Source organism: Drosophila persimilis, unplaced genomic scaffold (genome assembly GCF_003286085.1).
Source record: "Drosophila persimilis strain 14011-0111.01,24,50 unplaced genomic scaffold, DperRS2 tig00000124-arrow-pilon, whole genome shotgun sequence".
Taxonomy (NCBI): Eukaryota; Metazoa; Arthropoda; class Insecta; order Diptera; family Drosophilidae; genus Drosophila; species Drosophila persimilis.
The window spans coordinates 8165094-8285272 of record NW_020825294.1 but is presented as its reverse complement, the minus strand read 5'-3'; the positions used below and the strand labels follow the sequence as shown (position 1 = coordinate 8285272).

Genomic DNA, 120179 nt, shown 5'->3' with positions numbered 1-120179 from the left:
CTCCATTGTTTATGGTATACCAAATATATAACTATTGTGGAAAATTATATTCGAGCAGCTCTCACTGTGGACATCGACATCCATCGACGCCGTTTTGCGGTTTTGCCTGGACGATTTCGATGTCCGCCTCAGAACGAGAGTTCCCGGAGCGTTTCGTACTGAGAACTTTGGCTGGAAGCTGTGCCCCAAAAGAACTTTCACTCTACAGCACATTTTCTCTGTTTAGATTTTGCTGTTTCGTAGTTCGCTGACTTGTGTTTTGATTTAAAATTGCCAGTCATCAGTGCACATCTATCTTTGAAGCGGCCGCTATATCCGGGTGCTTCTTTAGACTGCGCCCTACCCAGGAGATGAATATTGAAATTGGAATCGGATCTGATCATATCGGGAATTCTGGTTTGTTGTTTTCCCGCAACACAACACTCAACACTCACAACCTTGCAAAGCCAAAGGTGATCAGAGGATTGTACCTGTGCGTATATTGTCGATGGGGTACCTGGAAAACCCTGAGGCCCTTATCACAATTCACACACAAATTAGTCAAAATATATGCGCTTATCTACATGCATATATAGATAACGTAGAAAATCCATTAAATTGATATAGTTTTCCCGACAGTTACTTAGGTGACAAACGTATTGCGACAGTAGAATCCCATTTTTATTATAATAAGCTCTGGCATGAGATTGCTAATCTCTATGCAAATATAGCTGGGTGGGTAAGGGTCAGTTCTCTGTCGAATCATGCACAGCTATAGCTTTATTTGTTTGATAACAGAAATAATGCCCGGCAGTGCCCATAGTGCGCTGAGGATCGTGTTTGCGCATCGAGAGGAAATCTTTCTAAATATTTGCATGGTAATTAGTTTTTAACTTCTGTTTTGTGGGGGAGGATATGGGATATGGGGGAGGGTGTTCCCTATAATCTATCAATGAACACACACTCTTCAAATAACTCGATACAAATTACTTCTCACCTCTCATTCCCAGCAATAATAGTAGCTGATAATCGATAATTGATAATCTAAAGGTTTGCTAATTGATTCAGTCAGCAATTGACTGTGTCTGTCATCGAAGTCACATTTTTAAGCCGATTTTCCTTTGGGCACGTTGAATCTCTTAATAGGTGTGGAAATAGCTTCATTTGGGGTACCAGAACCACTTGAAGGAGCATCGTGAAGGCTATCCAATTGCGACAACACGATATTCTACAAATTTTTTTCTTTACTCTTTTCATTGCTATCCGTTATCAGACTGGAAAACCTACGACGCGTGGTCTCTACCTATTAATTATGATAATTATAGTGTTTTCACTATACTACACTTCAATAACGTTGAATTTGAATAATTGTTCAGCTAAATTAGTATATATGTATATAGTTCTGAAACGCACTTTATTCCATATTGAAAGTAGTATGGATTGTTTCGCACGTCAACTGATAACTGATAGTCTTATCAAAATCAATTTGTGGCTTCTGTAAATAAAATCATTATTGAATACTTAATGTGCAAATGGACAAATAATGATTATGGAAATACAGATTTCTGAAAACTATTCACTATAGTGAATAATTTGTACGAACCTATTAAAATGGATTGATAATTGAGCTTAAATTACCCGCGAAGAGCTTTTGCGATGAAAATAATTGTTGATTTTATTTTGGTGCGGGTTTGAGCAGGAGTGAAGCGAGTGAGCAGGGGGCTCACCCCCTAAGAATATATTATTTTAGTTGGTAGATCTACAGTATTGATTATCTCAAGTCAAACCTCGATATATTTTCTTCAGCTCGAAACCCAAGATCTTCTTTAGAACCCTAGACTCTAGTAAAACTCTTAGTGGATTTTCCTGGAGATCTAATCACTCTACCTGTTTTTCCAATTATCAATTTAAAGTCGTTAAATAATAAATGCAGCTAAAGAATTAATGGAAATGCATTTCCATAAAGCAATCTGAGGAATTTCACACTTTCAACAGACGTAACATTTTTAATTTATTTTCTATTCATTAATTGTATTGTGACACATTAAATAATTACTTGTCTGATCGGTGAGACTCTTGATTGATTGACCAATTTACATTACATCATTGACGATATTAACCGCTTTGTCGGGGTTTCCTCATCAAAATCCTCTGAGACTAGTACAATATTTCTCGTGATAGGCAATCATCTGTAGCTATTGTGTTATGAGATCTCTCAATGGAGATGCTTTCCTACTTCTTGATAAATTTCTGATTCAGAATCTACTGATTCTGAATTTCTGACGAGTCTTCTCGATTCGCATCCATACAAGCATATGTATGTACATATATGTATGTATGTATTTTTTTGGCCTTTTATGCATTTCTGTTATTTCAAAACTCGAAACTCGAAAAATATAGAATCTGAAGTTCTGTCTTCTAAGCGATCGCTATAAATCTCGATTCTCTATCAAATCAATTAATTTTTGTCCAAATTGTGCTTAATTAATTTTTAATTTTTTTTGCATTGGATATTGATTTTGAGAACAAAAAAACCAGCAAAAGCAGCTACCTAAAACCCAAACGAAACCAGTTGATAATTGAAGCCAATAAAACAAGTCAAGTTGCCAGAGGCTTTTGTGTCTCCAGACTCGAGACGATAGGTAGACGATGCACAGGGTTCTATTTCTCCTTGCTTATACATATGTATATATATATTAACTTAACATATGTAGATGTGTAAGTATGGGTTATCAAATAGTAGAGACAACCACAAGCCGCCAGCGGCGGCGACTGATTCGCTGCGTGCTTCGATCGGACATGCGATCGTGATCGCGTTTGACATTGACATTGAAACCGAACATCGTAAGCCGTGGATGCCGCCGCATACAAACACGCTATGAACACAGAAACAGCGATGAAAAAACAATCAAAATACTACTGTAAGAAGTCTTGTCTTGTCTCTTCCCCCTTCCCAAAACTATGGAAACGACCCGACGACGACAACCGGATGGCCTTCTTAGCCTACTAAATCGGAATAAACCGAGTCTAGTAGCAGCGACATCCGACTGCCGCTCGCATAGCGGAGCATAAAAAACTGACCACCTGAAAAAGCTCATTGGGAATGCCGACCCCGGCAAGATCCCCCTTCCCGGCAACTTCTGCTGTGTGCGTGTGTGTGTCGTACCCCCTCAAACACCTTTTCTATTATGGGGCGTTCGATGACGCCTGGTGCGGCCTTTGGGGGGATTGTGATTGTGATTGTGACTGTGACTGTGCCGGGTTGGGCTGGGACATGTGAGCACGTCACGGTTGACTGAACTCGACGAAATCGAACATTCGCGCACCTTAGATGAAAATTACATTGAACTGCATCGTATGAAAACGAACGGGCCTTACGATTCGAAAGATACGGCAACGGTTAAAAAACAATAAGTTCAATAAGTTTCGGCATAAATGGCAGGTATCAAGGCGAACCAGATCTACGCCACTTCCATCTGAACCAAATCTGCTTTATAGCCCAAGGAAAACCAACACATTCCATTCATCAAAATAGCACCTATGTACATATGTACGGGTCTACGGGTCAGTACATAATATGGTGTGTCTGCATATTACACTTTGATTCTCAGATCAGAAACAATGTAATGTTAATTGTTTCAAAACTTCCTTGTAGCCTCTTCCCACGAGTGCAACGTACGCCCAGGTGTACTCAAGTACCTTTGTACTCTGAAAGTACCGGGTACAAAAATATTAAAACGAGGCTTACGATCAACTATTACAAACAGAATATTTAAATAAGAATTAGAATTAATGTATGTGAATTGTAATAGAGGCTCCAAGACTTCGATAAGGAAATGGAAGTGTTTTAGAGCTCATAAATTGGACTGTTTAAAAGATGTGACGTAGTGATTAGACATACGATTAGACACAGACTTTGTTCCCAACCGGTTCTCCAGTGATTCAACTTTTGATTTGTGTGCTAGTTTTCTGGTTCTCGTTTTGTTTGATTTACTTTCTTTTAATCGTTATAAATGGAAATCGAACGACGTTAAAGTGTTTGTAAATTGGAGCCAGTCCCCTTTCCTAATGGTATATGAACTCTGATAACCCCTTTTAGACCCCAATATGCCTGAAACCTAAACATACAACAAATATATTTATTGATAATTGATTTGGTCAATTGCTCACTTTTCCTTTTAACGATAATCGCCATTAAGTCAAACATACTCAATTGCCATTCAACAAAATCAATTGTGATTGGAGCCGATCAAATTGATTGTAGAATATGGTAAGTGCATTACGTGTAAGTAATTGTGATTCGAATGCAATCGAAGACAGCTAAAACTGCAAGTCAGGCAACATGGTCTGACAAGTGTTCTAGACCTGGGTGACGTTCCAGCATACTCGTAAATGTGACTGATTTTCAATAGTTACAACCATTCAATTCGTAAGGCAGTCACGTATGCAAATAGTCGGCTGAAACTATTAGCCACTATTTCTGAATGAACTGAACAGTTCGATCATACATATGTACATACTAGCAGCAGAGCAATACATTTTTAAAAATAACAGCTGTGTTTGGAATGAACCTTTGACTCTGCCCAATTCTGGTCGAGAGTACAGATCCTTGAAGTGGATGGTGATGGGGCTGATGTCCGCCAGTTCCAGCGCGTTAAAGTAATTGTTTTAATTTTTTGCATTATAATTTTAAAATAAGTTTGATTGCTTGGACATGCCTGACAATTATCTTAATGCTATCAACCTTAGGCTAATAATTAAAAACCTTCAGTTATGGGAGTAATTAAAATGTGAAACAGGCATTTCAGCGGTTAACCCATAAAGGTTTTAGTTGCGGATCCCCTTATTACGGGGTGTAACCCACCGGCTTAATGTCTATTCTTAAGTAGAACTCCAATTAAATCTGTTCTACGAGGTACAACTGTGTCACTGCCAGAATTTCGCACTGGAAAAAATTGAACATTCTGAATCTGGGTACATTCAATTGATAGGCGAAGATTGTAAATTATAGTCTAATGCAATGCATCTGACTTAGCCGGATATGGGAACAAACATGTAGTTAGATGCACACAATATAATCACGTGTATTGTATTTCAGGTTTAAACGCTAGTCGTGACTTGGCGTACAAATTATGATAAAAATATTCCTCAAGAAGATGTAAACGGAGAGCATTGCCTATAGCCATGAAACATCACCCCCATTCAATTCTTGCCTTCATTTTTTGTTGTATTCGATTTCGCAATCAATCAGCTATTTCCTAAAGCTAGGGTATTTTTGTTTTCTTCTATGAAATTCCATTTATTTGCTTCTATGAGTATTTCTATGAGTTTTACACTGTAAATGCTACTTAATGGATTTGCCCTAGTTTATTTAAAAGTAAAGATATTTAAACATAAAGATACCCAGTTCTCGGATAGTAAGAGCGGGAATACTTGACGGTAGTTTCCCTCTTGTTTTAGCCAGAACCTTGGAATATCGGTGGATTGGCAATCCCGCTAAGCTGGATTTACCTAACTTCATGATATTATCTGAACATACTCGTACTAAGCATATAGATTGGTGGATAACAAGTAATTCGCAATGAGCGCATAGGAATCGATTATACCATTGAATTAAAAGACGGATTCTATTAAGGACCTTATAATACAACTATGGTACTTTGAATGGGAAGCTATTGAAATCTTTTGATTAGATTTCTACATTTTTAGAGATTATTCTAAGAACTCCTTCCGCATTAGAATCACATGCAGCTTACCTCATTCATAATTAATAGATATCGTTAGTTCGATCTGACGTGCGACACGAGACTAGTGTGATACAAACAGTGTTTGCGAAAAAGCTTTTATCAAAATGAATGATGTCGAATTAACTGTATTTAATTACAGGCTGCTCTTGAGGCTGGCAGTCTAAACATTAAAGGCAGCCTCGCGGTTCCGCCAGACCCGACTAACAAGCTGGTCAGGCTGGTCAGGTTCGCCAGACAGTTCAAGTACGACTAAATTATATATAACTGGGAATAAAAAATAGCTTTTTAACTAACTTTTATAGATGTTGGGCCTGGTTATGTCCAGATTTGGCTTTCTAACAATTATTAAATTCAGCTAGAAAGCAATTTGTCATGGAAACTGAAGGTGTACACTATTAATCTAATGCTAACAAATTTAGTGTAATTTACAGCATCAGTTACTGTAGCAATCTGACAAATTGTTAATAGCTGATCGAATAGATCAAGTTGGAGGACGCCTTGTTGGCAAAATTCATGTTCCGGAATTCAATAGCCGATAGCAATATCAGAATTCGCGGAAAAAGACATCAATGATTTATAAAGATATGTCGATTGGGTTATCAATTATCAGTATTGGCCATAGTGTTAATGGTTTGCTGATCCATTAGCCCATTTGCCGAGTGGAATTTGTTCATTAACCCTCGCGCAGGGGTTCCGATGAACGATAAGTGCAAGCACTTAATGGGAGCTTACCCTTCAACCGGCTTTAATCCGATTTAATCATGAACCAAAGGCATTCAAGCAAGCGCAATTGTTACGCCCATTTGGGCTCTGGGGACTGAGGTGTGAACGAAACGTGATTGTAAAACTCGTCTTGATCTAACTCAATAGACTTTATGTTTGATCTGTCGACTTGCAGGAAGCCATTTGAATTAATTAGCCAGCTACAATTACAGGTCCAAATCGCATTCAATTTTGTTTCATTCAATACAATTGTAGCTGGACCACCTTGGGCGAATGACAGGGACTTCTGAAACCCAATTTTCTAAACATCTACTAGTATATGATCCAATTAAATGCTTGCAAGGCATGAACTAAGAACCAGTCGGATCTAGCGTTAATCTTTGATTCTGGATAGAGCATCGACAATTCATTTCGACTTTTTTAATTCCAATTACGTAAAGAAATTTATGATTTATGTATCGGTATTATTGTTTCCACATTATGTATAAATAATGTGGAACTCATCCGTCTGATGCTAGTCTGTCGTCTGTCTGTCAATTCGGAATAAATACCTGAATTTCACGTGATTCTACGATCCAGAGCATTTACATTTTGAGATTCAGACATTCATGATGAGTGGGCAGATCGAGTTTTTTTGAATACACCTTGATCTGCCAAGAAAATAAATTAAATTTAGAAAGAACATATAATTTTAAAAAAGCTTTCAAAGTCGTTTAAAGTTCTTTTGTCTAAAAAGAAAAAACAAAAAACATTTTAAAAGAACCATTCGGTTCGGTCTTCATTTATTTATTAGGGATATAGTCCAGCACTTATATACAATATTTTTGTTTGTTCAATGTATGTTTGTATGTACATGTCTATAATTTTAAGGTTAATATTTAAATGTCTTAATTATTGAAAAACAACAAAAGCTAATAACGATTCTTTCTATCTTTTTGTTATCGAGATCGCATTTTTTATAAACAAAAGTATATCATGTACTATGTGCATGTTTGATTTATATTTTACTCTCGGACTGTCGGCCTCGAAAGAGGTAGAAATGTGTTGAATTTTGGATTTAAATTAGGATATAATTTGGGAAAAATGTACTAAGTATGTATGTACATATAAAATGTTTACCATATTTTTTTAAAAAGATGCTAGCAATGGTGCATCCAATAGTTGAGATGTTGATAAGGAATCTGGATAAATATTTGTACGTAATGAAAGTCAAAGAGATTTAAAGATTGTCAGTATTTTAGCCCCCTCCTGTAAACTTTAATCTGTTATTGCAGCTCCAGCTGAGGGATTTTCCTAATGTATCTCCAATTCCTCTGAAGTGAAGATTCGCGCGCGCTAGTTTTAAAAATTTTTGGTTAATTTCGTTTTTTAGCACTGAATTTTCAAACTGCCTCCCGCAGTTTTACAGATGAGCTTTCAGTAAATATAGACTACATTTACATCTACTTCTCTAAGTAAAATGTGGCTGTTTTCTGTAAGTTCTGTCCGTCAAAAAAGTGTAGAATGTAGAAAGCGTGTAAAATGGAAAAAAATTCACTTTTCGACGGTGGTCGTCAGGTGTCGCCAGTGAGGCATTTAGTTGGGCTGCAGATATGTAAGTTATAGATAATGCTTGTCGTCAGATCTGAGGGCTTGACCTTACGTGTTTATAAAAAAACTATGTGCATACATATCCATATGCTAAGTCTACCCATAACGAGAATAGCTGATTTGTCATTGCAAAATTATCATGAGCCAGCCAGTCCAGCCTTGTCAAACTTGCGCATCATATTTAAACTAATTCGCCTATTTCTCGTTTTCTCGAATTCAAAGAAATAAACACTTACACACTTGCAGGTTCTGTTTTTAAATGGACAAATGCGCCCGAGCTCCCTCAGACGACCCAAATGGGGGGTGTTTGCGGATCGATACTGCATACACGATTGCGTGCATCGTGGGAAATAATTTCAGCAACCCCCCCTATCCATACGCCGCCAAATCAATCGGTAGGCTTCAGCTTCGAGACGCGTAAGTAAATCAGTATATAATTGAATATATATTTTAAAATATATCTTCCTTTACAGAGGACTTATTTCCCCACGCAAGACGGAATCCAAGTCAGATAGAATCGTATTCCAGCAAGTCAGAAGCGCTCCTTTTGCAAGAGCCCGAACCTAACAAGCCGCCGCATCTTTTGACCTGGCCATCGACAACTATCTCAAGGATTTTGGCCACGGCAACCAAGGAGCAGTTGCGCGGTCTACTAGACTCTAGATAGATCTCGTTGTTGTTAGATTTAAGGATACATACCTCTGTACAAATAGATAGTAGATATAAATGTTATCACCTTGTTTATTTATTTAAACTAAGTTAAGTTATGATGAATAAAACTATTGAATAATCATCCTCGCCGTATCCTGTATCGGGGAAACTATCCCAACTACAAAAAGGCGTGGCATGCCCAGATCGGTTCACAAATAACAGAGAAAAAAATTATTTTTTATTGGGGAAAATGTCCTTGATCCTTGATAAGGACTCCATAAAATCAGGGACAATTTTCCGATCACAGGAAGCCGTCGCACGTCCTGATCAGGCCACAAAAAGCCGAGAAAACTAAATATGCATTGTTGGAGTCCTTACCGAAGGATCAAGGACATTTTTCTGATCACGGGGGACCATGGCACGCTCAGATCGGGCCCTAAATAAGGGAGAAAACAAGATATATATGTCCTTAGAAAACATCCTTGATCCTTGGTCCTTGATAGGGACTGCATTAGATCAGGGACATTTTTCCGAATACAGGAAGCCGTCGCACGTCCCGACCGAGCCTCAAATAACGGAGAAAAAGAATATTTTTGATCCTTGATATCCTTGGTCCTTGAAAAGGACTTCATAAAATCAGGGATATTTTTCTGATCACAGGAAGCCGTCTCATGTCCCGATCGGTCTACAAATAACGGAAAAAACATAACGGGTTTGTAATTTATTTTTGAAAATGTAGTTCAAGAAATCACCGATAGGGGCGCCACCGTACAATAAAAAAATACTCGCGTCAAATGGCCAAAATCTGGATGGGATACCAGGCGAACAGAAATCAGCAGCAAGCAACTGCAGCAATTGCAAAAAAAATTCGCAGCATACTTTAGGGGGACCACAAATTTAAAAAAATTCAGTTACCTTCTGCTGATTTCTGTTCGCCTGGTATTTCAGCCATTTGACGCGAGGTTTTTTTGTTTGTACGGTGGCGCCCCTATCGGTGATTTCTTGAACTACATTTTCAAAAATAAATTACAAACCCGTTATGTTTTTTCCGTTATTTGTGGACATGCGACGGCTTCCTGTGATCGGAAAAATGTCCCTGATTTTATGGAGTCCTTATCAAGGATCAAGGACATTTTCCCCAATAAAAAATAATTTTTTTCTCTGTTATTTGTGAACCGATCTGGGCATGCCACGCCTTTTTGTAGTTGGGATAGTTTCCCCGATACAGGATACGGCGAGGATGATTATTCAATAGTTTTATTCATCATAACTTAACTTAGTTTAAATAAATAAACAAGGTGATAACATTTATATCTACTATCTATTTGTACAGAGGTATGTATCCTTAAATCTAACAACAACGAGATCTATCTAGAGTCTAGTAGACCGCGCCACTGCTCCTTGGTTGCCATGGCCAAAATCCTTGAGATAGTCGTGGATGGCCAGGTCAAAAGATGCGGCGGCTTGTTAGGTTCGGGCTCTTGCAAAAGGAGCGCTTCTGACCTGCTGGGATACGATTCTGTCTGATTTGGATTCCGTCTTGCGTGGGGAAATAAGTCCTCTGTAAAGGAAGATATATTTTAAGATATATGTATATACAATTATATACTGATTTACTTACGCGTCTCGAAGCTGAAGCCCAGCGTTTGATTTGGCGGCGTATGGATAGGGGGGTTGTCCCCGCTGCAGAGGATAGGATGCCACAGTGTCGACTCAGCGATACCGCAGGGGCATCATGGCTATATCTCGCAGCAGGAAAGCCAGTAGCTGCCGCAGTCCAGCCAGAATCAAATCTTTTGGAAGTCCCGAGGGGACGAGGAGTTTCGGAGGAGTCACCCGCGAAGTAGGTACCGTGGATCGCAAGGAAGAGGACCATGGCAGTGGCTGGCCTCAAAGGTCGCCTAGGCCAAAGGTCACAGCCTCGCGCGCTGGAATCATGTCCCGAGAGGAGCATCATGGCCCCGCGCGCAGAATCTGTCGAGGAGCTCGCGATGTCAGCCGGTCAAGACCCTGGAGTGGACAGCCGTCATTGAGCGCACACTCGCTCATATGAACCGGAACAGCAGAAGGGTGAAACCGCTGGTAGCCTGGGCACCGGACGGGGGAGAAAATGAAAGGAATAGTTAAATTAAGTAAATAACTAAATAATAACTTAATACTTTACCTGGCGCTATAAGAGAAGGGGATCACGGCATAGAAGTTTGTGGGTAGAGAGGATCTCGGCCAATAGATCTGGACGGAACGTAAAATAAAAGAAGAACTAAGAAAAAATAGACAATGGAAAATATGAATAAGGGGGAAAGCAAGGAAAACTTACCCGACGTTTTGTTGTTGTAAGAGTTGTATTATCTATGTATGTAACCTCTTATTTGGATTAGTTATTTATACGTCTGCCTAAAAAAATTATCATCTCCATCTCAAGTTGGCAGGGTATAACAATTTTGCCACGCTCCACCCAGAGGGTTGTAATTGGAACTTCCTATAACAAATCTCTTGAAACTATTGAATGATCAGGGAAGGCATAATCTATGAAAAATATTACTTTTCCAGCATTCCCTGCGGTCATTGCACTTCAATTCCAATTATATTGCCCCGCACAATTTCGAGTATCTCTCCGAATCAACAGTCAGACTCGAGACCGTCCGGCAAAGCGGATAAACCCAGCTGAAGTGGGTCTCATAATTGGAATTTCGCAAATCAAAATATCGGCAACAGTGCAGAGGATGAATTATTGGGAGAAGGTGGTCCGGTGCGACCACCCATCGCTCGCTCAGTCATTATCGGATTCTGTGGAAACATTTCGCTATTTGTCGCCCATTTCTGAGGGATGTGCCTGACTTAGTTTGTCTTTTCCTTCTCTGTCTCTCTCTCTTGCTCTGTGTGATTTTTTCAATCAAAATTTCAAAGCCAACTTAAGCTGAGAAGGATTTGGAGGATGTATTTGCCATTGGCAGTGGGGTGGTCGTTGGATTTTGGGGTCCTTGGGTTCCATGAATTTGGTATCCAAGAATCGCGAACCGTCCTCGTTCCGTTCTCTTCTGGGATATTTGTGTGTGCTTTGTCTTATTTTCATTTCGTTTTGCTGGTTTTTATTTGTTGTCTGTTATCTATTTGTGTTTACTTTCCTTTTGCCATAAGGCGACAATCGTTCCCATCATCATCATCATCATCTTGGGCTCTGGCATCCGCATCACCAGGGGAGGGACTGGCAGTCGCTCGTTTGCGTTCACTGCGTGGTAATCCAAGGATGATGATATTCCCTAAACTAAACTAAATCAAAACCGAAATCGAATCGAATTTATTGTCATCTTCATTTTGCGCCTCAGATTATGCCACAGATTCCGCCCGGGTTTCAATTTCAGTGTGAACTTTCGCTTTTGGGTTCACGGCATCTCGGCATCTCGGCATCTCGTCATCCCGGAGTTGTATTTCCGTTGGGGCTGGTGCTAGTGGAGTGGTAGATGCGGCAGAGGGAGGCTCGGATGGTTATGCCTCGCCCGAAGCTACAGGTTATGATGATTGCTCTGTGCTCTGTGCTCTGTCCTCTGCCCTCTCTGTTTTGGCGTTTTGTTTTGTTTTTGCTTCGCCCCCGCAATTTTTGCTGATTGCTGTGTTTTGGAGCAGCTGCAATCAAAAATACATCACTGATGTGATGATGCTTTGTCCTTGGAACCCCCGACCCACCGACCCCCCTCTAACTACCACTATGCACGCCGTAAGAGCGTTCGTGTCCCCATTGTCTCTTACTGATGCTGACATCGCGGCTTACCCCAAAATACTTCACTTTCACCCCGAAGTTTGGTTGCATGTTGCATGCAACGTCTGGCATGAAACCATCGAGAGAATTTAATTTCTAACTAATTGCTTGCCGAGTTAAGTACGGCAGGCGCTGCTATCAGGAGGCGTTCGTGCAGTTGGCAGCACTCGCTGCATGCTCCTGCGACTCTGGCAGCAGTTGGCAGCGCTGCCTGCTCCGTCTTGCTCCAGAGAGAACGCCTCTGCTTGCGGCCTTGTGCGTGAGGAAGGGAGTACTTGTGTGTGTGTGTGTGCGTGTATGGGGCACGTATAAGCCGCGGCTGCCACTGCCAGCTAGCTGGTTGGTCGGCCTCAATCGCTGGGGTTGGCGTTAGCATTGGATCAGACAATTGCTGCAACTGACGGCAGCGGTGTGCGGCTTATCTCTGTCTCACTCTGCCACCGTCTCCCTGCGTCTCCCTGCGTCTATCTTCGCCCTTTGCCCCCTGCAGTGCGTGTGTGCATTGCACTGATTTTGATGGGCTCCCGCATTATGAAGAGACATTTTTGTGTCTGTTGCATTCTCTGATTGCGGCTTACGATGCGTCTGATGCAATCAGTTTGTTGCATGCCTGTTTGTGGTTAGCCGCAGCCTACAGCAGACGCGGACGCCTGCAGAGCTGTGTGTCTCGAAAAACCTATTAGGAGCGGGTCGAATACCTAAATCGACCCCAAACATAATTATTTAAATGTACATTTAAATTCACGATATATTTAAGTCGGAAAAAGTATACGCAGCCCGATGTCAGCCTTAATCCACAGATTCCACCGTCTTGATCTAATCCTCTAACGCTAATAGCTATATGGCGGCTGGAGCCTTATCTGGAGCTTTATAAATGAGAAAAAGGCTGGTGGCGATGATCATGATTTACTTTGCGGCTAAAGAGACTTGTTTCTGTGGCTCTGAATTATAATATCCCAAAAGGGTAGGAGTTACGGGGTAATCTAGTGCCCTTCCAGGTCCATTCTGAAGAGCACCTGGCCTGGAGCACCTCTTAATTTAGGAATATGCATTCTCATATTTCTTTTGTCTTCTGATTGTATATGTTTTGCGAGCAAATTCCACAAATTAAGTTGGCAATTGTCTTTACATGTCGCACTCTCGAGCTGCTTTCACCTCCTCAATGCTGCCGCCACATATTTGACTCGATTTGTGACAAAAACGAGAGATGGGCAATACGAAATAATAGGAGAACAAAGAAGGGCAAATTTGTTTTTGATAGAAAGTCATGTCAAAAACAATGTTCCAACTATTGTGTGTCATCGTTTTTTTTCCCAGGCTCCCAGGCTTTGGTGCATGGGAGCCTGGGTGCTTGGGAGCGGAGGCCACTTGAAAATTGCGCCACAGACCCGTTGAGTTTGAGTTGACCCTCATCAAAAGCTAACTAAAAACTTTTCTTTTTCCTTTAGTTTTTATTCCAGTCCTCCCTCGTGCGCTGTCTCTTTCACTCCCCCCCCCCACACGGGGATGTCCGGCGTACTCGGATCTCCGTGTGTGTATGATTTTGTTGTTTTTGTCTTTTGGCCAAAGTGGAAAATAAATGGTTCCACAGGATGACCATTTGCGTGATGTGCATGTACGGGTATATCGCATGTGTGTGTGTGTGTGTGTGTATGTGTGTGGGGCCTCTTCTTCCGTGTCCGTATCCGGTCAAAAAGTTGAAAGCCGAACGTCACTTTTTGCACAATCCGAATCCGAATCCGTAACAAGAACAACAGCAACAGCATCTGTGGCCAAAACAAAAGTCAAACGGAAAGTCAAAACAAAAAATCCAATAGAAATTTAAACAGTTTGACGCATTAAATACTCATTGGGCAACTTGCCGACTCGGATTTAGCCACTGAGAGTGGAAGAGCGGGAGAGGGGAAGAGGGGGAGACTGGGGTTGTGGCAGTGATGTTGAGGTGTGGTGTGGTTCTCTTTGGATTCATTTAACCCACGAACGACTGAATGGTGCAGGTGCTACTACTTTTGTGGGTACCACATATGTGGGGACTACCAGAAGGGTACCTTTTGGGCAACAGAGGATAGTTAGATATGTCGAATAGTACTCGTACTAGTGTACCGACGTGTTCTTTGAAATGCACCTCATAAGCTGAGTAAAAGATCATTTAAGATTCCTAATGAATACGTTCAAAACTCTATTCTAAGTAATAGGCATCCAGCAGACCATGTGTCAAGGGGTTAAGCCACCAACACATGGCTTTGAGCTAACTAATACGCACTAATCTGCCAAAGGTCAGGGCGGGGACTGGGACAGGGACAGAGGCAGGGACTCTCAAATTCATACTTGATTATGGAATCCCAGGCCTTCGTCCAGTTCAACCTTTGCTCGACTAACTGCTTAAACTTAATTAAGATTCCGTGCTCAACGTGATCATAGTCATCGTCGCCGTCGTGATTATCATTATAATTCTGGCTCCGTGCGGGAGGGGCAGTGTCAGAAGTGCCACTTCATCAGTCAGTATCGACGCAGAAGCCCCGCCGGCAGCTGTCTGCACCTCCTGTTGCCACCTATCCGTACCTGTCCTGGCTGGGCCTCTCCTGCCACTGGAGCCAACGGGAACCCAAGTCTCCCGGCCCACTCGCTTATCTTTCTGGGTCTCTGTGTGGGGGTGGGGGTGGGGGTGTGTGTGTGTTCTGGGGCTACTCCCTTTTGTTTGCACTCTCGACCGGACCGGCGTAGGCCCCAAAGGCGTTTCACAGATTTCGTTGAACGTTGAACGTTGGACGTGGAACGTGCGGCGTCTAGGGCGGCCGTCTGCCGTGTGGTTTTTGGTGGATTTACTCGAGGGCATCTGCTCGGCTTAGCGCTAAAATGTGTGTCTACACCCACACACCCATCACCCACCTGTCATATGTGTGTGTGTGAGTGTGAGCTGTATCTGCATCTGTGTGTGTGTGTTCGCTCCATCTCGGTGTGCTGCTGATGGAATTTTAATTAAATACTCGGGTGTCTATGTTAATTTATATGCGCATATGCTTAGCCAGCCCAACAGCCAACCCAACAGCCAGCCCAACAGCCAGCGTGGCTGGCAGACATCCAGTCGGGCTCCTCAGTTTGGGCAATTCCATTCTCCGCATTGATATGACGAGGACGGGACTCACCTTTGAAGTGGCTGCGCATGTTTGTGATTAAGAGCTTTTTGGGATCTCTCGCGCGCCCCAGCTCCAGCTCCAGACCCAGCCAGAGCCTTGTCCTTGGCTCCGTTTCATTGTTTAAAATTTAATTATAATTTAATGCTTAGTAAGCACTATTTCTCGCATGAAGTTCTCTGAATCCCAGAGTCCCAACCCCATCCCAGCCCCCGGCACACCTCTGTCTGTTGCTGCGGTTGCCCTGTGGCTCCGTTTCCATGTCGTTTTTTGCCAAAGCCACTTGATATTATCACGTCTGTTTCTGTCTCTGGCTTTGTCTATCGTCGTGGCCCTGCGTTGGTCGCCCTTTCTTTGGTTTCAGCCGTTCGTCTATGTTTGGGTCGCCACCTGGTCCTGGTTCGAGATGGCCCTTGATATGGAAATATTTCTTTGTGCGGGTTTCGGCTGGGGACTTTTGAAATACTTGTGCAACAGATTGGCACTTTCACATCAGCAAGGGCTCCACTACGCACAGAAAACACACACTTTGGAATATTTCTTTATTTCAAAAATATATGGGACTTCCAGCTGTCCCTCAATTAATCTCGAGTTCAGTTCCTTCAATTGCTATCTACATTTATTTGCCCTCAGTCCCACCAAGTAAAGCTCTGCCTCTGCTACGTGTTGGTGTCCAGGGCCGCCTTCATACGCGCCAGATTGGCCCGACTGGTGGCGTGTCCTGGCTGCAGTTGCAGGGCCCTGCGGTAGCTATCGACGGCCTCCTGCCTGATGCCCCGCATCTGCAGAATGGCGCCCAGGTTGGCGTGGGCGTGGGCCGCCAGCGGCTGGAGGGCCACCGCCTTGCGATACCACAGCTCCGCCTCGACCAGGCGGTTCAGCAGACGCAGGGCATCTGCCACGGCCGAGTGCAGGGCGTAGTCCTTGGGCGCCAAGGCGGCGGCCCTCAGGCGGAGGCCGAGTGCCTCCTGGTAGCGATCTTGCTGCTCCAGGAAATCAGCTGCGAGGAATAAGCGAATAACCATAGGTGCTTCCCACTCATAATAGGACTCCCCGTGGACTACTTACCATAGTAATGGTGGGAGCTGGGCTCCAGGGGGGCTGTCTGGAGGGCCCGCTTGAACCAGAGCTCCGCCTCAGCATGGCGACTGCTCTGTAGGATTGGGGCAAAGGTCAGTCAAGTCGGTCTCGGTGGCCATTGGGCTTATCTGTACTCACATTCCTGGCCAGTGTCTGGCCAAAGGTCACATAGGCAGCTCCGTGCTGGGGCTGCAGCTGCATGGCCAATCGCTGCTGCCGCTCCGCCTCCTCCCACTGCTGCATCTCCGCATAGATCTCGCCCAAGCGAAAGTGCAGCGTAGCTCGTTGCTCCTGTCGTGGCCGGAAGAGGGCTTCCAAGGCTTCTGTCAGCACGGCCGCTGCCTCTTGCAGCCTGTTCCTAGAGCGGTACAGGGAGCCCAGTTGCAGGTAGCAGGCATAGCGCGCCTCCTCGTGGGCCACGCGATCTCGTACTCCATGCCCCTGCAGACGCGCTCCAGACCGGAATACTGAGTCGGCTTCCCCGTGCTGGCTGTCCAGGGACAGCAGGGATGTGCCCAGGTTCAGGAATGCCACGGCCAGCTGGGGACGCAGGCCGATGGCCCGCCGGTAGCTGGAGACAGCGGAACTGAAGTTCAGCTGCTTCTGATGCACCACGCCCCTGAAAATAGACAGCATATCGTCTCAGAGAACACATGGATGCAAGAGGATCCCCGAAAATGTTCCAGCCACTAAAGCTAATTTAAGCCATTTCTTCTGCTGCTTTGAGGAACGCCAAATTGTTTTCCCTGCCAACAATGCAGGGAAATTTCCAAAGAAATCCACTTTGGGAACACGCTCCACAGTTCTTCTCTCTGCCCCTTCTGTCGGGCGACTCGCGAGGCATCATAAAGCAAAATTCGTTAAAAAATTCAGAAAAGGCAGGGAACGCCGAGGGAGCGCCGAGGAAGAGGCAAGAGAGCAGAAGATAGAAAGTAAAGTTACTTAACTTGGGGATTGCAGCGACTAATAGTGTTGGGAGTAAATTAACTCTGCCTCTGCTTTGTGCGGTTTCCACTGCTAATTGCAGCGCGTCCTTCGAGTGCTGGAATATGCTGAATGTTGACCTTCAAGTGGACTTTCCCCGGGCTTCATTTAATTAACATAGCTGCCCCCGAGTGGGTGGTGCCATACCCCCATACCCAATGCCCAGTGGAGCTGGACCTCCCCGATGGCTATTCATACATGCCTGGGCTGGGATAACGGGATATTTGAATATTTAGCTAGGTATACGCAAAGTTTCGCCTGCCCGTATGCATGGATAAGTGGTTTCAAATAAAGGCAGCATTTTATTCCAAAACAGTGCCAAATAAACCGAAGCACAGATTGCTCCGGCACAGCAGCAATATCCAAATATCTGCATACAAAAAAAAAAAACAACAACAACAACAGCAAAAAAGTAGAAACCAACAAAGTTGTGCAAACAAACGGCGCGCTCTGAAATTTGTGTTGAGTTGCGACAAGGCTATAAAATCAACAAGAGGGCAGATTGAAGAGACTTTGGATTTTGACAAAAAGCAGCTTACAACATGTGTTTCATGTGCATGCACTGTGTACATATGTACATATGTGTGAGCATACATATGTGTACATACAGGGGCCTTTGAAGGGAGATTCGGGCAATAGCTGCACACATTTTGGAGCTCTTTGCTGCAGTCTAAATATGAATTGCAGCTTATTAAAAAACCCTTCAAATGTTGTAGGTTCTATGAGGAATTAAAAGTTCTCCAAAATGTATCTTTCATATGTTTATATTGGCCCATCAAAGCCCCTCTCGGAGTCACCGACAAGTCTCGGGATATCTACGGGCTGGCATGCCAACTATTCAATAAACACTCGCACATGTCGTCGTAGCCGGAGTTGAATTTGTTTAAATTTTATTCTCGGCTTTCTCTGTGAAAGGTCCTCGTTGGCCACAGTTTCGTCGAACCCCCCTCCCCCCTCCCCCAGAACTCGCTGGAGTAACGCAACCAAAATGGAGCCAAGTGAATGCATACGAATGGCAGACGGACAACGGAGGGATTTGCTCAACTGAATATTGAGTATTCTATTCTATTCTATTCCATAGAATTCTATTCCATTCCGGTCGGATCTGTGCATATATGTACACATATGTGGGGAAAAGAAATACAAGCCATGTTGTTCTATTTATTTTAAAGTTTTTTGTTTTTTTCAGGTAGAAAAACACAGCAGCAAAATAAGTGCAAGACTCAAAAATCACAGAATAGGGGGGAAAAGAGTGAAAAAAAGGGGGGGAAAAAAGAGTGAAAAAGAGAAATCGAATTATACAGCTCAGTGATTTTTTGGTTTTGGTGTTTGGTTGCCTGTTACTTTGACTTCCGCCCCACCAGCGGTGGCACCCCTCGGACCTGCCACCCGCCACCACCCACCACTCAACTTATCCTTTGCTGTGGCATTTTGCAGCTAAAAATCAGAGCAGCATCAGCACAGAGCACAGAGCACAGAGCACAATAAATCCATGACAGTTGACTGGCGCTCGACTAGACGGGGAGCAGATGTAGGGGGAGATCCAGAGCCAGACAGCAAGGTGGATGCTTCACTCGGCTGAAGGCACGTGGCAGGCACTGAAAATTTGTAGCCGCAGGTATCGGGCGCAAGGTGCACAGCCAGAGATATCCGGGCTATTGATGGCTTACGAGTAAATAATGTACAAACAGCTGCTTATCCGCGACGCACACGCCCACCCCGCGTTCCAGCCCCCCTGCTGGGCGGCTGAAGGGCACCTGACATTGATTTTCGATTAGGAATCGGAAAGTGCTGCCCTGTTCCGACAATGAAAACTTCACAGCTCGGCAATCTCTTAAAGCTTTCATAATGTAAATGTTTCAATCTCCTCTGCCCACTTTCAGATTAGCTGGAGGATGGGACAAGACAAGGGTGGGGTAGTGTGGGGCAGTGTGGGGTCCACTGTTGCATTCTGCAAGTGGAAAAGGCAAAAATTCAATCAGACAACTTTTCGATAAGCTGCAAAGGCAACACTGGCGAGAGGCAGGCGGATAACGAACAGGCCAGAGCGACGGAGATTGAAAGGAGGCCTGAGTGGGAGCGAAAAGCGCTTTAAACTTTTACGGCCCTCGAAATGAGTTCTTTGCCTTGGCTTCCCCAAGGCCTGGACATCTTTACAGCCCGCGGGCCGAACGTCTCGTGTATCGCTTTGAGCCCAGTTAATAACCTCCAGGCGTGAAGCCCTAGCAGTTATGAAGTTCGCGCTTTGCTTATATGTCATTGGCCTTATTATAAATTTCCTCTAAGACGTCCAAAGATATATAAACGAGTATGTTTCCTTCTTTTGATAGTTTCTCTAGTCTTCTCTATTTTCCTATTTTTCCAAAGGATGATACAAGATTTTCAAATGCCCAGGAACTTGCTCTTAAATTAATATTTTAATTTTTTATCAACTAATATTTTGAATAATTTTCCAAACCTTAGATATTTGCAGAGATTTATATTAAAAAAACTAATTTAAGCCACAAAATAAATGATTTACTCTAGAAACTTTTATTTCCGCATTTTATTCAAAAATAAATGAAATGTTTTTGTAAAAACAATTCAAAACAAACTCGATTTTCAAATAAAATACAAGCATTAATGTCCATGTTTTCCATAAGCGGATAATCCCATTGTATATATGTAAATATGCACACCCACACACGCACATAATATGCACACAAATAGGAGAATGCAGTGCAAAGAAGCTTTTGGGAGTAAAACAAAGCATTCCGGTTAAGTATTTATTTAAATAGGAAAACGAAGAATACCCATATTCGTAGGGCTTCCATGGAAACAAAGCGCTTAATACGCACACAATCAGTGCGGCAGATGCGGCTCAGTGCATTGAAGGTTTTGCCGTAGTTTTAGTGTTCGCTTTTCCGCAACGAAGGCGGACGGAATCGTGTATGATTACGCCTTCCATGAATGCTTCTCCCCAGCTCGTGCCAGTGTCCCTAGCTCTCGGGAGTTTTGTGCAATTATTTGTATTGGACGCACATTGCTATCCGTACCCCGTACCCCCGTCCCCGTCCCCGTCCCCGTCCCCATCCCGGAGCAGCTTCCCTCAAGAAAGAAGCAGTGGGAAAAAACTTGGCAGCGAGCAGGGGATTTACCTACAATTTGCCCAAGGACCAAAGCGGACGGATTTCTCGTGTACGTCTTTTACTCTCCCTTTTTGGAGCGTAAAGCCTATTATGTCAAACACAATAATCAACGACAGCGACAAGAAGCAGGGCGACGGCACCGGCAACAACGGCAGAAATGCCAGCAACAATAATGACAACACCAACACGGCGTATGAGCCTCGACGGAGCAGCTGTGTGTGTGTGTGCGTGCGGCAGAGAGGGAGAGGGGGGCCCGGGCAGCGACCAGCATTGAAAATGACGTTCTGCATATTCAAAGGAAGTGGAGAATTGGCATGCCCAGGCCACAGTGGATGCGGCCAGGGAAATTGTGGAGAAAAACACCAACTAGTAAGAGCTCCTTCACTGCTTTTTTGGAAGGGAATACATTACATAGAATTTCTTGAAATAAAGCCAAATAAAACGCTCTGTTTTAAAGGAAAACCTGTTGGTGATATCTGGATCTTCCCTAAACTTTTGAGAAATCTTTTGCCATCTCTGGCCCAGGCTCCCCTTCGATGGGGCACCGAGTGCGAAGCGTTAAGCGTTGGCATGTTGGCGCTTCTCTCGTAATGCAGAGCACTCCCCCAAATCTGGCAGTGTCTGCCCTCGGCGTTCCCAGTTGGCGGTCGAGGCAGCGAGTGCATTGCAATACGACTAGGAGTACCCAGAGCTGCACTGCTGGGGTGTGTGTGTGTGGGATAGTCTGTTTCCCATATGTCCAAAGTCGAGTGTCATTGGCCCCACCAGAAATGGGTGGCGTGGCGGGGCGTGGCGGGGCGTGGCGTGGCGTGGAGTGCGGGATAAGCAGGATGCCAGCGTCATGCGTCAGCAGTTTTCCTTTCTCATATTGTTGCATCAAGTGCAGCTTGTAAGCAGAAATGCCAATTTCTCCATTGTTGTTACAATTTTTCTATTCCAATCCCAGTGATGTTATTGTTGTTCTGTTCCCAGCAGTACGTAATATATGTCGGAGCTTTCGTATATTTATTGTACAATACTCGTATAAGACAAGGGGAATGGCTCTTGGAATGCCGAATGAATGCAATCGAAACAGCTGATGCATTAAGCATTGATGTACGACGGCTGTACGTGCATACACACACAGAATACTCGTATATTTATTGTCTTAAGAGTGCCCAGACAAGGGCCAAAGGCGACTTTCATTCTCAAAACTCAAAGAATATTATCTGTGCTGTAAGATACGCCTCATCTTCGTTAATTTTGTGACTGATTCAAGTCTACTAATAGATAATCGTGTAAGCCGTTCTCCAAAGTTAAGTAAACCGATACGAGTGCTGCATGAATCCGAATCCGAGCAGTCACTGCTCATTGCTCAGCAATCAAATCAGGACTTCCCCCTGGCCCAGCCCATTTCCTCCTCATTTAGATGGAGCATGTGCCTCGAATGTGCAAATAGAACTCCCTGTGCAAACAGTTCCAGCTGCAAGTAGTGCGACGAGTATATCTCGAGGAATCTAGGGCCCGGCGCAGCCCCATTCACTTTTGGCCTAATTAACAGCATATCTAGAGGGGATTAGGGCGGAAAAGGCTTCTTGCATTCATTTGGGCCATATTGTTTCGAACGATTCGCTCCTCTTTCAAAGGTACAAAGCTCGACAACGACCAAACAGAGCCCGGTGGGGCTGCGGGTGGGGCTGTGGGTGGGGGTGCTTCTGCGTAGAAAAAAAGTGCATCCAGCAGCTATTTGCAGTTGATGGCTGCCGAGTGCATGCAAATTGCCATCCAAAAGATGCAAAACAGGCACCCCCGCGCCGGAATGCGCAGGAGCTCAAGATCTGACCGGGTTGATTTGTATGCGCGATGCGTCTGGGGCGGTCTTCGGTCCACTCCTTCCCCTGCTCGCCCTGCTCCTTCTGCGACTTTCTCGCTTTTTTCCTCAGATGTTGTCCGAACGTTTTTTGCATGAACAGCACAAAACAGAAGCCGATGCCGAAGCAGCTGCCATTTGGCATTAGGAGCAGCCATGCAGTGCAATAGCCGCTCCCTAATCCACCCACCTCGAGGCGCCCAAGGTCGCCACAGCCATTCACTTTGAGCTTTTGAATTTTGAAAAGGCTTCCAGCAAAAACCGACATCATTTTGTGGATTCAGGTTTCGTGCCACAGAAAGGGGCGGGTGCGGGGGCGGGGGCGGGGGCAAAGGCAGGCGCGAACTTCGCTTAAATTTGCAAAAGGGTTGCGGGCGTGACTGGATACGGAGCGTTTACTCACAGATTAAAGTGCGCATCCGCCATGTGGGGCCGGTGTGCGATGGCCGCCGTCAGAGCCACTTTCGCCTCCTCGTAGCGTCCGTGGGCACTCAGGACGCTGCCCAGATTGGCCAGAGCTGCAGGAGAAGCGAAAATACATATAAATCTATTCTGTATAATGGAGTGTACAGGATGACAGTAATGGTGCAGCTTACCCTTGGGCGGATTCACGGGAATGGCGCTGCGGTAGAGCTGCTCCTCGTCCCGCCAGTCGAGGTTGCGGCGCACGGTGCGGAGGCTGAAGGCGCCCAGCAGCACGCCCAGGCAGCAGAGGAGCAGCATCCTGGAGCCCTTGGAGCGCTGCCAGAGCTTGCCGAAGCCGTAGCCGAAGAGGAGGCAGTAGCCCACGCTCGGAAGGTACAGAACGCGCTCGGCCAGCACGAATCCCACGTGGAAGAGCAAATTGCTGGCGGGCAGGAACGGCAGCACCAGGAAGGCAACACCCATCAGGGGAACCGACGACGAGGAGCCGCTGGATGCAGTGCCTCCAGTCGAGTGCTGACGTTCCACGGATCGGGGCTCCTCCTTCAGTTGATGGTGGCAGTTGCAGGCCAGGCCCAGCCAGGTGTGGCAGCTGTTGCTTCCAATGCGCCGCAGCAGCGGCAGCGAAATGCTTGCCACAGCCGCATAGTCCACGGGGGAGCACGAGCGCAAACGGGCGCCCCGCCAGGCCACGGCCAGCAGAGATCCGTAAAACCCGGCGCTTAGCAGGTTCCGCGCCTCCCACAGCGTCCTGATGCGCGGCACGGCCTCCATGCCCCAGTCGAAGCTGAGGACCTGCGGCCACAGCAGCAGCCGGAAGTTCGCCGCTGGCAGGTACAGGAATGTCAGAGTCCGCGTCCACCAGCACGCCTCGTGGGCCGTCGGGTTGTCTGCGGCCGCAAAAGGCGTGGCAGGGCGGGGCAGCAGGCTCAGGCGGCAGTACAGGGCGCAGAACAGGAAGACGCTCAGAATGCACAGCGAACGAAGGCGATACTGGAAGGAGGTTTGAGAAATCAGCAACAGGGAAAGCAGTTATGAGTAATTGATAGCGTATTAGTCGGAACAGAAGTTGTGTTGGGATCGGAAAGTGATAAAGGGTTGGAGATACTCGGAACGGAGCTTAAATATCAGTTGTGTTAAGTGTATGTCGGCTCCCGACATAATTTTCAGTGTATTTTGGTCTGTTTGCTGTCGAACAATTTACTACGCAGTGAGATCTTCTGTTGCCTTCTTTACGATTTACCGTTTGTTATTGTCCACTGCCTGTGCGATTGCTGTGCATGCTTATTCTCGTTCACTGCTGTGTAGGTGGAAGGGAGAGAGTGCGTAGCGAGAGAGGCAACTCGCTCAGAGAGGATCAAAAGCGACAAGAAGAAGAGAGCGCGCGTTGAGCGTGTTCCTTTGTGGCAATGCGTGTGGGTTAGAATGAGAAAGAACGACATGGTAATTGCGTCGCAGAAAAGACAGATGGCGTGACTCAGAGAGTGTGGCGAAAAAATGAGTCTCGAGAGCGCTGAATGAGTGATTTCGCTATTTGTCGTGTTGCAATGGAAACAGATGCGGATTCTAATAGAAACCCTACATGTATAGCCTTCAAAAGATTGCAATCAAACATATGTATGTAGATAAACCTAACCCCACGACGACTAATGGGTACAACTGAGATAAAGTAGGGGACTCACCTTATCGGACTGTTCCAGGCCCCGTAGCACGTCGCAGAGTCCGCAGAGCAGGACGGCCGTGATGGCCGTCTCCTTGCAGAGCAGCGCGGCCAGAGCGAGCAGGAGGGTGAGGGCCAGGGAGCTCCACTCCCGGCTCCGCATGTGCCGCTGATAGGTCAGGTACGTGAGCAGATAGCAGACACAGGCCGCCAGATCGGCACGCCCGACCAGGCCGGCCACAGCCTCCGTGTGCGCGGGATGGGCGGCGAAGAGTGCGCCAGCGGCCAGGACTCCGGCCCGGGTGGGGAGCAGGGTACGCCCCACCAGCACCAGCAGCCATGTTGCCAGGCAGTGGAGCAGCACGTTGATCACGTGGTAGCCAGTGGCCGCCAGGCCACCCGCCAGGAAGTTCAGACGGAAGCTCAGCACGCACAACGGGCGCCAGGAGCCGTGGGAGCCGCTGTCCGCCAGCGGAGTGCCCCAATAATCGTTCTTCCAAATCCCCGCCAATGTTCGCGCTCCTGTCACGTCTCCGTTGGCCAAGATGGCACGCCTGCAAGGAGACACAAAGTGGGAGAGACAGATATAGAGACAGATATTCAGATGTAGGTGGAAGTGATGGGGGGAGGGCAAGGCTCACATTACTCTCGAGTCGGGGAGTCGTCTCGACAACAACAACCTGTGGCACACCTGTCCTATTAATTAAAATGATTAATTGTCCGGCCTGGCCCAGAGCGAAATGAAGTCTGACGCTGCTCGGTCTCCTTTCCCTTCCCCCCCGGTCCAGTGTCCTTCCCTATCCCAACTTAACCCCACTCGACTCCATTCGCCGCCACTCTACTGGTACATGAATCTGGAGCGCCTCGAACTCCGGAGACCACTTGTGTCTGTGCGCCTTGTGGGCTCTTTGTTATCCTTTTACTTACAAGGACACAGAGATTGATCAGGAGCATATCGGTTGGGCTATGCCCCCACTGATGAGATGCTGGTTCAAATGATTAAATCGATCCATTCTAACCAGATCTATCATGATTATACGACTCCATGAAGCATCTGTACTTATAGGGTATCCTCACCCCTAGCATTTGCATACCCTGTCTGCTGTATTGTCCTTTTGTTTTGCCACTCGGCATAAATATTGTTAAAGTGCCAAGCGACAGTTGACTCGACTTCTCCTCCTTTTGCTGCCCCACTGCTCCTTATCCTTATCCTCCAGCTCTAGCTCCTGCTCCTTCTCCTGCTCCTCCTCCTGCTCCTGCTCCGCCTCTACTATGCAGTTGCGGCTTGATTAATTGCCGATTTGTTGGCGTATTTTGTGCCGTTGTTATAGAACAACGCGCACACACACACAGACCTCGTGTACATACACACCCTCATTGTCATTGTGTTGTCGGGGGGTCCCTGGTAATTGCCTCACCGTTGTAGCGCTCCTTGTTGTTCTAATCGATTTGCCCGGCACTCTGGCTCTGGGTCAGGTGGACGTACGTACGTACGTACGTACGTACTCGTATAATCAGGGTTAGTTTGTTATCGGTGTTGTTCTTGTTGTTCGTGCTTGTGCGATTGCTGCACAGTTTGTGAAAATTTATAGTGGGCTTGCAATAATACCTTGGCCATTTTATGCATAATTAGTTTTTAGATGTTCCAGTAAATGTCATTAATTAACTTTCAAACTTTGCCCAGAAGCCGGAGGGCGACACGAAGGGAGCTGGGTGCGGGGAGCGGGGAATGCATCAATATATCCATCAATGTCCACTGGGTAGAGTGTTTAGATCCATTCGATTGGCATGGCCTCGCTTCTGGATACCAGATAGATCCCAGATTCTACAGAGATATGGCGGAGAAATCCTGGAGAATGTTATCGGGGATTGTCTCCCCATCGAAGAGGCTTAGGCGGAGGGCAGTAGACCAACGTTTGTTCTAAACCGAACCTAAAACAAAGTCCGGCGTAATTTTAAAAGTAACTTTCGCCTTTCTCCTTCCGGAATACAATAGATACTGCAAATATTGTCCTAATTCAATGTTTGATTCCTTAATTCCTAAAACATTACAAATATTGTAATACATCAGAGCGTTTAAATGTGTTTTAATTCACTTATGTATTTAAATAGATTTATCTTCTATTGGCATATTCCGGTGTTTGCGGATTCCGCTCACTTTAATCCGGATAGCAAGCAAATTACAATTTTTACCTTTTTATTTATTATCTAAATTGAAAATTTAATTTACTTTCGTTAAATACGGATGGTATTTGCACAGATATTTACTTTATGCTTGAGCCGGCCTCGAGGTGTAGTTTTAGGGGTTTTTGGGTACACAAAAGTTCAAAGGTTAAGCAAACACATACGCATCCGCTGAGGCCCGGGGCCAAATGGGCGGATTGGGTGGCGGGTCTTGGGAAAACTCCAAAGAAAAGTCATGTGCAAACACATAAGTTTGAAAGCATTTTGAATAAAAATTCGGTTTTCAATTTAATATTTTATTTCCTATTCGTATTCGAACGCTCTGCTCTGCTCGGCTGTGCTCTGGAATGGGTGACCGGAAATATGAATTGTGGCAAGGTTTAGTTCATTGGTGTGCGTGTCTGTGTCTGTATCTGTGTTTGTGTGCAACGCTTTCAATGCTTGAATATGGTAATAAAAAGGATTTCAAGAGGAGTGGGTGGTGCCGCAAATTGGGTTAACAAATTCGCCGGAGAGACGTGCCCAACTATGAGGCAAAGTTATTGGTCCTGGACTGAGACTCGTGGACTGAGACTGGGGCGTGGGTCCGGGTCCGGGTCTGGGTTTGGACGTGGGTGCACACTCATCTACACTTCAATTCCAATTGGCATTCCGAGACCCCCAGCGCCAAGGCAGCCACAAAAATGTCCTCGAGAGCAAACAAATTCTTATCGGGAGAGCACAAAGCAAAAGCACACGACGATGATGAAGGAGCAGCTTATTGAGAAGCCACTCATACCCGTACATATGTGTGGGTGTGGGTGTGGGTGGGGCTGGAGGGCAATGCACCTTCTAGTTTTGTTTAGCTGTAGGCATTTCCCGAGTGCCTTACCACACAAGAAATATGAAACGAGGTATTCGCTTTGGAGGATGCCCCTGCCCACGACATCTTAAGACTTTTTTCGTCTGTTCTCCAAGGTCTGGTCATATAATGTCCACAAACACTATATACCCTTATACCGCCATGATTGCCAGGTACAAAAACATACCAAAAATTGCTGTACGCCTCATTTGCGGGGGCGCGCGATGCGAGAGTAACGGGCAAATATTGAAAAGAAATTTCATTGCATACTCATACCTGGAGGCCCCTGCACATGGTGGGGGCTAGATGGGCTTAATATCCGACAGGGCGGAGGGGAGGGGAAGCCATCCTCAGCGTCAACATTATCGTCATCAGCAGAATTTCCGCAGCTCCCTTTTTTGTGCTTTATCATCGTAACTAGTGAATGAATAGCAATACGAGTGCTCGCAGCCGGGCCAACATCCAAAACGTCAACACCCACCAGCAGCAACAGCAACAACAACAGCAACGACAACGAGGACGACAAGAGCAGCGGCACTTTGCCAGGAGCACAGGCGAACAGGAGAGACTGAGCAGCAACAACAATGGCAAGCTTGAAGCAGCTTACAAGTGAGGCATGTAGCTGCCGTTATCGTTCGCTTTTCACTCTCGACTCGAGCCGGAGGGCCCACAGGCAGAGACAGGGCTAGAGGCAAGGACAGAGTCGCCAGCAATCGAGGAGGACAGCCACAACACACTCTTTGTACAGTGGACTGTGATCATTCAATACCAACATTTCTAGGCCTAAATTGTTCACCAGTTCTTAAGAAAAACTACAAGAATCCTTCAAGGGCCCACTCGACTCGAACACCACATTCACAGCGAGGAAACAATCAGTTATAGATGGGATTTATGTATTTTTTAAAACTTTTTCTTATAGGCAATACACCAACTCCATTAACAGAAAAGAAGTGTAATTTTCGTTGGGGCTGTGGCTCACTGTTGGACCGACCTACAGGCGCACACACACATGACAAACAGGACTGTGGTTGGCTTTTGTTGAAGACAATATATCATAGCATCAGTAGCCGAACCTGGACACCATTCTTGCCTTCCGCTCTTTAGCTCAGGACCCTCTCCATCTCCTCCCGCACCTTCAGGGCTGCCCACAGCGCGTATACTTGTTTTTGTTGTGGCGGTTGCTGTTTTGCTTATGTAAAGTGTAAATTTTCGATTTTATATAAAAAAGGGAGCACAAAAATACTGTTACTCCGGCTCCCCCTAGGCATTGGCGGAGTGTGGCTCCCTCCTAGAGCCCCCGCCCATCAAAATTACGTATACGTAGCGTTGCCGCTGCTGTTGCCGTTTCGGTTGTTGTCGCTGTCCTTTTAATACGGCACATAAATTATTGTAAGACTGGAGATTGGGGGATGTTTGGCAACAACATTTTGTTACGGCCCTTTTTCTTTTTTGGTATTTTTGAGAACGTAATATATCAAGTGGAAGGTGTGAATCGGATGACCATCATGGGGGAAAGGTATTATGTGTGTGCAGCGGTCTTTAATATTTTTAAACAGAGCTCATCCAGCCATAAACACACAATGCAATGTGTATGGCATTCGTTCAATTACCGAAGAAATACAGCACTTGATCAAAAAGTTGGCAATCGCTTTACGGGCTGGCCATAACTTATTAAAACCTCATATCTCTTTAACAATTGCCAACAACAGAGATTTCCTATTGGCAGGTTCCCCCCATGCTCAGTGCTCTTTTTCCAGCTGATAGGAAACAAATTGAAGGGAATGCTGCCCCGTTTAATAAATCATGTTTTGTCTGCTCCCTGGCTTGACAATAATAACTTGGGCTCTCGTGTGGTCACTGTGGCCGTGTTGCGGGATGACCGCAGAGCACGGTAGCAGGCACATCCAATAGGTAGGCTCTAGCTTTGGGTCTCTGCTGGTCTCTGCTGGCCTCTGGTTACGGGCTTGGGGGGTGTTGGCAACTGCGTGAAAGTGACCGCAGGAGCTTCCGTTCGAGCAAAAACATAAACTCGCACACAACTTTTTGTGCCATGAAGCGAGAGGTTGGGGGATGGGGGACTGGGGTCGGGGGACTGGGATGGGGCTGAGTTACATAAGTTGCGTTTATTATTTGTTTGTGTGTGTGTGTGTGTGTGGGCAAGTTTGTGCTTGTTTTCTGGACAGCACAAAATAACGAGCTACAACGAACGCTCCGAGCAGAGCACTTTGTGCATAACTTCCGAGCTCCAGTCGGAGCCCAATCCCAGCCCATCCCCCATCCCCCTTCCCCCTCCCCACCCCTCGACAATTGTTCGCTGGCATTGTAGTTTAACCAGGAGAAGGAGCAGGAGGAGGTCTAGGACCAGGAGTCACTTGTTTTCCAGCACGGTCAGACGGGGCTGACTCCCGGCTAGAGAGAGCTAGACCAGACCAGACCCGACCCGACCAGAGCTGTGTGTGTGTGTGTGTGTGTGTGTGTGCGAGGACTACGAACTGTGGCCAAGTCCTTGGGGAAATTCCTGTCCATTGTACATGACTTTTGATATTTATGGGTAATTTCGTTTGCGTTTGCAGCATTTCAATGCGCCAAGGTGAGAGACGAGACGGGGTGGGGCAAGTAAGACCAATCCCGTTCCGATTCCATTGTGAGCGGAGTGGAACATAAATCAACATTTTGTTTTTTAATTTGCTCCATCGTCCGTCGTCTGATTCTGACAACGGCACAGGGGCTAGAGGCTGCCCCCATCCGTCCACCCCCTGTCCAACCCCCCCCCCCCCCCCCCCCCCCCCCGTGTACACCAATGCAGGGCCCAGCAACTGGTCTGCCTCAAGTTTTACAATTAGGCGGGACGAGAATTTATTATGGCGATTTTATCAAATAAATGGCGGCACTTGGCGCACAATTAATAATAAACTTTTGTCTTTTTCCGCGCCCCCCCCCCCCCCTATATTTTTTGGGTCCAATCTGGCGACAAAGTGTCGCCTCCGGGGGTCATAGCCAGAACAGGGCAGACCTGACCAAAGTCAAAGCCATTTACCTTCGTCAACGTGCTGACATATGGAATTTTTAATTCGCTTGAATTTTTCTCACCTGTCATCGTAGACAAATCCAGCGTTGAATGTGTTTAGGTACAAAACAAAAGCCAATGCGGAGCAGCCAGCGAGTCCTGCAAAGTCCTGGCCCGCCATGCTGCAAGGAGACAGGGACACAGAGGAAAGGCAGATGTGCATTAATATTAAAGTTAAGTGTCATAAAATATATGCTGAAATTCATTCTCCGACAGCAGGAGCAGGAGCAGCAGCAGGAACAGGAAGAGGAAAACAAAGCACTTAATCCCGGACTCGGGCAGGTATTCTCCTCCGTCCAGATGGGCCTGCGTTCTCTGCGGCATTTCCATTGTGTGTGGCTCCTTCTTTATTTTTTCTCTTGCCTGTCACTGTTTCCCCTTTGGCATGAATTAATTACTTGTTTAATAATGTTGCAAGTCCCTGTGTAATACATTTTAGAGCTAATAAGCTCTTTGGAATATTTAATGGAATATTTTTGGGTATAAGAAATCATATTTCCACAACTGAAAACTAATCTACGCACACACAATACATATATTTAAGGAAATATATCTGCTCCTATCAATATAAGCAATAAATTTCTCATCTACGAATAATCGTATTCGATTACTAAGATCGTATCACAGGCAATTCCTGTAAACATAAAATTACTATGCATTCTGATGACAAACTATAGCCCCAGGGGCTTCCAATTCCCGACAGTCATCCCCCCCACTCAGGGACCCAAACATTCCACTCCAGCTCGAGCTCCACCTCCCCATCCACGGGCGCAATCAGCAATCAAAACTGTTGAATGCAAACAAACCCTAACGCACGTACCTAATGATTATTGCCGCATCGGAGCGGAACGGAATGGCTACGGCCGGACAAATGTCGTCATCATCACAGCTATCATTATCCTCATTCCCATTCGGATTCCCATTCCCCTTCCCCTTCCCCTCACCGTTCCCCTTGTGGCAGTGCTGGTCATCTGGTCTTGCTGCAACCCGTATGTCATGGCATTCTTCGTTTTATATTAGCCGCAGACATGTTGTGTCTGTGCCCCAGTCCACCTACACCTCGTGCATGCCCCTCTCTCTCTCTCTCTCCCGTTGTCTTGCCTCTTCGCTCGGTGTTGACGGAAATTAAATGTTACGACGACATTCTGGATCGCTGCGACCCGGTACATGGGAAATGCAATAGTGGAACACAAGCCGTCCGAAATGCACCGGCATCGGCATCGTCATCGGCATTCCCATTGTAGTGCTCGCCCGAGGGCGAGCTCCTCTCCTGTTTTCGCAGCGGTCGCCATTGTTGCTCCTGCCACCGATGTTGTCATCATCACCATCAGCGCCATTACGAATAATGAGTGCGGTCGGTGCGTTGTATTGTCGGTCATTGTCGTTGTCAGTTGGTGGACGGGGATGACTGGTCTCTGGCCTGGCTCTGGCTCTGGCTCTGGCCTGGCCTGGTGGCTAGCTGAATCGTCGCCTTGGTCACTGCATGAAAATTGTTATCTCGCACATTGCAGACGATTTCCGGCAGGCATTTTCCCCCCGTCTCTTCGCACACAAGCCGATTTCTCTCCAGCTCCGACTCTGATCCAGATTCCGGTTCTGATTCGGCTGCAGCTCCTGGCGTGCACACACAGGGCATTCCAGAGGAGTGACATCGTCGCAGAAATTAAGTTCGCACCGTTTGCAAATGACAATGGCCCCAACAATGGGGCACTGGATTCCCGGGCATTCGCCTCTCAGTGGGTCGCGGATCTCCAGGGGCCACGGGACCTCCGGTCCAGGTGAACTTTTGTCTCCACTTTCGGCTTGCGGTTGTTCTTGCATTCATTTGGCTTTATGTTAATTAAGTGAATTGTTTGGATCACAGGAGCGGGCAGGGACATGGGTCTCCGCCGCCGTATAATACGATCCAGCAAGTGAGAATCTCTGCTCGTTGAGTTCTCCACCCAATAGCAGTTGTTGGTTCAATCAAGCGCCTTAAGCCCCAAAACGCAAATTAGCTCACATTCAATAATCTTCTGAACTGGGTCGCTCCCATCCGCCCCCGTGTCTGATGGTCTTTGAGCTATTTTCAGGCACACACGCATCGACACTCGGGCCACACCCTCGAACGCTTCGGCCCCTCGCCTTCCCAATGACGTTGCTAATGAGCTCTAATAACGATAATGATGGTCGAGCAAATATAGTAAATATAAATACATATAGTTATGCGTATAAGCACGCCCGTATGGAATACGCTTATAGTGGGGGTCCCCCATATATAAATAGCAGTCATTTGCCGGGAATGATAACGGCTCCTGGCCTGCGGGGGGATGCCTGTGATTGGCACTGTAGAAGCTGATGATAGCGATAGTTTGCCGGAATATGCCTCTTAAATATAATGATTTTCCCAAAAATATCAAAGCGGCTTTCATACAAAAAGGGGCGGGTGGCGGTGTTGACATTAACTCTTGCTTTTTCTTTGGCAAAACCATGTTTTCGATGGTAGTTATAACCCTATATTGTCATATAGATATAGTCTGTGTATTCTATAAACACATCTCTAAATATACCAACAATTTGAAGAGTACCTTTAAGTTTTATGAGTAAAATGAGGTTCCGCAAAGGAGTAAGTACAAAATCGAGAACCCTTCACGTGGCTTTATCATATAAAAACCTACAAAGGAAAGCTGCAACACTTCTATCTATGTATTTATGTTAAATATACCCGATACTCAAAATGAGTATTGGGGTATATTAGATTTGTGGATGTGTGTAACGTCCAGAAGGAATCGTTTCCGACCCCATCAAGTATATATATTCTTGATCAGCATCAATAGCCGAGTCGATTGAGCCATGTCTGTCTGTCCGTCCGTCCGTCTGTCCGTCTGTCCGTCCCCTTCAGCGCCTAATGCTCAAAGACTATAAGAGCTAGAGCAACGATGTTTTGGATCCAGACTTCTGTGATATGTCACTGCTACACAAATATTTCAAAACTTTGCCCCGCCCACTTCCGCCCCCACAAAGGGCGAAAATCTGTGGCATCCACATTTTTAAAGATACGAGAAAACCAAAAACGCAGAATCGTAGAGGATGACTATATCTTCTAGAGTGCATCTGAACAAGATCGTATAATTATTATAGCCAGAATCAAGACAACAATTTCATTCTTTCTCGCTGTGTCTCTCTCTAACACACAGGTCTCATGGTCGGTTTTGCCAAATGCAAAATATGAGTTCAAGGATCTCAGAACCTATAAGAGCCAGAGCAACCAAATTTGGTATCCACACTCCTGTGATATGTATGTGTTTATGTTAATTTCTGTCTATTTTCGGAAGAATTTCATTCAAAACCTATTCTTTAATAGTTGTATCTGTTGTTGTTGATTTCCATAAATTCTATAAATATATCTCCATTCAAATTTGTCTGTTCTTCCCATTCAAAAATGTAATTTTACTTTTATAAAATCCTTCGACTCCTTAAATACATCCCCAGAATCCCTTAATTCCCTCTCGATAGCTTTAAGTAAGCTCTTTAATTAAATTTATTGATTTTTGTATTTTAAGCTTTGGGTTTTTTCGTGCCTTTGAAGCCGCCTGAAGGGTGGGCTGGCTCCCCAGTCCCCCCCCCCCCCCCCAGTCCTGGCTCTTCTTTCGAAAGTTTCGCGAGACGCCGTCAGGTGTTTGGCGAAAGTTGGGCATAAAAGGGACAGACATTACCTCCTCCAGCAGTGCAATTAATTTCGATTGTCGAAAAGAAAGCGCGACGAGGGCAGGCGCGGGGGAGGGGAGGGGAGTGGTGTGGAGAGTGTATATTAATCAAATGGCGCTGGGCAAGAGGGGGTGAGGGCCCCCCCCTAGAGCTGTCTTGTCTGCTGACATGAAGAGGCCTCCAGCCCCCCTCGTCAGCGGGCGTCGGGAATTCCTTGGCCACCCAGACGTGGGCCATATGTCCTTGCTTATTGGCAGTGTTTGTATTTGTGGGATGTGAGGGTCGTATCTGGGTGTCTTCTGATTGCCACGACGCACTCGAAAAGTCAAAGGGAAATTAGTAGCTGCCTGTGTCCTTCGGCTGGAGCTGCTTTTCCCTTCTTCCCTTTTGCATTTATCTGTGCAAATATTTATTTTCAATTTCGCATGCAAATGTCGCAGCGCAGACTTTATCCATTAATCAGAGCTGCAGCCGGCAAGGACGCGGCAAGGGTGGGGATCCCCACCGCCACGAGACAAGAGAAAAAAGCAAAAAATAATTAGGTTGTCATGTTTACGACGCGCCGCGGCGCTGAAATTAGCTGGCAGTATCGGAATCGCACATCTTTGATCTCCGGGCAAAGGCGAAAATTTCCATGACTTTTCACTTTTTCAGCCATTTCTTTTGCTCCTTCTCCCTCTCCCTCTCCCGGTGCTTTTTTGCTCGTTATGAAATCAACTTAAGAGCAGGTTGACCTCATTCCCGTCGGAGGCGGGAGCAGGGGCGACGGCGGCGGCTGGGCACAGACGGAAATTGCAGCAAATACACGGAGAAGCGCAGCGCACCTTAAACCGGAAGAGGAAACATTATTCCCAAAATGTCAAAAAACATAACAGAAACCCATTAGACACACTTTTGTTTCTGGGTCAACGTCGTCGTCGTCGTCGTCGTCATCGTCATCGTCCTCGCTACCAGCCAGACGGGGGAGCACCCCCCAGCCAACAGGCCCCCCGCCAGTCCACTTCCAACTTCCAAAAGTGAAAGCACAAAAACGCAAAAGTCAAAATTGTCTGAACGGGGCAAGAACCAGAGGCAAGAAGAGGAGCGAGGGCCAGGGACAGGGACGGAGACAGAGACAGCGACAGGAAAGGACACCCAGCAGAAAGCTGAAACAAAACGACGTGGGAGGTTGACAGGAATCCAGCGAACCCGCCACTGACCACGCCACTCTGGGGCAGGATCCTCACGGAGCAGAGGGTCGGGTCGGACGGAAATCAAGTTGTGTCAACAGCTTAAAAGCCAAAATGTAATAAGCCAGGGAAATGTAATGTAATAAAATATCAAATATAAAATGGCACTGGACCTGGCGGGGCACCATTTGTTGCCATTAAAGTTTTACTTTGAAATTGGAAGCAGAGCTCCGTCCGACCAGTGGAGCAGAGCATAGAGAGCGGAAGGTGGTCCACCCGAGGTGGACGTGAACGTGACGGTGTTGGAATACACTGCCCGGAGGAGTCACGATTGTGATTTGACATGTTTTTTAGTGGGAAATTCCAGGCAAAGGTGCTCCTGAAACGTACGGGCTTTCAACCTTTCCATTGGTTTCGTTTTAAACTATTTTGATTATTTAAAATGGCAATAATTATACGCATAAAATGGGAAAAAACCCAAGTAAAAGTGCCCGGAATTCTGTGTTGCCTCGAAATATAATATTTTATTATTGTCGCCCCGAACAATATGAGTATGCATCAGTGTATTTCAGCGCCATGCAACTTCCGCTTCCCTTCCATTCCATTCCATTCTCGTGCACCCCACCATCCCACCATTCCACCATTCCACCATTCCTATGCCCATTTCGGAGGATGTCTCTAGTTCTGGAACAGTTCCAAGCTTCTTTCTGACTTCTTGGTGTCTGTTGCGAGTGCCAAAAAATGCTCTAAATTCTTCTTACATGCGATTTGAATGAGCACAAACGGATATCACACTGTTTCTCCTTCTCTGAGGACGAGCACGAGTATTTTAAAACACTCAAAAGCTATTCAACTCGGTGGAAGATTATTTCAGCAGAAGTTTCGGGTTTTTTTTTTTGGCCAAGAGTCTGCGGTTCCGAGTGAATTTGGATGGCTTTGGATTATGTTCGGGCCGGGCCGGAGATATTTCCTTTGAAATGTTTGATATCCCCACATAATTGAGTTCACAAACGAAACTCCAGGGGACATTGAACCAACCAGCGAACAAGTGATTGTAAACTTTGCCCCGCCAGGAAGCAGGAACCAGGAACCGGGAACCAGGAACCGGGAACCAGGCACCAGGTTTTTATTTGTATTACTCGTATTTCCCTGTGTGCGAGTGTTTGATGGTGTTTTTTGTGTATAGTTCTGCCGCAAATAAAGAGTTCAATCAACCCTTTGAAAGTTGGGAGCTGGGATTAACAAAAAAGTTGTGTTCTGCTCGGCCACTCAGACTTTTTAATGGCCGTCCATTGAACGTTCCGCCCAAAAATTGAACCAAAGGAAGAGGAGGTCCCTGGAATGGTGGGCAGAGTTGGGGGCATTCGTGTTGGCGTTAATTTTATGTCTTGCAGCATGTTGCACGCAATGTAAATGCTAATTAAGACCGAGAAACAGAACGTATCTGAGGGGTTCTCTATCTCTCCAGTATTTGTATCTTAATTGCGTAAACCAAGCGTTTGATTAGTATTTGCACAGCAATTGCCATTAAACAGTTGAATCAATAAAAAATTAAAAGGGAAACACCCCCCCCCACCCCCCACCCCCCTCCCCCCCACCATCACAACGGGGGCAATCAAGTGCGAGTTTCGGCAAATATTTAATGTGATTGGGTTGGAGTCCTTTGTTTTAGCCTCCCCCGCCGCCTCTCCCCGGCCTAATGACTAACTAAACAAGACGTTGTCGTTGTCGTTGTCGCTGTCGTCGTCGTTGGTTCTGCCGCTCCAATATTACACCAACAATATTATTATTAGCACAAACAGAAACGGTCATTGGCCTGCCCCCAATTGAAGAAGTCAAGAAACCTCAATTAGGCTGTCAATCAACACATCGCTTCGCATCGAGCCTCCGCTCGGAGCCGTCTACATTCCGCGAAATAATAGAGCTATTGATTTTCTACCCCATTCCGACGGCCTATAATGACTCTCGTGGGCGTGTGCTGACAGGCCCCTGGCAGTCCTTGATCGTCTAATTAGCTGGTCGCCTTGGGTCCCGGATTGCCCCTAATTTTCCCACTCCCTGGGCTGGGCGCTCTGCGCTGTGCGGGCAGGCAAATTCCAAGAAAAAAGAGCAGCAGAATAAAGCAAATATTAATACAGTTTAAGGGAAACAGTAGGTTCTCCCACCTACTCTAGGCTAAAGAAGAGTGTATTCCACCTTCGGTTCTCCAAGCCCCAAAGATATTGTATTCAAAGCCCAGCTTGCAAATGATATGCTTCCCCTTTAATAGGGTTTATATTCTTTATCGGCGGAATAAAAAACAAAGCAAATAAGCGTCTTATATCGAGTATCGGATCATCCATTTGTTTTTGCCTACTAATTGCTTAAGGCTTCAGTGTGCCTTGACTGCCCGCAAAGTGAACTTGGAGCCGATCTGCGGGTGAGTGGAGGAAGGGTCTATTCCCCATTTGATATATGAGTGCAAGTGCAGGACTGTCAAATCGAAGCCTTTGTTGTTCGATTTAATTATCGGTTGTGGCAAGCTCTCCCTCTCCCTCCCTCTCCCTCTCTCTGTCTCTGTCTCTGTCTGTCTTTTCCTGGCAGACAGCAGGATAAATCTTGGCAGGCTTGAGGGCAGTCAGCGTTGTGGCCGGTGGCAGGGCTGTAACAAAAAACCAATAATGAAAGTGGAGTTGCACGCTGGTCGTTGCAGCTTCCAGCCCCCAGGCCACCACAGAGGACGGGTGGGGGTGGGTGGGGTGTCCCCCTCATATCGATTAGCGTCTATAACGGGTCTCACACACTCACTGCACGAGTGTGTGTGTGTGTGTATCTGTTGGATAGGTAGTAAAACTGTTGCAGATACGAGTAGAGCACACTCTTGCCCCATCCATGTGGAGAGCAGAGCAAATGACGCTGCAAATGAAAGCAGGAAACGTTGCCGCATTCTCATTCATTTTACACACAAAAGCCATTAACCGCTTTGATTCCATTGTTTTGTTTGTCATCATCAGGATCAGGAACACTTGCAATCCCCTCCCTTCGGTCCCAGTTCCAGTCCCACTTTCAATCCATTTTCGCCGAACAACCGGGTGGCACGGGCACGGGGGTCAAGGGTCATTGCAGGACAAGGGTATGAGCTGAAGTCAAGGCTGTGATTTACACGATTTGCCATTTGGTTTCGGCATCATAGAGCCTGTCACTAAATGCGAGGGACGTTCCAGGAGTTCGTTCCATCTACAGACTATCGTAATATATGCTATATAACGGTTTAATAAATGACACCAGCATCCGGTTCGATTCAGAGTAAGAGTCTTGATCCTACATCGTTTTCCTTTCTATTACACCTATGCCTCTGTTGTGCATCGCGCACTTTCGCCCATTTGCCTTTGTTGTCCCTCTTGCGCCCCAATATTATTATTATTGAAAGACTTTTGCTGAGCTGGGGGTTTTATAAAGTGCTTGCGGCAGGCCCTGCTTCCGTTTGTTCCGTCAACGGACCCGGGACTAAGGACTGAGACCGTCTCCGTCCGTCTCCGTCCGTCCAGTGGATGGCAAAAAACGACTCTTGCGGAAAAATCAACATTGCACAAAAGTTTTCAACGCTCTTCGTACCGCCAATCTCGTACACCTCTCCATGGCCCGGCACTTCCTTTTCCGCCCGCCATCGCCGCCACATCCACCCACCGCCCCCCTCCACCATCGGCCCCACCGTCATCGTTCATTTTGCTCCCTTTGCATTGCTTTTTTGTTTTGGCTTAGCGCTGATGATGTATGCACTTTGAAAAGAGTTGAGCAAAGTGGTTTTTCGGGTTTGATGAGCTAACGTCAAGTCCCATACCCCCCCAATACCCACTCCTCCCACTCCTCCCCCCTCCATCTCCTCTACACATTCACCAAATCCATCTGAGAAATATGAGTGTTCCGTTCGATGGAGCCGTGAGCGAGTGTGGGTATGTTTGAATGGCGCTGCCGCACAAAGTTATTAATGGACTTCAATGGGGTTTCAATTATGCAATCTCTGCGATTTGAATGTGAGTGATATTTCGATTGTTTGTCTGCCCGGGAAGTGCATTCATTCAAGTGCTCCGAATTGCGATGCGATGCCAAACTGCATTGTTTGAATTTAATCAAAGCGTCAATCGGTTCAATGTACATCCACTGAGGCCGCCCAAAGTACTAGCCCAGCGGAAATTTCATCTTTAATTAATTTAATTTGAATTTTTAACATTTTTCGAAGCTCAAAATATCAATTTAGCGGCAAAGAAAACAACGAATGGCCGCTAAAATGTATTGTGATTTAATTAATATAAAACGAAAGCTTATTCCGAAAATAAACTGCTTATAGAATGGTAATTTAATCAAAAAGTGGTCAAAAGAGGCTCGAACTAGTCGGTGATAGAACCAAGTGACTGAACAACAGTCAACGTTCTTGTCACGGAACAGCTGTTCCGTTTTCTCACAGCGCGGCTCAGTCTGAGTAAATTTCGGCGTTTCACAACACTGAAACGTAAACTTTTTATTGAGTTGAAAAGTGCTGTCAAATCGCTTTAATTTGTTAAATTCTGGGCGAAGCAAAAGGATCACGCTCTAGAGGCATTCACTTCTTTTTTCCAGGAAAAAGTACGGCAATAGAACTTTCGCGATGTCCGCCAACAAGGAGACTCCGACGGACGACGATGTGGTGAACATTTTTAGCAACCTGTCGGTGCTGCCGGATATCGAAAGACATCTCCAGCTGCTGTATCGGTGAGTGGTTCGGCATTCGAGGCTTTGTGGATTTGTGTAACCAAAGACCTGCCCTCTCTGCAGACCCTTCACGTGCTTTGTGAACACGAAGTGCGTGTACGACCTCCACGCACTGTTCGAAGTGCTTGGGAACTCTCGGTACGAGCCGGAGAAGCACTCGGCCCTGTTCGTCCAACGGGTCTATCCGGTGTGCAACCTGACGATCTACGCCAATGGGAACATCTTCTGCAAGGCCTACAGCCGCGATGGTGCACGAGATGGCCTTTCGAAGTTCGAGGAAATTCTGGAGCTGCTGGGCTACACTCCGGCGTTTTACAATTTCCAGTACAACGTGGTGAACGCCACATTCTGTGTGCCCTTTCCACTGGATCTGGAGTGGCTGAAGTTGGAGTCCTATTCCAACATCATATCCGACAAGAGCCAGCCGTTCATCTTCCACATAATGCCCAAGACCGGAATCAAGTTCGCCATCTTCCCCACGGGCTTTGTGTACGTCCTGGGCTGCCGGCAGCCCAACGAAACCAATGATGCCATAGCCTTCATCTTGCCCATTCTGTATCGCTTCAAGGCGGAGACTAAGCGGTCCCAGCAGGACCTGTCGCTGAGCCTCGGCGACATCAGCTCCAGCCTCCACTGGGAGAGAGAGTTCCAAAAGGAGCAGGATTTGGCAATGACCTGGTAGTCCAAATCTGCAACCCAGGTGTTGCCTCCTTCTGAGGCATGATTTCTGAATGTATAAACTTTTCATGTACGAGCGTGTCCGTAATAAATGTCCGGCCGTTGCCTGGAGACAAGTACTTGAGGAAAGTTTTATGGCTATTGCGGGTAGGCAGACATTAAGAACTCTTGGAGCTATCAAAATTAAGCGGAAGATCTGATCTTGCTCTCCCAATTCCCAAAATGTCAACTTATTCCCGAGAAGTCAGTCGCTGGGCAATCAAAAATCATAGGCCCTGTTGGAAATCGAATGTTTGCTTTGGCGAATCGGGAAAGGGAACGAGAATGTGTCTCCTCGACCTCCGGGCTCCCCAGGCTGGTGAAAACTATGACCATTCAGTGTCATAGTTGTGTGCTGGCGTCGTGTGTGTTTTTGGGGACATTGGTAGCCATTTCCCTGTGTCCCTTCCTGTCCCTGATTTTGGCATATTGGACTTGTGGTGATGAGGCTGGCCACAGGTGTAGCCCTTTGTTTTGGGTGCTCCTCGTGCCTTTTCGGCTGCTTTTTAGTTTATTAAAATGTTATTCTTTCTAGCGTGCATTTTTGTGGAGCGGATTTAACGCTTAAATTAAGAAATATTTTCGCTAGAACAAATTAACCAAAATCTGCTCATTGGAATTCCAGGCACAGAGCTAAAAATGCAAAAAGTAATTAATATTCTTGTGTGTGGCCAGAGCCAGAGCTAGACCAGACTCCATGGATGTCCCTGGACCTCCGCTCCGGTTTCTGCTCCTTCTGTTCGGAGAGGGGGAGGGGGGGGCTGCATTTTCATAATTTCCGCACAACAAAAAACGAGCAGGACGACGACAAAAGCCAAAAGGAACGAAACGGAGCGCAGTAAATTCCAACGCACTGGAATTTATGCAGCAAATATTAACTTACCGCACACACAGATATCCGTACACACCCGTGCACAGGGGCAGTGCTCCACATAAATCCCAGCAAGGGCAAGGAGCAGGGGGCAGGGAGCAGGGAGCAGGGAGCAGGAGCTGGGAGTGCCAGGAGCAGCCAAATGATGCCGCTGCCGCTGCCGCCGCCGCCCAATTTCTGCTTGGCCAGCGAGAACTGACAACAAAACTCATTAGCAAACCCGGCGACCGTGACCGACCGTCGCGAGAAGGCGCGGCCCACCGTTTCGACCCGTCCCGGTCAACCGCAACCAGAGCCAGGACCAGCAGCAGGACCAGGACCAGCAGCAGGACTAAAAGCCGGGCTCGGACCCATGCAGCCGCAGCCGTAGCCGTGGCCATACTCCGGGGTCTGAAAAACGCAGCATGCACTTCCGTTTGTGAAAAGTTTTCGCTATTTTATTCATATTTTCGCAGGCTGCACTTTATCTCTCTGCGGCGGTCTTAGTTGGCGAAATTGTGTGCAACCACGAAAATCTAATAAGCGCGCAAATTTGTTGACATTGCGCAAATGTTTTTTACGGGCCTACGAGGAGGAGCAGCCGTCCGTTAAAGATGGCTCTGTGTGGCTCTGGCTGTGTCTTGGCCTTGGTCCTTAACCCACTTGGGTGCCAGTGCTCTTCTGCCGGACTGGTCTCCGTCTCCACAATTGAATCGAAATGAAAAGTTAGTCCCAAATTTGGGCATAATTACGAGGATGGTCAGCAGCAAGGGGACATCTTCAGGTGGGGCACCAACCAACCAGCTGCTGCTGCCTCCACTAAAGTGCTAAGGCTTTGCCGGATACAGGAGTCTCAAAGGAGTTGTGAAGCGGAGCAGGAGATGGCCAAAAGGGAACTTTTCCCCGGCGCTATGGTGCGTAAACCTTTTGGCTTTTGCACTTTGCAAACAGAGGGCAAACGACTTCAAAAAGGAGGCATGGACTTCCATCAGAGAGAGCTGCTGGTATAGGGGATATTGCGACTGCAGAATACCCGGTAGTTAGTGGAGATATAACAGTATCCCGATAGAGATCGGGAGATAGAGGCATGCATTACACCCATGGCAGCCATGGAGCTTTCACTGGTTCGCCAGGACTGGCGCTCCTATCCGGACCCGGATCGGCAAGACAATTTCATTTAAAGGCCAAGACTGCGCTCTGGTCTGGCCATCAGACGTGTCTTTGATTTTTATCGCCCGACCTCGGCACAGGACCGCCAGACGACGGGCAGGCGTGGGTGTTTGTGTGTGTCCTGTCTGACAGGATTAAATGCGAGAACTGCCTCGAAGGCCCGACGGCCCCACGGCCCCACAACCCCACGGCCCTGAGCCCGCACACATGACAGCGCGTAAAGTTTTTAATTATTTTTGTGGTTTGAAAATGCATTTTCCCTTGCCCTTTGCGTCCTGTCCGCCCCCCTGCCCTGCCTGTCAAGGCGAAGGACAGACCCGGAGCCCCGAAGGCGGACGGAGCGACCGCAAATACGCCGACTTTTATCAGCGCCTTGCAATTGTCATGTGGGGACTGGGGACTGGGGACTGGGGACTACGTGCTCCCTCAGGGGAGCTTACTGCATTCATTTAAAAGAAAAGTGCAATAACATGTTATTTTACACGGAGTCGGGCATGGGCCTGCCTCCTCTGCTGCCGCCGCCGCCTGATATTTCCGGAATGATTGTTAACGGTAAGCGGCTTTAAAGCATTCGCTGCCTTATTACGTAATTACAAGTGGATGACAGGGGCCAAGGCATTCCCGTCATTGAATTATTGGAAATTCGCGAATAATTGAAAACACACACAGTGACAGAAAGTACACGGGGAGCGAAAAGGCAGCGAAGGGGGCGAAAGGGGCGAAAGGGAGCGAAAGGGAGCCTCGATTCGAGGGAAATCAATGAAAAATTCATTACCATTCTCTACAGCAACGGATAATTGTCCGCTCGTCAGGGAAATTTATTCATTATATCCAACGTTTCAGACACGAATGTATCTGATTGAAGGACATCATTAAACTGGCGAACGCATTAGATTGTGAAACGGGAAAGATACAAGTAAATCTTTATAATGAAATGAATATAGGATTATTTTGCATAAAATTAAGGATCTTTGCTATGAGATCTCACCATTTATATTGAATCTTTAGACTGTGAAAAACATGGGGAAATATATAGAAAATATATGGGTAGTGAGCCCTCGAAGGAGGGAGGGCTGGGACGTGTGGAGAAGATATCTTTGACAACACTTCAGTGGCATATTAGTAAGAGGCAGAGAGTGCCCAAATATCTCCGAATATCGTACCCCAAAGGCAAGAAAGATTAAGTTGAAGATTAAGAAACTCAAAAAACCTGGAAATTGTGTGTCATAGGATTGAAGATTGATCGTTTTATAGCCGTGTATTAAGAGATTAAGCAGATGTTTGGTACCATTTATGCACGAAGGCTAGTATTTGTAGAGACCGATGCTTAAAGATTTTCCGTGTGGGCACAACTCCTGAGGTATAAACAGACATTTGTACATCATAGTTGCTATTAGATCCAAGAATCTCTCAAGCACTCTCTTCAGAGATCCACAGCATCAATCTCTTATACTTTCCTATACATGTTGCACAAAATATTTTCTATAGGAACTTTCCAGTAGCTTAACCATCAACGTTTTCCAAGGATCTGCAATATCTTGTTACATATAAAAATATGGCCCATTCCATGTCGGAAGCACTTACGGCCAACCGTGAGAAGTCTCTATTCATTCCAGTTTTCGCAAAGCTCACGTTCAATGCTGGATTTAAAGAATTCAAAGCAATAGAAAATTTTACGGAATAAGGCAGAGGCCGGGCTACGGAGTCTCCCCCATTCCGGCCCCTCCAGCAACACACCGAAAGGAGGGCAACTATTTTTCGAAGAAATATCCGTACAAATTTTCACAATTAATATGCACTTCCTGTGCAGACGACTTGCAACCATTTCTGAATGCAGCCAGCAGCAACGGGGAGGGGGAGGGAGGCGGTGGGCTGCCTCCTCCTCCACGGGGGAAGGCATTCCTCAAGCATGCCCGTACCGTAGTTCTGCAGCAGAGTTCACATGTGGGTTCATTGCTGCCATTAATGAATACGTGTGCAGCAATAAAGCCATTTTTTATGGGCAAAAGTCACGTGAGAAACTATTTAGTACGTTTACTACGTAAGGGAGGGGGAGGGGGAGGGGAACAGGGGGAGGAGAGGCACGGTCGGACGTGAAGGCGATGCAGAAGTGGTGCAACTTTGTGCCTGACACTGCCAGAAGAAAGCCAACTTTCTTTCTTTTTACATAAATATCAGTGTGTGCCCGAGGAGACCCCCAAACCCAAGCCGAAGCCGAAGCCCCAACGAATCACAGCAAAAAGTGAAAATATTTTCTAGTTACACACACACACACATACCATGCTCGTGGATAGATAGGGACTGGGGACTGGGGCATGGGGCATGTTGTGTGCTGGCTGAATTAATTTTTGGCATTTATCAGCTAAGCAAATTGAAATCGTGTCGGGAGAGCCGACTCTGGCATTCCTAACCCAGTTTATTGTTGAGTTCCCATTTGATATGTGCACTCGAGCAGGAGGGGGCTGGGGGGGGCTCCATGAAGGATCCAATGTTGACTGTTGAACAAGTAAATCAACGACTTGCTGATGCTTTCTCAACTTTTCTGGCATACCAGATAATTGATTTGCAAGTGGAACGACTGGAGCGTTAATGACTGACGGTTGCCCAAGTTGTTGTTGCTTTTTTTTTGGGTAACTTTTCGAAAACCATTATTCCGAAAAGGAAATGGCTTTCTCAACATGCATTTCGATCAAACTTTTGACGAACTGGACAGTATCTATGGGGAAGAGGTGGAGAAAGCTTGGAAATAGCCAGATATCTAGGATGGAACCAAAGTTATTCAGAGAGTGGTGAGGATGAGGCTGTTGCTGGTAGTCCCTGGTTCTAAAGGAAGCTCAGCCCACCCACCGCAAGAATCTTCTATCAATGATGCCACATCTATTTGTGCCGACACCCAGCAATAAAACTGGAAAAACTTCTGCACTTTATGGACCGCATATTATAGCCATGTGTGTGGGCCAGTGGGTGTGTGGGTGGAGGCAATGCACCCATTAGGCCAACCGGTAAATGAGCATTGAAACAATTCATAAAACTGCCCAAACAAAAAGCCAATTTTATTCGCTCCAGGCACGCGTAAGTGGTGGTTGCCGGACGGCGTCTCAGGGTCCGTCTACGTCAACGTCTCCGGCGCCATTGTAATGGGCCGAAGCCCGGCTGGTCAATGGTGGAAACGTGTTTACGCTTTTATTATGTAGGCAACCGGACGGGGAGCTCCGCCGGGGCCATAAACAGACGGCCGACGCACTCGCCGACTCCACAAATCCGCGTGCAGTGTGTTAGGCGCGAGCACACGAGTCCGTATAGGAGTCCGTACACCAGTCCGGAGTACGACTACGGCCGTAATGTATGCAAAGTAATTGTGCGCATTAAATATGTTCTGGTTTTATGAACTTGCCCCGCCTGGAAGGCATGGCTGGCTGTTTCGGTGGCTTCATTCTTTTAACAAGAAACAATTAAGAAAAACAGCGCTCGCTGGGAGCGGAGTGGGCGTCGAGTATCATAAAAATTAAAATTATGCAAATGCAAATTTTTTGAAGCAACAGCAGAAAAACGAAAGCAAACAATATGAGGAGCTCCGAAAGGAATCGGGCGACTGGGCCAAAACTGCAGGGCAATTTGAGCCCACTTTGTTGTTTCTCGGCTTTGCTTACATTTATTTCCCCATTCAGAATATGCAAATCCCATAAAAACTCATTTTTAGCCAATTGACTGCATTGTTCTTGCTCCTCTCCAGCTCCTTCTCCTCCTCCTGCTCCTCCTCCTCCTTTTCTCTCGCTGTTTCCTAAGCCCAATGGGAAAACATCAGATGAGAATCAGCAATGGGAAAAAATGCAGACGATGTCTCTCCATCAGCTCCTCATCCGCCATCCACCATCCACCATCCACCAACGGTAATTAACTAAAATCGTGTTTTTATTTGCCAGGAAACAGGAGAAAGAGAGAGGAATATCCCCCCCTAGAGAGGGAGAGGGAAAACAATGAAAAAATCCGTTCATCTGTGAAAATTGTTTTGCTTGGGAGGAAGAATAGCGAGAACAATGCTCTCCAATGGCTCGACTAGAAGATACCCACTAAGGCCCAAGGCCTTTTTAGAGCAGGAATAGATTGAATATACCCTCTGGGATTCACGAGCATTGGGTATTGGGTATCCACTGCTGGGAAATGTAACTGTAAATGGCTACTAATACCACTGGTCTCCACCTTCCCTCCTGCTCCCCCTCCTGCTCCTCCTATACGCCCCACGGAGCGCACTCTCGATTCTGTGTACACACGCCATTGTTGGTTTTTAATTTTATAGCCAAACAATATGCTTACAGATTTCGTTTGCAGTTTTTATTAAAAATCGATTGCCACACACACACATCCGCCGTATATTGTGTGTAGAAAACTAAACCATCGACAAAAATTACATGCACTTGAACCATTCGCCGATCTGCCGATGTGCCGTGGTGCAGCGGGCCAGCAATAATAGCCGTTTGGCTTCTGGCTTTGCAGCTTTCATATTTGTTGGGAGCAGCAATACGGTAATAACACTGCCATGGCCCCGCGCGGATATTGACATGTTTGCGCTCTCCAGGGGAGGCCCCAGCGCCCGCTCCAGAGAGTCCATGGACATCCGAACTGGAGTTGATTTCAATTGAAGCTGAACAAGGACTGGCCACAACGGTGAGATACGATTCTTACCATAGGTTTTTATGTTAGCATGTTCGATTTTACACTGCCGAAAGGGATGATTTTATGGGATAACCCCTATCAGATCCATAAATGTACGGCCACTCTAGGAATACCGATGATACGGTCACATTAAAAGCCCTCGATCATTCTAATTGGGCATCAGTTAAAGATAGTCGTGTTCGGAGGAGTAAAACATCCAAAAAGTATTTCTATTTCACCCTCACAAATTTGAAGAATTTTGTATTTTTACTTAAAATGTAATTTTCCTTTATTAATTCTGGAAAATGTAATTCTTAAATTCCTAATATTTAATTCCGGTTTTAGTATATTTCTTAGAATTTTGTAAGCTCTAAATTGTAATATTTCAAGTACATCGTTATAGGAGGTGGCCTTAAACTCAAGGAAGTACAGAAACAGTTCACCTCAGCCTAGAATTTTGGCCAAAATTAAATTCAAACACGAGGGAAAGTTCAACTGGAATTTCCGAGCAAAGTATCCAACTTCATAGGAACTTCTTTATATCTTTAACTTGAACTTAAAGCATAGTTTCAAGCGGCAGCAGCTGTGAGCAGTGAGTTTTTGAAGCAATGTACGAGTACATCCAGGCGTTCCAGGAGTTTTTAGTGGGCCAGGAATTGGTTATTGGAAAACCATCGACGAGAATCGCGTTTGGCTTGTGGGATGGAGCCCCACACTGGCTGTTCTGCTGTTGTGTTTGAAAGTGTTTCAACTTCTTGCCACTTCACTGTGCACGCATTTCTCTCGCGTTGAATGCCACTTGTATCCATCTCTCTCTCTCTCCCAGAAGATATAGTATATACATGTGTACATATGTATCTATATATGTGTATACTCCCTCCTAGGTCCACCCACAGATGATTACCAAAGTCGCACAGAACATATTTCTTAAAAAAAAGACAGAAGAGGAGTGCGGGAAATGGTCTTGGAACGGGTGAAAAAAAATGGGAAACTGTTGCAAGTGTGCTAAAGTTTCATGCTTCATTGGATGCCGACGCCGATGCCAGGTTCCTGGGCTCCTCGGAGCCCCTTTTCTTGGCAGCCACGGCGGCGGAGGGGCACCGTACCCGCTATCCAAGAACAATCAAATTTGCAGCGAGCTTCTGCTGCTGCTGCTGCTGCTGCGGCTGCCCCGGGGTGTAATATTCCGGCGAGCCAGTCAGACATGGGGCTGCAGCCGCCCCCCTCCCCATTGCAAGGATGTGGTGTGTGGCCTCGTGTGTGTGTTTGTTTCCTGCCCGAGCACTTTCATAATCGAAACACTCGAGCTAGCCCACAACCGATAACTGAGCTGCAGCCCCACACCCCCTCCTCCCCCTCTCCCCCCACAGTTCCGAAATCCTCTTGGGGGTTCTTGGCCCATTAAAGCAATAATGGCACATTGGAAATTTAAAAGGAAACCTGCTCTCCTCCATTGTCTGGAGCCACTCAAGCACACATATGTTTAACGCTCACTTTTGGGAATATATACTATATACACTGGTGTATGTATTTATTTGGGCGTGGGTGTGGGTTGGGGTGTGGGTTTGGTATCCCCCCTGTCAGACCGTATAGTTCGGTGGGGGCGTGGGGGCTTAAACGGTTGCTTCCCTTCTGTGTCTGTCTCTTTCACTTTTTTATTTGCATATTTTAATGCAAATTGTGCAGAATTAATTTAGTGCTGTTTAGTCGGCTGCCCCTGCCACCCAGCCCCAGCTCCAGTTCCAACCTGATCCATATCCCCACCCCACCCCCCACCTCCCCACAAAATTTACCACATTTTTTCCTTATTTTTCCTTACTTTTCCGGGGTCCTGTGTCTGTTCGTGTCGCGTGGGTGGTTTTCGTTTCATATGTAAATATTCGAGTTTCAAGTTATTTTCCCTTCAAGTTCGTCGTCGCCGGCTTCATTGTCGTTTTACTTTATTGTTTATGCTCAAATTGTGTTTGAGGAGCACTGGAGTGTGGCCTAGTTTTGGTCCCGACACGACCCCAAGACCCAGTCCGGGTCCAAGACGGGCGGGGCGGAGGCAATGAATGTGCGAAAAATATCTTATGAGCAATATTATGTAAACCGAATTTAGTTTTCCCCTCCCCCACCCCTTTGGGGTTGACATTATTTGCTCCTTCTTATTGGGGGGCCCATTGTGCAAGTTTGTTTTGCCAAACATTTTTGGGGGGCATTCAAGTGGCAAGGAATTCGCTCTTTGTTTGCTGATTTTTGGGGCAACTCGAGAATAAACTAAGCCTGGCTCTAAATTTGTTTAAGAACTGCCGCAAAGTCGGCCCAGTCCCCCCCAGTCCTACAGTTTTACAGTCATGTCGCGTCGCCCGATCTGGACATGAATATTCATGCGTGAAAAGGCGACAAGCAAAGAGAATTATTACACGGAATTGCATAAAAATGGTGGCTCACGTACAAGGGAAATGAAACGAATTTCTGAGCTAGTTATCTGGATTTTCCTTTCGTTTCCCGCGGCAGCTGCATCTGGGCTTTGGGACGAAATTTATGCTGATCATTCATAATGTCAAAGACGCGTCCTCGGCGAAGGACTAGGCCCGACACCAGCGAGAATGAATGGGCCAGGTCAGGGCAGGGCAGGGCCAGCAGATAACTTGGCCTAGAAACGGATGCCTGGTAACTACCACTCACCATTTGGCCTCTTTAGTGGGTGCTTTTTTGTGCTCTAATGGAAGGACTATAATCATCTAAGCATTATCATCGCAATAATACCAAAAGGGCTCCCAACGAAAGGGAAAACCCCGCCCCTCTGCCACCACCAAATTATTTATATGTAAAGTGTGTACAGGAGAGGCGAGAGATACGTACTAAAGGGGGGAGAATCCGCAGAGCAACAGAAACACAAAACACGAAAAACCGTGCACAATAAGAAAGGAAAATCAATTTCCGCTTTCCAAGTAATTCCAAAGCCATACAAAAGCTGATGCTGATGCTGATGCTGCTCCTGTGTCCTTGTCCCTGTTGCATGAACTGGGCCAAAGCCGGAGCTGAGCCAGCGCTAAGGCCAAGAGAGTCCCGGGATGATGGGAAAAAGTTGCCATTATCCTTGGCGGCAGCGGGATAAGATATTTGCACAAGAATGGCATTCAGTTGATAAAATCCGATTTGAAAATGAGCGAATGCCTGGCAATGAGCAAGACACGCGGCTCAAGGCTCAAGGACCGCTCCAGGACGAAACAAAGCAGCAGATTGGGACTGGGACTGGGATCGGGACGGGATAACAATTTTATAAATAAATATTTGTGCGAGCGGGGCGGCCTGTCTCTTTGCGTTTCGCTTTTGAACTCAACTATCTGGCGATAAATCATTTGAAGTTCTGCTCTTCTGCCTTCTCCCGTACAATTGGCCTGGCGAAATCTCCGTCTCCGTCTCTGTCTTTTTCCTTTCTTTACGCACTTTTGTCCCGTAAATCTGTGTCCGGGCACACGAGTGGTGGGGGGGGAGGAGGGAGTTCAAGTAGAGAAACGGAAGCGTGTCTCCGTCCGATAGCCTCAATGGCTTCCGTTCCTGGCGTTTAATGCTTTTTAATGAGTTGCCGCTGCAGAATGTATGAGGACATCGACACGGACGGGGACACGGACACGGACACGGACACGGACACGGACACGGACATGGGATAGGCCCGGTCTCAGGTTAGGATATTGGCCCAGTTCCTCGAAACTCTTAAACTTTAATATGGCCACCATTTATGTACTCTTTTGTGCCTTGATGGCCTTCGGGGTGGGCCTGCTTCGGGCAGATATTAAAATATGATAGCTTATCTAGGAGCCCATACCTTTGGTTCCCGGAAATATTGAGCTTTTCGATCGTAAATCGATGCCGGAACGCCCCAGGGATACAAGCCGATGGATGGCGCCTTGTCCTTGCCCTCTGACGGCCGACTACAGTCCGATGTGAGTATTGTGTCCAAATCGTTTTCGGACGACAGTTTAGAACTCGTTTGGCCCTGCCAGGCCCGTATCCGTGCCCGTAGTCAGGCCTGATTACTTATGCCGGTCAGGTAAATCTTGTAAAAATTGTCCCCCTGTCCCCCTCTCTCTGTGTGTGTCTCTGGTTCTGTTGTCAAATCAAATGTTCTGGCTTCGATTGGTATTGGTCTGTCTCTGTCTCTGTCTATCTCTGCTCTGGGCCTGGTCCTTGCCTTTGGCCTGGTCGGGGCTGTTCGGGTCGACTTGATTTGTTGTCTGTGTCTTAAAGTGCGACTTTAATTTGTTTTCGACGGGATTTGCCTGTCGCCTTTGGAGGGCGGCCATATGTCTTGGTTGCCATGTGCCCAAGATGAATGCCCGGGGCTTCGCTGCCTGCCCGGTCGTCCTGCAGCGTCCATTGACAAATGAGTGGCCCAGAGGTCGTTGCCAGGGTCGCCGCAATTACTTCTTCTGCGCTTTTTTTTTTATTATTTGTTTATGCGTTGCCTGTCCGTCGCTTTGGCCTATTGAAAAATCTTTCATGGACTTCCCCGAACTCCAAGGAGCGGCAAAAGTAATTCAGGAAGATAAACAAGTAGCCGCAAAGCAAATGGCGAACACGGACCGTCCAGTCCTGGTCCTGGTCCTCGTCCTGGTGTCCTAACAAATTGTGGGCAATATTTTCATTTCATCAGGAGCCTCCTTGGCGGCCTGCGCTGCCAACGCCTTGGGGGCCCGTTGCCAACTTTATTGCATTATTGAAAAACTTGTCAAAATATTTTCAATGTGCAGAAAAGCTCTTGGCTCTTATTAAATTTCCATCCCCTCTCCCCCCCGTAATTGTATGAAAACACAAGATTTCGAGACGTGGCCAATATCTTTTATTAGGTGGCCATATTTCCACATATATGGAGGACACCTGGTGACCTGTCCGACTCCGATGACAGGCATTGCTCATGGTTTAATTAATTCAAATGGCAGTATTCCAATTTTATGAATTTCATATTTTATGCAACTAAAGAATTTCCAACAATGTTGATTTCTGTGTTTTTTTTTGCCAAGTGAATTCTTTGTGGTTTAATTAAATTTCCGTCGATCCTGGTTGTGTTTTTACCCCAAAAAACACTTTGCTCGAGTGCAAGGAGAATTCTATTATATTCTATTAAATTCTCTTGTTTTTTTTCTGTTCAACAAATAGTTGTGAAGAACACAGAAAATGTGTACGTATATGTTTACGGTTCGCCAGAGGCGCATTTTCTGCTCAATTCAGCGCAGTTTTTGGATTTTCTGGTCGGTTTAGGTCAGTTTTTAAATAAGGGCTGTGTTCACCGAAAGCCGAACAAGGTGTTTCATCAGACCAATTAAACGAGAGGACATATACAGCAATTATGAAGCGATGAAAGCGATGAAAGCAATCAAATTGAGGTGGAACTCTTCCGGTGATGCAATCGATTAAGGGCTATCTTTTAAATATTCTTCAAGCAACAATGTGGACAGATAATACAGGAAAATACATGTGAATTTTCCTATTGTCTGCATTCACCATTTGTGTTGAATTTTCGCCAAGATTTTCCATCTAGCAAAATCCTTTTACACTAAAATTCTTGGCGAAAAATATGGTAAAATATGTATTTCGAACATGACCACGAAACGCTGGTTTCGATTGGAGTGCTCCCAGAACAGAGCAGCAACTAATTGATGGAAAAACCTGGGATTCCTATGAGCCCACAACCAATCGAGTGGAGGCGGGTGGGCCACATTTTATTTTCAGAAATAACGATGCTGTTGCTGGGAATGAAAGGTACATATTGATGAAATTTAATATGTTGAGAAAAGCTCAATTTTCGCCTTGCAAAAACCAGCAGGAAAGATGAATGGACGGAGGCGGCATGGCGGGAGTGTGGCGTGGGGGGGGGGGGGGGGGGGGGGGAGGGAGTATTACTAGAGGAATCCATTTCGGATCGAATTTCCAATTAAACAATAAATTCGAATTCCAATTTATTCCAAGCAAAATGCGTTTCATTCTGTTTGCTTGTGTATCTAATTCATAGAAAATTATTTTCGGAGGTAATTATTTTGTGGCGGCATCGGGTGACTATTAAATATCTCCGACATGGCCTCGTTGTTTGTTTGATATCGGACAATTATTTCCGATTCATTAATATTGCATCTATTTTCTTTGCAGCGTTTGTTTTGTTTCGTTTTGTTTCGTTCCGTGCCGTTGCCCTGCGCTTAATTGAAAAAGTGCTGCCTAATTAGTGAAAGCCTTTCAGCATCTGCATCTGTGTGTGGCAGTCTCTGTGTGTATCTATTGGCTGTCAAACCGCTTTCGCGGCTGCCGTTGTTTCAGCCAATTTTGTCAGAATGTCAGCCGCTGAAATGCCAGCGACAGCCAGGCCTACCATCCAGGACTCTCCGACTCCCTGCTCCTGCTCCTGGTTCTGCGTGTGGGCGGGCTCTGCGCGTGTGTCTATGATGTGAAAATGCGCATATGGCCGACTGGGTGCCATATAAATGTCGCAGTCAATAATACAAAAGACCCCAGAGCGAGCACACATTTTAAAATCTATATCGCGGAAGCGTTCAGCGTGTTCAGGGCAGGGAGTCGACTGCCAGGTACCCCTCGTAGAGATCTTTAAAAGTAAATCTATAGTGCAGTCTATCGTGTGGTATAGCTCTCTATAGTCCCTCTTTATAGACTCTTTTATTTCAGTAGAACAAACCCCAAGAGTTGAGCGAGTGTCACGCACATTCCTCCACTCTCCCAGGCACTCCCAAGCGAGCCCCCAATGGCAATTTCTATGCGCATTTTTCTATTATTTATTATGTTTATTGAGCTCCCCCTGCTATAAGGAGGAGGGGCATATCGTGTCGACAGCTGCCATTGATTTCGTTTAAAGGCGAGGAGAAAATTAGCCACGTTTCAATTTCGTTTCATTTGCATGCAGTGCTGCATTAAAATTATATAAATATGTGTATGTGTTTGTGTATTTATTTGCCACTGATTTGATATAATAACAATACCGCCTGCCGCATGAATTATGCATCGAATGAGCATTGAAGGAGACCGATTTTTGTATTTGCTTATCGGGCCTTTCAAATGGTCTTTCGCTCCAATCCAATTGCACTTTGATCAGGCCTTAGAAGGCATCCATAAGCATCTTATGTGTACTTAACTGCCTCCTCTTTAAGGAGAGCCTAATTTTCTTTGGCCAAAGGGATGGACGGACGGGATCGACAGGTCAATTTCTGTATCGATTCGCAGAGGAAAAGCAATTAAACCGTCTGCTGGTCGTGGTATGAGAATGTTCTTAAAATTGAAAATTATAATTATTCATTGCGGTGAGTGCTTTATGGCCAGTCACTCATACGAGTATTGGCTGTTTGGCGGGCGGCTCTTAAATATAAAACATTTAACGCCGGCCTTTGTGGAGACAGCTCTCGACTCATTCGCTTCATTTGTTGAATGCATAAAGCCACGGCCGTCCCCCTCCCCATCCGTTCGGGGGGAGCCTCTTGTTTCCGTCGAGCCCATTGTGAGTGGGTTTTCCATCATATTCTGCGCTCTCCCTCTCTCTTTTTTTCAACTTTTTGTGTGTGTTTTGTTGTTGTTTTTCCATTCATGGAAACAAGTAATGAAGTTCTCTTCTCCGCTGCGGATCGGCGGTGGCTTTTGTTGTTTTTATTCGGCTTGATATTCTTTTTATCGATGCACGTTAAATTTTATTGCAATTGTTATGCGTTCACATCTTTGATGGGCGGTGCCGGGGAGGGGCGGTGCCGGGGCGGGGCGGTGCGGTTTCGTTTTATATTTAATAAATTTAAATCACTTTATATGTGAGTTTTATGTGCGTTAATAATGCGAGTGAACGAGCGCAATGCTTTTCCACTTTTTCTCCATTCTTTATTGACAAAGAGCAAAAATTTCAAAAGTAATTTATTCCGCACTGTCTACGCCGTGCAATACGGACATAAACTAGCCGCCATTTTGCTTTGTGGGGAGGGGTATGGGATTTTAATGATGCTTTCATTTTAAATGCGGGGAAAGCATGGAATCTCCGGCAAAGCAGCTGCGGAAGTTTATTGCGGGGAAAATGATATTGGAATCATCAATGAAAAAATATGACTCTGCCAATACTTTCAACGAGAACTTCCAGGAGTTTTCTGGGCTACAAAAATAGTTTACAAATAATTAATAATTGTAACTAAATATATTACTCAATGTGCAAGGGGGAGAAAAGGGGGGGGGGGGAACTCATGAATCCCGGATAAACTATTAGAACTCTTCTTGGAGCCCCACGTGCTGGAAATTGGAAGGTTCTTCCGTTGGTTGGATCTAAAGGAATGGCAAAGCTTTTTCGTATGCCAAATATCCCAGAGATGCCTTAAACTGTCACCTCAATTGCGTTGCCCTCCCCCTAACCGGAATTTGAAAAGAAAACTGTTACATTGACCACACCCCTCCCTCTCGCTCGTCCTCGCTGCATCTTCAACTTGAAATAAAGTTTGTTTCTCTTCGTCCCCTTTTTGGGGTGCACTTTTGGCTGTCAACGCATCGACATAACGGCACATTCGTCCAATTTACACACAAGTTTCGTGCCGGAGCCGCCAGGCGGAGCCACTCGAGGCAGGACTTCAGCGCCAGACAAGCATCATCGTGCCTCTGGCAGCGGCTGCGGCTGCGGCTACGGCGGCGGCGGCGTCGGCGTAGGAGTCGGGCAAACTTGAACTTTTGTGGCCAGCCAGAGCCAGATGGCTCAGACGACTCCTACAGAGGGTCCTCTACTGTACAGTACTTACAACTACAGATATACGTATATATATCTATATATGTATCTCCCTGCATAGATATACACGCTCGCACATACATACATCAAAGTGCCCACGCCCACAACATTTTTGGCAACCGCGCGCATTCCTCGCACTCTAATTACATGTTGAACCAGGGGCCTGGCAGGGTGGTGGGGGGGAGAGGGACAGAAGGAAAACTCAAACGGAAAACTCGGCTTGAGCATGCGTTGTGGTTTTTCATTTGCATTCGCTTGGAAGAACTTCGTTCTGGAGTTTTAAGTGAATGAAATTTCTTGGTTCTGCCGGTTCCGCTCCTTCCGCTTCCCTGCCTGCCTGCGTCGACCACTTCTTATGGCTGGCTGTGAGGATAATTAAATTTGGTACAAGTACCCGGCACAGTCTATATCTGCTGCTATATTTTATTTATGATTTCTTCTTCTTTCTGGCTCTTGTCACTGCCCCTCAAGTGTATGCCGAGCTGCGATAATTTCGGGCGAGCAGGCAAATTTTCAGAGTTCTCGCTTCACGGCTTAGTGAGCAACAACAAATTTTGCTGCTGCCATGAATGCATTTCCCCCCAGCACCACCCCCCCTCCCCCTGCCTGTTTTGGGGTTTTCTTGTGCTAAACTTTAGGGGGGAGGGCGGGGGGAATCATTTATCAATGTCAGAGAATGCAGCACACTCCCACTGCGCACGAGAGGGCTTCTCTGTGGCAGATTGCGACGGCCTGGCCTACGAGCATGCACTGAAAGTGCGTGAAACAAGTTGGCAAAACTTCAGACTTTGTTTCGCAAAATACTCGTACCCAAGTGATTTCCGAAATTATGCTCACGCATAAATGCATCGATCCGCCTCAGAAACGAGCTAAACTTTTTATGAAAATTGCATTCCACAAAGAATATTTCGTTACAATGAAAACGACTTAAAGATAAGTGCTCAAATTTGTAAATCAAAGAGGTACGTTAATGCATTGATTCTTTTGCAGATACGAGTACATATGAGTACTGATTGGCCACACCAAATAATTGAGATCGCTCCTGGCCGAGATGCGAGAAGAACATACAAATAGGGGTTTATTCTAGCTCGTTCTTTAGGTGTAATCGATATAAAACCACAAGCTAAATTCTGCTGAGGGGTGCTTGATATATAACCACAAACTAAACATAGAACTGGGCATCCAAATTGATTCGATATGAGGAGAGGTACTCCTGCGAGGAGGTTTGCCTCAAAATATGCTAATGGATGCTCTGAAAATCGTGTATCTTATCGTTCAAATTTGAATCCCACATAGCAATCATAAGAGGAATATTTTAAATTAATTATTTAATAGTCTTAAATAAGTAAAACACAATCAATGCAACCATTTGCTGGGACTGGCAAAGGAAGCCACGATCTCTTTCAATTTTGCCCCCAATAATTATAAAAGATGGGGAAAAGTACTCATATAAATAGAGGAACCACGATCCCTAGTAATGTGCTAATAATAATAATTAATGTCTATCCCCTTTCCATATAGTCCCTATTTTATTAGAATTTTAGAATATTTTATGTGTTTCCATACGTCTTATTCCCCTACCTCCCCTTTCTCTCGCTCTTCCCACCAAAGCCAGCCGTTACATCTCGGTCCCCTCGGCCAGTGCTAGAGAGACAGAGATAGAAAGAAGGAGCAAGCGCTTGGAAGGAGTAGCCAAGGCACTCTGGCTTTAACAAGGATCTGATATGAATGAGACACGGCCTTCTGGTAGTTATGGTCATACCCTATGCTTCTGTGCTTTTGGTTTCATCGTATCATCAAGATTTTCGACATTTTTTTGGGAATTAGGAGCATATCAAGAAAGACAGACATTCTGACAGGCAAATTATCGACTCGGCTAATGATGCTGATCAATATTATATACGTTTCACTAGGGCGAAAACGCTTCATTCTAGGCACTACTAGATGTGTAAAACCCATTACGTTTGGGGTATAAAAACAAATGATCTTTTCTATACGAATATGATGCTGTGCTATGAATGCCATGAATGCAGTGGGAAATATATATTTTTTGACAAGAAATCGTTGATAAACAATAGTGAAATGTTGCCATTCTGCCATTCAAGGCACTTCCTGGCTATCTGGCTATTTCCGAATGAGGCGTGGCTTTGCCTTTGGCTTATGCCAGGAACTTTTGCACTTAGTGGCAGTTCTCCCCCTCCATGCCCCCCGCCCCCCTCTCTGTGTGAAAGCGGTCGAGCGAGTGTTCTAATCCTCTGGCCGCCACTTGTTTGCTGGCGAAACAAGTTTGCACTCAAAACTCGTAAATAATGGATGGAAAAAGCGCAACCGCACCATTCATAATGGAAAAAGTTGCCCAGCCACTTGAAACTATTGCACAGGCACTGGGCAGGATTCCGGTGGGTTGGTTCTGGTCTGCTCTGGTCTGGTCTGGCCTGGTCTGGGGTGGATCAAGCCGATGGCTGGGCCCTCCTGCGCCCTGTCCGGGCATTGCATGCCGTCACGCCTCTGCTGGGGCACTGCTGCAGCACTCGCCGCCGGCGTTATTGTCATGTGTACAGTAAAAATAACAAATAACAAACAGGGACCGTAGCACAGGGACCAGGACAAGCCATAAAGGCGGACTCTGTACGGCTCGATGCTGTTGCTTTTGGTGTTGCTGTTATTGCATCGGCGGCGGCAGCGGCGGCGGCGGCGGCTGTGCTGTGGCCTTGATGCGGTTGCTCTGGCCGGGTCCTGTTCGAGACCCTGGCATTCCGACAGGACAGGCATAACCCACATTCGTTTCGGAGCCAAGGTTATAGTCACATTTTTAATATGCTGTCTCTTCCGGTGCTGGATGTTGTTTATGATGCGCATATCCAATGAAATTTTATATACGGGCCGGGCCGGGCCGTTTGTGCAATAAATTTAAAATGCCTTTCAGCTTTAAATTCCGCAGGATGTGTTCCACAGAGAGCGAGAGAGAGCTTTAACTTTGGGTATATTTATAGCATTTCTTATGCGGGGCATGAAATATTCTTCAGCAGGCCATAAATCTCAATACTTATGAACTTAATTCGTGTATAATTTGATTATCCATGTGCTTTTACCGAAAATAAAAGAATATTTCCCGGAAAGCGTTGCAAAAATCTGGCGGGAATGTGGCCAGGCTTAGACCATATTGAATTATCTTTCATCTTACCTTTAGCCATTCACTGATTTATTTTCCGTTTGCAGGCAGTGGGCCTTCCCGTTCCGGCCCTGAACTTCAAGGAAGAATTCCGATGGGGATGGCGGCGCAATTAAAATCGGGGCCGCCACGGCACGGCGGATAAACGCTGCTGAAAGCCGGGTACGGCGGAAATTGGATTCATACACACACTCCCGCAAACAGATGTCGCCAGAGCGCACACAAACAAACACAATCGTCCCTGCGGGTTGTGCGTGTGTGTGTGGGGGGTGGGGGGCCGGGCAGTACGGCAATTATTGTAATATTTTGACTTTGGTTTAGTTTTGAATCTCGTGCGGACTCAAATCGATTTAATTTATGTTGCACTGACGAGTATTTGCCTAGTCTCTTGCAATCTGGGCTGACATGAGGTTCGACTATTCTCACACGTGCTTCAGACTCGTACATTCGTAGCTTCAGCGGACCCGGCGAAAACCGAAGCCGGACGAATTCACCATCGACCATCAACCACGCGATTCGAACAACTGAGTGCGAGTGCGAATGCGAGTGCGGCCCGGCAGAGTTCTCCGGCGGGAGCAGCGAGTGGACATCGGAACGAGCGCCCCGCCAATGAGCGTACCACACACTCGCTCAAGAGTGGCCCGCCTTCGGGTCGTCGCGACGACAGTGGGCTCTGCTCTGCGCAGACTCTCTCCCCGAGCTGCTGTGCTGTGTGGTGTGGTGGGTTTCGCCGAAATGTTATGCTCGTCGGCTGTTAGAGAAGCAACAGTTTGGTGTGGTCTCAACAGAGGTATTCGGATAAAGTTCCCCTCTTGCTATAAAACTGATTTTAACAGTGCCCTTCAACTATTTTAACCTTGTTTCTAGACAAAGGCAGACTGTTTCAGAAGTGAAATATTCTAGAGGAGATGATTTGCAAAGTTCCCTAGATATATAAGAAGAACAGCTCCTACATCATTATTTCGGAATGTATTTTAATCTTTATTCTTCTAAAAACAATATATATTCGCCTTAAAATCTTGTATTATCTGAATAGTTTCCACTGTGTGGTTAATCTTTCCCACAAGCATCACACCACAGAAGCCCTCTTTCATTTCTTCCGCACTCCCCCCCTCTGTCTGCCTGTCCCACACTCTCAGCAATTGTTAAATTAAGGGAACAATGGGAAAGATAATGCGAATGCCAAATTGGATTCAATTAAATTAATTTGCATTTGCGGCATTTAAATGGGCTCATTCGCATATGCAGCTCGCTGCGAAAAGAATACGGAATACGGAATACGGAAGTGGAGTTTGATAAGTAAGTGCTTTATATTATGCGTACATATAAAACCCAATTAGCCCGTAATAGGTTTGCCCACAAAACCCACAAAAACTGCACAGACATAACCGATGGCGGTTTCTGCAGTTTCCTGCTCGCCTGGTACTTCATTCTACAGTTTTCCCACATTCTCAGATCTATTAGGGACGACGACGACGACGACGGCCTTTACATAATGCAACAGCTGGCTGAGTGCTGTGCCACCCCCAACCCCAATCCCAACACCACAACCCACCCTTAGGGGTAGAGCACAATCCTCCTCCAACTATCGCCGAGCGAGGACTGGCTCTTATGAAGTTCAACAAATTATTGTGAATGGGTTTTTTTTTTGTTTTTTTGTTTTTCGGGGTTGATTTGTATGCAGCGCTAAAAGCTTGAAAAATGTTTTACCCGCACGTGTTTCCTGCGCTTTGATAGAAGAACCCCCCAAACCCCCCCTTTGCAGGGACACTCGCCGACTCTCGCATTCGAAAGACATTATATAAATAAAATGGGAAAAATGGTAAAAGAAAAGCACAACAATGAAATGCCAACTCGGGCTAAGGGGCTCTCGGGCTGACTGCGACAGTTACATGGCAATCTGAGGCGTGGCTCTCCACCCCCCACCGAATGGGAGTCAGAAGTGAAGAGATTGGAGCTGCCCGTCCTCCGGAGAGGGTCTTCGTAGAACATGTGACTTCTTTAGAGAGAAAAAGCTGAACAAATTCTTGCCAATTTTAGACTCGCGGAGCAAAAAGAGCTGCGAACGGGAATGGAAGTTGGTTTTTCATGGAACTAGTGCTATATAGGATATAACCATACTATATATTTCTTAAAACTAGTACCTATAAAGCCTTAAGCCTTTGGCATGAAATAAGTAAAGCCTTTTCCTATAATTCTCAAAAATTAATTGGATTAATTTCTGCATAACTCGAGCAAATAAGAAATATTTCTTAGAAAATTACACAAAGGGCATGCAAGCTCTTACAATCTTTGATTTGATTTCTCTGGAATATTACATATTACTATTAAAAAGGTTTTTAAATAATTTCAAAACTACTAACCATAAAATCCCATTCTTAGGCGAAGGATTTGGGACATTATACCTCTAATGAATGACGAATCTACGGCCAGGCCATACAAGACTGATGTTTATGTTAGGATTCACATTTGGCTGGGGACTGCCTCACTCTTGGGGCGGGGTTGGGGGGCTAGGGGGGTGGCTCTTTGGGTGCTGTCTTCCTGTTAACTTTGCAGATTTCCCCGGCTGACGGCCTGCATTTGCTCCAAATTGAATCCTGCGAGAATGCGCGAGACAAACATCTAAATTGTCAACGTAATGCGACAAAATATTGAAGTCAGCAGACAAAGTCAGCTCTGGCTCTGGGTCCCAGCCACACCTGACACATCTTGTCCGTTTCTATCCCTATTCCTGTCACTAGCCGTGCTCCAGCTCCTGCTCCTGCTCCTGTTGCTGTGCTGGTTACCCGGGTTCCTGGATCTGTCGCCGTGCTGTGACTCAATTCAGCTCTGTGCGGAGCTTGCCAGGCACGAATTCAATTTCGCGTCCACAGATGCCATTCACCTTCGGCACGTACGACTATCAACGTCAACAAGTTAGCAGCGGGCGGATGCGATGCTCGTGGGCGTAGGGATACTGCTGAGGCGGGGTGGGGGGGCGTGGCGGGCCAAAGTGGAAAACAGCAGTCAGACAATACAATTGCTTCCTTGACTGCATCTGAGAGGCAGCGCGGACTCGCCGTCTCCAGCTAACGCTCCCCAGTGCTCCTGACATTTTATACTGAATTATTTATATAGTTTTCTTTACCTTTTTTTTTCCTCCCTTCCCTTCCCTTCCCTATTTTTGTGCTCTTTCTCGACTATCGCTCATTATTTTCTTTTGTCGTTGACTTCTCCATTTCTCCATTTTTATTGCTCGGCGTTGTCAACGAGCTTGCAATTTAAGCCGGATCCGTTTCGAGCCCGTGGCGTGGACAGTAATTAAATACATATACCCGGCGTATACCCGGCGTACACCCGGCGTACACCCGGCGTAAGCCCGGCGTATACCCGGCGTAAGCCCGGTATTGTGCGAATCTTTGATTACCTCTGAGATTTAGGGGGGGGGGGGGGGGGGGACCTGGGGCAAGAACCCCCTGAAAAAATAAAATATTACTGTGAAATATTTTCAAATTGTGGACACGGAAAAAGTTTCACTCGCCAAGACGACCCCGACCTCTACCCCGCCCCCGCCCCCGCCCCCGTCACCATCCCCTCCGCCATCCATATGGCCCCACATTTTGTTACTTCTTTGGTTTGCCCGTGGGAAATCTACTAACAGAAAATAAAAGTTTCTGGTCAAGTGAGTGCAAAAGTTTTAAGTGACGCACTTTTTCCCCTCACCCCACCCCTCCACACCCCAACCCACTCTATCCCTTTCCAGAGCCTCTCAGCCAGTGGCCAGGAGGGGGCTCCTTGTGGGGCCAGTGTCGGAGATTACTTTTGTCGTTCGAATTTGGCAGAGTGGAATTTTATTAGGCTTGACTTATGGGCCATCTGCCGCACACCGTACTCGTACTCGCATGTACATGTGTCCCAGCAAATGCTTGTAGTTGTTGATTAAACTCTACATGTGGGTGGGGAGGGGGGAGACATTAAGCTGTGAAATGATTGCTGCCAGAGAGGAATATATGAGTCTCCAAACACACTGGAGACAGCAGATGCCCTGGCAGACCGATCGCTGATGAAGGAAATACATTTATATGGGAAGGAAAGTTATCAATATTTGACTTTTGATTGGATTTTAGCAAAAGCATTCCAACATAGTCGTTGCTACAGAAGCTACAGTTCATATCGAAATATAGGGTTTGAGGAAATAATTAATATATTTTAATATCACTGCTGCGGTAGGACATTCCTTAGGCTCTCTAAACTTTTACCACCAATGCTAAAACCTTCAGAAAATCCTATAATTCATGACTTGTGGTAAGAGCTGAATGATTCCTGTGGGCTCTCCTCATTCTCAGGGAAAGGTACCTTCAAAGGCCCTGGAATAAGCCTGGCCCTCGGTCTAAATTGAATCCAGTTTCGAAAGCTTTTTTTCCAGGTATCCGTATCCCTTCTCTGAGCAGCCGGTGGAAGATGGATGGATGTGTGGCCAAGTGGCAAGTCGACGAGGAGATCCAGTGCCATAAACAAATTCGTAATTGCCTTGTAATGCCTTGTGTTGACAGGACTCCGACAGGCAGATAAGGTCCTAGGCTCAGCGAGAGAGCTATGAAGGCTGCAAATTAGCATAAAACTTCAATTTCGCTTTCGCACATCGCACGTCCGTTGCAGCAAGGGGCTTGGTGGGGGAGGGGAGAGGGGAGACAGGGGGAGTACCATATTTTCCAACGAACAAACAAATCGCAATAGATTGCGATTGCCAACTATAAACCAGGCGGGCGGCAGGATTTGCGGCCGGAGACGACACTCCCACACATACTCGTGTGTATGGATACCGATACTCCTGCATTAATTAGTAATTTATTCTAACTTTTACGGCTTGGCCGTGCCCGGGGCCCGGGCACAATGGAGTGTGTAAGTACGGGCTCCGGGCGAGTCGCACGACTATATGGAGTGTAAATGAACTTTTTGTGCATTTGACTAATTTCATTTCAAAGTTGTGTTCGTCTGTTCAAATTTTATGAATATTTAAAAACTTTCGGCCCCAAAAATGATTCCCAGCCTGTGGCTGTGTGAGAAGACAAAGCAGCCTTCGAATTGAAAATTCATCAAAAAAGTTGAACACTTTGTAAAGTGGATAAAATATTCATGCATGCAAGTTTATATTAGTCGAAAAGTTGGATTGGCTAATAATTCACTAAAAACCAATTAGACCGCTCTTAGCACACCTCGCTTTGCTGTGCAGAAATTTCCAACCGCCCGAGCACTTAAAAGCAATGAAAAGTCGACGAGACTTGCTTTCGATCAAAAGTGATTTTGATTTTGGTATTTTACCCACTAAAGACCCATTAAAAATTACTTGAAAGGTTAGTACATTTTACTCTAGTTGTGACTGGAAGGGGTTTGAACGTACAACCAGGGGGATTGACAGGCTTCTAGGTGATGGATCATTGGTTGAAGATCATGGGAATGGCTTATCCAACCTGCTTTCTAACATCTTGAGGGATTTCGCTGATCTGCCCTCTTCTTAATCATAAATATTATAAATAAATTAGGAATAGGCTTACAGTATGGGTAACATTTCCAGAGCACTCCATGCCAGTTATTCCGAGACTTCTGTATGGTTTCTAGATATGGTCCTGAAAGAAGTAGAATATTAGAGGTATTAAAAATAATATCAGCCTAAGCGATTCTCATCTTTTTAAATATAGTAATCGATTCGTAGAACAGAGGGGTTTTTGTACTGACTAAAAATTGAATAAAATTATAGTCTTAAGAACAAGCCAAGCTTATGGAACCCCCTCCAACGATTACCTAGAAGTAGCCGTTTCCCATAATTTCAAATATAATTACCGATTCGTAGAACCAAGGGGTTCCCTTATTGTCTCAAAATTGAATTAAATTATAGTCCCAAGAACAGGCCAGGCTTATGGAACCCCCTCCAACGAGTTCCTAGAAGTAGTCCTTTCTCATAATTTCGAATATACATACCTAATTATCCATTCGTAGAACCGAGGTGTTCTCGTATGGTCTAAAAATTAAATTGGACCCCCAAGAACAGGCCAGGCCTATAGAACCCCCTTCCAACGAGTACCTAGAAGTAGTCGCTAGCTGGCTAAAACGAGTGCTAATCGAGGAGCCTCATAAATATTTATAGGCGACTGTTTCAGTTGTTATATGTTAATTTGGGCCACAAGTGCCGGCACAGTTACATCTCGAGCATCTTGAGCATCTGCCAGTGTGGTAAATAATATTTACATGCCTCGGCATTTGCATAGCTAACGACAAAAACTGCTCTTCGGGCTGGGGCCGCTCGAACACATGCGGAAAACCTAACCCGAACCCGAACCAGAACAGTTCCAACACCAGTTTACACAAATTAATGCGAACTCGCACGTGTTAATTCAAGGATGTGCTCCTGCCTCTGCCTCTGCCCCTGCCTCTGCTGGAGCTGCTTTATCCCTTCCATGGTATTCGGCATGAATTTGCATATTAGAAAAAGTTTTCTGCTTGTGAAATGTCAGTTTAATATGCGTGAAGTAGTTCTGCCCGCCTCCTCCTTGTAAAATGCGCTTAAGAAAGCGAAGATAAAACTTTGCGCAATCTAACTTTTGGCCCAGCCATACCCACACCCGGCCCCGACTCCGACTCCGACCCGGACTGGGGACTGGGGACTGCGGCGTGGGCGGCATAAATAATTAGGGCCACAGAGGCAACTATGACAAAGCTAGTCGGCATCGCGATGTTCCTGCCGCTTCCCAACACTGCTCTGGGATGGATTGTTTAAGTTTGTCTGATTTCAGTGACGTGTGGTATGCCCTGCCATGAGGGATGTGTGCAAATAACTTTTATAATTGATTAGGAACTTATGATAACGTTTCATTTTTGCTTATTCCGGCACTCTTGGTGTCTCTTAGTGTTTTACAACACTGCTCGCTCGAGGATTGTTTGTTTAAGCTTTTCTGCTTTCAATGCTTGTGGGATGTATGCAAATAGTTCTTAAATTTGATTACAAACTTAGCCTAACATTTAGTTTTTATAGAGAGAGGATATGGGATAGACGGAGTGCAGGAATATATTGTATAGATTAGCTTAATCATAAGATATATATTTATATATTATCAGAGTTCAGCGGGAACTCATAAACGTATTTTTTCTAATCATATAAGCATGTGCTCATCTTATTCATTTCAGGCTTGCCATCCCACAATTACCAAACGATTGTACGCGGAATCCAGCATCGCTGATCTGCTATCCACTACCCCGAATACGCATTGGCACTCCTCTCCGCAAACATGAACTGTATGAGAATGACCAAGTAAGTGACGACGGCTGCAAACATCTGAAAAGGATCGATTGAAGCCTCATCACTCCCCCACTCGATGGCGGCCATTCGCTTACACTACTCAGTAGATGCAGATTGAGGCTGAAGAAGTCCTTGGCGGTGACCACAAAGCGCTGGTGCAGCGTCTGCAGGGAGAACTCACTGACCAGATGGTTGTAGCGCCTGCTGCCCAGGGGCTTCACCAGCTTGGAGATGAGACAACCGATCTCGCGACCCTGGAACGATGATGTTAGGAAAGTAAGTAGACGGAGGAGTCGGGAGGATAGAGCCTCACAAGGTTGTAGCTCTGCTGGCAGTGCCAACAGGCTGCCGACATCTGAAGAGCCACATTGACGATGAAGCCCAAGTTCTGCAAGATGGGATACAGCCTAGAGGGCGTGGTCCGCAAATCGATGAACAGCCAGTAGGCGTTGCACACGAACCCCGCGAAGAAAACAATGAAGATGATCAGCAGACTGCCGCCGTATCTCTCGTTGATCCGGGAGTACAAATGGTAGAGCTCGTTGTAGCGCCGCTTCAGGTCAACTAACCGAGCCGTCTGATGGTCCAGATACATGGCCTGCAGCTTGCTCTGGGGCCAGCTGCAAGCCAGCTCCCGGGCCAGAGCCTGCAGCTGGCGGCGGGCCAGGCGAACGCGAAGGTTCACATACATGACCTGTGCGATGAAGGCTATGATCTGGAACTGCAGGCCCAGGAAGCTGGGCAGTGTCTTCCAGTAATACGAGATCACTCTCTCCGAGAACTTGTCCAAATTGGAGCACACCAAGTACTGAGCTCCAAGGATGGGCACCAGGAGGCCCACTACAGTGACACTCACCACAGGATCACAGCACTCGAGCGAGTCATAGTCGTCCTGCTGCAGGAAGGTGTTCGTCACGATAATGGCATGCGACCCGGTCTCACACACGAGCAGGACATATCGCAGGACACAGTCCAGATCGCAGTCCTCGGTCCGGGTGGCTCTGTGCACAGTCAGGGCCCAAATCGCCGTGTACCAGCACAGCCAGCCGCCGAACTGAAGCCACTGGACAGGCCGACTGTGTCGCCTGGAGCTGAGGCCAAGGGCGGAGAGCGTCAGGTGGAAAAACCTGAGGACCACTCGCGCGAAAGCTTGCTTCCTGCTCAAGGGAAACATGACTACTGAGACGAGTCAAGCCCTTGGCCAGGCACTCAAGTGGTGTACAAATCCGATCCATCATTGTCAGTGTTAATTGGTAGAGACTACAAGCTGTGTACTTACATTTTCGGCCCCCGCATCGCCGTACCAGGAGAGAGTGGCTATGGGCGTGCCAAAGTCCACGGCGGTGGCTCCGTTGAAGGTGAGGATCAAGAGGTTCTGCTCCTCGTACAGTCCCGTGATCATCCAGTAGGCGTTGGTCACAAACTCGAAGCTGGTCGCCAGGTGCAGCCCCAGCATGCCCCAGCCGTAGCAGTCGCTGAGCACCTCGTAGCACTCGAAGATGCGTTGGTAGGTCTTCCGGAGGGTCTGCAGCTGGGCCCACTCTTGGACGCCGTACGGCTGCCAGAGATCGTTGCCCGCGGCCAGGGCGAGCAGGGAGCGGCGCAGCTGGAGCGAGCGATGGTTGAGATCCATCACGTGCTGCACCAGCTGCACGTATCGGAGGCGGAGCAGCCACATGAGCGGCAGGGAGACCAAGAACACTGGCGATATCATTGTCCCGACTTCGGCGCTGATCAGGACTCTCACCAGATCGCAGGCGAACTGGGTCCCAATCAGCGGCAGCAGGTACGCGGCTTGGCGTCCTCGTCCGAACCTCCCGAGGCGCTGCAGCTGGAGCTGCGACTGGAAGCGCAGGTCTTCCAGCTGTCTGTGGGTCTTCTGCTTCAGCACGCTCTCCAGGAGGAGCAGCAGACCCAAAATGGTGCTGCCCATGAAGAGCATGGTGCCCACGACATTGCCCACACTCTCCGTGGCCACCGACCAGAAGCCGATGCCGATTGACAGCAGGTATACGAGGTACACAATCCAACAGCAGCGAATCGCCAAGGACAGCAGCAGCGAGCAGAGCTGGGAGCTGGGCGGCAGCGGCACTAGCCCCATTAGCCAGAACACTCCGGCCAGACAACGTCGCGTGAGACACTCGAATGAGTTCATACTGCAGTCAGAACTCTAAGTGATTGTTGTGAAAGGCACTCGAGGCATTCGGGGCAACTATTCATCAGTGGAACGATTGTACCTGTCATGTCGGAGTGGGTTCTAGGTTCCATTTATAATTATTAAGTGACTCAGCTGAAACTCAGTAAAGCTGGAGTCCCCTCTGATCAAATACGGCAGATAGGTCGTGGCATTGATGAAGACATCCATCACCTGCACCCGGTCGCATATCCCAGTGAAAGTTGCCAATAGGAAGGGTGAGTTTTTGTGCATGGTGTTCCCACTAATTCTGGATATTTATGCAGTTTTCTATCAACTAGCCTTACTGCTCAAAGGCCTAGCAAATTTACGGAGTAGAAAATGATTCTCTGGTGCTCGATGGCTAGATGGGGTAGATCTTCCCATAAGATTCCGGCTTAAATCGATTGAATCGATCGCTGGCTAGGTCAAGGAGTGGTAAATCGAAGAGACAGGCTCCCAACTTGTCCATGAGCCGCCCGGAATACGACAGTAAAGAGCACTGAGGTTACCCTAAACCGTGGAGTGTGGGGTATCTGAAGTATCATAAAAAGACGCTTGTTGTGGGACATCTTCCTTGCCTCGCCCAGATGTGTTGGACTGCGCCGAAAGCCACACCATGGAATCTTTGGAGTAAAAATGTTCATCGCCAAAGCTTCTAAGGACTAGGCGACTCAGTTGAAGTTCTCGATTAGGTACCTATTGAAATACAGAGAGAACTGTGGGCTGAGCAGTCGTAAGGTGACCACGAGGACCATAGGCAGGGCAACAATCCCGTGGAGCTTCCTGAAGGTAGTACCTGCCAATGTAGTAGCGGTGGCTTGGACATAAGGAATCTCTTTATCCAGCGGAAACCTTTTTCAAACTTTGGGAAATGCAATACACTTCCAGCAGATGTGATACCTTTGCAACAGATCGAGAAAACACCAAAATCCTTGTAGAAATAATTGGAAAACTCCTTTCAAAAATAGTTTTGTAATATTTTTGTTTCCTTCGAGGGTCGAAGCACCCATGCGGCCTTCGCCGAACAACTGATGCCGCACTTGATATCGCGCATACGCAGTGGTAGCCAGACCACTAATGAAAGTAATTAACACATTAATAAATGAATGGAACACCAAGTCAATCGATTAATGTAAATGCAAATTAGATAAATGCGTCTGTGAATACATTTCGAGCTAATCCATGGATTAGCCCAGCATTCGCTGGTTTTTCCTGTGGAAAATCCAGGTTGAAACGCAATTTACCATTATATTATCCGCACAAAGCGGCATTATGGTAAAAGCTTGTTTCCTTTTTCACATGCATATTATGTGCTCCCCTTTGGCATTAGTGGCGCCATTAAATTTTGGCCAGCTGCCAGGGAGACTTCTCTAAGCCCTAAAATAATGCCTGCCGAAAATTATTCCCACATATTGGTCACGTTTCCGAGTTCTTGCCATAATTGGCATAAGCAGAAAAGTCTTTTTGTTTAGAGCAAAATGAGTACTAGAAGAGGGGGCCGGGGCCGGGGCCGGGGGCCTGGGTCCTGGGGCCGACGTGATGTCAAAAAGTTGTTTCAATTTAATTTGACTTTGATCGCCAGCTGACGCAGATGTCAGGCCTGATGACATGTGCCCTGTGCCTGTGCCCCCCTGGTGCTCCACCACATGCGAAAAGCAATACAGCAATATCTGAGAGGGGACGAACATGTCTCTGTTCTGTTTATGGATTTACATCAGCGCAAGCTGTGGCCCCATGGCCGGCGAGTCGACTCTCCAACGATATTGTAATTGAAATCGATGATTTTCCATGGAAATTGTATTAACAGATGAACAGTTTTTATTATAATAACTTTTATGGTAGCCCACTTTGCTTTTAGGAACACTAAAAAGTAATTTGTTTTGACACTTGAGAACTTTCCGTTTTTATGGGCAGCAAAGAGCACTCTTTCGCCCCATAAACATTAGTGAATATTATATGTATCTTTTTTATTTGCGCGCATGGAGTCTTTAAAATGTGAATACTTATGAGCACGGGATGGGACATGGGACATGGGACATGGGGCAAAAGTTTCGTATCGTGTTCATAGATGGCTCTGACGAGTCTGCGTGTTTTATTGCCCAAGGAGCAGGGAAGTGGCCGAGAACTTCATAAATCACAGAAGTTTGTTTTTGGCCATGAAAAGGCTTACGGGGGTTTATCAAAATGAAAATTTATTGGCGCTTTGAATTTTAGATTTATGTATTCGCCCCCAATCCGAAGGATACGACTATTGACAGAGGACGAGGACGAGAACTTGTTCTGCCCGGCATGTGCCGAAGAAAATTTCCAATAATCATTGCCTGGATTCTAGCAATTCTCTTGCTCGTCTCTAGGCCTAATTGCCAATTTTCCACAGAATGGAACAGGGAAAAAGTCCGTATAATTGCGAAAATCTCTTTCGATGTTTGCTATTGTTGTTGTTGCAGGTTAACAAATTGTCTGTGGTATGGACACCTGTAATCAAATCTGGGAATCGGCCAAGCTGTGTATTGTTCCCACAGTTTTCTAGATTTGTAGGTTCATAAAAAACGAGAGTGAACGTTTGGAGCCAATGCTCTTTCCTTATATGATTTATGGAACTCTTTTAATATATTCAATACATCTCTCTTCCTCTGTCTTTTGGTATTGATTTGGTTGGGTTCTCCTGCGGGGAAGGTGCTTTTTTGGTAGGACAGCCAACGCAGACCGCGATCTCTTTCAATTGTGCTCTCCTTCGTCATGAGCATTGTGAGAAAGAGAGACACCAGGACCGTTCTAATGCTTATTCCTGCACTCCGTTTATCTGTTCCCACAGCAATACCAAGCGCTTCCCTCCGCCAGTTTTCGCCGGTTTGTCATGAGGGTGCCACAGATTTTCATCCTTTGTGGAGGCCCTGTGGAAGGGCTGGCAAGATTTTGAGAAAAAACTTGATTCAGTGTGATATCTCAGGAGACTGGGTGCAAAATTCGGTCGCTCTAGCGTTGATAGTCTCTGAGATATAGACACTCACCAAGACTGAAAGACGGCCGGGTGGACAGATGTACAGAGAGACATATCTCTGTGGAATCGGCTATAGATGCTTATCGATTACACAATACAAACACTTTTTGATGTTACACACATCTACATAAAACTAAAATATACCCATTCTTGACGTATCGGTGATGGAGTTCACATATGGGACAAAAACCAGAATTAGTTGGCTTCAAGACCCAACAAAATCGTTTGATATATTTAGATCCTTTTTGGGCCCTCTTGTCCGGGCTGATTAAAACCTTTACTGCAGAACAGAGGAGCAAACGGGAGTCCAATATGCACACGGAATAATTTATTTGGTCTTTCGTTTTTCAAAGCAAACATATTTGCGGCACGGTACTGAGGATTGCAGCTGCAGCTCCTGGAGTGGGATTAATTTTCATTTAAATTCCGGCTTGTTAAATATGCAAAAAGTCTTTCAGGCTGTGGGCCAGCCAGCCCGTTGATGGTTAACGAACCAGTTTGCCACTCTGAGCAGTTATTAAAATTGCAAAAGTCCATTTGCGACACCTTTTGTGGGCGAGGTTAACCGCCAGAAGACAGTTGCCACTGTTTTAAAATCTTTATGGGAGATTTTCCTTTTTTCCCTCCAGAAAGTGGTCAGGTTTTTCCCCTGAATGTTTGTGGGGAGAATTTCGGATTCAATAAGGCTGCCCCTCACGTTTATGCAGTCGGTGTGCACTTATAAATGCGAAAACAGTCAGTATGCCAGTGCCCCCCGGCCAGAGTTGCCTAATCTTCAAAGGCAGCCGCAACCCTTTTCGTTGGCCGGCAAGCTGGATAATTTGTAGCTTTGAAGCAAAAAGTCCTTGGGCAAAAATGCATAATTCATGGAACGTACCTCCCCTCCCTCCCTCTCTGTTTTCATCTCCTTTCTTAAACTTTGATGGTGCAACTTTTTAATCGGATTCCCCGGATTCCATGGCTCGATTGCCACAACATCAGCTCATCGCCATCGATTTATGCATCATATCTGTAGTTTTTCCCCCTTTCTGGTGGCTTTTTCCCAGCTCATTTTTGGCCAATAAGTGCCCGGGGGCAACCAAGTTTAGAACCTCAATTTGAAAGAGATAAAGCCGTTGGATTTTTTGGTTCATTTGTAATGTGTATCTCGGTGATATCCAAAGGCACTTTATACGAGTAGTTCTTTGCTGGGGGCCACTTTCGGCAACTTCTGAGTGAAATTGTGCACTCACTCGAGGACTTAATGAAGAAATATATAGTGATTGTCTTTTTATAGAGTCAAAAATCCACTCTCTTTTTTCCATTCATATATTTTAGGAGCTTTTAGGGCAGTAGGATCATCGCTTTTTCTGAACTGCTGCCATAGGAAGAGTCTTTTGTTTGGAGCATCTAAAACACCATTTAGTTCTAGCTCTAGATCGCTTGAAAGTGGACCATGAGTCTCAGGGAAGACCCATTCGGATGAGCGGAAACCATAATATTGAAAAATGTAACTCCAGTAATTACGCATAGCAGATTTGTGAATACAAAAAATGGGACTTCCTGTCACAGTTTTATGCGGAAAGTTCAGAGCCATTCGGGTAGGTGCTCTCAGCACGTCGGAAATGTATTCGAGGTCTTCCCTCCTGCAACTTGTTCCGCATAATGTGACATCCTGCCTGGAAAGTTGCGGCAAGTATGCGAAAATGTTTCGTTATTTATGTATGCGCCTGTTGCAGCTCGGTTCCCGGGTTCCCAGTTGCCACCCAGTAACCAGCGGCAACTTCTCCAGCAATTTGTTTGTTGTTCTGTGTGTTTGGGCGCAACTTTGGCCGGGTGATGTCTGAGGCGACTCCGGGCCTGGACCAGGCCTAGCCGTATCCTATAGTGCTGCTCGGTGGTCGGTAGAGCAGCTGTAGCTGGATGTAGCTGGAGCAGCTGGCTGGTAAATAAATCACGTATTTAAACAAGTTTCACAACTCGAAAGTGTAAACAGTGCACGTGCGGAACTTTGGTTTATGACAAATGTTCACGGTATTTCAGAGCACAAAAATGAAATTAAACAAAACAAACGAGACCCCAACCGATGATCGGGAAGCAGGAGAGCGGCTGGGTGCGGAGGGGTATTCTAGGAGTAGAGGAGCTTGCCCTCCTTGTCCTGCTCGAGCCTGTGCTCCCACAACAGCTTGAAGGAGACGTCGCCGCAGACGCGACCCTGCTTCTCGGACTGCTTGGTGGATCCGTCCTTGCACTGGGCCAGGATCGGCAGGAGGGCAGCGATGGCGGCCCGGGTTTCCGAGTGCTTGGTCGAGTGCAGGACCAGGACGAAGCCGCTGGGAAAGATAGCAAAGACTATGTTCTCCCCCTCGATGGTGTAGGTGATAAAGGGCCGAGCGCGACAGTTGCGGGTCACCTTCGTGGGATGCTGCTCGTACAGACGGTCCAGGTCCAGGCTGAAGGGCATGCAGAAGGAGGCGTGGACGATGTTCCGACTGAGGTTCTTCACGTTCACCTTGAAGTCCAACTCCTCCACCATCCGCACCACCTTGAACAGACAGATCCGAGCCGACTCGGCGGTCAATGCGGTGGACACCATCTTGCCGCCCGAATAGATCTTGACCAGGCCAGTGGGATTGACGGTGCGGACCGAGACCGAGGGATGGCAGCCCGGATCGTAGCAGGAGTCAGAGATCAGGATGCACAGCTCGAAGATGTTGAACCGGCAGATCATCTCGATCACACAGCTGAAGGGTCTGTACAGCAGCTGCAGGTGCTTTTCCACCGCACTCAGCTTGCCCACGTCCTCAAAGATATTCTCGTAATTAATATCCACGTGAGGCTTTACGGGTTCGTCCTCCTCCGAGCTGGAGTCCCACATAAACACGGGAAGCTGTCCGGAGCGATAAGAGTTCGACCCCACTTGCTTTTTGACCTTCTCCGACTCACTGGCGACAGTCTTATGGTTTTGTCGACCCGTGAGCAGGTCCCACGTATCGACAGGCTCCTCAATATTGGGCACTTGCTCTTCAACTTCAGGTCCCTTATCATCTGTGTCAACAGTCTTGGGCTCCACGAATGTATCCGCAACAGATGTGTCTTTCTGTGGTGACTGTTCTACGCATTCCTCCGCCTCGGCCCTGGATAAATTAGACTAAGGAAAGGGAAAGAAAAGTATCTTGGAGAACTCACTTCCTACTACAGTCGATCTCTAGGGAGTCATCGATAGCCATCTGGGTCGTCAAATACGTTTTGCACTCCTGAGACCCAGTTTTCTCAGCCTCATTCCTGAAAAGAGGTCCGTGGGTCACACCCGAATATGATCGTACCTTGTAGAACTTACTCCACATCCACAACGATCTTAGAAGTGTCACTTATCTGGTCCGTCTGGGGCGCTGTATCAGATATGACCTCGTGAGACCCACCTTTCTCAGCTCCATCCCTGAAAATAGTACAGTAAGTGCAAGAAAAACGAGTGTACCTTGCAAGGAGAACTTACTTCGCATCAACAACGGTCGAAGGACTATCACCTATAGCCATCTTCGACGTTACATCAGATATAGAATCTTCAGATAAACTTTTTTCAGCCTCATCTCTGGAAAAAGTACAGTAGGTACAAGAAATATGAGTGTACCTTGCAAGGAGAACTTACTTCGCATCAACAACGATCGAAGGAGTAACACTTATAGCCATCTTAGACATTATATCAGATATAGAATCTTCAGATAAACTTTTTTCAGCCTCATCTCTGGGAAAAGTACAGTAGGTACAAGAAATATGAGTGTACCTTGCAAGGAGAACTTACTTCGCACCAACAACGATCGTAGGAGTAACACTTATAGCCATCTTAGACATTATATCAGATATAGAATCTTCAGATAAACTTTTTTCAGCCTCATCTCTGGGAAAAGTACAGTAGGTACAAGAAATATGAGTGTACCTTGCAAGGAGAACTTACTTCGCATCAACAACGATCGTAGCAGTAACACTTATAGCCATCTTAGACATTATATCAGATATAGAATCTTCAGATAACCTTTTTTCAGCCTCATCTCTGGAAAAGGTACAGTAGGTACAAGAAAAATGAGTGTATCTTGCAAGGGGAACTTACCTCGCATCAACAACGATCGTAGAAGTATCACCTATATCCATGTGGATCGTCATATCAGCCTCATCGCTGAAAACAGTACAGTAGGTACAAGACATTCTGAGGCACGAGTGTCTTGTAATACTTACTTCTCATGGGTGTCTCCTATAGCCATCTTGGACAGCATATGAGATATAGAGTCTTGAAATAAACTTTTTCCAGCCTCATCTCTGAAAAAGTACAGTAGGTACAAGAAATATGAGTGTACCTTGCAAGGAGAACTTACTTCGCATCAACAACGATCGTAGAAGTATCATCTATATCCATGTGGATCGTCATATCAGCCTCATCGCTGAAAACAGTACAGTAGGTACAAGACATTCTGAGGCACGAGTATCTTGTAATACTTACTTCTCATGGGTGTCTCCTATAGCCATCTTGGACAGCATATGAGATATAGAGTCTTCAAATAAACTTTTTCCAGCCTCATCTCTAAAAAAGTACAGTAGGTACAAGAAATATGAGTGTACCTTGCAAGGAGAACTTACTTCGCATCAACAACGATCGTAGAAGTATCATCTATATCCATGTGGATCGTCATATCAGCCTCATCGCTGAAAACAGTACAGTAGGTACAAGACATTCTGAGGCACGAGTGTCTTGTAATACTTACTTCTCATGGGTGTCTCCTATAGCCATCTTGGACAGCATGTCAGATATAGAGTTTTCAAGTAAACTTTTTCCAGCCTCATCTCTGGAAAAAGTACAGTAGGTACAAGATATATGAGTGTGCCTTGCAAGGGGAACTTACCTCGCATCAACAACGATAGTAGGAGTATCAGTTATAGCCATCTTAGACGTTATATCAGATGTAAACTCTTCATATAAACTTTTCTCAGCCTCATCTCTGGAAAAAGTACAGTAGGTACAAGATATATGAGTGTGCCTTGCAAGGGGAACTTACCTCGCATCAACAACGATCGTAGTAGTATCAGTTATAGCCATCTTAGACGTTATATCAGATGTAAACTCTTCATATAAACTTTTCTCAGCCTCATCTCTGGAAAAAGTACAGTAGGTACAAGATATATGAGTGTGCCTTGCAAGGGGAACTTACCTCGCATCAACAACGATAGTAGGAGTATCAGTTATAGCCATCTTAGACGTTATATCAGATGTACACTCTTCATATAAACTTTTCTCAGCCTCATCTCTGGAAAAAGTACAGCAGGTACAAGATATATGAGTGCGCCTTGCAAGGGGAACTTACCTCGCATCCACAACGATCTTGGGATTATCGCTTATAGCCGTCTGGGACATCATATCAGATATGGGGTCTTCAGATAAACTTTTCTCAGCCTCACTCCTGAAAACAGGGTCGTGGCTATAACGAATACTACGCTCACTTGGAGAACTTACTTCGAATCAGTGGCGACGATCTTCTGGGTGTTACTTTTATCCATCTGAGATCACTTGAAGGGGCAGTTTATTCAACAGAAAGTATTTGCTTTCGCTTGAAATTTTATTTCATTTAATCTGACTATTCCGAGTATTCCGATATGGACTAAATACAGTATTGTGACGTAAAAGGCAACTCCTTAGTCGGGAGTTGAGTAATTGCTTTTCACATTTGGTGCTCGAAAAATGGCAGTTAGCCACAAAATCTGGGTGGCAAGGACACGACAAACTGCAACAAATTGTTGCAACAGCAACAAAGGAAGAGTCAGATAACGGGAGACCATCGAAAGCCATTTCAGTCAACTTATGCGCTTGTCAAGCTTATATTTACACACAGTTGACCATATTTTATGTCGATTCCGGTTATGAAATTTACAGAGCTGTCAGAAAGAGTTCGGCGACATTTTAGTAAATATTGAAATTTAATCAAGTAAAGTGCAACGCACACAGAGGCACAGGCACACACATACACGTATAGCAGGCCGGGACAGGGACAGGGACCGGGACCGGGACCGATATGAACACGTCCACCCTCAGACACCTGTCACCGTCGTCGCTTGGCATTACGTATACTCGTGCCTCCTACTCCTACTCGTACGAGGACCAGCTCCAGCACCAGGATGGTGCTTCCTTTCTCTGTGCTTCTGTGTGTGCGAGGTTGCACAATGGCTGTGCCAGTGTGTGGGTGTTTGTCGGAGTCAACAATCAATTGAATCGATTTCATTTTACAAATTGCGTTGAATTTTGTGGTGCAGCCACCACCAGCTGCAATTGACGGGGTAGCCAGTGGCAACAATAACGAGCCCTGGATGGCTTACATCGGCAGGGCATGCAGATGGACTGGGACGGTCTCGTGTGGACTGATTTTGATGATCAATTGCTACATGCAACAGCTTCTAATTGGAAGTAACCCCCAGCTGCCGGCCCAAGACACACAGATGAATGGAAGAATATCGATTGAGCTACCCTTTTGGGAACGGCCCGGCCCGGACCGGCCCGGGCTATGGCCTAAAAATACCCATTCAATAAACTCAATTTAAAGTGCGAATATTGTTTCCTTGTGCCAGACCCGAAAACCCATTTGTCATACATGGAATTGCAATTTAGAGCCGGAGCCAGACCCGTACCCGGCCGCATAATGCCCATGCTTAAATCGATTATATACTATTACGGCAGACGCCTACGCAGCCCGCAATTAATATGCTTTTTGGATTTGTCCATTGCCATTCCCATTTCCATTCCCGTTTGGGGTTTTGGGGGTCTGTGAGTGCCGCGCTGCATCTGCAATTTTGTGCGGCTGTAATTAAAAGTTGTGGCGCCAACTGTGTCCAGGATCCGCGCACCCCCCCAACCCCACACTTATTTTAATTCAAATTGAAGTGGCGTTTCAGTGAGGGGCCAAGTAATTAGAACATACATAGGAGTACTCGAACACTCGTAAAGAGGAACTGGAATCGAAGCTCTGCCCCAAGCCAAATTACATTTGGCGAGTCCGATGAACAATCGGAGATAAGTGCAGGCAGGCAGGCAGGCGGGCAGGCATGAAATATAGCAAATAAAGCACTCCCCCCCACTGTGGCTGGGACCTGGCTGGGGCCTGTGGTGGTGCATGGCCCCTCCTCTCCGTTCAAATAAAATGTCGCCGGCACGCAATGTTTTCATTTAGCTAATAGTCATTAGGCCAAGCGACGAGTAACAATTCGAATAATTACAATTCCTTTGTGGCGGCCGTAAAGAGGAACACCGGAAGGGGCTGCGATTGGGACCACCTCTGAGGGAGGGGCGGGGGGGACGACGACGGGGGTCATGTAATCATTTTGTGGCCCCCTTTTTTAGAAAATTGATTAACACCCGCGCTGGGGCAGATAGAGCACGCTTTAACCCGGGAGTCTCGAGTCTCGAGCCCCATCCGTGGGCAACTTTTTCGTTCTCCTTTCGACTGCGGAGGTCTTCAATCCGATTGACACATTAATAAATGTGTTGCCCATGCAACTGACAGTTTTTCCTCCATTCCTCCATTCCATTTTCCTTCCTTTGGTTTCCTCGAAACAGAGTGTTAAGTGCATTGGAAAGTTCTTTGCCACTTCTTTTGTTTTTTTTTTTTTTTTTTGCATGAACTTTCCTTCTTTTTTCCACGCATGGTCATCCACCAGCATTGGAAAGTTCTTTGCCACTTCTTTTGTTTTTTTTTTTTTTTTTTGCATGAACTTTCCTTCTTTTTTCCACGCATGGTCATCCACCAGGAACTTGGCAACTCTGCCGCTGTCGTCGCTGTTGCTGAAGGTGTTCATGCGTGCCAAGAAATCAATAGAAAAAGTTTGAAATTACAAAATTGGAAAGAAAACAAATAGTGGGACGTACGAACAAAATAGGCAAACAATCAGTGGGATAGACGGACCAATGGAGGGGGTGGCAGAGGGTGGCCGAGTAGATATTGAAGGGGGTTTCAATCCCTCGAGATGGGGAGCCGAGGAGAATGTTGGCTCTGGCCAGCCCCAAAGGCAAACAAATCCTCTGACTCTGACAAATGTTGAAAAGTTTAACTGCAACTTTTTATGGATTTTTCCCCCCTCAACCGCGCTCCCACTCCCACTCCCATCCCTCCTTTTATGCTCGTGTGTGTGTGTGGATTTTTTCCAGCTGCAGATGCAGTTTAGGAAGCAGCACATGGGTAAAAGTGTGTGAAGTGATGGGCTGAGGGATTATCAACATGGATGGAGGATGGAGGATGCAGGATGGATAGAACTGTATTATACACACACATACTCGTACTTGTACTCCCACTCGTACTCGTGTAGGAACTTTTTTACAGCACAATAGACGAATGAATAGACGAATGAACGAATGTTGGAATAAAATATGCTGAAAGTATGCCCCGGCAGGAGGTACGAAAACATTTGTTCACTTCACAACTCCCAGAGAAATTATGAATTGCCAGAGACGAGATATAAACTTCACAGAAGGAGAGTCTATCCCCCCTTGTGTGTTTTCCGTATCCCCATCGTCAGTAGCCATCATGGTATAGGCCCAGATCTAGCTAGTAGCTCCCACAGTTAAGGCCTCGACATGTCAGGGCTTTGGCAGCGGAAAGCCCACGCCTGAAGGACAGCATTAATGTCGGAATGGTCCCTGCTGATGTCACATGTGTATCCGGGTTCGTCGCGGTCTGGAATCCGCGCATCCTCATAAATTATGCCGTCGATGGAACATTTTGTTGCCAGCAATCGGCAATCGATGGCACAGCCCTTCTGGTTCCCTCATGTGTCGTGATTTATGCCCCTCGAAAGCAACGAATTAAAATCGCTTGCAACTCGCTTGCAGACGACAATTTATGGGCCGTTTATTGATGCACAAAATGCAATTTTAGCGGCCAGCTTATCCGATAGATCCACGGATTCCGTCGCGTTAGAGGCAACAATTCCTTGAGGTTTTTTGTAAACCCGTAACCGGGTCCTATAAACCAGCAGCAGCCCTCCACCCCAACAAAATACTTACGGAACGAATGTTTGCGTACAGCATTTTTCGCTTTCCACTAATTTCCCCAAGGCATTTTCCCCTGAATAACTAAAAACCTGAGCGCACCTTCACGGGGGACCCACGCAGGACGGGGTGCGTGTGAATGTGTACACACCCGTACACCCGTACACGCCCGCACACACCCGCACACACCCGTACGTACGTGTAAATGTCGTAAAAGTTTCCGTTTCCGTTGCGTTTTATTTTGTATTCCTTGGAGCAGGGCAAAAAGGATTTCGTTTGCTCCTAATTGCAACTTTAGTTGTCAATTGTTGGGGTTCCCATCGACTGCTGCTGCGAGTGACATCAATGCCAGGCAGTCGATACCCAGACGAGGCCCTGGGGGACCGATACAATGGCGGCCGAAGGCGTATCTGTGAGGAAACTTATGCGGTTTTCCTCCTAAAAATCAATATATTACATGTTGTAGCGAATAGTCGGAAATAGGAGCTCACGGGTTGCTCGGAATGGAGCCCAAATTCGCTCGGAAATAAGACCTTTCCATCTTCAATACAAACCCTAGAGATCTTCCCCCTTTATTCCGCCTTCTAGGCCCCGTCGAAGCCAACTATTATTTGTCACTTGTTCCATCTCCTTTTCCTCCCAGTTGTCACTCCTTTCTCTCAGTGTTGTGAAGCTGCTGATGCCATAGATTTGCAGCTTTCATACCTCGAATGGCAAAGTGGCTGTGGCCTGCCGTCTCCCTTTTGCCTTCTGCCTCCTGCCTTTGGCCTGGCCCCCAGTCCGAGCGACTTCCAGATAAAAATGCATAATTAAACAGGAGTAAAAAACGGACGCAGCTGAGGCCCGGCAACGGGTGGTCCGGGCTACGGTTTCGGCTTCAACTACGAGCCGCATAAATTCGCAGCCACCGCATCATAATGTCCGCAAATCCTGGACCTTTGCAATTTTAATAAGCACTCGAAAATGAAAAGGAGTCACCTGGTGGCCAGGGGGCCAGGGGGGGGAGTCCTGTTAGGGCTCGAGTCGCTCTGCGAGTCTTCAAGGAATTTTAATGGGCTTTGGCCGCAGTTTACCCTTTGAATATTTAATGGCTGAATTTTAATGAAAATTAAATCGAAATGCTTGTCGCCCGGCCACCGACACCTGGGCTGTCTACGCACTTGCGGAATTATATATTTAATCCTTTCGAGCTACCATCTGTGCCCCCCTCCATATCCTTGTGCATATGCCAGGGGGCGGGACGTGGGCGTGGGCGTGGGGCTCGAAACAAATGGCAAATGGCCACGAGCGGCAAATAAAACATGGCCCTCTGATTGATGACTTTGACTTTTGGCCATAATTTATCATAGATAGTACTACGGCCGGAATGCCAGCCATCCGGCCATTGTTGGGCTCTTGTCAATGCCGACGAGGGGGGTAAAAAAAACGCAGTCGTGGCAGCCAGCGGCAACAGATGACGCTCATTCCGGTGAAAAATGTGCAGAAAAGTGTCATAAAAGACGAACAGAGGCCTCCGTGCGGACTCGTCCTTGGACCCGTATCCGTCGCAGGCCGAGAAAACTAATTGCAACAAATAATAAAAACTAATAGGCTGTCGAAAAAGGACCTCTGGCACTCCGTCCGCCCTCGCCCCGTCCGCCTCGTCTGCCAGTGAAAAATGACAACGGAAACAACAAGAAAGGAAAGAAGAAAACTGCAAGGATCATCATCATGAATCATCATCAGAGACGTCACACACTCATCCGCACAGAAGTCAGACAGTCGGATGGTCGGAGACGCTGCTCCTGCTCCTGCTCCTGGCAAAAGGAAGTTAATGTCCTGTCAAGAAGTCGCTGCCTCGTTGCGCCCCTTAAACGTCACAAATTGCTGATGCTGGATGGCGGTTGGGGCCCGCTTACACGGGGGTTACATGCACATTATCCCCCAGAGTCGGAGACACTAGGTTCTCCCCCCACACGAGAGACGCGGTGCCAGGTGCCAGGTGCCCTCATTTGAGACGCTCACATGTCAAAAGTTCTTCCTTTACTCGCGAAAAAACTTTGGAAAACCCCAAAGTGGATGGCTGGAAAAACTATTCCCTTTTTTTTAGATAAATCAATTAAATTTCAATAGGCTTTAGGCCACGTGATTGATATTGATACAGGTTGTTCAGAGACCCTCGAAACCGAACTCGAAAATTAAATTAAATTTAATTGCTAATTAATTTCCAATGGCAGGCGCACTACATTCGGGGGTCCTTCAGATACTCGTATATGGAATGCCATGGGAATATGATTTAGCAAGAGGTATTCCAAAGGCCTCCATCATAGTTTTATTCCCTCTTTTGCTGGCCCCTGAATCCCCCCCTCAACTCAATCCCAGAGACCATCGGCCTCTGGTTACAGAGATCTTTCCACAATGCTTTTTTCGCCATTCAGTGCCTCTCGTTGTTGACATTTCACGGTGCCGCGGACCCGAGGACCCCCTCAATTGCTGATACTCTGTCATGTGCGGCCAATTAGCAATGAAAACTTCAACACAGAACCGTCTCCAGCTCCAGCTAAACACCGCACAACGTCAGTGCATTTTTGCAGCAATCTGTGCTCATTTTTATGAGTTTTGCTGACTCCATCCTCCCCCTAGAACCCACCACAGCCCCTGCCTGAGTGCCTGTCTGTCCGGCTGACTGACTGAATGCTGTTCAAATGGGAAATAGAGACATGTTGGCTTTTCTGCTTCCGATTCGCAACAGTTGACGTTTCATGCAGCAGTTGCCAGTCGTCAGTCCATTGCTGTACTCGTCCTCGTACTCGTGTCATTATTGCACAAACAAACTCACTCGCCCCCCCACCAGACCCACCAGATGGCTGGCCATGTGCAGAACAAGAGGATGCCACATATGCTAATACATGGACGCAGTCAGCCGTGGCATGTACTCGTACTCGTACTCGTCCACCCTCGAGAGGCTTACCCCACTCTAAGCCGGGCCGCCGGCCAAAGTCCACTAATCCCCGGGAAATTGTTCGAGCATTAAAATAAAACTTTGCCCAAACGAAGAGCACAATTATTGGGCTTTAAGAAACTGCGGAACACAATGTTGGCGCTCTACCAGTTCAGGCTGAGGACATCATAGTTCAGGGAGGCCGGATTGATGCTCTCCAGCTGCCGCATGCCGCTGCCGTCCACCACGAACACGTCCCAGTTGCGCTGGTTGATGATCAGACGCTTCTGGATCTCGGCCACGCACTTCTTGAGGATGGAGACGGCCTGGTCCTGGGAGAGCTTCTGGTCCCAGAACCGCTGCAGGATGCTGCCGCAGAAGATGCTGCCCCAGCCGTGGCCGGCGTGGTTGATCGACTGGGCCGCCCCGTACGAGTCGATGTAGTGCAGGTCGGGCCCCTCGACGGCGTCGTAGCCGGCCAGCAGCATGGCCACCTGGTACCTGGTGTTGGTCCGTATGTAGTCGGCCAGATTCTTGCGCGTGAAGTGCGCCGTGGCCCGGGGGCTCAGGTGGTACCCGTTGGCGATCTTGTACAGGTGCAGGTTCTTCGATATGAAGTCCGTGAACTGCAGGGTGTCGCCGCCATCGCCCACGGTGGCGATCATGGAGAAGTCCGAGAGGCGGTGGATCTTCGATTGGTCTGGAAAGAGGTACACGATTGCTATCAGGATATCGGGTAACGAGTGGGTCCTACCATCTTTCATGAAGATCAGGGACTTGGCCTGCATTGTCTCGGAGGCGAGCATCACGAAGTCGGGTCCCTTGATACCTAAAATTGTCTCCAGAGCCATGTTAACGCGAAATTTAAGCACAAAGGATTTACGGGGAGGGTGAGGGTGAGAGTGTGTGTGTATTTATTGAGAAACTGTGAGTTGTACGGCCGGGCGACTAGTTCTGACTGGGATCCGGGCCGGCCCTTTCGCGCGTGTTGCCGATCAGCGTGAAGAAGGAGTAGGCCGCCTTGCAGGTCCCCTGGAAGGTGCTCAGGTGGATGGGCACCAGGCTGCCCGCCAGCAGGCGCGGATGCCGCTTGGTCCGCTCGCCGAGGATCGTCATGCTGGCCCGGTAGCTGCGGCTCTGGCTCACCCAGTTGCTGCCGAAGACCGCGTAGTGGAGGTGTCCGAAGCCGTCTTCCAGGAGGCTGCCGTAGTAGCAGACGGGATATGTCTGCAGGACGAGGGCCAGCAGGTACGAGACGAAGTACATGCGGTCCTGCATGGTGTCCGCGAAGAAGACCAGCCCGAACATCGTGGCCCCAATGTTGAGGGCCATCACGAAGAACTGAATCAGCATCGGCCACGAGATGACGTCTCTGGTGAGCTCCAGTAAGCTGAAAGGAGAGGCATTTACGATTGATGTTGGGTACTGGTGGAGATGCCTACCCATACAGCTCCTTCTGGTCCTTGATGCAGTCGACGAGCTCTGCCTCGTTGGCCTGCTGCTCGCTGGGGGCGTGGCCAATGCTGGAGATGCGCAGGATCAGCAGCTGGCAGTGCCCCGCACAGAGGCACAGGGCCAGCGGCGGAAACGAGTCGTCCACGAAGTTCTGCAGTATCTGACCGAATATCGCGACCAGCTGAAAGCCCAGGGCCCCGATGTAGTTGACCGTCGAGGTCTTCCAGTCGAAGGGGAACCACGAGGGGAACGGCAAGCTCCGCTCGCTCCTGAACAGGAACGAGAACTCCGAGTTCAAGAGCACGAAGCCGTAGGTGTAGAGGAACAGGTTGGACAGGTGCCGCAGCTTCTTGGCCATCTGGCGATGGCACCGCAGCTGCTCCGCCCCCTCCACCCGGTCGTCCAGCCTGGCGATCACCTTCTCCAGGTCCCCGACCCTGCCCAGCTGCAGGACGTACAGGCCGAACTTCAGGACCGTGGCCGTCGAGGTGATGGACAGACTGAAGTTCGTGATGTTCTCCAGCGGCGTCTCGAAGCTGAACATGGACAGCAGCAGCGCCGGCGCGTACAGGGCCACGACAATGTTGAGGAGCATGGCTCCACTCCAGTACCTCCGGGCATTGAGCTCCAGGGCGCCCAGGACTCGCCAGGCCCGCCACTGGTCGCGGAAGTAGTCGCTCCTGGTCGGGGTCTCCTTGGGTGTCATTCCTTGATTTGATTTGCACTGAATGCGGTTTAGGTTCAGCTCTGGTAATGGCTTTTATAGCACCTCCACCTCACCATTTAGTTGGCGCAATTAGCCACATCAAAGGCACGCGGCTATTAGCCGACAATTAAGTCATTTTCAGGCCCTAGAAGACCAGCTACAGCTGTGCGTACCCATGGCACCCGGCAATGCACTGAACAAAAGTGGGGTTTAAGGAGGACTCCTAAAGGACTAAAGGAAACTCTGAAACGCCAGATTGGTGCTGGATCAGCCTCTACTAGGCTCTGGCTACAGCCATTTCTCCACTCACTACCAAAGCTTCGATGGAGTCCCACGATGGAGTCCGTCTTCGGCAAGGATAAGTCGTTGAGGAGATTGATCGATCTTCGGTTTGTACTTGGACTTCGATTGTAGCCTCGTTCCACCTTCTGTAAAGGTCTGTCTTCTCATACTAGGGGATAATTCCTTGGCAATAATCGACCCAAAGCCTGGCACAAAGCTTCCCCCAAAAATATTCCAATATTATTCAGTAAATGTTGTAAAAATCCTGGAATCTCCGAAATAATCAGATTTCTGTTTGTAGAGGATACCCAGCATTTGTCGCTTTTCATGGCTTTCTATAAAGAGTGTCCCGTGTCCCGTGTCCGTGTCCGTGCCTGGGTCCATGTCCGTATTCGAGTTCTTCTCTGCCCCACCGGTTGCGGCGGGCACTTAAAAAGCACTTAGTTCTGTTTCATTGAAATAATTTTCAGCATTTCCGCACTTGAACACGGTTTCATTATCCGCTAGCTGCATTTTACTATCCCCCCCATTGTCTGCACTTTTAATGTGATGGAAATTTGCGCAATTCTGAATAATTATCACATCCATTTTTGAAATGGAAATATTTCCGCAATTAAAAACATATTTTCTAGCACCCTTGAAGTAATGACGACCATTCCATTCCCCACCCCCTAACCTCCGGCTCACGATTCCCCTCTATTCCATGGCATTCACATCCTTTGTTGTTGCCACTTGGGGCGTTAATGCTGCAATTAAAAGCGGGAACTGCAGCTGGAACTGGAACTGGAGCTGCACAGACTGGAAACTCGCACCGAATTACGCTCGCTTTTATTCAGATCAGATCCCAGCAATGTGGGGGCTACCTTTACAGAATGTTTAACTTTCCTCCAAGAATTCTTTCTTCAAATCTTTCTGCCGATTAACTTTTCTGGAACCCTGGATTTTCTTATATATGTACATATGTACATATGTATATTTTTCCTGTTGAACTGCATTTTTAGGCGAATGTTTTTAAAAGTTCTTTCAATGAATGGTGGCACCTATTTTACTGGATTTATTTATAGATTTAAATAAATTAATAAAAAATAAATTCTATGCCCAAAGTCCAAATAGGGGTACGTCCTGGATACGATCGACGTAAAGAGTACATCTGGTTACAAATTAGTAGATTAACTTTATTATTGATTTAATATTTAATATTAATATTGTTGATTTACAGGTTATATGTACACTGCCGATCAATAAAATAGACTCAAAGCATTTTCTATAAGGACACATTTTTTTTTTTTTATATTTACAATTCCATTCTTTAAAAAATAAAAAATTAAAGTTCTACTTCTTCTAATATTTAATATTAATTTAAATAACAAAGTTTATTTCAAACCCCAAAAAATATTTGTATATTATCGAATCGAATAAAGAAAAGATTTTTAAAATATTTGTTTCCCTTTGATAACTCTAAAAAAAATGCACATTTCTTTTGCTCTATGAAGCGAGGCTGCGGTAAAGCGAGCAACATTTCAGTTGGAAATTTCCACAAACTCCAGTCCGCACGAAGAAGAAGTCGAGCAAAAGGGAATCGAAAGATCAAGCGATAAGACGCGGCGCTTCGGTCGCAATGCAGAAACGAGACGCAAGGCTGTATGCGTGTATGTGTGTGCAGCGGCGGGCTTCGGCCGGGCGTGTGAGAGCTTTACAGTTCGGTTTTCGATCAGAAACAACAACAGCACAGCTATGCGCATAAAACTAGGTGCTTGAGCGGGGAAAATACAGTGATGGGCAAATGAATAGGCACAGCTTTGTGGCTATAGAAAACCCAAATAGGAGACTGATTTTTCGATGCACATTTTCACAAATTGTAATCTTAGACAGTCCTGTCCCATTTGTCACTTGTTAAACAAATTTAAAACATGTAAGAAATTCACTATAATATCAGCTAGTTGTAGGCGAATGAGTGGCGCGGCGCAGCTGGTAGAAAATGGCGTTAACTATCAGCTCCAAGAGCCATTTCCGCATGAAGGGCACCGAGACGGACAACCGAGACTGTATGCACTTCAATATCGATATATCGGAGGAAGTGCGATACCACCAGATAGACGCGGACCGCAATGGACCAAGTGAGTCGATCCAAAGTGCTCACAAAAACACCCGAATATTACCGTACTATTTCCAGGTCGCAATCCTGGTGGGGGGATACGGAATCGAATGAGGGAAAGCGCCATGTCGCTGGAAGAACCCAACAAGTTCTATGCCCAAAGTCATGATATAATGCGCCACGATCACAAAAATTGCACCCCTGGACGCAAAGAGTACACCAAAAGCCGTAAACACTTTCATTATCGAACGTACAAGACAGCCAGGAGCATTGAGGGGTCTCCCGAAAGGAATGGCACTTGGTACGGGGCCCCAGAGAGATCATGCGACAGATATTATCCACCTCAGCCCCAACGGGAAGCGATAAGGGAGCCAGACCTAAGACCCCCTTATCCCCAAGAAACCAATCCATTCAGGGCTCAGGCCTATGCCGATCCCGGCTATGGGTACTACCAGAACAGACCTGTACCCAGGCAGTACCACGAGTCCCACGAGCATCTGTCGTACGCAAAAGTTCCGTCGGTGGCATCCTATAATCTCTACTCGGAGCACCCTTCTCGGTCTCTTTGCAGCGGCGAGTACTTAGTGCCGGGGCCCAGTATTCCAGTTTATAGACCGCCATGGGCGGTACCGCCCGAATATCCAAAGAACTGCAGTTCCCCGGGCTATTATTCTTCGAGTTCGCACCACGACTTCCACAAATACAGGAAAATATGTGACAAGGAGCAGGCACCCAGGGAGTTTTCAGGCAACGATTATTGTGAGGCAAGACATAGCCCGCGCAACCGTGCCCCCAGATCTTATAATACTTATGAAACCAAGCACTATGAACGACGAGAAGAGGAGAAGGGTCCTAGAGGAAAGTCTAATAAATCTTACAAGCGGGAGGTGGAGGAATATCCTGATAGATATCATAAGACGGAACCTAGGCTCAGACACTGCGATAGCTTCAATCACAAGGAGAAGCAGGCCTCTCCGAGAAAAGAGAAAAAACATGCGAAGGAGAGCCAAGAGTCTCCGCGACGGTTCAGGCCCTTTTTCAAGGAAGAAGTTCCCCATCGAAACCCGCACTACGAGGAGAAGAAAAAGCACAAATCAAGAAGAGAAACTCCCTCTAAAGTATACGAATACTTTGTAGACATTCCGGAGCCGCACAAGTACTCCCCAGATGGTCTAGAATCGAAAAACATATCGCAACACTCTCCGAAACGTAAAGGTTACGCCGATAGCTCGGAAATACCTCGTTACGTGCTAAAATGCCACCGGAAGGCAAGTAGCATTGTGCCCTTTTCCACCGTGGAGATACCCTACAAGAGAAGGGAGCGGATCCACCTGTTTCCCCACAAAGACAAGTCGGCGCCCAAGGGCCTGGATGCAGGCTGCGACAGTCTACCGTCGACATCCGCCACCAACCTGGCTGCCAATAAAGGATCGCGTCACTCTCTTGGGCAGGATGGAAGACAGCCTGGCCGCAGGTCATTGAAGGACCGAACTCTGGGTTTGTTAAGAAATCGAAACTTTGCCTCAACAGATCTCATCTTTTTAATAGAAAATCTCTGGTACTAAAAGGTTACAAGCCGGCTAATGCCTTCAACTTGACCTCTGTAGGGTGTGGGTGTGGCAGCCGCTACCCCACCTTGTATAGAGGACCGGGCCTGGAAAATCCCCACGAAGATGATGGCAGAAAATACCAGGAATATTCAATGTTCAATGTGCTCCACTCGAATGAACGCAGCAACGCCCAGGGTGCTCGGAGTCGCGAAGAAAGCTGTGACTCTTCGTCTTCCGGAAGCTGTGATTGTAGCTCCGACGAGTGCAGCATATGCGAGAAGTACTTGAGGATCAGAAGCAGCGACAGCTCCATGGACAGCGCAAGCTGCAGCGAGAGGAGTAGCGCAAGTTGTAGCGAGAGGAGCAGCGACGACTGTAGCGAGCGAAGCAGCGAGAGCTGCAGCGAGCAGTGCATCAAAAGCTGTTGCACCAACTGCAGAGGCAACGAGAACAAACGCAACGAATCGATCGAGCCCGTCCAGCCCAGTCAAATAAACATCTGCCTGACCATTCGCGCAGGGGACAACCCACCGGGGATCCTTGCTCCTTGCAGGATAAGCCCCCAGTCGCCTTGCCCGATAGGTCCGTCCGAGCCGTCCAGACCATGCCAGACGTGCCGCAAAAGCGCCAGCCCCAAAAGTCTGAAGCCCTGCGGGTGCCCGGAGCATGGCGACGCACCGCTGAACAATTGCCCCAAAAAAGTAAGACTCCAATGTCCCAAGACTCCTTCGAGCCCTCGGAATCAGCAGACGTCTTCCCCGAAAAAGTGCCGCAAAAAAGAACCCCCCAGCCGTGCTCCCACCATGGGTAGTTGCACGTGCCCCACGTGCCCCAATAAAACAGGTTCCAGTGGCCCCGCTCCGGAAAAGGGAAGCCCGCGAGACAGCGGTGATCTGAAACAGGCTAAGAAACAGTCCTTGGCCGCAAATACTCGTACAAAGCCTGGCCATAAAGACCAGTCGAAATCGAAGCAGAAAAAGGTTGTATCGAGGGGCTGCGGCAAAGGCTCCGCCACAAAGCCCCCGAAACGAGGATCTGAGGGAAGGAACACTAGATCGTCGTGTACGTGCAAAACTACGCCCAGGAATTCCGCAACAAGCTTGGGCAGTGCTGCTAGTCGAAAGAGCTCTTCGAGCTGTGAGAAAAGCCCAAAGAACGGGGAAGAAACAGTGGATCCCAGTCCCCCAGTGTGTGACCCGACGTGTCCTGCCGGTCCTCAGAGCGAGTACGGCGACAGTTTCTCAATGCCGGGCTGCGTTCAGCGCGGCGACCTGTGCTGCCCCACGCTCGTCGCCGAATGGGATGCGAGCTGCTGCCGCCGCAGGACCCCCATTGAGGACTTGAAGACGGAGCTGATGCAGAACTTGAGAAGTGGCCAGAGCCCGGCCCTCGGCGCCGCTCCGCCCCTGATGTTCCTTCCGTGTCTGCCCAACGCTTGCCCCTTTGCCTGCTGGAGCCCCGAGCCGGTGGTGTCCTGGCCACCCTGCCCTCCGCTTCAAGCCCCCTGCCCGTTCTAGCCTCAGTTTCGATCCAAATACAAAAACTAGCATCAATAACAGAACAAAATGTATATTTAACGCATCATTTCTTCGGGTATATCGGTCTGGAGAGGGGCGGTAATAGTCAGCACGCCACAGGATGATAATTTGGCGGATATTTTCGACTGTTCCACATTCACGGGCAGCACAATTTCACTCTTCGTTTCCCGTCGCCGTCTACGGGACTCGTAGACCGCATGAAGATACAGGGAATTGCCCTCGCGGTACAGCAAAATCTCCCCCCGCACAAAGTCCTTCAAATCGTACTGCCAGTAGACGGCTGGGTTCTTTTCCTTGTCTTTGCCGCTGCCGTTTCCGTTCCTTTTCTTGTGCTCCGACTTGGCCGACTCTGCCCTTTCCTTGGCCCTTTGCTTGGCCCTTTCCTTGGCCCTTTCGTCGGCCCTTCTTTCGAACCTTTCCTCGGCCCTTTCCTTGGCGCATTCTTCGGCCCTTTCCTCGGCTCCTTCCTCGGCCCTTTCCTCGGCCCTTTTCTTGGCCCTTTCCTCGGGCCTTTCCTTGGCCCTTTCCTCGGCCCTATCCTTGGCCCTTTCCTTGGCCCTGTCCGTGGCCCTCTCCTTGGCCCTTTCCTTGGCCCTTTTCTCGGCCCTTTCCTCGGCCCTTTCCTCGGCTCCTTCCTCGGCCCTTTCCTCGGTCCTTTCCACGACGATTCCATGCGAGCGCTGCCATTCGAGGATGTCAGCCTCCAGTTGCTTGACGCGCGGGTCGTACGCGGCGCGGAAGTCAGCCACCAGTTTCCTTATCCTTATGTTATTCCGCTCTTTTTGTGTAGCCATTTCAAAATTTCGTATATGTTCGTACAGTTATGGGGTGTATAAATATATACTGTACAAACTCTTTCCTGACACTAGTTTCAAATCAGATATTTCGGGGGAATCGGGGGATCGGGTGAGCTGTGAGTGGGGAGATCTGTAACAACAAAACACTAGTGGAAAAACACCTAGCCAATATAGTCCCAAAATAACACCTATCGATGTATCCTTGCCATGGATCTAGCGTTAATCATAGGGACTACTAAACTCTGCCTTATGCCACATTTTTGGATCATATACAGTCCAACTTCTCTATTACTATACATATTTCTGTATATTTCTATCTAACGAATCTATTTCCAGAACACTGCATTGCCATATTCTGCAAAAATCAATTCTATTTTACAAATTCCCACGAATTCCCATGAAATCCCATGAATTCCCCTTGAGATTCGCTATAAGGATGTCTATAAGGATTGTTTCTAGATGTTTTATATGGAGATTTATCTCGAATCAACTCGAAATCAACGCACAAATGTCCATTCCTGTCTTTGAAATCACATTCGAAGCCATAATTCCTTGAATCTTATCCGAATGAGCGATTCCGCTCTCTATTTTGGGCAGGTTAGACCTCTCTGGCAGCTGGGTCCATCGAAGCCCGATCTTATCTAGATTTTAACATTTGTGGAGTCCCCCACAATCCAGCCGTCAGGACCTGCTGCTCCTGGCCAGAAATGCCAATCTGGAACACGAATACGAATGCGAATACGAATACGAAATACACAAGCTGCCAGTTTTCCGAAATGAGTCTAATTAACAGAGCTCTGAGATTTGTGCAACGTTTGCATTCTCTGCAGATTCCTGCTGCCGAGGCAGCTGCCAGCCATGTCCGTCCGTCAGAACGGACTGGCAGCAAAAGTCAATGGAAGCAGCACTGGGATCTTTCTAGGGCACAAACCAACCCACCCCCACCCCCTCCCACCCCAGGAGTGGGCGGGGGAGACATGAACTTTCGAACAAATGAAAACGTACCAAATGACAGCATCCAATTTACGTTTGCAATTAAACTGACACCGAACAGACACTTGATTTAGTCGCAGCAGACCCCCCGGAAGCCCTCCCCCCGGAAGCCCCCCCGCACAACGCCACAACGTCGATGGTCGTAGAACAGAAGACAGAAGAGAGTTTTCCCAGCATGCAGGCAGATTTATGAATATGAAAATACATATTTGAAACGGCACTTTAATTGTTCTCCCTGGATGGGGGGCGGAGGGGGAGTGTGGCATGCCACATCTCAACGCACTACCCGCACCACCACCAGGCGCCGGCACCGGAACACGTTCGTGCAGTCCGCCATTCTTTTTTGTAGCCCTTTTCTGCAGCCGAGACGCGTTGCTCCTTCAATTTTGATTTTGGGTTTTTGTTCGATTCCAGATCATCAATGACTTATATTCCAAGGCCCCTTAGGGGGGGTGCCATAGCCCTGTCGCTCCTCCCTGGAAAGCAAAGCCACGCCAGGAAGGAAATATTAATGCCGTCTGCTTATCAAAAATGGCAGCAATCAGCACGCTCTGTTAGCACCTCATTAGAGGGCTCCCTGTATGGTGGGGGGCGACCGGACATATCGTCTCCCCTTCACAGACACACATTAATCGTGTGAAAGCACCATTTCGTCTCTCTCCCTGGTTTTTTTTTGTGTGCTTTTTTCGGTCTAGTGCGAGCCGGGCTAAAAGCCCCCCCATCAAGGCCAAGTGGCGTGTCAATCGGCCATTAGCACGGCTCCTGGCCACCGATAAATAAAAGCAAACACCTAGCACCTCCCACACGCACTCCTCCCAAGAATTATTGGTGCCCTCAACCGACGCCGAAGAAAGCCTTTCTGTCCTTCCGCGAAGCGTAACCGAAAAAGAAGAAATTTCTTAATTAAAAATTAAATGCTTCAGCAGTTGGAAAATTTTGTAAGAAAATTGCTCATTAAAAGTTTTCACCTGGAGCGGCTCTCAAGGCGAATCTCGACACTAATTTTCTTTTTATGTAATTATGTGCAGCACAGAGAGCAGACCCCCCTTCCCCCCTTGCCCCCAACCCCCCTTCTGTTGTTGTGTGGGGTTGTTGTTTGCTGCAACTTTTTGTGGCATGTCGCTTGCCCCTTGGAAATATTGGCCCTGGCAAATTGAATTGACTTTCGCCTGCATTCAGTCCCCGGTGTCCACATCAAGGCTTTTGGCTTTGGCTTTGGCTTTTGGTATTGCAAAAATAATGTCCACAAATTGAACTTATAAATAAATCAAATCAGAATGTCTCGTCCTCTGGTGGCTGGCTGGGAATTGAGTTACATTTGAATATTTTCCCCATTTTCCACATTTTCCCCACTGCACTGGCAGGTCCTTGGCTCCACCACTGGCTGTGTCTCTCGATGCTTAAGTTTTGATTGTTTTTTGGTTGAATTTGTTCACTTTATTTTCCCTGAATTTGCCAAAAATCTTGCATCTTGTTTCGATTTCCTGCCAAATGTTTAATTGCTTTAATTTGCGAGCAAATCATTTCGGTTTCCTTTCGTGCATCGAGTGTCTAACGGGGCGTATAATTGATTTCACTTCCGCGCCCCCAAGCCCCATAAATCCCCAACCACACAATACCTCCGTCCGGCTTGAAATTATACGGATAAGATCGGGAATAAATCTACACAGGAGTGCAGTTACATTCTCGCCGCAAAAGCCAGCCACAGGCCAAATATCGCACTGGATGGAAGTTCGATGCAAAAATACACCCCCCCCCGCACGCTCCCCAGTCCGGCGGAACGCTCCCGGTGATTAATTATCTACATGAAAGCGTGCAATTTACAGCTTACCTTGAGCTCCAAGGGGGCGAGCACCCCCCCACCCCCTCTTGTCGGTTGTTTTGTGTTCATGGAGTGTTTAGTTGTCTGGGCGCGGATCGGAGCGCGGATAAGCCGCGAAAGTTACAGCGAAACTGATTTCCATAGAGCGCACTTTATCTAAATTAAAATCAAAAACTCTGCCAGTCCGCCACGCCAATGGGGGCATGGCAGGCAGGGGGCAGGGGGGCAGGGGGGCAGACCTGTGATTGTAGCACTTTTGCCAAGGGCCTAGGGGCTACACACGAGTCTGAAGCTCTGAATCGACCCCAAGAACATCCTTGGATTGACATCAGACCCTCAAGGCACTTCCCCGGGAACCACAGAACCCATTTGTAGCATTGTTTTCCACGTATTACCCTACATTTTGGACCCATCTGACTGCAGGTCACCAGAAGATGATGTCACGATCTAACCCCGACCCGTAGCCCCACCCGTACTCCGACCCGTAGCCCGACCCGTACTCCGACCCGTACCCGTTTTGTCACTGTCCAAGGAGTCAGTTGTCTGCAGGTAAATGGTGTGTATTTCAATTTAGCTGCGGATAAATTGCCGACAATAAAGCGAAAGAAAAAGCGTAATTTGTTGGAGTCGTTTTGTCGTTTGTTCGCCGTGTCTCATATCTGCCGGAATGTATCTTTCTCTCTCCCTCTCTGTCTCTGTCTGTCTTTGTCTGCGGCTGAGCGATGAGATTCTTATTTTAATTTTGATTATGTTCGTCGTCCTGCAGCTGCAGATGTATTTCCAGCAGATTTGTATCTGTTAGTTACATCACCGCAGCCTCACTCGAGAATTGGATGTCAAAATGGAGCTGTATCTCAGAGCTTTCAGCATTTGATGGACACTTGAATGACTCTCCATCCATCCATCCTAGTGCAATAACACTTGGCACCACTTGGCAACGTATTAGCCACAAATATCGAAGAGGAGGAGCCGTTGGAGGAGGAGTGATCGAGTGCGTGGCCGCAAATGGGACAAAAATCGACAGGGAACGCTGTGAGCTGCGGCAAGGGCCGAGGAATGCCACAGTTTCATCGTTTGTGAGATGGAGCCCCTTTCTGGATACAAAATAGGTGTAAGAGAGAGACGTACAGACAGACAGACAGGGCTATGCCTGCACTTTGAGGTGGGAAACGCTTTCCTCTGGCAAAACTATACAAAACCCATCCCTAAGTCCCAAATATTTCAATGTCTTCCCCTTAAGAAAAATATATTTTAAATTTCCTAAATCAAAAAGCCCACAAGAGGCACACAAATTCGTACGACACCGAAGCAGGGCTGTGAATGTCCTTCGGTTTGTATTTTTCTGCTGGGGATTCCTTAGATTTCCACGCAGCTGGGTCTTCGAGGAGGGACAAACCCTCAAGTTGGGGCCTTGTTGGTGCCTTAATAACCACTTCATTTGCCGGAATGCATAACTGCAGCTCCCCAAGGAGCTTCGGTTCCGGCACAAGTGTTTTTGGCATCAGAAATGGCTAGGAGGAGGGGGGTTTTGGGTCGTCTAGGCAGATTTACAATGGCCGTCGTGTGGGCCATTAGCAAAAATGAAAGCAGGCCTGTACGGGAGGAGGGGTGGAGAGGGGGAGAGGGAAAAAAGGTGACTCTACGAAGCGCTTATTAAAACGACACTTTAGCCCCCGTGACAGGATGTGCCGACACGCCCAAAGGCGCCCAGGGAAAGGTAATTTAGACCCCAGCCCATCCCCCCGTCCCCCCCTAGACCCAGTTGACATGAAGGTTAAATAGATTAAGGATATCGCTTTCACCTGCCGCCTGCTAGAGCCAAACAGAAAGTAATTGCCAAATATTGGGGCAACAACATCCGTGGAGAAAGTGGGAGGTACGTGCGCGGTTCCTGGTTCCTGGTTCCTCTTCCGTTTGTGGCCCCACAAGAAATTGAATTATTAATGTTGTCACTGGGTTTGGGGCTGCGTTGAAAGTTTGCCGCGACCCCGGCTCCCACCCGCCTCCCACCTGCTCGTTAATGTCCAAAATACAGAACTTGTTTGTCCAGGCACCACAATTAAGTTGTCAGTCAGCCGTCTACGGCGGTGTCAAATGGCGGGCTCGACCCCGAGGGCGGTGACTTTTGACTTTGATTCGAGCTGAAGGTGTGTCTCCCCCGGTTGGGGTTTCGTTGAGCTCTCCACCTTTCGTCTGTCCCAATTATGTAGATACACAGATATTTTATCTTTTTACTCAAGGTGCCTAAGGAGCAAGTGGTTAATGGGTTTCGTGTGGAAGGAGGAGAAGGCTCCCCCTTGAGGATTACTATAGATTCTTGATCAGCATCGATAGACGAGCCGATATATCCATGTCTGAGTGTCCATTCCGATGAGCGTGTCTCTATCTAGACTACTGGGACAATCGGACAACCACAAAGGACGACAATGTAGCATATATAATTTTGAAGATAGTTCGATTAGTGGTGTAGTGGAGAATAGCAGCATATCTACACGATAGTCGGTTAAAAATGGATATATTTTATAGACAGAATGAATAAATACATTCTTCGTGGTCGGGGTTCCTCTTTATATCTCTTTCTTTTATTCTCCCTTTTTTCTCTCGTATTTTTCTCTTTTTTTTCCTCCTTTTTTATATTTTTGTCTTTATTTTTCTCTCTTTATTCTCTTTTTTTCCCCTTTTTCTCTCTTTTCTCTCTCTTTTTTTCTGTATTTTTTCCTCTTTTTTAACTATTTTTTGCTCTTTATTTTATTCTTTTTTTTTCTTTTTTCCCCTCTTTTTTCTCTCTTTATTCTCTCTTTTTTTTTGTCTCTTTTTCCCTTTTTTCCCCCTTTTTTCTCTCTTTTTTCTCTCTTTTTTCTCTCTTTTTTTCTCTTTTGTTCTATTTTTTCTCTCTTTTTTTTCTCTTTTTTTCTCTCTTTTTTCTCTCTTTTCTCTCTCTGTGCGAGAAAAAGAGAGATATCGTGCTCTTCTTTACAAAAAGACAGAGACAGAAGGGCAGTCATCGGCTCTGGTAATGATTCCTGATGTTGCGTATACAATTATATCGAATAGGTTCCCTAAATCCTAAATCCCTAAATCCCTAAGTAGAGCCGCGGTCCTTGCCTCGGCTCCGCGACGTTCCTGCTCCATTTTGCTACAGGATTAGGAGTCCGTTTTAGTGCTACAAAAGGGCTAGGGTTACAAAAGGGGCTACGCAGTAGCAATATTCCCCAGAAACTACACCTTAAGGTAGGAATTGTCTGAGGAATCGGCCACCACCAAGAGATCCAGAGTCAGAGACTTCAAATGAGGTTTCCAGGCATCAAATGATCCCCAATATGAGGTCCAGGGTTAATTAGTTCCGAAAATTCCCAGTGAATCATCCTCTATGATTCGCAAATGAGGCCGGACACGGGCCTTCGTGTGTCTTTTCGGTGGCTCCTCCAGTAATTCCCTCAATAAATATTCGTAATTACTCTGACGGATGGCCGACCGGTGGGAATTCGCATTGTCATTTCATTAAAAATGCAAATTTCGAGCACAACTCGTGAACGCTGAACGACTCTAGAAAGGCGCGATTACGCAGTTCAAGGAGGCCTGGCCTTTGTATTACTTGGAGGGGCCGTTGGTCCTGCGCCTGGAGGTCGCAAGCGGAGAGTCGGGGCGCGGCGACAAAGTTGTCTTCAAGTGGGCACTCGAAAGGATGTTGCCAAACAGGCAAACCCCCCCCCCCCCCCCCCACCCCGTCCGCCCCTCTGTGGAGAGGTGAACGTGCCAAGTGCCACAGCTGTGCCGGAGCCTGCCGGAGCCGGGCCTGCACCTGAGGCAAACAATAGGCAAATGTGGTGCCCCGGGCAGAGTGCACTCGGATGCGGTGGCCCTGCCCTGCCCTTCCCTGCCCTGTCCTGCCCTGATTGTGTGTGCTCAGCACTTGGTCTCGTCTTGGAAACGAGATGTGTTTGCCATTGACTGCATGTCGAGCGTATCTGCTGGCCAGCCGCAAGTGCGAGTCCCCAGTCCCCGAGTCCCAGTCTTGGAAAATAATAATTGCAAGACCTTAAAGTGGCACCACTTCTTGCCACGGTGTGCCGTGCCAAAGGAGCACTTGCCGGGACGGGAGCCAGAACTAATTACGCGCCTCTTTAAGAAAATTAAATGCTTTTCGGCATGAGGCTGGAGTGCCCCTCACGGCCCGTGATTGCCTCTTGAGGCGGGTTTCTTAGCCGGCTACAAATGGAAATCAAAGGCGCGGAATGGCAATTAAAATTAAATTAAATATTTCAAACATGAAATGAGCTTCCATCAAAGGGGATCGTCAAGGATTCACATTTATTTTGCAGCAAAGACCGGGCTAGGACCTCTGTTGGGACTCTGGGACTCTGTAGAGGCGCGTACGAGAGAGGCTCACACCTTCTGGCACTACAAATAGCTCCTCTACCCACCACATTCTTCAGATTTGGCCCAGGAGAGGCCTCGCCCTTGCAGACCTCCAGAAAAGGTGTTTTTCAGAGGGGTTCTATGACTCCGTTTCGGCTGAAATTTTGACAGTAGCCGTCCAAAAGAATGTGCTACACGATGGTATCTTTCTTTTGGCCATACTGGCACCATTAAGCCCCCCTATGCCTGGTAAATATGGGAAAACAGAGCCACATATTGAAATTGAACACGTCTTTCCATACGTGAGTGGTGGGGGAGCGCCTACCAGCTGTCAAACGGGGCACTGAGGGGGTTTCAGACTAGTTTCCAGCCATGTTTCCTCCAAGACTCGCACGTTGCACGCACTCGAGGTATGACACATGTTTGCTGGCTATTTTATTAATCACATTTTTGCCACATTTCGGTACGGGGCCACATCAAATATTAAAAGCCATGGAAACAAATGCGGATTATGAGCCAACATGCACAATAAATTGTATTTAAAATGAGACACAGACACAGATAGAGATAGAGAGATAGAGACAGAGACAGAAGCATCTTCCATTCCGGACACGTGCGAATTCATTCGGAACGTGTACGGTTTGGCACTGATCTTTGACATGGCTGGGGCCCACAGCCTCCTCCAGCCTCCGAGCCGACAGGACTCGATGTTTGCCTTTTGACGTTTACAAATTACCCACACAGCTGGCGAGGCACACAATGCTGGCTCCTGGCTGCTGGCTCCTGGCTCCTTGGTGGCTATATTAAACGTACATATGTTTGGGGTACCCCACCCTCCCCCCTGCCCCTTCTGCCGACACCTGCATGGGCAGCCGAGTGCTTGCGAGTGGTTTAGTTTATTCTTTGCATGAATTATTCATCCGGCTTTGTCTCATCAAATTGAGCGACCTCGTTAGTCTCGAAAATGTCAGAAATTCAACTGCCAAACATTTGCCATTTCAATTATTCAAATGTAATTTTCCAAATAGCACTTTTCAATTTACAAATTCTCTCGAGCTCGGGGAAGATACGAGCATGAGGTGTGACATGAGGCAGTGTCCTTTTAAGGAGGGAGCCAGGTGTCTTCTTGTGGCATAAACTAGGGCTCCAATCCGCCCAATCCAGCAGGAAATCTGCCTCCAATGTTCGACTATGCAGGGCTACCCCTTTCCCACTTCTCCTTCTCTAATTTTAACGAATTTAATCGTAATTCGTTCCACACGTCGTATGCGTATTCCTGCATTAATCCAGGAGCTGGGTGGCTTCGGTCCGGGCTGTGACCCCCGGGCGCGGTCCTGGCGTTTATGCGAAAAGTTTTATCAGCAAACTAAATCGCTTACCAGAGCCAGACCCGCTAATGTAACTAATTTGCTTTGCGGGCCATGAATCGGTGTGAAAAAGTTGCCAACATTTGCGCATCATAATGATAAAAGTTGTGTATCCCTGGGAGAAGTGGGGGCGGGGGGTGCGGGGGGGTTTGGGGGTGGGGCACTCACACAATAAATAATTGCGAAACTCGCTGCAATTGATTGCTGCAGCAGCATTGATGAGCCAAATGGCGGTGTACTAATCAAAATGGCATCCCCCCTTCCCCCCCCCCCCCCTCTACTCATCTCCCCTGTTGAAAAGCATACAAAAAGCATCTCTCCTCCGAGTGAAGGAGCAGCTCTTCAGCTTTGAATACGCAGCCGCTCGAGAGTCGCTCACATGTTAATTAAATAGAAAGCCTCCGATGCAGTGCCTCTCAAAACTCGACTCAAGGACTTCTGGGTGCTGGGGCACCGACGGGGAGGGGGGGCTCCATTCACATCAATTTGTTTCGCCAACGCATTGAATGGCCCAGTGCCCTCCGATCTGATCTCTCCGGCCGCGTCGAGTGCTGCTCAGAATTTACAGAATTCATTTATGCAAATGAAGTGCCTTTTATCGCATGTCGCTACATGAGGCAGGCACGAGAGATGAGATGAGATGAGGATGCCGAGGATGCCCGGAGATACAAAAAGAGCCAGCGGCAAAGCAAAGCCAAGTAATGAATGAATATTGAGCAAATTACTGGCGAGTTCTCAAGCATTTTGATGTCTGAAGTTCTAGGAAACTGTGGGAATAGGTTTGATTAATTCGTGGATAAGGATAATGCCACAGACATACCCATTCTTGATTACCAGGAACACGGGTTATCGTTCTTTGATTTTCTAATGCCTTCAACTCCCGCATTTATCTTCTTCTGCCTGTTTGCTTCTTTAAACTTACAACTTATTCTCACACACACACACTCGTAGTCGTTTATTCAGAGTTGTTTATCTTATTCATCCGGCTATTCACTTGTCAGGCCATAAAGCATGACCCGGAATGCCCTCAAAGTCAATCTGTGCTCTGGCCATCAATAAAACAATCAATGGACGCTGACAGCTGAAATCCCTTCTTCGCCTGGTCAAACAGATACACTCGTACAGATACAGATACAGATACAGATAGATATGTATCTCTGCCGGAGCCCGCATTCATAAATTGACACATTATCGAAATTTATGGAGCCAACGCTGCGGCGCCGATACGAGGGCGTGATATGATGCCCGGGGGGGTCGGGGGGCGTCCCGTTGGCAGGATGCAGGCAAATAACTGTACAGAATTAATGATGCGACCCACTGGAAAAACAAAGGACCCGCCAGACCCGCCAACAGAAGCAACAGTTGCACGGCGGCACAAACAAGTCGCACTGCCCAGGGGGAGGGAAACGGAAGCCACTCCCTTGCAGCACACTCACCCCCAAAAGAGGGTTGGACTGTGGGGGATGACCACGGGCGCAAAAAAATGCCATGAAATCCCCTCCAAAAGGGCTGCTGGAAGGCCGGCGGGCAAATCTAATTAGAGACGTCGAAAAATGGGAATATTTCGAGTTATTTCGATACTCAGCACTGTTCTGCATTATTTTATCTTTTTAAAATGGAAAATACTCTCAAAAATACAACTCTTTAAGCTTAGGAGCCCATAGAAGCCCACTGGAAGTACTACCAATGGGAATTACCCACTGGTTTACACTCTACCCCTTTAATGCCACCTTCTTTTGCTTGTAAGAATCTTCTCCTTCTTTATTTTGGCAGAACCGCAGAGAAGTGAAGGGAAAACTACGCGATAAATCACAGGAAAATGGGTCGACTCGATGCAAAATAGGTTGAAAAGGTCTTTAAACAATAAAGAGAGCTTACCAAATACTAATTTTTAGTTTAAAAGTCAAATAAATACAAAAAAAGATTTTTAAGAAATCCGTTTCAAATAAGCCATGGTATAAACTGTGTTTTTAGTTGTTAAAAAAATTTTTAAAAATACATGAGGCTGGTTTAGATTAAGGTTAAATATACATATATCCATCAGTATACATTTGATTTTTAGTGGTAGGTTAGATGGTTTACAAGTTATAACACTTTCAGGTGTTAAAGGTGCTCTGGTTCGTTTAAGCTGGGAGCCACTGTAGATCGAAAGAACGAAAGAACGGATTGAATGTCTCATAATCCTGCGGAAGAATACATATCATCTGTGGTTTTGTGTACCTCTTTTTTACCTCTCATGTACATAAATATGAAAGAGCTCAATAAAAACCAACAAGCCTTTGACCAAATCCTTATCAAATCCCTTCAAATTTATAAATAACAGCAGTGTACTTATTATTTTGCACATCCAGCAAACATTTAAGCATAGAATTTTAATTTTTGATTTCCAAATATAAACAATTGGCATCCATACATTTACAAAAATTCGAGCTATTCCATAACATACTATTACGACACTGATGTACTTATTTTTTTGGCCAGTAGTGTATGTATATGTCGGAGATGTATGCCTTGAGAAACAACAATAATAAAGAAAGAACAGAAACCACGCAGTAGAGTGTTCTGCTACGCCTTCGACTCGCATTTCTGCTAGGAGCGACGCAAAAACGAGCAAGAGAGAGCGGAAGACAGTCGTCTCAGCAGAGTGCGGCGCGGTGCTGTTGCCTTTGAGAGAGCGAGAGATCACAAAGGAATGGAGGAAGGAGAGCAATGCTTATTGTTATTGGTTACTGCTTGACCGAAGAGAGGGCTGCTGCTGGCGTAAGAAGGTGTTCGGCTGTTGGTCATGGAATTAAAGAGAGTGAGGGAGAGAGCGAGAGACAACACTGCGTTCGACGCTCAAACAAAAATGCAAGAAAAGAAAGAGTCTTCCGTTCCTCTGCCTCTTAAATGCACTCTTATGTACATATGTGGATCAGTATATTGAATATCAAACTGTTCCTTACACCCTTTTCCCTCTACGAGTAAGGCTAGAACCCGAAACCCCCGATGGTCTGGCCTGGTCTGATACCATCTCTGGTCTCACAGTCGTGAGGGTTGTGATTCCCAGCCACAGGCTGTTTCCGGGTTTAGTTCTGAGATTTTTATTAAATTTTGGTGTCGTTCCCCCAGTCTGGGACGGACTCTCTCCAGTGGGGAGGGAGGCCGGCACAAATTTTGTAATAAACTGCCATCCAGTAATGAAATACAATGAGACTTCGGCCCTAGAAGGGGGTTGGTCTGGGGCCTGTTAAGGGTGGGTGGTCCACAGCTCTCTGATGGAAATTACTTGTTATTTCGCTTTGTTGTGGCCGGCCAGCAGGGGAGCAGGGGAACAGGGGAACAGGGGAACAGGGGATTGCTGTTTGATGTATTAATTCTGGAAGCCAGAGAGAGGGGGGGACGGGGGAGCCTGCCACTACGACTGGGAGTATAAATTTCCAGTTGCTGCAAATAATTGTGACGTGAGCAAACTCCAAGGGGCACTTGGCAGACAGATGACGCCCGAGTGTGAAGTGCCACTTGAATTGTGAAGAGTTTGAGATGGAGAGTCAGCAGAGGAGGAGCACAAGATGGAGCCGTAGCTGGAGTCGTCTACAAATGTTGTTCACCTTTTTACACGTAGAGAGCATCAACGTCAACAACTTTTTAACAAAAGGCGACGAGCATTGAAGACCCTGTCCTGGTGGGAAGGATCAGAATAGGTGGGGTCGGGGGGATGCCCCATCTCCATCTCCATTGGTTCGTCCTGCCAGACAATGGCTGGCAGAGTTGACTTATTCATGCTCCAGAGCAAGGAGTCCCTCCATGGACATGGACACGGACATAGACATAGACACAGGGCCTGCCAGGACTTGCCTTCCGCAGAAATCATCCAGCAACAACGCTGTTTGACATTTCGGCCTGAATTATTTATTCGTTGCACTTTCTACATTTCTCCTCCTGCCTCCTCCCCCGCCCGAGCCCTCGTCTCTGCTGCTTTCCCAACTTTTTCCGCTCTCAACTGCCGAGGGAATCGATGCGAAGTGTAAACTTTTTTTCCAGTTTAGTTTTTACTACGATTTTGTTGAGATCTCTCTTTCGCTCTCTATCTCTCTGTCTATTGGGGATTTTTTTTTTTGGCGAGGACTCTTTTATTTAATCAACAACTGGCATCGCCAGTGGTCGCTCCCGTGACAATGGGCGTCCCGTCCCCCGCCGCTCCACATGTGGGGGACCACCGGTAATCCCCGTGAAAGCTCCGCTCCGAAGCCATATTATTCCATGGATTTGTTGCATTTATATGCAATGCCCTGCCGCCGTGATTGGGGGGCATATCCCCACAGGAGGGAGCTAGGGAGCCAGACAAGAGTTCTTTATTTCTCTCGATTTCCTGCTGACAAGCGGAAATCCTTATGGCCCGGCACTTAAGCAAATGCCAAAGGAAATACAAAAAAGAACCTTCTTCTATATTAAAATTCGTCCGTTTGTGTGTGTGTGTGTGTGTGTGTGGATTAGAAATCCATTAAGTGAACTCCATCCAGAGGGAATTCTCTTCGATTTTGAATACGGAATGGATTTTCATAGCTGGAACTCTATCGAAAGCTTGGCATCGATTAAACGGATGAAAAGGGGAATGGATTTATCAAAAATCATTTCTCTGGATAACTAGAGCCTTCCCCCCAATGGCCGTGCCCCTTCTCAAGGGCTAAACTAGTACAAATTAGGGGCAGTCCCATCTGGAGGCTTGCAAGAATTTGGACAGCGATCTTTGGCATCGCTTTGCCCTCGCTTTGCCCTCGCTTTGCTCTCGCTTTGGTCTCGCTTTGCTCTCGCTTTGGTCTCGTTTTGGACTAGCTTTGGTCTCGCTTTGGTATCGTTTTGGTCTCGCTTTGGCCTCGCCTTGGTCTCGCTTAGGTCTCGTTTTGCTCTCAATTTGCTCTCGTTTTGGCCTCGCCTTGGTATCGCTTTCTTCTCGTTTTGGTATCGTTTTCGTCTCGTTTTGGCCACGCTTTTCTCTCGCTTTGGTCTCGCTTAGGTCTCGTTTTGCTCTCGCTTTGGCCTCGCTTTGCTCTCGCTTTGGTGTCGCTTTGGTCTCGCTTTGGCCTCGTTTTGGTCTCGCTTTAGTCTCGTTTTGCTCTCGTTTTGGTCTCGCTTTGGTCTCGTTTTGCTCTCGCTTTGGTATCGCTTTGGTCTCGCTTTGGTCTCGTTTTGCTCTCGCTTTGCTCTCGTTTTGGTCTCGCTTTGCTCTCGTTTTGCTCTCGCTTTGGTCTCGCTTTGGTCTCGCTTTGCTCTCGTTTTGGTCTCGCTATGGTCTCGTTTTGGTCTCGCCTTGCTCCCGTTTTGGTCTCGCTTTGGTCTCGCTTTAGTCTCATTTAGTCCGAAATGTCTGTGAGGAGAGGGGCCCTGGGAAGCCGAAGTAGACCGAAGTGGGAGACCGATTGCACCTCTTCCTCGTCACAGAAGTCGTCTCCTCCTGCAGAACTCACTGTGAAGGATTGAGTGTCTAGACAGTGTCCACTGATGGCCTTCATGGAGAGACTCATCCGCAGATTAAATGAATGATTTCCATGAATTTCGTGTGGACAATCCCCTGCACAAAGGGCATTCAAATCCTCCATTAATTAGTACATTCCCGAATTAAATGCCGCCTCCCATTGGCCACAATCAATCGTGATCCCCGCCGTTTAATCAAATTAATACCGCCTGAAAAATCCAGGTCGTGTCGTATATTGTAATATCGAGCGAGAAGTTAATTAGCTGCGGAATAAACTCGACTACGAATGGCGACTGGCGAATCATTCAGGCGAGTCACGTACTTGCAGGCTCTGGAATCCAATTATGATTGATTCTTAATTAGGCAAATTAATGTTTTGGCCAAACCTCAAACTGTTTATTTCTTCTTCTGTGGAGTGTGGCTTTAATTTGTTATTCCCTTGGAATGTTTCTCTAATTAAAGCAGGGCTATGGGCTGGTCTGGGGGGAGGGGGGCGTGTCATTTTCGACTAATCAAACTAATTAGAAATTACTTCCATTTGTCTGTGGAAAGCGTGGGCGGGCGGCAGGCGCCCAAGTATTTGCATGTTTTTAGGAATTCAGATGAAAGCCCATGTATCCCCCTCCCCCCACCCCCCCGTGCGTGTGTGTGTGTGTGTGTAAAAATAATTTATGTATGATGTTTGGTATCTGCCTCAAACCGCGACGCACTTTCGGTTCCATTCATTTGTTTGCAATTAGGGATTAAATAAGATTACGACCATCAATATCAATTATTGGGGCCACACACACACACACATGCCCCGCCGCTGTATTAGTGTCCATTAGAATTTATGCACAAGAAAGAAAAGCCCGAGACGGGGGGGGGAGGGAGGGGCGCAGGACACGAAAAAGTCTAACAACAATGGCCCTGCCACTGAAACAATACATTAAATAATGTTAATTTAATGAACGGAACGGAATGGAATGGAACGGAATGTATATGCATATTCATTAGGCCGTGCCAAAATCGCTTGGGTTTTCCGTGTATTTAGTTAATTGCAATCGAACTCCGCGTTGAAGGGGCTTTCCTTCAAGGGGGGAAAGGGGTGGGGGTGGGGGGGTGCTTGCCCACAAACTACGCAAAGCCGATAAGCGGATGAGCAGACAGACAGACGCAGGTGAAGGGCACTCGAGCGAGCACAGTACGGGTATTCGGATACATATATTTAAAGCAGTACAGATTTGGAGCTGGGGATGGGGTTGGGGTTGGGGCATCCATCACTTGGCGAAAATGTTTAATTTGATTTAAATCGAATTTATGACGACAGCTGACAATTTAGAAAATATTATGTTTAATTAAAAACTGAAGCAGAAAATAAAGAAAATTAGAAATAAAATAAAGAAATATAAAAAGAAATAGAATATATGTATAATATAGAAATAGAAAATATTTTGTTTAATTAAAACAGAAGCAGAAAATATATAAATAAAATATAAAATACAGAAATACAAAACATTGTGTTTAATTAAAAACTAATGCAGAAAATAGAGAAATATATAATAAAGAAATATATAATATAGAAATATATAATATAAAAATATATATTATAGAAATATATAATATAGAAATAGAAAATATTTTTTTTTAAATTAAAACAGAAGAAGAAAATAGAGAAATATATAATATCGAAATATATCATATAGAATTATAGAAATAGAAAAAGAAATAGAATATATAACATAGAAATAGAAAATAATTTGTTTAATTAAAACAGAAGCAGAAAATAGAGATATATGTATATAATATAAAAATATATAATATAAAAATATATAATAAAGAAATATATAATATCGAAATATAGAAATAAAAAATATTGTGTTTAAATTAAAAGTGAAGCAGAGAATATATAATATAGAAATATTGATATACAATATCAAAATATATATATTATAAAAATATTTATTATAAAAATATATAATAAATAAATATTTAATATAGAAATATTGAAATATAATATATAAATTGAAAATATTATTTTTTAATTAAAAACTGAAACAGAAATAATATTGAGATATATGTATAAATATGAATAGAAATAGAATATAGAGCTAAACAAAATAAAATAAATAAATAAGAAATAAAAAAATAAACAAATATTGTGTTTAATTAGAAACCGAAACAGAATGATGGTTCGACTGGCAAAAAATATTCTATAAAAATACATTTCATTTTGAAATTTGAGCATATTATATTTCTGTTGCATATTAGTATTAAATTAGTATCAAATATGGTATTATAATTATGAATAAAGAACTCCTAAAATTCAGTATTCACCGAAACCACAAACCAGAACATTTTGCGAGTGGAATATCCCCATTTTTCAGAGATGAATATACCGTGAGAGCCACAGAATATATGTATGTATGTACCTTCGCCTTGGCCGAAACTCGTTGGAGCACTTAAGAGACTCTGCAACCACCCTAGAGGAGCACCTGACAGAAGACTCCGACTGGAGGACCATCCCAGCCCCAGTTCAACTCATTCTCAATCAAATCATCATCATTACAATCGTCAGAGGCCACATCCATCACAGAAGAGGTCTTCGGCCCACTCATTGGACTCTTTCCACAGTCCCTCAGACCCTCCCTCAACGCCTCCTTCTTGTACCTATTGCTCTTTTTCATCGGAGTCCAGCGAACAGCAAAAAAAAACCCAATTAAACAACAAAATACATTAAAGATTATTGAGAATAGGACTCCCTCTATAATATCCCTATCCTAAAATATTACAGCCGTATTTCTAAGGGTTAACATAACGTCTCTCTGCCGTTTTCCTCCAATCGATTTGGCCAGTGCAGGCCTCACCGCGCACCACCCACCACCCACCACCCCCCACCCCCCTTGTGTGTGGGCGATTCTGTGACATTGAAATATTACATGTGTATGTGTTCAGGGGGAGGGGGTTGGGGGTGTATCGATTTTCCTCGGGCATAGGCTGCGAGTTTCCCAAAAAAAGTCAAATTTTCTGTGAATGTTTTTGTCACAAATGACTTTTTCGTTTTAATTGATTGCCGGCAATAAACCGAACAGGCAGGCGCCCATTGTGAGTGTTTGAGTGTTTGAATGTGTGACTACCCCCCCTCCCCCTGCCTACCCGCAGCTGTCGCAGAAAGTTTAAATGGAAAGCGTCAACGTCATGCATGGGAAAAGGCGAATGCGAATGCGGATCCGCTTTGGGCTCTGTTTTATTCTTAGAAATTTCCTACGCGACAATTTCAACTTTTATTTGCCCAGCCCTAAGCCACCCACCCACCCATCCACCCACCACCCCCTCTATCCCCCATAAAATTCTCAATTACATTTATGATTTCTTTCGCTCTTCGGCAAGATTTTTCCGCCGCTGTGCGATACACATACGAGTGTTTATTTTTTTTGCTTTTGGTTTTTATTTTTATGCCACTTTTATTGCATTATTTTGAACGGGGCAGGGCCCCCGCCCCCGCCCCCCATGGCCCCATTCTATGCATGTGTTTATTTTGGAATGTAGGAAATGGAAGGGAAATGGAGCCATTTTTCCGTTCTGTTCGGTTCGGTTCGGAACGTGACTGAAACGCAATTTGCTGAGCTTAGTTTAATTTGCTCGCATTAAGCCTCCCCTCCCAACCACCCCCCACCCCGGGCGAAATGGTCTGCAATAAAGAATCTGCCATTTCTCCTAGACCCCCCCCTGGGCCGCGATCTCCCGCGCGCTAGGGAAATTATCAATAATACGCATACGCCCCATACGCCCGCCACCCTACGACTGTTTGATTTTTAACGCCCGCCCCGCACAGAGCATTCTCCTAGTCGGAGGCCCATTTGTCCCTGATCCTCCCCCCACCCCCCCCTCTTAATCCCTTTAATGGACTATTAAGCGTTTTTACGGCCACAACAGACCGTTGTCCTGGTCTAGGCCTCGTCCTGGGCCCGTGCTTTATGGTCCAGCTCGAGTTTACGATAATCTCATCATTTGATGTTGCAGCACGTTCGTCAATGCCCCGTTTTATGCTCTACAATATTTGCATTGTGTGTGTGTGTGTGTGCCACGGTGCCTGTGTGTGTGTGTGCCTGTGTCGAGTCCACTCTGGGGGCTCCGTCTGGGTCTCTCGACTGTCCAGAACTTGTCGGCAGCCGTGTGTAATAAATTGATTGTGCCAGCAGGGGGGGCAGGGGGGGTTCCCCTGCTTTTCTCTTTTGAAATTGATACCCCTAATGGCAGGGTCTCTGCCTCCCCCCCCTTGTGCCCTGATTGACATGTGAATAGGAAAAGACGCAGCCACTTTCTGTTAGCCGCCCAATTAAGAGCGCTTTTTGCCTTTGTGGCAGGCAAACAAAGCCAAAACACAAAGGACACGGCCAGAGCTGGAGCCCAGGCACGGGCACGGGCACGGGCATGGCCAGTGGACACCGGATGTGGATGTGGATGTGGATGTAGACGTTCAAGTCCTGGCGCATGGCGTGTCTGTCACGCAGTTTTTTAGACTGACGCCCGCCACAGACAGAGTCCGAGGCGGAGTCCGAGTCCGAGTCGGAGACAGGTCTCTTCTGGGGCGTGGCATCAGCGGCAGGTAGGGGGGCGGGTGACGGGGGGGGGCGTTTTGTGACTTTGTTGCGTGATTACCCTAATTGATGGGCATTTCCGCTGAACAAATGAAGCCACTCAATTAACACCTTTCACGAGAATAAAAGCCGCACGTCAGCTCAAGCCCCCTCGAGGCCCGCAAAGCCCCCCCTGAATCCCGTTTACAGATGCCGAGAGTTCCTCCTGGTTATTTATTCAACTTTTGTACAAATTAAGTGCCTGCCTGCCCGAGGACTCTGGGGCAGGCTTTCTGCGCTCTGAAAAAGAATTCCAAATTACATGTGTAATTATTTTGGCCAACGATCCATCGTTCCATCGTTCCAGCGTTCCATCTCTGGAAGAGACTGTCCAAAAATTGTTCGCGGCTCGTATTATAATTCCATTTGCAATTCTCTTTCATTTTCCTTTCTAATTTAACGAAATTAGCAAATAAAAAACTTTTTTCCGCAAAATTACACAAAATGTAATTCAAATGCCACGAGACGGGGGTCCCCCCCTCCCCCCACCGAAATGGCAAAGCGCCCAAAGCGAACCCAAGAGAAAGTGGGCCAAAATGACTGCAGAGAGGGGGGTGGGGGGTGGGCAGGGCAGGGTAGGTCAGCACTCATTTTGTACGAAACTTTCTGAAATTGTATGATAATTTAAATATACAAACAAATTGTGTGGCGCTTTCAATAAAACTTTGGCCATTTCTTGGGCTCTTTGCAGGGTCCTGGGTCCTGGGTCCTGGGTCCTGGGTCCTGGGTCCTCCTCTGGTCCCAGTTCGGGCCGAGTTATTAGCCTATTAAGTGTGAAAATTTGTGCTGTTTCGTGGTGACAGTCATAGACTGAAATTGTGTTTTTTGCCGTGACTGGCAGACGGAGGCTGCTCCGGGCTCTCGCTCAAGTGCCTGTCAGGCAGCTTTGATTGATGGAACTGACAATTGCGGCAGCAGCCGTGCAACAATAAGTCACACACACACACACACACACACACACTGCCGTATCCACCCCCCAACACCCCCTAGTCCGTGCCCGTGCCCGTGCCCGTGTCAATTCCTCAATCTCGATGTACGATGCTGCAATTTTCGAGGCCTGTCAACTTCAAAAACAGAAATGCCACATTTGCATGACAGCTCAATTCGTGAAATATTCACCAAAAACACTCACAGAGATACTCCCACACCCACCCACACACCCACACCCACACATGTGTGTCTGTGCAGCTGTGGGGGTGAGTTAGCCGATAAAACGCTACCCTGCGCTCGCATTCTGCAACTGTTGGCTGCAGGGTGTGTCAGGGGTATGCCCACGCAGGGGCCAAGAGGGTGCCACATGTTGATGGATGGGCTTGTAGCATAGGCGTTCCCAGAGCAGACGAACTATTGCCTTCTTTGCTACAAAATGTGTTCAAAACTTTGCCCAATAATCTGCCTTCCCTCTTTTCTGGTTCGCCATCGCTGAAACCTTCGATAGGAGGCTCTTTTTCCTGCTCTTTCGAGTCCCTGATCGGCGCCCTGCTGCCCTGCGAAGAGTGAGATTCTTCTCCTCATACAACTCCAACAGTTTCCCGCATACAGAGCGAGGGGTTAAAGATCTTCTATTATTCTGCCCTATAAAGCTGTCATAAGAATATCAGCATTGTGGAGGCCTCTTGTGATCGCTCTTTCTCTGGCTTTTCAACGTAATTTCCAGAGAGCCTGAAGCCAGCTCTAAAGCCAGGCAAACTGCCAAATATTTGTATGGCGTTACTCATTTTATTTATTTTATTTTTATTTTTTACTATTTTTTATAATTTTTTAAATATTTATAATTTTTTATTGTTTGTTATTTTTTTTTTTACTAATTATTATTTACTAATTATTTTTTTATTGTTAAATAATTTTTTTTTGTTATTTTCTAATTATTTTTTTAGTTATTTACTAATTATTTTTTTTTATTATTTACTAAAATTTGGTTTATTATTTACTAATAATTTTTTTATTATTTATTAAATTTTTGTTTATTATTTGCTACTATTTATTATTTCCTTTATTTTATTGTTTAATTTTGTTTTGTTATTTTTTTTTATTTTTATTATTATTCTTTTGTTATTTACTATTATTTTATTTTTATTTTTATATTTATTTTACTATTATCTTTTATTATTTAATTTTTTTTGTTAATTATTAATTTTTTGTTATTTATTGTTATTTTATTATTTATAATTTTATATAATATAATTTTATATATATATTATTTTATTATTTATTTATTGTTAACTATTTTTTTATTACTTATTATATTTTAATTATTTATTATTTACTATTTATTATTTTATTATTTATTGCATTCCCAATTATTTTATTTCCTGTCAAGTCCTTCGTTTAGGTTATTATATTTTAAGTGAATAAGTTCTTTAGCGATGCTTTCAAGAGGGAGCATTTCTTTAGATTTTTGGGATATTTATTCGAATTAACATTTAAAAACACAAATAAACTACTGTAACTCTTCAGCTTATTGCTCTTTGAAGAGTTTTTCCATCGCGATTTTCAAAAGAAAAATATTTCTATCCAATAAAGGAATAAATTTTCTATAAACCTGACTTTATTGCTTTATTTTGTAAAATTTTTTCCAAGAAAAAAGGTCTATAAATTCCATATCCTAGAAGTGAACTGGTTTGATCTCTTTTCTAGGGTAACTCCCCGTCGATCCTTCCTTTCGATTGCAGTATCTTGATTTATTTAGCATTCTGCAGGTGTGCTTGCCAAAAAAAAGCACGTTGCTGTCTTTCATCCTCCGCCGGGGAGTGTCTATGCGTGGGTGTGTGTGTGGCTGTGTGTGTGTGTGTGTGGGCCGTTTGTAATAAATATTTGACGCAGAGACTTTTTATGGCCTTAACAGGAATGAAAACAACGTCAAGCCGCACTTAAAATGGCAAATGGAAATTCTCACCAGTCGAGACCACAATTAATACACCGTAGAGTCGGTTTGCATCTGTGTCCGTGTCGGGGTCCGTGTCCGTGTCCGGGTCTCGGTCCGGCAGTGGCATTCGCACTGCGGTTACTGCATCATCATCTCAGAGGCTGCCCGGCTCTGTCCGGCACTGCAATTGGAGCTGGCCAATGCAATCAGAAACGATTCGCATCCGCAATATCAGCGATGACCTCAAAATCAACATGGCAGTCCAGGCTGAGGTCCCTCCGTCCCTCCGTCCGTCCGTCCGTCCGTCTGGCCGCCGCTCAGCCAACCAATTTATTTGTTGACCCGTGGGCAATGCAGTCAATTTCTGCGACTGCCCTGTACAGACTCCCTTCCAGCCTAGCCCAGCCCAGAGTCGAGTCGAGTCGAGTCCCAATCTGTGCCAGCTGTCCGTCCGGCAGTTTGTCCGTTTTGCTGGGAATAAACCTTTGAGTCGCAATTTTTACGTTCGACTGCGGAAGACCACAAAATAATGACAGGAAATTATCTCACAGAGCACGATGGACCCCGACCCGGAGGTCCGTCTGTGGCTCTTTCTCCGTCTCCGTCTCCGGCTCCGGCTCCGTTCCCGTCCCCGATTGGCCGGCATCCAAAACAATTTCACTCTGTTGTGATTACGACTCTTGACTGTGACATCTGCAGTGGCTCATCCCTGCCCGGGACTTCCCCCCGGACTTATTGGATTCCCGTAATCCGATCCCGGGTTAGGCCGAGGCTGAAGACTAGATATTGCACTTTCCACATGCTCAGTATGGGGGTATGGGGGGACAGTATGGGGGGGGCCCATGGGTAATTGAAAAATTAAATACACTTCCCGGGGCCGCGGACCCGGAGGCAGAGTTCGGCCAACAACTTTTTTACACCTGAACTGACGCCCGGAAGAAATCGGCAAAGTTTTATAATATTGTTAACATAAAAAAAAAACGAAATACAAGCTGAAAAAGAAAGGAAAGTGGAAAGTGGGAAAGTGGAAAAATGAGCAAGGAGCCAGCACACGTTTTGTAAAAGAGAGTGGAAAAGTTTTGCTTTGTTTCTGGTTTTGGTTTTGGTTTTTCTTGTGAAAAAGGTTTCCCTCCTTCCCCCCCCCCCCTGCCTTCTCCACCCCCTTTTTCATTATTAGCCAATTTGCAAAGTGCGATTAAGTTTTTGACAAAGCCTAGCCGACATCAAACGAAAACTTTGCGATACTGCACTTACGTTGGAGCGGAGATCAAATATTTCACTTTTTTATGAAGAGAAATATTTTTCGCCTTTTTTTCGGTTTGGTTTGAGCGATGGAAAAAGTCCCTAAAAGACATGGGATATCGGTCTGGGCCATTACAGAAATTATTATTGGGCTAGAATAGTTTTAAATGCCAAAATCTGGGATTCTCCAGGAGAGCTCAACTCCGGGATCTGCCTTTATTTTCCCTCCCAACCTGTGGATAGGAAAAACCCCCCAAATTCAATGTTTTAGAGGATGATGTTGCGATCCAGAGACCCTACGGGGGGCCATGTGTGGCCTGGAACAGCCTTAAAGCTCCTTAGAGCCCTACAATTATGTCCTCTGTTAGGCTAAGGCCCCATATTCCTACTACCACTCAGATAAGCAAGGATCCAAGGGTCCAAGGGGTGGCCTCCACCTTCAGCAGAATATTTATTTAATTTTCATATAATATATTTTTAAAAATTAATTCTTTTTGCTTAATTTATGTGGCGGGTCCTATAAAAAATTCACGTATTATCCTATTGGTGGTATTTCATTTGAAGCTACCTCCTTGCAAAAATTGCTGTCGATGGATTCATTTGATTAATAAATGTCAAGGACAGTATATCAAGCCGTAAACACTATCCCATCGATAAGACCTTAACCCATATAACCAGACTTAACCGATATTTAAAAGGCCTAACCGGGAGAACAGACTCAATAATTGTGACCTTGAAACTATACACTTTGTACTCTTTTTCGATATACAGATTATTAATATTTATTATTTATTTATTATTTATTATTAATACTTTATTTATTATTAATACTTTATTAATTATTTTATTTATATTTATAATATTAATAAATTATTATAAATCTTACATAATTTATAACTTTATTTCGTTCATTTGACTTATATTTTATTTTCAAAAGGGTTTACCAATTTTCTCTTCTTTCGCTTCCATTTAAGACACGCTCACAACCTCTCTCTCTCTCTCTTTCTCTCTCTCATGGCTCTAACTCTTCGGCTTTCGAATACTCGATCCTCTCTTCTATTCGATTATTGCCTCTTCTCTATGTTAATGGTACTCCCGTTTATGCCTTTTCCTACATTTATTTGAAGTGATTTTCCGTATTATTCCATCCCCATCCTTCAGGAACCCCTGGTTACGCCCTTCACTACCTTCATTCCTGAGACTGTTCTTCTCCGATTTGTGGCATATTTTGTCTTGGTTTATCCTTTGTTCCTGCCTCTAAATTGATTTTAGCACAAAGCAAAGCCTCAAAGGCCGTCATTAGCCAACGTTTTGGGCAAATACATCTTCCCCGATTGCCATTTGCGGCTTGTTTGTTCAACAAATTGCACAGAGGCATGCAGCTAGTAGAATCAAAATCGAAAATAAACATCAAAGCTTCCATCCGGGGCGGCAAATCAAAAGTGCAGCTAAAACTAAAACCAAAACCCAGGCGCCAAAGGAGGAGTTAATCCTTATCGACAATTTGACATTGGCAATTCTCGATGCTTTTGCTTTCGTCAGACGAAAACCATTAAGTTGTCACATGCCAGGACCCCGAGTGCCACAAAAAAAATACACACACACACACACACACGGACGAGTATTGGATGCCCCACCAGGGGGTGGGTAGGAGGGGCTGTGGGGGGAAAGCAAGCCACAAGTGGTCATTCAGACAAATGGCCAAATGGCGGGGGCCTCATGAATAATTCAGATTTTAAATTGCATTTATGCAAATGCGGATCCTCGCAGATTTTCGCCACTGGCTGTCGCACTGGCCATCGCCCACCCCCCTCCTCACCCCTTTGCTGCCCCCGCAATGCATTTGTGCCGAAAGCTGCGAGTTTTTCGCTAATGCACAATTTGTATGCGTCAACACTTTCATCAGAGCCAGAGGACAGGGGGCCAGGGGCCGGACTCCATTTTTATCAACGCAAATATCAAAAACCTTATTGATAAGCCTTCCCAGCCCCGATCCAGGCTCCAGGCCCCAGCCAAATGGAGGCCAAGTAAATCAGTGACCTGCAAGACATAAAATGCTCCTCCACCGACGATGGCCTGGTCCCTGGCCTGGTCCCTGGCCTGGTCCCTGGCCCTCCTGGTCCTCCTGGCCCTCCTGGGCCACCTGTTTTGTGCCCAACTCTTTCGCAATTTGTGTGCATCGCCAACTGCAGATGTTTTTGCCTCTCTCGAGGTCTCCGTCTCGCTCTGGAAACTTGCAGATTTATTGCCCAGAAACTTTTATTGCCTGCAGGAATATGTAGAGGCCAAGATAAAGGCGCAATCTGGAGCTTGTTTGGCGACTGAAACACTTTGCCATCTGCCATCCAAAAGTGTGTGAGATAATTGAAGTTCCTCCCCGGGAGGGGGGACAGGTGGACAGGGGGACAGGGGGACCGGATGTGGCACTTGTCCAGGCAACAATTTGTCACGATGTGTCTGTCCTTTTTCGATTCTTCGATTTTCTACAATTTTTTAAGGTAACTTTTACCACTTCACGGTCGGCCAACACCTCCAAGACCCTCCTCGATCCTCGCAGTGCCCTTTATTTGTTCTATTTATGGTTTTTCAGGGCCAGATTGCACTCATTTCTGGCTAATCCCCGAGGCAGAGCCATCGACTGTGTATCCTTGAGGTTGTTTAACCCACAAAACAGATATCTCGCAATCAGAACTGGATTTCGATTATCGCAAAGGCTGTTCTTAAAGGATGGCATGGCTGGACAATCAAATTCTGCCAACAGGCTGCTCCAGAGAGCCAACTCCTCCGCTTAGCCTGGCCTAGAGACTCTCCAACTGGCAGGATCTCTGCCTCTGATTGATGGCTTGTTCGGAGCAGTGTCCGATCCAGAGATCCGCTCGAATTAAGCGCAAATATTTATGCCAGAGAAACTCCTTTAACCCTTTAAAGACCATAGTCCACCTGTGGCTCAAAAAGGGCTCCAAATTTGTTAATTTTTGTAAAGTAAAACTAAATATTTACCCCGGAAGTTCTCTAGTAGATCGGTGCCCATGTTTGCCGGAATATAGTCTGCTATTATCCGATATTTCCCGGGTAGTCCTTGACACTCGATACCCCCTGTAAGTAACACCTCTTTTATCTCTTGTCAGGGTCTTTAACAAGGACAAACAAACACGAAAAAAGCACCCTTTGAATGTCGGTTTACCTTGGCTATCCCTGGGATCCCTGGGATCCCATTTTGGGACACTCTAATGGGGTCTCTCTCTTCAGGCGAAATCAATCTAATGGAAGTAATAGACCCTTCCGTCGACAATAACTGGGCTCCTACCGAATGATGATAATCGGATTTGAAAATGAGAAGCGGCCCGGACTATCACACACCACAACACAACGAGAGGGTGCCCGGGGGGTGGTGCCAAGGGGGTGCCAAGGGTGTCCCTGCTTTCTTCTTCTTCCTCTTGAATGCCCGCCCTCCGTTTTGGGGCCAATGTAAACAGTCGACAGCCGCGTGGAAATGGACAGCCTTGGGGGCGGGGAGAGCCCATGAATGGGGGTGGCCATTGAAGGGAAATAGAATCGAAACGATTCGATTTGATATTCATTTATGCGCCTCGGAGATAAGCACTAAATAAATAAATCCCCTTCGGAGGAGAGGGGAGTGGGGAAAGGCGAGAAAATGACTGCAAAAATATGGCGAAAATCGAAGTCAATCGCCAGCGGGCGATTCATATGGAAATTATATGGCAGTTGTCCGGAATCCCCACTCCCTCCCCCCTTCCCACCCCAAAGGCGAGGTCCTTAAACTGTAAATTGTTGAGGGCCTGCTTTAAATTACAAAAACTGTCAATCGAATCGGGGAAAACAAGTCCTGGGCACAACCCAAGGACGGATGGATGGATGGATGTATGGATGGACCCCGGATGGGGCACATACGGCCGCTGTGGTGGTCTGTGGCAAGCAAAACATCATGAAATTGTTTTTCCAACATCATTTGCTTGGGAAAAATTTCCATTTTGTTGGATACACATTTCCGTGCGTTTACAGAAGGGATATGAACCACATCCGGCGTCCATAATTTCTAACAGCATTTCACTACTCATTGCATTTGACCAAACATCAGCCCTTTGCTCCTCCCCCTCGCCAAAAAGGAACAACCGTCGGCCTTGTCCTCCTGCTGACCGCAGGACCGAATGCCAGGGAAGGGGGGAGGTCTTGGGGGTGGGAGGGCAGGCAGGGGGCTGACCAATTTCGGGGGCACTGCTAAAAATTGTTCAAAATTTGCATTTTATATTAACGGAAACAGTTGTTGCCTTGAGCACACATGTGCTCCCCCCTCCCCCCTGCTATCCCCCCCTCCCGTCTCCTGTCCGGCCTGTTACACAAAATTCTAAAACAAATTTGACGCGTTTATGCATGTAAATTAAACAAATTTGATTTTAAATATCTTGTGGCAGAGGCAAAGCCAGAGACCATACCATATGCCGGGAGACCAGCATCATAAATAAAATAAATTCCACAAATTATGCCAGTCGAAAGGAAATCCCTCCGAGACAGGCCGGGATGAGAACGGACTTGGGCGAGAGCTCAAGTCACCGTATTTTATGCGGTCCTTGAACTTGCGGTACATTAATGTTGGGCATATTGGAATGCGAACCGACGAAACCCCCAAGAGAGCCGACCACTTGTTACGCTCCATTGGAGCTGCCCAATCTGGACATGGAATGAATCATGGCCTAAAGGGGGGGGCCTAAAGGAGGGGAAATTTGGTTTTGGTAGGCTTTGCTTGGTTTTGGTTATTGATTAATTCAAGAGAACGTTTTGGTAATTAATGGCAGGGCAGGTATGTTGTGGCCTAGATGTAAGAGGGAGTTGGGCAGGCAGGCCGAAGGGGCAGGGGCTAGCAACAGCAGAGTAAAAGCAGTAACAGCAGAGCAACAGTAGATGAAGAGCAGTAACAGCAGACAAACAGCAGTGACAACAGATAGAGAGCAGTAACAGAGGAGTAG

General features: G+C 46.5%; 8 protein-coding genes across 12 annotated transcripts; 2 read left to right on the top strand and 6 right to left on the bottom strand.

Moving 5' to 3' along the window:
- Nucleotides 1-16113: 16113 nt before the first annotated feature.
- LOC6596368 (transmembrane and TPR repeat-containing protein CG31690) lies at nt 16114-65264 on the bottom strand. Of its 2 annotated transcripts, none has more exons than XM_026987932.1 (8): nt 65212-65264; nt 30821-30919; nt 24728-25259; nt 23219-24038; nt 23026-23140; nt 16800-17280; nt 16650-16734; nt 16114-16581 (listed from the first exon to the last, which is right to left on the bottom strand). In XM_026987932.1, exons 1-8 carry the CDS (start codon nt 65223-65225, stop codon nt 16241-16243), a joined length of 2487 nt encoding a protein of 828 aa, XP_026843733.1. In that variant the 5' UTR covers nt 65226-65264; the 3' UTR covers nt 16114-16240. The 2 variants fall into 2 exon arrangements, with proteins under 2 accessions (XP_026843733.1, XP_026843734.1); XM_026987933.1 differs by lacking the exon at nt 65212-65264 and adding an exon at nt 59690-60202.
- Nucleotides 40226-41162, top strand: LOC6596370 (TATA box-binding protein-like protein 2). Its single transcript, XM_002021519.2, has 2 exons — nt 40226-40381; nt 40445-41162. The coding sequence occupies exons 1-2, from the start codon at nt 40278-40280 to the stop codon at nt 41061-41063; spliced, it is 723 nt and encodes a 240-aa protein (XP_002021555.1). The 5' UTR covers nt 40226-40277; the 3' UTR covers nt 41064-41162.
- A 1638-nt stretch (nt 65265-66902) lies between the features above and the next one.
- On the bottom strand, nt 66903-69105 carry LOC6596367 (gustatory receptor 23a). 2 transcript variants are annotated; one of them, XM_026987925.1, is made up of 3 exons: nt 68230-69105; nt 67046-67204; nt 66903-66986 (listed from the first exon to the last, which is right to left on the bottom strand). In XM_026987925.1, the coding sequence occupies exons 1-3, from the start codon at nt 69103-69105 to the stop codon at nt 66903-66905; spliced, it is 1119 nt and encodes a 372-aa protein (XP_026843726.1). The 2 variants fall into 2 exon arrangements, with proteins under 2 accessions (XP_026843726.1, XP_026843727.1); XM_026987926.1 differs by lacking the exon at nt 68230-69105 and adding an exon at nt 67264-68124.
- Nucleotides 69106-74115: 5010 nt separating this feature from the next.
- Nucleotides 74116-77676, bottom strand: LOC6596366. 2 transcript variants are annotated; one of them, XM_026987671.1, is made up of 10 exons: nt 77610-77676; nt 77461-77556; nt 77308-77403; nt 77155-77250; nt 77002-77097; nt 76864-76944; nt 76739-76804; nt 75447-75545; nt 75296-75391; nt 74116-75243 (listed from the first exon to the last, which is right to left on the bottom strand). In XM_026987671.1, the coding sequence occupies exons 1-10, from the start codon at nt 77651-77653 to the stop codon at nt 74235-74237; spliced, it is 1779 nt and encodes a 592-aa protein (XP_026843472.1). In that variant the 5' UTR covers nt 77654-77676; the 3' UTR covers nt 74116-74234. The 2 variants fall into 2 exon arrangements, with proteins under 2 accessions (XP_026843472.1, XP_026843473.1); XM_026987672.1 differs by lacking the exons at nt 76739-76804; nt 76864-76944; nt 77002-77097; ... (2 more) ...; nt 77461-77556; nt 77610-77676 and adding exons at nt 75603-75698; nt 75756-75851; nt 75909-75998.
- A 6467-nt stretch (nt 77677-84143) lies between these two features.
- LOC6596365 (probable proteasome subunit beta type-2) lies at nt 84144-84957 on the bottom strand. Its single transcript, XM_002021514.2, has 2 exons — nt 84803-84957; nt 84144-84748 (listed from the first exon to the last, which is right to left on the bottom strand). The coding sequence occupies exons 1-2, from the start codon at nt 84897-84899 to the stop codon at nt 84213-84215; spliced, it is 633 nt and encodes a 210-aa protein (XP_002021550.1). The 5' UTR covers nt 84900-84957; the 3' UTR covers nt 84144-84212.
- On the bottom strand, nt 84951-87201 carry LOC6596396 (odorant receptor 23a). Its single transcript, XM_002021513.2, has 4 exons — nt 87179-87201; nt 87029-87058; nt 85491-86180; nt 84951-85438 (listed from the first exon to the last, which is right to left on the bottom strand). The coding sequence occupies exons 1-4, from the start codon at nt 87199-87201 to the stop codon at nt 84997-84999; spliced, it is 1185 nt and encodes a 394-aa protein (XP_002021549.2). The 3' UTR covers nt 84951-84996.
- A 1213-nt stretch (nt 87202-88414) lies between these two features.
- On the top strand, nt 88415-91706 carry LOC6596395 (adhesive plaque matrix protein). Of its 2 annotated transcripts, none has more exons than XM_026987940.1 (3): nt 88415-88608; nt 88665-90083; nt 90135-90214. In XM_026987940.1, exons 1-3 carry the CDS (start codon nt 88470-88472, stop codon nt 90149-90151), a joined length of 1575 nt encoding a protein of 524 aa, XP_026843741.1. In that variant the 5' UTR covers nt 88415-88469; the 3' UTR covers nt 90152-90214. The 2 variants fall into 2 exon arrangements, with proteins under 2 accessions (XP_026843741.1, XP_026843740.1); XM_026987939.1 differs by having other exon boundaries at nt 88418-88608; nt 90155-91706.
- Nucleotides 91690-92502, bottom strand: LOC6596394 (eukaryotic translation initiation factor 4 gamma). Its single transcript, XM_002021511.2, has one exon. It carries the CDS (start codon nt 92466-92468, stop codon nt 91710-91712), a length of 759 nt encoding a protein of 252 aa, XP_002021547.1. The 5' UTR covers nt 92469-92502; the 3' UTR covers nt 91690-91709.
- Between the last annotated feature and the right edge of the window lie 27677 nt (nt 92503-120179).

Bases quoted from the DNA above. Each gene is read 5' to 3' on its own strand.
- LOC6596370 (XM_002021519.2), top strand. From the start codon at position 40,278: ATGTCCGCCAACAAGGAGACTCCGACGGACGACGATGTGGTGAACATT. The intron at 40,382-40,444 runs GTGAGTGGTTCG...CCCTCTCTGCAG, and splicing joins CATCTCCAGCTGCTGTATCG to ACCCTTCACGTGCTTTGTGA.
- LOC6596368 (XM_026987932.1), bottom strand. The intron at 16,735-16,799 runs GTGAGTACAGAT...CCAATCCTACAG, and splicing joins GCCAGACACTGGCCAGGAAT to AGCAGTCGCCATGCTGAGGC. The intron at 16,582-16,649 runs GTAAGTAGTCCA...TATTCCTCGCAG, and splicing joins CAGCTCCCACCATTACTATG to CTGATTTCCTGGAGCAGCAA.
- LOC6596367 (XM_026987925.1), bottom strand. From the start codon at position 69,105: ATGAACTCATTCGAGTGTCTCACGCGACGTTGTCTGGCCGGAGTGTTC. The intron at 67,205-68,229 runs GTAAGTACACAG...TCATCGTTCCAG, and splicing joins GCGATGCGGGGGCCGAAAAT to GGTCGCGAGATCGGTTGTCT. The intron at 66,987-67,045 runs GTAAGCGAATGG...GATCCTTTTCAG, and splicing joins ATCTGCATCTACTGAGTAGT to ATGTTTGCAGCCGTCGTCAC.
- LOC6596366 (XM_026987671.1), bottom strand. From the start codon at position 77,653: ATGGATAAAAGTAACACCCAGAAGATCGTCGCCACTGATTCGAA. The intron at 76,945-77,001 runs GTAAGTTCCCCT...TACTTTTTCCAG, and splicing joins ACTATCGTTGTTGATGCGAG to AGATGAGGCTGGAAAAAGTT. The intron at 75,244-75,295 runs GTGAGTTCTCCA...TAATTTATCCAG, and splicing joins GAGATCGACTGTAGTAGGAA to GGCCGAGGCGGAGGAATGCG.
- LOC6596365 (XM_002021514.2), bottom strand. From the start codon at position 84,899: ATGGCTCTGGAGACAATTTTAGGTATCAAGGGACCCGACTTCGTGATG. The intron at 84,749-84,802 runs GTAGGACCCACT...ACCTCTTTCCAG, and splicing joins CCTGATCTTCATGAAAGATG to ACCAATCGAAGATCCACCGC.
- LOC6596396 (XM_002021513.2), bottom strand. From the start codon at position 87,201: ATGCCATGGAATAGAGGGGAATC. The intron at 86,181-87,028 runs GCAGACAATGGG...CCCGACCAGGAG, and splicing joins ATTTCCATCACATTAAAAGT to CGACTACTTCCGCGACCAGT. The intron at 85,439-85,490 runs GTAGGCATCTCC...CTCTCCTTTCAG, and splicing joins GACCAGAAGGAGCTGTATGG to CTTACTGGAGCTCACCAGAG.
- LOC6596395 (XM_026987939.1), top strand. From the start codon at position 88,470: ATGGCGTTAACTATCAGCTCCAAGAGCCATTTCCGCATGAAGGGCACC. The intron at 88,609-88,664 runs GTGAGTCGATCC...TACTATTTCCAG, and splicing joins CGCGGACCGCAATGGACCAA to GTCGCAATCCTGGTGGGGGG. The intron at 90,084-90,154 runs GTTTGTTAAGAA...TGGTACTAAAAG, and splicing joins ATTGAAGGACCGAACTCTGG to GTTACAAGCCGGCTAATGCC.
- LOC6596394 (XM_002021511.2), bottom strand. From the start codon at position 92,468: ATGGCTACACAAAAAGAGCGGAATAACATAAGGATAAGGAAACTGGTG.